The sequence below is a fragment of the Arvicola amphibius genome, chromosome 5, assembly GCF_903992535.2.
Source record: "Arvicola amphibius chromosome 5, mArvAmp1.2, whole genome shotgun sequence".
NCBI lineage: Eukaryota > Metazoa > Chordata > Mammalia > Rodentia > Cricetidae > Arvicola > Arvicola amphibius.
The window spans coordinates 128,829,475-128,967,005 of NC_052051.1; the positions used below are offsets into that span (position 1 = coordinate 128,829,475).

General features: G+C 43.8%; 1 protein-coding gene across 1 annotated transcript; it reads left to right on the plus strand.

Annotated features, from left to right (window-relative positions):
* The first annotated feature begins 18,547 nt into the window (after positions 1–18,547).
* Prdm6 (PR/SET domain 6) lies at positions 18,548–120,963 on the plus strand. The gene is made up of 7 exons (XM_038332181.1): positions 18,548–19,148; positions 27,292–27,599; positions 88,305–88,432; positions 91,908–92,032; positions 103,707–104,049; positions 113,542–113,718; positions 120,849–120,963. The coding sequence occupies exons 1-7, from the start codon at positions 18,548–18,550 to the stop codon at positions 120,961–120,963; spliced, it is 1,797 nt and encodes a 598-aa protein (XP_038188109.1).
* The last annotated feature ends 16,568 nt before the right edge of the window (positions 120,964–137,531 follow it).

Below are 137,531 nucleotides of genomic sequence, written 5' to 3' on the forward strand. Positions count from 1 at the left end.
CACTGCCCTCCTGCCTTGTAAAACTGCGCTGCTTTTTATAGAAAGAAAATAGTCTAACGGATCTCAAGTTCCACGAACGTGCAAATTCAATTTCGCAAATGCAAAAATTCACAGAGAACTGTGAAAAGACATTGTGGATAATTCATGACCCAACTCTAGGACAAAATATGGATCATTTAAACCAACATGCCAGGCCAGTGAGAAGGGCCGGTGGATGAAGATGCCGCTGCCAAGCCTGACCGCTCAGTTCTGCTCCTGGGACCCACACATTAAAAGGAAAAAACCAACTTCTGCATGCTGTCTTCTAACTTCCACACACATGCTGTGGCATGCACACATGCTTCTTACATGCAATCAATTTTTAAAAATGTAACAAAGCCAGCTTTCAACACTTGCAACATTGAAATGATAGATCCTGGTCTATTACAACTTTTGAGCAGGAACCTTTTCAACATGCCAAAATCTAGTTCCTTGGGGGAAATTGTTTATAGAACTCCCTCCTAACTTCATGTTTAGGCTAAAGAAAGACTGATTTTTTTCCTTCTTGTCCATTATCAATTTAATTCTAATGGTAGCTGTATACTTGGAGCATTATATAACATATTATTTTTCATTTCTAGGAGGTGAAAATGAAGAATTAGATGACAAATTTCAGCTTACATGTAAATGACTAATCTTGATTGACAGCTTGACTTTATCTGAAATCCACTACAACTCAAGCTGAGCAAGCCTGTGAGATATTTTCTTGATGGGCTCTTTTGAGGTGGGAAGAGTGAACCCTAAATCTGGACTATACATTCTGGTACAGCTTCATATAAAGGAAGACAGAAGGAAGCCTTTATTTCTGCCTGCTTGCCTCGCTCTTGCTGGTAAGCTCTCTATCCTGGTGATGAGACGTTCATTACTTAGCTGGTATTAGAACCTGTTTCTTCAGGATTCCAATGTAGACTGAAGACCAGGTGAGACATCCATCCTCATGGATTGGACAGTTAGCGGCTTCTTGGCTTTTCCCTTGAGAGACAGCTATTTTGGATTGGCTGGACCACAGCCTGTGAGCCACTCTAATAGATTTCCCTTTACCATATATATGTATTCATTCTATCAGTTCTGTTCCTTGAGAGAACTCTGAATCATGCTATGTCTTCATCTCTGGCTGAAATAAACACAAGAAAATGTTAGATGAACTATTGAACACTCAGCCAAGCTCATAGGTCCTCAAATGACTTCTGTGCCTCCCAAATACCCTGGGTAAGGAACAATTATGTACTGCCATGTATTTATTTGTACTTAGGGTAAATAAATAAATAAATAAATAAATAAATAAATAAATAAAAACTACTGTCTTACTTAGGATTCTTTGGCTACAAAGAAATTGTTTTAAGATTCTTTTAAGAATCTTCAAGAAACTTGGGCCTTTGAGATGGCTCAGCCAATCTCAATGCTCCAACCTACATAGTGGAAGAGAAGAGTGGTTCCTGCAGGTTGTCAAGTCATCCTGTGACCTCCACACTTATGCTGTGGCAAGAACACACACACACACACACACACACACACACACACGTAAACAAAGATTCTGGTAAACCTTGTGATAAGCTATATAATACAGATTCTATTATTTCCCACAAGTCTGAACTCTTAAAAAGCAAGGAGTGGGGTGGGCATGGTGTCACATGCCTTTAACTCCAGCAGACAAAGGATCTTCATGAATTGGATTCAGGCCATTGAGAGCCACATTGTCAGAGCCTGTCTCAAACAATAAGAAAGAGAGGGGCATAGGGAGGAAAGGAAGGAAAGGAAAGGAGGAAGAAAGGAAGATAGGAAGAAAAGAAAAGATGATAAGATAAGGAAGATCAAGTGGAGAATGGCCATCCGATTATCCCAACTGCTGATGTCTTCTGACTTCTTTTCTACGGAGCTGCTACGAAGTGACCTGGCTTCCTGTTTCTCCTTCCCTCACACCTGCTCGTATAGACCCAAAGGCTCTATTATAAAGTTGTACTCCCCAGGAGAAAAGATATGACTGATAAGCTGGCCCCTCTCTTGTAGTTAGTCTCTAGACAAAGATAACTGAACTAGGCCACCTCTTCCTGTATAGGTAGCGGTGTTGAGTCAGGCTCCCATTCCTGATTAATTTGGCGGAGGGAAGCACACTGGACCCACGTGATTCAGCCACGTGACACTAGTTGTATCCTACTCATAACTTACCCCTCATACAGGAGGCCACGAAAATAGCAAGCCCAAGGAAGGTTCTAACTCCTCCTATTGAGTTTCTTCTAAGGGCTGAGGAGAATTTGCCATTCTTTGTCCTCCCTCCTTTCTCTCTTCATCAGCTCTCTGTCTTTCCTAACCTACCGCACCTCCACTCCACCCAGTTCCACAGCATTCGGCTGTGAAGCAGTTTCCTTCAGGTGTGTGTATTTACTGACCTTTGACTCAGAGATCTAGAAAGAGAGTGAGTAATCGGAGGTTGACCTGGTTTTGGCTGAGAGCTGTTACATGAGCCCCCAACTCCATATTCCATATAGAAGTCATGAATGCCCTTCAAATTTAGATCTAATTAAAAATAAACTGGTTTAGAAGATTATTCGATCGTTTGCTGGGGCCACGTAAGTCGCTGGTTGTGGTGTCTATGTGGATTGGATCACATAATGTTTGAGACTTCGGATTCCGATCCTCAAGATGGCACTCAGTGGGGCTCATTAAGAAGGCCTCAGCAGCTACTGTGTGAGGCGTACTCTGCCAGCCCACAGGCAAGTGCTGGCATTTCCTATTAAAGAGAAAACGGACTGAAGCTTCTGGCTTGCACTGGCAAGATCTGAGAGAGAACGATGAGACCATGAGGAAGGATTGGGAAAGGTGATAGGAATGGAGTAACTTTATCAGCATGCTCCGTTCGAGGGGATGGATCTCTTAGTTTCCTTTCTTTCATTGGAAGAAGTGTTTATGAAAGCGTAGTTGAAGTCAGAAGGCTTGATGGGAGCTAGCGGGGGCACATGAGGAGACCCTCACTTCAGGAGAGGTTTAGGTTTATTTATGAGTGTTTGATAATTGTGGGCATAATTCAATTTCTCGCTTTTTATGACTGCCATGAGAAAGAGCCTAAGCCCTGATTGTTAGACGGGTACACAAGAGTAATCTTCTGAAGCACTGGGGAGGTGAACCTCATCTTTCTAGGGTACCAGCACTATCCTCTGGATGGATCCAGTTTACATACTGGAGCCAAGATGGACCCACTTGGCCTAATCTAGGTTTATGTATTTGCTGTCTAGCTATACTGCCTGTGTTGACCAGAAGCCTGCCTGAAGAATAGACACCACGATCTTAGCTACTGTTAACAAGAATAATTAAAGTAGGGAGCCATCAAGCATACCAAGTAGTATGCCTAATTAATAAAAGCATTATGAGTGAGAGCAAGGATATGGAGCTTGTATGTTGGTTAGGGACTGGCCGGAGGGAAAGGGGTATTGTGTTGCTCAAGAGGTCTTGGGACAGGAAGTTCAGTCTAGTATTGCAGCTAATTGATTCTAGAAAGGGACCCAGGCTCCTGTATTGTGGTTCTTCCATCCTTAGCCTGTATCCTCATTCCTCAGTTTCTGAAGATGACATGTGAACCTCCAATCAACATATTAGTGCCCTGGGAAGAAAATGGGGGTAAGGACAGGGAACAGAAGCAAATATTTAAGAGATTGCTTAAGCTGTCTCTTAGAAGCTCCACCAAGGGACTTCTTACATTTCACTGATGAATTCCAAATCTATTCTAGAAAGTGAATAGGAAAAGGGGGTGTTCTCAGGTCAGTTATGTACTGCTATACATCCCAGGATGATTGGCCGAAGGAGCCAAAATGACAGATCAAATCTGCTTGTAAGAAACCCAGTGGCTTCAAAAGAAGACCAGGAACTACTATCCATCATCCCCAAATTGAAGGGAGATGCTGTATGACCAGCCGGTGCTTGTTGATGGCAATGTTCTTTATATTAAAAAAAATTTCACCATTAGCATACATTGGCTGCATAGAGAAGATATGTACCTTTTTAAAGGGATTGATTTTTATTCTTGTGTGTTTGTGCCTGTGTGAGTATGCATTGTGTGTGTGTGTGTGTGTGTGTGTGTGTGTGTGTGCCCATAGAGGCCAGAAGAGAGCATCAGATTTCCTGGAGGTGGAGTTACAGGTAGTTGTGAGCCACCCATTTGCATTCTGGGAAGTCAGACTGGATCCTCTGAAAGAGCAACAACTGAACCATCTCTCTACCGTGAAATACTGGCTCAATATCTACTCCCATTCTTCTTGTATATCTACACACACACACACACACACACACACACACACACACACACACACACGTATATCTTCTACATGCCGTGGCTTTTCTTTGAGAAACTTTCTGTTCTGTCTAAGACTGTGGGCTTAGTTGGGATTGAGGTCCTGGTTTGAACAGTCACTATACTCCATTTCCTTCATGATAATGGAAGGGTAGGTGGGTGTGTGGTCCATATTACTCCAGCAGCACCAGATTCTAGGACTTTTATGGGAATGATTAAGAAACAACTCATGTGTCCCTGGATTGCAATCTAGAAGAAAGGATGAAAGATTTCGCCTGAGACTAAATCCAGAACAAAAGAGGCAGAACCAAGAGCTGAGGAGAAAGACTGAGGCATGGTAGCATTGTTTAAACCCCCAAATCTATCTATCCTCAAACTCAGAAGCTGTTTCTCACTTGTGAGCCATTAAGTCTCCTTTTAAACAAGCTGATACAAGATTAATTCAGTTTCTGTCACTTGTAGTTGAAAAGATGCCTCAGTAATACAGGGAAGTTAGACTAGCCTTATTTTTTATTTCATTTTATTTTGTGTGTATGGATGGATATGCATATGCTACTGTGGACAATTTGTGGTCGTCTGTTCTTGCTCTTCCACCATGAGAGTTCTGGGGATTGAACTCAGGTCGTTAGGCTTGGTGGCAAGCATCTTTATCCACAGAATTATCCCCTTTGCCTCCCAATTCTTCTTTTAGGATATTTTTTATTCAATTTATTTCATATAATATTTTTGTTATTTATTTATTTTTTTATTTTATATTCCAACCAAAGTTTCTCCCTCCCTCCTCTATTCCCAGTCCCTGCGATGCCCACCCCCATCCACTCCTCCTCACTGTTTTCTTTTCAGATCCAGGTTGGGCCTCCCATGGATATCAGCCAGCCATGCTATATCAAGCTGCAGTGAAACTAGGCACCTCTGCTTTTGTTAAGGCTGGCACTATGAGGCAATCCAATAGGAGGAATGGGTGGCAAAGCAGGCAACACGGAGACAGCCCCGGCTCTCACTCATATAATATTCTTTGATCATATTCTTCTCTCTCCCTCAACTTCATGTTTTTACTCTCTTAATAAAAAACAAGAAATAACAAATAATAAAAACCAAAACAATCACCTGGTGGCACACGCCTTTAATCCCAGCAATTGAGAGGCAGACGCAGGTAGATCTCTGTGAGTTTACGGCCACCCTGGTCTACAAAGAGAGTTCTAGGACAGTCAGGGCTGTTACACAGAGAAACCCTATCTCAAAAAAAACCACCCCCAAATCAAAACTAATAATAATAATAATAATAATAATAATAATAATAAATCAGATAAAAATACCTAAACAAAATAAGAAAAAAACAAAAAGTGCATAAAAATTATGGAGTCCATTTTGTATTTAGTCAATTACCCTTGGGCATGGAGCGTGCCCCGGAGTGTGGCTGATACACCAGAGACACTCTGTTGGAGAAAAGACCTCTCCCAGCAAATATTAGCTGCAAATAACTTCTTGGTGAAGGGTGGCTTTGTGTCCACTCCCGTTCTCAGTGGTGGGATTTCGTCTGATTTGGTCCTGTGCAGGTCGGGTTGCGTGTCTGCTGCCACAGTCTGTGAGTCCACATGTGCGTCAGTCCTTCTGCGTCTGGAAGGAGCTATTTCCTTGGAGTCACCCATCACCTCTGGCTCTCCCCATCTTCCTGCCTCAGCTTCTATCTAGATCCCCGAGTTGGGAGTTCCCAATCTTCTTAGCATCGTGTACCAGAAAACAAAACTAAATAAGTACTGCAAATATTCATATCACAAACATTGCAGATAAAGAGATAACATTTAATATAGTATGTATTTTCAATTCTTTCCAGGAACACATCCATTGAAAAATGTTTGCATTCATCTTGCAAACTCAGTTGTAGAGACCAGCCCTGTAAGCAACCCACAGAGATCTGAAAGAGACTGTGACCAATATAAAATGCTGAAGGACAGTGACAGCCCTATAGGAGAAGCTTGCTAGGATGCTCGGTCTCCCATGCCGGCTCCAAGACAGACATTTGTTTTGAGGGAACAATTGGTAGAAACGCTTCTGTTTGAAAAATGTTTGCTTATGAAGCAAACATTTGATTTTTGAAATCTATACTTAAACGATTAGGCTGCTGCCAAGTAAAACACCCATCTAACACATGCTTCCATTGAAAATGCTTGCCAGTGAAGACAGATAAGAAGGAAAACCTCAAAGTGCAGTCACTCTGGGCAGTATTTTCAAAGCCAAGTTGTTAAACACTGGATTGTCAAAATGTCAATTTCCCAATCAATGTTCCCCTGTCACATGCCCATCACCGTTAAAAGTGGATTCAGGATTTTGTTATTATGAGCCACATTTTACTCTTAGTTTTCCTGAAGAGTCTGGCGATCCTGCCAGGCATGGTGAGCTCAGCTATCATCTCAGTGTTTGGGAAGCAGAGACAGGGGAATCACAACTTTGAGGTCAGTCTGATCTACATAGCAAGTTAAAGGCCAGCTAGGAACACATGGAGACCTTGTCTCCAAAAGCCAAAACTAAAGCCAAGGAAAAGAATATAACAGTCTTGTCAAAGTAGAAACGATCCTATATTTGTATATTATTTGTCCTTTCTAGGTCCTGCCTTTTCCTTGTTTATTTATTTATCTATTTATTTATTGGTTTTTCGAGACATGGTTTCTTTGTAGCTTTGGAGCCTGTCCTGGAACTCTCTCTGCAGACCAGACTGGCCCTGAACTCACAGAGATCTATCTGCCTGCTTCTGCCTCCTGAGTGCTGGGATTAAGGTCATGCACCAGCACTGCCTGGCTCTAAATTTATTTTTTATTTCACAGTTTCATATACATATGTAATGTTCTGTGATCGTCCCTACTCCACAACCTCATTTATTCTCCTCCCACTTTCCAGATCCCTTCTTCTTCCCAAGTTCTCCTTCTTTCTTGCCTTCTTTTATTCCTGTGACCCACTGCAGTTAATTAGGGTTGCACTCACAAGCATTGATGGGACCTACTTGTTAAAGTGGGGACAATGCACTAAGAGGTACACAACGGGACACACACACACACCACTTCCCCTCCCTTGTCCTTTAACTGTTACTAGCTCCTCTGGGAGGGGTGGGGCCTTATGAGCCCCCTCCTCCTGAAAAAAATCATTATGAGCTCAGTCACTAATCACTACTGCTGTGGGTTTTCATGGATGTAATAGCAATGCCACATCCAGAAAGACTTTTTTTTTTACACAATCCTTCTCACCCGCTGGCTCTTATAGTCTTCCTGTGCCCTTGTCCACAGTGCTCTCCGAGCCTTGAAGAGGTGATATATGTACTGTTTAGGGCCAAACAGTTACAGTGTCTTGTACTGAGCATATGGACTAGTTATCAGTCTCTTCAGTGATGACTGCTCACTGCAACCAGAAGCTCCTCTGACCAAGGCAGGCAGCAGCACTGATCTGTGAATATAAACACAAGTGTTTAGAGGGCAGGTTGTTACCTTGCCCAATTAGCAAAACACAGTAGTAGTTGCCTGCTAGATCCTTCCCTAGCCATGGTCTTTGCCCAGGTTGGCAGTAACAGGTGTGTATCTCCTGTGAGCTAGGCCTAAAGTCCAATCAGAATTCAGTTAGTTACGCCCATAACAGTCATGCCACTATTGTACCAGTGCAGGCATTATGCATAGCATCTTGGTATTGTAGTTCATGGGGTTCACAGATAGATGAGGCTGTTGACTAGTTTTCTGCCCTAGCAGCCTGTTTGGTACCTTCTGGAGGGAGGTATAGCAAGTTACAAGGTGTGCAATCAATTAGCCAGGGGAGAGGAAGCTTCTAGCTCAATATATAAATGAATATGTATACACACCTATATAACATATAAACACATCACACACCAATTACAGATATATAATATAATATAACAATGCAATGTATTACATGTAACTATTATATATATGTATATATATACATATATATATATATATTACAACCAATGTGTATGGTGTCTTCAGTAATAGTGTCTTATCATCTAGTCCTGGGCAACCAAGAGAATGGGAAGAGTTGACATTGTTTGGGGGCTTTGAGAACTCATGAGTCACCCCATTCCTGGCACTAGGATTATCTTTAATATCCTATGGTTTTTAGGAGAAGTCCTGGAGAATATTTTCCTTTGAACTCTTTTTTTAACTTATATTTTTAATTTGGCTTATATTTTTAATTTAACTTGTTTTAAATTGAATTATATTTTTAATTTTAAAATGTATTTGTTGGTATATTGGCTTACAATATATTGGGTTATTATATGGCCGTGTCATGTGCCCTTCATTTTTATTACTTCTTCCTCCAACCCTCTCATCTCCTCTTCCCCACTCAAACTTCTCAACCCCTCATATTTCTCCTCTATTTTTACTGCACCTGTGCTCTCCTACTCCCCCCTCCCTAAGACATCCTCCTGTCCAATAACCCCTTTCTAGTTTCCTGGCCTCTCAAATTCAATATTAAGAAATCAACCCAATCCAAAAATGGACTGTAGATCTGACAGGAGAATTTCCAAAAGACGTACAAATAGGGCCTGTGTGATGGCTTAGCAAGCAAAGGCATTTGGCGCCAAGCCTGAAAATCTGGGCTCAATCCCTGGGACCCACATTGTAACACGAGAGAACAGACCCCTGGAAGCCATCCTTTGGCTTCCATATGCACGCTGTGGTACACACACCATAAATAAATAAACATACAAATACATAACCAAGAAAGATGTAAAAGTATTTTTAAAGAATTAAAAATGGCAAAGGAACATTTAAGAAATGTTTGACATCACTAGCCATTGGGGAAATGCAAATTAACACTGCTTTGAGATTTCCATCTCACTCTACTTAGAGTGGTTATCAAGAAATAAAGACCAAAAACAGGCCAGCAAGAACGTGGGGAAGGAGGGCCCCTCATTCAGTGTTGGTGACAGTCCCAATCGGTGCAGTCAGTGTGGAGGATTCTCAAGCAGCGAGCAATAGAACTACCCTACGACCCATCTTGCTACTCCTGGGCGTACACCTAGAGGACTGGATTCTTGTGTAGAGGCCCTTGTACAGCCATGTTCATAGCTGCTATGCTCACAATGGCTACAAACCATTGTGAAGAAAGAAACAGCCTAGATACTTCTCCACTGAAAAGCGGATAATGAAAATGTGGTGGTATATTTACACAACAGAATTTTATTCAGCTGTAAAGGAGATTATGAAACTTACAGGAAAATGGATGGAACTTGAAAATATGATTCTGAGTGAGGTAACCCAGACCCATAAAGACAAACACCACATGTTCTTTTGTGTACACGAATCCTAGCTTCAGAATTTTAGATTTGTATATTTAACGTGGCATCTCAGGAATCTTAAGTAATTTTTTGAAATTTTTTCTTTATTTTTAAAATTTTTTTAAAAGAAGAAACATGACTAATTGGATCTCTGGGATACGTTTTTACTTATTCTAAAACATTTTCTTACATGGATTTTACTTCAGAAGGCTCCAGATAACCAGTCCTTTGAACATATCAGCTTGCCTGCTTATTTGTTTATTTAATTATTTATTTAAATAATAAATAATTGTTTATTTAATTATTTCATAAAGGGTAAGAGAATCATAGCTTACACCACTCAGAGCCAGGCAGGGGCCTTGCCAGGCTCACAAAAGCATACTGTAGTGCAGCCTCCACTGCATTGACACCGTATCCTTCACCTCTCAACTATTTTTTAACAGTCTTGGTGGTGCATTGATTCTCAGACTATATTTTAGATCAGAACACATGTATTTGGAAACACGTAAGTTTGGGAAGAACAGCATCTCTTCCCAAACTTATGAAATGTATCTCCAGGGCCACCAAGAAGAAACAGTTCCGGCTCTTAGAGAAAGTAGTCAAGCAGCTAATTGTTCTCATGAATAAAGAAGGAGTATTTCACCAAGCAGTGGTGGCTCATGCCTCTAATTCCATCACTTGGGGGCAGAGGCAGGAGGATCTTTGTGAGTTCGAGGCCAGCCTAGGGTCTGCATAGTGAGTTCCAGGACAGCCAGGACTATTTCACAGAGAAACCTTGTCCAAAAAAAAAAAGAAAGTAAGAAAGAGGATTTCAGCATCTTGCAGCTTTCTTGTGTAGGGCCCTTGTTGGCTCCTTACTCAGGCAGCTACCTGCTCCTAGAATACCCTCTGACATTCCCAGTCTACCCACCTGCAGGAGGAAAGTCTGTGTGACCCATGTCTTTTCTGAAGCTTTGTTGATCATCCTAGACCAGAGAGATGACTTTCTCTTCTGAATTCTTATGCCTTTTACTGGTGCCAGGGCCCCGTTCTACAATGAAAACTGAGCCTTGAACACTTCCGCAGCGCGGAATCTTGGGTAGCAGAGGAGCCAGTGCTTCAGTCTTGACTTTTCCACAATCCACCTTGCATTTTTATGTAGGCTTTGAAACAAGCTTTCCCTCTCCCTGCAGGAAAGGAGAAGGTATTTCTTTCTTTTCTCTTCACTCCAGGCTTGTTCTGATTCGCTTTCTGTTGCAAATGGTCTTGATAAACACCAGGACCAAAAGCCACTTGGGGAGGAAAGGGTTTATTTTACCTTAAGGTTTTCTAGGAAATGGTTAAAGGAAGTCAGGGCAGGAACCTGGATGCAGGTACTGAAGCAGACTGGTCAGAGGGTGCTCTTACTGCCTTACTCCCCATGACTTGTTCAACTTGCTTGCTTCTACAACTCAGGATCACCTACCCGGAAGTAGTCTTGCCCACAGAAAGCTAAGCCCTCCCACATTGTTAATCAAGAAAATGCTCCACCAACATGACCACAGGCCAATCTGGTAGAAGCAGCTCCTCACTTGAGTTTCCCTTATGCTAAATGTCTCTAGTTTGTGTCAAGTTGACAAAACTAGCCTGCACTTGGCTTACACATAGAGAATTATAGACTCGTTAGAAATGTTCTTAAAGATATGCTTAGTATCACTCTAGCTCAGAGGTAAGTGGCCATCGAGGAGCGTGTGTGAGGAGGGGCAGATAGATTTCCCAGAATACCTACAGGTAAATGTAAGCTCTACTAAGACAGTGGTTCTCAACCTGTGGGTTGTGACCCCTTTCCAGGGTCAAATGTCAGATGTCTCAAATATCAAATATTTATATTACGATCCATAACAGTAGCAAAATCGCAGTTATGAAGTAGCAACAAACATGTTTTTCTGGTTGGGGGTCACCACAACATGAGGAACTGTATTAAAGGGTCACAGCATTAGGAAGGTTGAGCACTACTATTCTAGGAGAACAAGGTGTCTGGAGAGAACCTCAGAACCTGCTCACTTACGGAACTAAGTGGAAGCCATCCTGACCCCTAAAGACTGTTGCCAGGCATGCAGGGGAACCCATCATGCACCAGAAATTGGCACTCTCATCTACATGGCATCTGTTCCTAATTTCTGCCAGATGCACTGTTACATGCTTGCCTCATCCCGATTAGAATTCACAGTATACACTGTACATTGGAGTACGCAGTGGTCTTCCACCCTCCTAATGCTGCGACCCTTTAATATAGTTCCTCATGTTGTGGTGACCCCAACCACAAAACTATTTTAATCGCCACTTCATAACTGGAATTTTGCTACTGTTATAAACCATAATGTAAAGATCTGATAATATGTGACCCCTGCAAATGGGTCGTTCAACTTTCACACAAAGGGATGAAGACCCACCGGTTGAGAACCACTTGTATACAGGTTTCACAGATTTAGGCTACCAACTTGGTTACCAATGAAAGACTCTCTGAAAACCAGGCAGCATTTGCTAGAAGAACATTGCCCCAAAGGTGTCTATCAGTCATTTCTCCTACACCACAGGTGCTCATGAGATAGTATCTATTTCTATTGTAGATACTTTAGTTGGGTTGTGTATTTCTGTGGTCTCTTGGAAAAACTGAAGACTTGATTCCTGAGGAAAGGATAGTGGGTTAAAGATAGTGCAATGAATCCCTGAATATCTGAAGGAGGAGTTTATTCTATTTACATTTTCCTTGTCAACTTAAGATTGAAAGAGAGAAAGGGGGAACGGGGAGGGGAGCTTCTGGTTTTTTAACCCAATGGTAGTTCATTAAGTCTTTACAGGACTCAACTCTCATAGATAATTTTTTAATTCAGGAAAGCATAGCAAATCATGATAGCTGGTTTTCCTGTGAGTGGAAAGGTTGTATTTAGAGGCTTCCCTGGGAGAATGGACAGGCCTTGGGAACTGGTAACCTACTGTGGAGCCTTTCACCTCAAGGTCAGCAGGTCAAATCCAAATCAGGCCAGGGTGTCTAAGAAGCATTGTGTGACTGACAGCTGTTGGGTGACCAAGGTGAAAGGAGCTAGAGGTCCTGCTGCATTTCAAGTCAAGTGAACAGGTGCTGTCTGCCATGGTCCTGGCGGAGGATGAAGGTCAATGCTTAGAAATTGGCTAATTTGACCTCCTGATTCCAGAGGCCATCTTTGACCTGGTAAAGCCAGGAGCCTCCATAATACAGAATGGGGTAGGGAAAAGCTGAGGAAACCTCTAAGCTGTTTGTGTCTCTAAAGAGGATGGTGCGTAACTCTTCAGAATGCCAAAGCTCTCTTTGGAACCTATTCCCTTGCCCAGCCTTGATACAAGGGAAGGAGCTTGGTCCTGCCTCAACTTGATATGCCAGGCTTTGTTGACTCCCATGGGAGGCCTTACCCCTTATGAATGGAGACAGGGGAGAAGTGGGAGTGGACGGGGGATGGGATGAAAGGAAGTGGGGGGGAAACAGGAGGCGAGGAGGGAAGGTGGGAGGAGAGAATGCCTAGGCTCCCACAGCCTCACTGGGGAAAGAGCAGATTCTGCCTGAGGAGCTGAAAATGCCTTCCACCTCACCAACCAAACACCCCTTTATTTCTCCACAGTGGTTGCCACTCTTCTGTCACTGAATGAAAGAAGTGTCAGTGCAAAGGAATCGGTGAGAAGACTGCTTTCTTGATCCCAGAGCATCCACACACCAGACACCTGACCTCTAGGGAGCAGGAACAGAGTGCAGGGAGGTTTCAAGACAGTGTCTGCTTCAAACAAAGCTTAGGACAGAATATCACGTTAGTTCCATCCTTTCATTTCCTCTTTGAATACATTTAGACCCAGAGAATCAGAAATAGTACATTGTATCAGTTTAAGCCACTAAGCACAGCGGCAACTCCAACCGTGAAGCCTGAATGGGTAATTGGGCAGGACATCCAGTAGCTCACAGTACCTTGCGGGGTGACAGTGAGGCCAGTAGCTGAGGAGGTAGAAGTGGTACCCCCAAAGCATGTCTACTTCTTTAGTGCCTGGGCCACAGGCGGGGGAGTGCCTCATCCAGTTGACAAAACTGGTTTCCCCTTGCTTTTGTCACCCAAAAGACACCTTCTTGGGAGCAGCCTAGCCCTGGTCACCAGGTGTCTCATTCTCTATTCAGTTTTGCTCCTTTTCCCCACCCTCCCATCACTGCTTCCCACAGCAGGCCTCTCTAACTGATTTTACTCAGAGCCCTTTCTCCCAGCCTCTAGCTCCTTAGATATAACCTGGAGGACCTGAGCTTTAGGCATGGCTTTGTATTGCCCCCAGGGTCACATTTCTGAGCGACAAAGAATCTACCTGAAGTTGCCTGTGCTCTTAGGAAGGAAATTTCCAGATCCCAGTACAGGCTAAGTTTGAAAACTCCTCTGGGAAAGGTGAAGGGGGCTTTTGGGAGCCACTGGGCTCTAACTCCAGGGTCCTTTCTGAGACATCCTCACTCAGACCTTAAATCATGAGGGAAGGAGTTTTCCCAGACATCTGTAGAGGTGGGAGAAAGCGCCACTAGAGGCCAGAATCCCTGTCCTAAGGATGACACATTTTCAAACAGTTTTGGCCAGGAATTGGGTGGCAAGCTGAAGGAACCTACCCATCAGGATGGCTCATCAGCATGTCCAGAGCCCCATTCTTTTCTCCAGTCTCTTCTTTCACCAGAGCCCCCTCCTCATCCACTTCTCCAGAAAATAAATCTCCAAGAGGAGGTAGGGAGGGCAGATCTCAGAAAAACCTTCTGAATAAATGTCTATATTAATGAATTATTAACTCAGCCACCCGTGACCTTAAACCTAGAAACAGGAGCACCCAGGGCAGAATGGAGAGCTGTTGAATCTCTTATTGGAGTCCTGTCAAAGGTGACGGCCATTTGTTTCCCTCCCCCACCAAGAAAAAAAAAAGTAATTAATACAGAAGGCAAACTTTTTAAATTGTATGTCAAATGACGTCAGATGGGGAGTCTCCTGTATAGATAGACCACCTTCTTGTTTTTGTACCCCTCAACCATTGGCTCCCTGCTTTGCCGCTGGCTCCATTTTGCCCTGCTCAGCTAAGGGTACAAAGGGCTTCCTAGGGAAAATTTTCGGGGCGAAAATCCTGGAGAAATGATAAATTGGGGCAGTTAATTTATCGATCCCGACTCCTCTTCCTACTTGTTTTATTTTAGAGGTCATTAATCAATGAAGAAAAACACTACCATGTCCCCCTTTTGCATCTAATACACTCTCACTTCTTATTCATTCCTCTGGAACAAATTCCCAGCAAATATTCACCCATCGATTTGGGAGCAATGGATTTTTATGCAGGTTTGATCGCTTCCTAAGTGGTCGGAGTGATTTGTTTCCCCATTTTGTAAGTAGCAAGAGAAGGCAACAGAACGGAGGGACACACACCCCTGTGGTCAGTCATCACTTTCTTAAAACCCCAAGATGTTCCAGGCTGACCAAGGCTGCGAGGGTCAGGGGTCAGCCGGGGTAACAAAGTGACTTTGCCAGTGTTTTTTACTGCACCCAAACTACAAAGGACCTAGCTGACCTTGGCCACTGTCAGTGCCTTGGACCTGCCACAGAGTCACTGGGGATGCTCAGGCTGGAGTCCTTCTCATTTGTTCCCAGCCCTGTGGGCAGTAACTGTGCCTTCCTCCTTCAAGGAAGTTCCCTATGTCCTCTGGTACCTAGGCCTGATAGCCTGTCAGTTTTTGCAGCGAGTACCTCTGGAATGCCTGGCAGAGGCGAGTGCAGGGCTGTCAGGTATTCTACAGCAGGCATAATGGAAGAGAGGGCCTTTCCCCACCTCATCTGCCTAATTGCCTAATTCCTGACCCTCGATGTCAGGCCTCTCCACTGATACCCCACCACCTCCAGTCCAGGCTCAGTGTAATGAGTACAGACCTGACTAAAGTTGTGGGAAACACACACTTGGCGGCCCACTGAGCAGGGTACAAATGGGCCTCCATCCTTCATTAGTGGCCCCACCTTTTAGAACCTTCTGATCACCGTTTGTATGCAATATGAGGATTAATAACGCCTTGCAGTTATTAACACTAAATGTGCCCACGTCCTAAGCAATCATCTTTAACCGCAGCTTATTTTCCTGGGATGAACGTGAGCGGAGGCATCCTACCCACCATCTCTAGCCACAGTGCGAGTGGAAGGAAGCCTCTTGATATTTTCTAGGGAAGAGAGAGGGTTGTGATTCTTTGGCACTTTCATTTCTGGGGACCAAACTCTAGGAGAGAGCCTGCTTTGGTCGGCGTCCAGACTTCCACCTCCCTGCTTCTCCCAGAGACCTTAGAAAGGTACAAGTCTCTCCGCAGTGAACTAGGGGGATGAGATGGAGTTTGCTGTCTTCCGGGGTCCCATCAACCACAGCACTTCTGGATACAGGTAAATAGAAAGGGGCCTGGAACTTCATCCTCTTCTCCGGGGAGTTGTCTGAAGTCTTCGAAGACTGCCTGGTTAGCCTCGGGGTTTACAACTCAGCGCGTTTTCCCTCGTGGTGCTTGCCTCAGACTTGGGTGCTATCAATCTATCCAGGGATGACGGATGACCTTGTCATAACGACGCCAGTCAAAACATTTTCAGTCCAACTCCGCTCCAACCAGGAGGGAGGCGTTCTGCGTGAGACCCGGACAAAGTCTAAACAGCGCGATTCCCAGGCTCGGACAAAATGAGCGGTGGGAAGAGAAAACGAAACGAGCAGGAATTAGGAAAGAACGGAGATTACTTGTTGGGAATGGTGACTGTTAAATAAATTGGGTTGTTTGCAGAAAGATAAATGCCATTCCCCACCCACCCCCCTTTAAGGTGTGGACAGAACCCTGGCCAGGAGAAAGCCCCGGAGTTGGCCAGTTTCACACAGTTTGTCACTGTCCTCTGCCACCGAGCGCAATGAATGACAGAAAGCCAAGAGTTTGTGGCGAGTGCCTAATGGGTGGACCCCAGGTCACGCATGGTGGAGCTGCTGTGGCTCAAAACTCTGGGAGATGGCACGGTAGGGTGGCTGCGCTTGCCTCCTGTACCACTAACGCTAGAATTCAATTAAAAAGCTCGTATTTGACCTCCCAGGGCAGGCCCTGGCAGGTTTCAGGAGCAGCTGAGGCATAGGTGTAACTCAATAGACACTGGTAAGGCTCCAGATGCCATCATGCAAAAGCGGAGAATCCTGGAAGGAAAGCCTGGAATGAGGGTGCTTGTGCACTAGGTGCAGGCTCCATTGCAGCTTCTTCTCTACCCTGGCCAGGAGGGAATCCTGGGCAGGACCGGCTTGTCCTTTAGAGACCCTGGCTCCCAAGCCCTTCTGCTCGGCTCGGGCTGCAGACTGAGGATTTCACGCCAGCGCACAGCGTGCCCCGCCTTGCCCCCCAACTTTTCTCTCCGGAGGATTTATGTTAGGGATTGCTTGGCGGGCGAGTCAATTCTGGCACCCAACAGCATTCCAGGAAAATCTGAACCCGGCTAAAAAGCAAACTGGCTCGGGGGACTAGATCTACGCCCCCCTCCCCCACGGTGTGCTCTGCTTCCACAACAGACACCAGCTGACCCAGAGGTGCCTGCCTGGCTTGTGATTTTCCAGTGCTTTCGGCATTAGGCATGGAGCCCGCTCTTAGAAAAGACACAGTGCGGACAGAAGAACGACAACAAACAAGTCGGAGACAGCACATCAAAAAATAAATTTACATATATATATATATATATATATATATATATATATATATATATAGAGAGAGAGAGAGAGAGAGAGAGAGAGAGAGAGAGAGAGAGAGTATAACAACAAAGGTGTCTGTGCAGGAGAGGCGGAGAAGCACCGGGTGTCTGCGGGTCCAGCCCAGTTTGAACTTCCTTCTTCCCGCTCCCCTCCCCTACGCCCCCTTGGCCTGCTCTCTTTCTTCTCTCTCCTCTCCTTTCCTCTCTTTTCCCTCCCTTCCCTTCCCTCCCCTCCTGTCCTCTGCTCAGCTCTCTCTTTGCTTTCCTCTTTTCTTCCTCTCTTTCTCCTCTCTCCCTCCCGTCCTTCCTCCCTCCTTTTCCCCAACTCCCTTCTCCCCATACACGAGCGTACACACACACACACACACGTGAACGCACACACATGTATTTGGTGCTGTCGTAAAACCCACGTGTCCAGCCGGGGGGCTGCCAGAGCAGAGCCGAAGCTCCGAAGCTGCCTAGCGTTGCTGCCAGAGGCGGCTCGGTCCGGCATCCTCCAGCGCTCCCGCGCTCAGCGGAGCTGCTCTTGCGCCCTCCGCGGGCCTCGGCGGGCTTTGACGTCTTTTGCTGGCATTCCCGGAGGGTTCCAGGCTGCGGGTCTCTAAGGCTCTCCACCTCCTCCGGTCATGTAGCTCGCCCGGGGCTCCCACTCTCCGGCCTCCGGAACGTAGGGAAGCTAGCACCGGCCGCTGTTCTCCGTTCCCAGGTATGGCGGGGCTGGACTAGGACAGTGAGTCGTGGGCCCCTCGCACCGAGAGGTTGAAGGTCTGGGGCAGGGGGCGGGGGGCGAGACTGTCCCGCCTCCCGGCGCCTGGGGCCAGCACGGCTCCGGCGCTGCGCCACTTCGCCTGGGGTTGGCTCCAGGGCGCTGGCTGAGGGCGGGGGCGACGTCCTGCCTAGAGTTGTGCCGGAAAGCGCCGGGTCCCAGTTTAGCAGGGTAGGAGCTGGGATCGCAGGCTGCGGGGCAGCGCCCGGTGCACACAGCCACCTCTGCGCCGCACCGAGGCTTCCGAGTAAACTTTGCGCCCGGGTGGAGTTGGGAAGCGGGTCCGCGGCCGCGAGCGGTGCCGCCGGTGCCGAGTGGGGCTCTAGTGCTCCACCCAGGTCCCCGCGGTCCTCCCGCACGCCCCTCTAGTCCAGGCCAGGGTCTCGCTCACGCTGCGCCCCTCCTTGCTCTCCTCTGCCCCCCCCCCCCAGCTCGAAGCGTCGGACATGCTGAAGCCGGGGGACCCCGGTGGCTCGGCCTTCCTCAAAGTGGACCCAGTCTACCTGCAGCACTGGCAGCAACTCTTCCCACACGGAGGTGGCGGCGGCCCGCTCAAAGGCGGCGGGACCACGCTTCCCCTTGGCGCGCCCCAACCCCTGCAGCCGCCAGCGCCTCCGCCGCCACCCGAGCGCGCCGAGCCTCTTCCCGACGGCCTGCGGCCACGGCCCGCCTCGCTCTCATCCGTCTCGTCCACCCCGGCTCCCTCCTCCACCTCCGCCTCTTCAGCCTCCTCCTGCGCCGCCGCCACCGCCGCCGCGCTGGCGGGTCTCTCGGCCCTGCCGGTGGCCCAGATGCCGGTGTTCGCGCCTCTAGCTGCTGCAGCGGTAGCCGCAGAGCCGCTGCCCCCAAAGGACCTGTGTCTGGGCGCATCCACGGGCCCCGGGCCGGCTAAGTGCGGTGGCGGCGGCGGCGGCGGCGGCAGCGCGGGGGACGGCCGTGGCGTCTCGCGTTTCCGCTGCAGCGCTGAGGAGCTGGACTATTACCTGTACGGCCAGCAGCGCATGGAAATCATCCCGCTCAACCAGCACACCAGCGACCCCAACAACCGTACGTAACCGCTGCCCTAGCTCGCCCGCTCTGCCCCTGCAAGGGCGACAGCCGGCAATGGTGGAGGAGGCCGGTAGGGTCCCAGGAGAATGAAGGGTGAAGGGTAGGGGAATCTTGGTCCAGGGCGCTGACCCGCGCTACCCATATCACTGTGACAAAACTTTTCTGGCGTCTGAGAAGAGACGGGTGCCCGGAGTCACCTTGGGCTTTTGCCCCTTCGCTCTCTTCGGACCCCCGCTTCAGAGTCACAAGGTTTTGCCACCCCAGTGGCCCTCCGCCCTCCTGACTCCCAGTGTTCAGGGCCAGGCGGGTACTGGCAGCTGGCGGTCCAGATTGCAAAGGTGGACCCAGCCTACCCTGATGGGGCGAGGGAGGAACTCTCGGTGTTTCCAAGGAAGCATGGACACCGAGGTTTGCTTCTCGGTCTTTATTCCACCTTTGGAGTTAACGGTGGCAGCTCATTTTCGGGCCCCGTGATTATCGAGGTCTTGTTTTTTCTTTCTTTTTTGTAACAATAGGTCAGATTCTTTCTACAGGTAGGTATTAAAAGTAGGGCCACTCTTTATTTAGGCGCTAAAGAAAAAAGGGGGAGCCCACAAAATGAGAAGAAAATTTCCAATGTCAGGACAGTGTCGTTCGTTGCGGATCCCGCATTTCCCAGCAATTCTTGATCCTGCGGATGTTTGCAACCCATGTTGCTTTATTCGTTTTTTTTTTAAACAAAAACAGTTCTTTTAAAAGTTAACAGTGATGGCAATTTCATAAAGGAACATACCTCTTCCTTAAGTAAGCGGTGAAATGACTAGCTACATATCTGAACTTCCCCAAACTTTCTGCATTCATAATTCCAAACGCTTCCTAAGCACAGTTATAGTCTGATATTTTGAAACAAAATCCCCAGTGAAGGATCAAGAATGTGTTTTGATGCGCATCTCTACTCGGTAATTTCAAAAATTATGATATGTTAACACCTAAGGTTTTTGACATATGCGTTAATTACACTTTCTAAAAACTTAACGAAACTGGGTGTGAGTTACACTGAGAGCGGCACCCGTCCATCGGTTTTCTTGAATCCATTCTTCAGTTGGTTTCTGTATAAGAAAAGTAGATACCAGGTATTTACTTCTATTTTAATAAGTTGCTCCCTGCAGAATGCCTGTCACACCGTAAAGTTCTTGATTTCTCACCAAAACAAAACGATATAATTAGAATAGTAATTTAAAGTCTTCTAAGCTGTTGCTTTGGTAAACAACAACAAAGAAAGAAAAGTATGACCATTAGCCTCACAATCGAAGCTTATCGCTCTTCTGGAAATACTTATCGTGATGGAGATAGCAATTGCCAACCAAAAGAGCAGTTGTGTTTACCATTTCCTTTCTAGTGTCTAAGGGTAAAAATATTGCTTTAAGAAAAGAGCTGAAATTCCATTTTTGGGGTGCATTTAAAAAGACTAGTGTATCTCGGGATTTCAGACCATTTTATAAAATTGTATTGTCTTAATCGAGTTCAAAGATGTGTGTTTCCTCGTGAATTCCTTCCAGATGTTGTCCTCCAACCAGTTCTTTTTAAAGTGTGAAATAGAAAACTTGGCAGTGAGTTCTTTACTGCTAGGCGAAATATAATCATTGCAGGGAACACCTTATCAAACTTGCAGTTACTTCTCTGTATGAAATCTGGGCTGGAAAGGATACTCACTCTGGCTTTGTGTTGTGTGTGATTTTTACAACGTAGCAGTGAGATTTAAGGTATTTTCACTAGAGAAAACGTCCACCAATCAGATAAAGAATTAGGACAGATTACTAATTGACATATGGGTATGAACCAGTTTGTGATCTAGATAGCTTCCCAAACCCCACAGAGGGAATGATCTGTGGTTTTATTTATTGCTATCTTGTTAATCGTCTGGTATATTCTTTTGAGTCAAATGGATTGATTCAATGTTCAAAGTGCAGGAGAGAAGACAGGAAGTTAGATTGTTGCACTTCACTCTGCTCGCTAATTAAAGGGACAGTTGGGAGGGAAGTAGAAAGGGAACGTAGCTCTGGGGAATGGGGAATGGGGAATGGCCTCTGGTTCTGGGCAAGTAAATTTGGGACTCTTAAAGTCATGCATTGTGTGGTGTGTTTTAAAGATGAGCAGTGACTGGTTTAATCTAAGGAGTCATTTCAAACAAACTCCAAATGCAGAGACTTAAAAACTTTCCCAGGTGCTTGTGGTGTTGGGCGTTTTGTCCCTATGAAAAGACAGAAAACAAAGCTTCCCCTCATTTCTGTTCTGCGTGGGGAGGGATAGGAGGCGTGCAGGGCGGGGGAGAGGGGAAGGAAGGGGATTGAAGGGAAGTATTTTAATTTTCTCACTAGTATTTCTCCTCTAAAATTTTTTATGAAGTGATCATTCAGCAAAGCATCACGTTGTGACTTTGCATTAAAAGCGTATCAAGTGAGTTCTCTCGTTTCTTACTAGGCAAAAAAAGCTCCTCCTCATTTCTCCCCTTCCTTCTGTGTGATTAGTAGGCAGGCCACCATTGCTTAGAGCCACACCTCGAGACTCGGTTGGCGTGGATTGCAGAGGCCAAAGCGAATACGCTTGTAGCTCTTTCCTAGCAGATTTTCAAACATGCTGAACCAAATTAGCCCAAGTGAGGTCCTTCAGTAGGTTCCTATTATTGAAACTGCCTGAGAGTGATTGAGGTAACGAGGTCCACCCAAGCTCTCTAGGCTCTGCTGCTGCTCTCTGGCTCCCTTAAAAGTCAAGTGCTGTGTCAGGCAACACACAGAGCCCTTCTTTGCTGCTGGGTTGCCCAGTTTCTGGGGCTCCTCCCCAGTGGCCTCTACTCAAGTTCTGGGTAGCTGATATGTTTTTTCCTGAGACCTTGTCAGTCCTCCTGGAGGATGGTGGGGATGTAGTTACTGGGCATGCCCTGAGGATGTGAAGTTAGAGTTTCTCAATCTTGTGAAGACAGCTGGTTTCATACCGAGAAGGCGGCTGGAAATGAACCTGTTCTGATGTCTAGGCATAGAGTTGGGTCACCCTACACCTTAGCTGTATGGGGGTGCTCTCTGACCTTTCTGATTTAGAAAAGCATGCCAGGCAGGGAACTGTTTGGGGAACTGTGGGTGTGTAAGCAGGGTTGCAGACTTCTCTGCAGGCAGTGACACTCCCAAAGGTGTGAGGGAAGGACTGGGAATAGTGAAGGATTGGCGTCGGTGGGGTTGCAGGGAGCTAGAGCTGGGGGAAGTGGGAAACTGGGGAGTGTTCTGAGTTCCGATTTTATCTGAATCTCCCCTCACTTCTTTGTTGGGGGTGCTTCTTGAGAACCTGCTAGCGGGATTGTAGTGCCAAGGAGACACACCCTTGGCTCCACTTCCATCTAGCGAATCTGGCTGTTAATGACCAGCAAGCGATTTATTATAGATTTCAGACCTGGTCCCCTGGGGGAGGGACTTCAGCGTTGGTGTGAGGCCTTTTTATATTGTTCTATTTTTCTTTTTCTCACGTGTTGTGTGCCTTCCCAGCCCCGCCTCATAACACACATGATTTAGCTATTTTACATCATTCTTTATCCAGAGCCCTGAACTGAACATAGAACCATATATTAGATAGAGGTTAGACGAGGGTGGCGACTGTTTATTTAAGGTGATAAATGGTCCATCAGCAAGTAATCTCCATCGATATGTGCCACAGGAATGAAGGATGAGGGGCACAAGCCACAATTAATTGCCCTATAGTTTTGTAGGAGAGAGTGGAGCCAGCCCAGACCTGCTTCGATCTCCTCTCTCTGCCCCTATGCATCATCTCTGCCTTGTATATGGCGGCCGTCGCCAGGGTGCAGAGGGGCGCCAGGTTTATCTCTGCAATATTCTCTTGCCCTCACAAACAAGCCCTGGCGTTCTTTCTCATTTAATTTTATTAATACAGTCACCGGGGAGACAAATAAAATCCACATTTCTCCTCCCTCTCCCTCTTTTCTCCCTCTTTGTCTCTTTCATTGGTCCCCTGGGCCAAGTCAGCAGGCTAGCTGAGAAAGCCCTGGATTCCGCGTGCTGCAGCGCATCCCTGTGAGCTGGCCACCACACAAAGGTCCTTCTTCCTGGTGGCTGCAGGTTTTCTGGTCCGCCTAGACTTGCTTTGGAGTTGGTGAGGATGGTTGAGGCTAGGCGATTCCCTGTTCTGGGGAGACGGGCCTGGTGGGTGTCCATTGCGGCTGGGTCCTCAGAATACATAGGCAGTCCTTCGTGGCTGAAAGCTGAGGGAGACCTTTAAACCGAATCCTTCCGAGGCGAAGGCATCCAGTCTGCAGAGCAACACTCTTTGTCCACGCAGGTCCTGCACACGGAAAGGCAGGACGTGATGGAGCCCTAGAGAGTAACTCAGAGTGAGGGGCATGCTGCCCTAGGACCCCCAACCCACTTTGTCTTCCCCTGGGGGCTTTGAACTCCGGTTGCCAGAAGGTGGCACTCCCGGGACCGATCAATGCGTCCCGGCCCCTCTGGGCTTGGCCTACGGGACCGAGGTCTGTGACCCCAACTGCCTCTGCCCAGTAGGATTTACAGCCAAAGCGACACCGGCTCAGCAGGCTCCCAAGTTACTCTGCGGTTTCCTTAACTGAAGGTTGTGAGAATAGGAGGGACTTCGCACAGCGAAAGAGGAGGCGGCGAACCCAGGCAAAGCTTTGTAGAGAGTCCTACCGACACCCACACTTGCTTCTCAGTTCTTCAGCAGACGGCAAAAACCCTGAAGGGCTTTATGTTTCACCTTTCCTAGAATGAGAAGAGAAATGTTAGGAAATCGACGCGTGGCCTGTTTTGCTCCTTTGCTCCGAGTATAGGGTCCATTTAAATAGAGTAAAAATAGTGCATGCACTTGAAAGCATTCCCACAGTAGGAAAGAAGTGAAACGGGAGTGAAGGATCTCTCTCCACCCAGAAGGCCTGCTTTGGCAAGCTGGTAGCCCACAGCCTTGTCATGGACCCTGGGCAGATGTGCTCAAGAGAGACCTAGATTGCCATAATTCTATACCCTAAAGTGACATTCACATCATCTTGTGGATAATAACTGTAAACTTGTGCCGAAACCCCTGGTTTTAAAGGCTGGAATGCCGTGTGGGGAGCAGTCTGAGGATCTAGCTGGCTTCTCCTTCAAACCTTTTTATGTGGGTGTTTGTGGCTCACTGGCTAGAAAACACTGTTTGCCAACTTGTGACTATTTGTCAATCCTGAGAAAAAAAGTTTCTTGTTCAAAACTTCCCCAGGCTCCCCTGGGACTCTGAGACAGGTTAGAAACAAATATCTTCAGTCCAAGGGATTTTGTGTGGTAGAAATGTTGAAGACTATACATAACTTTATTTTGATGGCGATTGGTCAACTCTTCTGGGAGGAAAATTTTTACATTTTTTTAAGGCTCATATTAAGTGAACTAATTAGCATGGACTGGGCTTGGCTACTTTTCCATGAATTTGGGATTTAGTCGTCTAGATTTGGGGGAGCCTCAGTTCTTCAGAACTCTACAAAAATGCTACTTTGGAAGTATGCTGTAGAGAAAAACGAAACCCAACCATGGAAGCGGGAGTTAGACAAGAGTTAGCTGTCATTCACTCCAAATATTATCGACGTGTACTTCTTTTCTGCAGGGTAGTGGCTGCAGTTAATTGCTTCTAATCTGTTTTAAATCCACGTGGGACGATGTGACGCCCCACAGAGAGAACTGGGGAAGCTGGATAGGATTTTTGGCATGGGCTCTTAGGTTGTGCGTAGTGCGTGTTTTTTTGCTTCTCACTCTTTACTTACTTGAATGACCAGAAGGAATAATCAGTTAAGTTCCCTGAGGTGATTTATATTTAAGTTTCATGGCCATTGCCTTTTTTATTGTCATTTTAAAAAAAAAACGATTTTTGTTCAGGTGGTGAAAGGTCATTTTAATGCGTCTGCAATGTCAGACATTAAAAATTATGGATAGTGACTATTTATTTCCCTATTGTTATACTTAGCTTCCTCAAGTCCAAGAGAGAGCCTTCCCTATAACTCTATAACTCAGTCATGCTGGAGTTCTTCTCGTGGCCCCCAAATGGTTCCATCAGTAAACTCCTTCAGTTCTATTGATTGAGTCGTGAGTTGGTGTATAAAATTCTCCTGGCTTTCATTAGTCTTTCTGAATCTCTGCATTTGAAGCCTTCCGGGCTCAGGCAGACTGAGATGGGAATCTTTGCACTGTCTCTTTCCAGTTTCCTGGCTCCTGGTCCTGTTCCAATGCTCCCCGAAGTGTCTTTTGCTTCCTCTGCAAAATGGGAATTGGGGTACATAGAGTAGCAGTTTGCTGCAAGACAAACACAAGACACACAGAAGGCCTTCAGGGATAATAGTTACTGTCGTTTTGTTTCTACAATATCTTGATTTTGTTTGTTGTTGCTCACAAGTAACAGTATGAGAGGCTGAATGAAATATTTGTTCCTGAATTGTTGACATGTGAATGAGTGTAAATATCCTCTCATCTAAGCCTTAGGGTCAAAGTCTTGAAGAGTTCTCACATTAGCCTGTGTTGCTGGCAGAGGGTGGGTACCTTTGTGTTAAGGAAGGCATACCTGCAGAAACAGGATGTTGCTTCTCATAGAAAGCTTGGGGATAGCTGCTAAGAAGTCGCAACCAGCAGATCACCTCACTCCCACAGTGGCAGGACACAGTTGACTGGAACCACCTCCAGTGAGATATGGGATGTTCATGTAGTCAACCATTCTTATCAAGTAATCGGCATAACAAGGGTTCTCGCTCCATTCTGGGTTGTGGAGTAAAGTTCCGTGTGGAAAATTCTTTACTGATTTGCGTTGTCACCAATATCTGGGATGGTTCTGCAGTTTCAGCGCACACATGACACGTTCAGAGTGATCTGTAAGGGCTAGCTGCCATGGAGGCAGGGGGCAGGTGCCAGGAAGCCCCAACGGCAACTCAGGTACCCTGATACTGGTTCTTACCATCTCCACCAGGGCAGCAGCACTAGGTTCCAGGGGCAGTGCCACAGGGCTCAGCTGCGGGAGGACCCTGAGGGTCCCTGGGGAGGCTGAACTCAGGAGGCAGAGTTGCGCAGGCGGGAATCCTCTGAGCAGGCTAGCTGCACCAGGGAGTAGACACAGCGGCTCCGCCAGGCCCATTAATAACCCTTAGGCTCTGCGATTCCGACAGCACGGTCGCTGAAAGCCTAGCTTCTCCTGTCCGCCTGGCCCTTTCTGCCCAGTTCGAATCAAGCAACATTGCGTGTTCTGAAGAGGCGTGCCTGGAGGGTAGGAATCCCCATGCGTGCGAGCTGTCTTCCCGGGAGTAAGTTAGGAACAGCTTCCACAACAGCGTCACTAAATGAGACAATCTTATTTAACCTGGGCTCAGCCTTGTAGGCTGCTCATCGAATCATTACCCCGATCATTAGAGACCGTTTACCTTGATCCTTAAATTTCTTATCTGGTTTGGCCTCTGGGAAGAACTTGCATGTACATTCACTACCGACACCCCCACTGTCTCCTAGTTCCCACTTATCATAGAAGACTGGAGTCCCTGGGGTGGGCGCTGGACAGAAACTGGGAACGCAGCTCCTAGAGGGCAGGAGCTGGGGCTTGCGCTCTGGAGACAGAGTTGGAAACTGTGGAGTCCCCCGTTTGTACCTGTCACTCCCGCTTTGATAGCCCAAGAGCAGAACCAAATACTCAGGCGACTATCTGAGATAACCAGTTGGACAAGAAGCAGACTTCTGGAGGACGCAAGGATAAGCAAACCCTGAAACGCTGGGGGAGGGCGAAGGCATAGGAACCGGTGAGGGGTAGAGAAGAGAAGCTTAAATGCAGGCAACTTGGACCGGAAGCAAAAGGTGCATGCGTTAGGAGCCTGGAAAGCACACCTGGTTATGCAAACTCAACACTGAAGCCTTGAGTTGAGCCCAGCAGGCGTGTTTGAGTTTTGCAGGTTCCCAGGGTGTGGTGCGAGTTCCTTTCCGACAACCTATGGTCTGGTCTTGGCGCCCTTCTGGTGTCTCCTCAACAGGTGGTTTGCCTGCTGCAGTTAGGGAGTTTACCCGAGGATCGTCTCCCACCCCCCTCACCCACCCGCGAAAAAAGAGACCGGGTTAACACGCTCCTTTATTTCCTTCCCTGGTGTCTCCCACAGGTTGCGACATGTGTGCGGACAACCGCAACGGGGAGTGCCCCATGCACGGGCCACTGCACTCGCTGCGCCGGCTTGTGGGCACCAGCAGCGCTGCGGCCGCTGCACCCCCGCCGGAGCTGCCTGAGTGGTTGCGGGACCTGCCCCGGGAGGTGTGCCTGTGCACCAGCACTGTGCCTGGCCTAGCGTATGGCATCTGTGCTGCGCAGAGGATCCAGCAGGGCACCTGGATTGGGCCCTTCCAGGGCGTGCTCCTGCCCCCGGAGAAAGTGCAGACCGGCGCCGTGAGGAACACGCAGCACCTCTGGGAGGTAAGCTGCCCTAGCTGAACGCTTGACTGGAAGCCTGAGCCCTGGGCAGAAGCCCAAACCCCATCCTCCGCCCCACTGACGTTTAGGGGACTGAGTTCCCCTCTTCTGTGGAGGGCTGGCTTCTGAAGTTCCGGGAGTGAGGGGCCTGTGGGTTGCAGAAATCAATCGGAGCCACTTTAACCTGCTTGTGTTCAAACTGGGAAGGATTAGCCCCTAGGCCTGTCAATCTTGAAGAAAAGAGAAAACAGCCTAGGAGGAGGTAGAGTTACAGTTAGTGCTAGGTGACCTTAATACCAGGTTCCCAGCTCTTTTCAGTGCCTGAAGCCACAGAAGCAGAGAGGGGACAGTCGGGGTAATTTCTCAGATGAAGACAAGCTTGCAGTGTTAAGGAAAAGTAGTGCTTGTTTGCTTAATCAGAAGGAACCCGTGGTCCTCGATGCTACTTAACTGGAAAGATGGTGAACACCTGTAATCCTAGCACAGGGGAGGTGGGGGTAAGAAAGTCAGAAGTTCAAATTTGGGGCCAGTTCTAGGTCATCTAAAACATGTTTTTTCTTTTTTTTTTTGTTGGGGGGGGGGGGGGGGAATGCTGACTGTGAGAGACCAAAATAATGTTCTAGAACTTTGAAAGTCTCCAAACCCCTTCATGAGTTATATTGTAAATCAAAACTTAAAAATTTGGTTTCCCCTTCTGGCAAAGTGAAACTATACAACTTTCAACGAGGTAGATAATCAAAACATGAGGAAACAGCATTTTGTTATAAGGTAATCCGGACTATTATTTCAAAACACCGTATCTGAAAAATTCTGACCAGAGCTTCCTGCTTGATCACTGAGGTCCACTCCTGAAAGACAGATGATTATAATCAGATAATGCTTTGGCTGATCTTAGCTACTCCACTCCTGGAAAACTAGTTTTGAAAGACTAACTGCTAGAGGCCATAATTGTAGATGCTGTAAACCTGCAGCCAGGTCAACTAATGAAGGAAGAGTCATCAGAAAGAGTTAGCTGGGTGGTGGTGGTGTACACCTTTAATCCCAGCACTCAGGAGGCAGAGGCAGGTGGATCTCTGTGAGTTCGAGGCCAGTCTGGTCTACAACAGCAAGTTTCAGGACAGATGAGGTTGTTACACAGAGAAACCCTGTCTCAAAACAAGCAAACAAAAAAAAAAAAAAAAGGAAGGAAAGGAAAAGTAAAGAAGTCAGAGTCTTAATTGTCAGGGCCTTATTGTACAAGAGGACCCTAGGGCTTCCGTATGGGGCTGTTTCAGCGACAGCATGCTTTCTGGTTACACATGGCTCAATGACTTGTCAATGTGATCATTTTTTTTGTGGTTAACTGTCCCAACTCACTACATAAAACTTAATAATACACTTACATGTCTACTGAGATCCCTTTGACCAGTTTGTGTTAGGAACTGGAGAGATTGTTGTAACAGTTACTGTCCAGAAGTCTCATGGGACTACTAGGGTCAGGGGGCTGAGGCCTGTGCTTGCAAACTTTCCCTTGATGGAGGAAGAATGTCCCTCGGAGGTGAGGACAGGACAACCCAAGGGCTGCCCGCTCTGTACTTATCCACAGAGTCCTGGATCCAGGCTTCCAGTATCCAGATCACTCCTAAACAGTTGTTGGAAAGCAGTTGAACATTTTTGTCTTTCTGGATGGAGTCCCTGAGTGAGGGGGGTCAGGGGTGGACATATTTATGTCACCAAATGAGGCTTTTCTTAAAAAAAAACAAAACCAACAGTAAACATTCAGAAATTTAATGTCCAGAACAGGCAGGAGGAAGTCAGTGGTCTGGGATGAAGCTGTATGGAAACAGAAGTTCCAGCCATTGCCTAGCAGAATGGACAAGTGGGGCACAATGAGAGCACCTGGCTTTGATGCCCTTACTCGTTGCTTTCTTTCTTCTTTTTTTTTTTTCTCACTAATTCAGTTGTAACCTCTGGTGTTTCACGTTTAGAAAGTCTGTCCATGCACTCTTCATGCTCCAGTGGTGTTATTAAAGACTCTAATATCACATTGTTAAATGTCTGCCCGTGCTTCCCAGGGAAACCCTCAAAGCGGTGGTTTGTGGAACAATACAGATTTGTTCTTTCTGAAAATATGAAACCGAACTGATCCCGCCTTCTAAGGCTTGTCTATTTTTAGACTTTGGAGAACAAAGCCATAAATGTGAAAAAAGAATTCCCATAGTTCATTTTTTTTTTTTTCCTAGAAGGCTTTGAGTGATTGGGCTGTTGGCCTGAAGCCACTACACAGACAGACTTCAGCAATACATATTAACGTGGAAAGCCATGAAACTTCTTTGTTACACTTTTGATTAGTACATGATGGAGGAAATAATTCTGTCACAATAATAAGACTGTTTTCTTTTCTTGATACTTCCGTGGATTTATAGTGAGTTTCACCTCTTGTTTGGGGTATGTGAGTTGCGTGTATTAGGAAGATGTTTAAAGTTAAGTTCTTGATGTTAACCGACCTACTAGGTTTGTGCTTGAATGACCTATAGGCTCCCACTCCTAGTTCAGAACATAATTAGTCTATTTTATCATCCCTCTCTCATAATAATTAGAATGATGCTCATTTGGGGGGACTGAAGGGATATTGAAATTTCAACCATGTAAAATGTCTCCTGAGAGGTGGTAAAAATTTGTTTCTGACTGGGGTGGTTTAGTGGCAGTGACTATTTGTAGTGACAGGACCCTTTTTTAAAATAGGGCCTAGACTTTCAGTAGTATAATTACTTTTAAGATATGAAGTATGGCTGGCTGGGAATGTAGCTGAGTTGTCAGAGTGCTTGCCTCGTGTGTATGATTTCCTGAGTTTGATCCCCAGTACTGTATAAAATTAGGCCATTTTGTGGAAGGTGGAGAAGGATCAGGCATTCAAAGTCAGCCTCAGCTGCATAGGAAGTTTGAAGACAGACAAGGCTGTTTGAGACCCTGTCTTACCAAAACAAAATATTAAAAATGAATAAATTATGATTTAAAAATTTAAGTGTCATGATTTATGAGACATTTGAATCAAGTCATTTTTAATAATAGGCAAGTATAAATATTGAATTGCCTTTTAAATTTTAGACTTTAAGTTTGCCTTCTATCCCGAAAAAATCGAATCATTGTTTATTTCCGGTAGCGTCCATGACTGGACTACACCACAGATCTGCACAGGAAAGGCTTCACAGCGGTTCTAATGACTCACAAAATAATTATTCACATAAATATTATCTTAGACATTTTCTAAGATACAAATTCTACAGCAGAATTTCAAGAAAGTGAATTATGACTCTTCATTTTAAAAATCAACCATAAACATTCTTCTTAGTCTTTTTTTTCTTAGTATTTTTTGAAGGGATGTCTTCATACCTAGAGTTCCATTCTCAGCTCCGGATAGAACCCACCAGCGTAGCTTATCTTTATTTCAGTACGGTAAATGGATTGCTAATTTCCCCTACTCCTCTTTCTGAGTGCGTGGAGGACTTCCGTTTCAGTTTCCAGTACACTGTGTGGCTGGCTCTGTTTCAGCAGTTGTGCACAGGAAGGGTTAGGAGGGAAACAGAGTCACAGGTAGGTACTCCTTTAGGTTACTCATTAAAAGCTTCATTTTATTTGTAGGAGAACTTTTAAATGTTTGCTGCACATTGCCGTGGAGAATTTGTTTGTAAGCATGCCGTTGCGTTGTAGGTTAGTGTTTTCACTGTGTATAATCCCAACAGTGCAGAACACAGCAACTTAAAGGAGTTAGACACTATCTTATGCTACCGTTCTGCGTGATTTGAATCTTCAGGTATTTATGAGGAGAACTTGTCTTTTCTTCAATTCTCCCCATATCCAATGATCTAAGGTTATTAATTTTTTTCTAGTTGAAAGAGATTAGCAAGTTAAAGCCAAACTTAAAGGACAAAATCCAAATTACTTTTTTTCTATTTGGCCAGTTACTTTTGGGATTAGAATTTTAATGTGTTTTTAAAAGTGACAAGTTTAGATACTTGAAAACAAAACCATTACAGAAAACACTAAGTGGCCCTTCAGCTACATACATTTATTCTAACAAGATGTGGACACAGGCTTTAGTTCTATTTAGATGTACTAGGCAGAAATCATTCAGAGGGAGCAGACTCTCCACAGTCACGTCTCATAGATGGGAGCGAGATAACTTTATCCTAATGTGTTCTCTAATGAGGAAGTGAAAAGGTGCATTTGATTCCAACATTTATGAAAACATCATCTTGGTTATTAATGTGCTCTTTTTTCCCCTTGAGAGAAATTAGTCTAGTTGTATATGGTTTCCTCTTTCTGCTTAACATCAGAATTTAATATGACTAGACCTGAGGAATGCACACAGTATATACTTATTATTCTGCTGGAATAAAATACCAAAGTTTGAAATAAAGTTACAATCTAAGATAAAGCTAGAATTACATCTTTCAACTCAGGGTCTGTCTGACTTGACAAGAAATTTTAACAACAATGACAAAATAAAGTTGTACCCATTTTCACCGGAATTTTTGCCCCTGCTAATTGAGATAATGCAGTGGCTTGTTAGGATTACAGTCAAGGTTCTAGAGTGGAATTTAATTTTATACGACCTGGCTTCCCTTTCGCTTGAATAAGCCTGAGTGTGTCATTTTCATTCACACTCTGTTTAAAGATTAGCTGTTTTTCTTCAGGAAATCAAGGAGGATAGCATAATATGGGCTTTTTTTGTGGTTTGACTTTGTGCCATAATATTTTAGACATAATAAGGGTTCTTCTGAAAGTAAATGGTCTAATTTTTAGCATTACCATTTAGCTTGCATCAAAAAATATTAATGAAAAGCAGTGTTAAATATATATTTCATGCTGCTAAATGTTTATATGTCAAAACCATCATAGGCAATTGGTACCAGAAGGAAATGGATTGATTTTATTTTTTAACTGTGTGCTGTGTAATTTTTTTATTAATGATTCTAATATATATATATATATGCACACATAGATATATATTTGGGTGTGAAAAAATCATTTGAATCAATACTTTTATATTAAGTTAAAATCACTTAAAATTGTTCAGGGATAATATTGTAACTGTAAATGCCATATTTTGTTTTATACACTCTGGCTCATATTGGCCTTTTCAAAGACAGGGAAAGACAGGTTCTATAAATTTTGTGACTGTCACGTTACAGTGAAATAAAAATCATATTTCAGCCATTTATCACTTGGTATACTACTCCAGCTATCAATTTAGTTATAAACAAATCAGTTTCACAAAACTCCAGTCATTTCTTCATTAAAAGTGAGCTACTGCTATGTCCTTGCTATGTTTTCAGGCACGTACCCTAACAGCTGGTGGGCATCCCTGCCTTTGCCTCATTTGATTTGAAGATGTCATTTATAGGGGGTGCCCGTTTGATAGAGTGAGAGAGGTTTGTAGTTTTACATAAACTGTAAAACCATCTGCTGTCTTCTGGAATGGTTTCCAGCATTGTGTTAAAAAACCAAATACGTAATGCTTCACGTTGGCTCTGACAGGGTCTCTTTTAAGTCCTTTTGGCTTTGGTCTCATAGTTTCCTTGGTTTTCTAAATCCCTAAAAGACTTAGCTTAAAAATCAAAACTTTAAAAACCTATTTGGAAATCCTTGCATGGGTGAGGTTTCATCTAAGCATAAATTTGACACGGTGTATCTGTCAGAAGCAAATGCCTTATAAAGTTGATGTATTCTGTGCACACAGGACTGTTTTTCTCATTTTATTTATTATCTGGAAGTTGACTTTTTTATTGAGAGCATTTTGTCTATGGGAAGAAAATGATTCACAAGTATTTCTTGCTTCAAAATGGCATTATCTTTTTCTGTCACGTATTATTTCTTATTCCTCTGCCTTAGTAGCAGAATGTAGGAAGCAAAGTGGGAATCTTAGAGGTTGCGCTGAAGACCCAATCTCTTCCCCATCATACATCAGGCCAGCAGGTGGTCTGATGGAAACGTAATCCTCAGAGACTGACGGAGGGTGCCGGCTCATTCTCCTGCGCAAATTACAGCAATTTTTAGTGTTTGTGGGAAAGCTATGTTTCACCTTAGATTCACAGAGAGCTGTAATGTAGTTTTATGGGTTAAACACGTTCGATCGAGTGGGAAGACCTGCACCTTGTTTAGCTCCTGCAGTAGTAAGGAGGTCCTCTTTTCCCCAGGGATGGCTGTGAGACATTGGTAGTGTGCAGATGTTCTGAAGGCAGTTGTATATAAAACCGGAGCCTGCCTTTCTTTTACTTTCTTTCTGTTTTAGAACCATATATGCTCCAAGATTTCATGAGTTCAGACATTCCTTGTGTATTTACACAAGAAACATAGACTCTGGTGTAAGTACTTAGCATAAAAGCCGGAGAAGCCAGGGACCAGCGTCTCTTTCCTGGTGAGCGTTTACCACCTCGCTCAGATAAGTTACAGAATTCCATTATCCAAATTGTTACACATGTGTGACAGAGGTTGACCTTTTGTCATGTCAGTCCTCTTTGTGTAGGCCCCAGGCTCCAGCCTAATGGCTCAAACCCTGATTTACTCACTGTAATAAGGGCAGGAGGTCGAGCTTGTCGGCTGCCTGTTCGTCCTCTTCCCGGAGCCTGGCTGAAGGCTGTTAACACAAAGCTTTTCAAAGTGAATTTACAAGCGGCAGCCCTGACAGAGGCCAATCAGTGCACCATAAATGTCAGGTTAGTGAGACTGAGCAGTAAGTAAGGCACTGACAGTACACTATTGGCCAGAATCAATTGGCCAAGGATTAACCAAGACGAGTAATCTATGCGCGGAGGGCTTAGGGGGCCAAGTGTGCAGCCTGGATTACCAGGTGGGCTCGGGAGATCCACCTGTTAGTGCACGAGTGAGGATCGGGACAGCATATGTTTGCTTTCGCACAGCTAACAGCGTCCACGCCGGTGTGATTCACAGTTTGGGAGATTAGCATGTCGGTGGAGCCCACAGACTCCGAGACTTGGTGGAAAAAAAAAAAAAAAAAAAAAAAAAAAAAAAAAAAAAAAAAAAAAAAAAAAAAAAACAAAACTGGGCCAGCATGAGACGAAAAGGAGAATTAAACTGTTCTGATATGGGCTGTCAGGGCTGGGGGTGTTCCCACTGTGTTACAGTTCATACATTACAAGGTCAGTTTTTTTCCCCAGATTCCAAAACTGTAATGGTTTACATAAATGCACAGACAGGAACATGCCTGCTCCTTTGCTCCTCACGAAGCTCCGGAGCATGGAACTTTGGTGGAAGTCACTAATGAGTGATCACGGCTTGAGGGTCTGAATATCCATGAGATGTGGTTTCCCTACCAGACGGAATGTTTTTATCATTTTGTGTAATGACAGCCTAGACAACAATTCATTGAGCTCTGAAGGCATCAGCATTAAAATGGAGGAATCCATTAAAACGCCCTATGCAAGGATTTATAAATTAGGCAATTTCCTTGATTATTGCAATCATTTACAACATCGATTGTTCCAGTGTGGTATAGACAGATTTTAGCAATGATCATTGACAGCAAGCGCATTGTCTGATATCTATAGTTACTGATCACTAAAATAGGTCACTAAGCCCCCACCCTGCTGTTCCTGCTCTCAAGGTCAGGCAGCCTTGCTAGGAAGCTTCAATTACCTCCAGAAGAGACCCACCTAGGCTCCGAGAGAGGAAGGGCAGGTTGTTTTCAAGGTTACAGAGTTGTTTATTAGTTATTTTGAAGACATCAACACCGCGTGTGGTTTAGCCTAGCCGGACACTCAGTCCTCCTACCTCAGTCTCCTGGCTTCATTGCGTTATTCTAAGGTTTTACTTGGTTTTGGAGAGGGCGTTGACCGCACCCGTAGGAATCTGATCAGCAGCGTATGCCTTTGATATGATGCCCATTTCAAAGGGAGTAAGTTTTGCAAATTACAGCTGTGAAGTATTTGTTTGACTACAGATCTGGACGTCAATAACGGGTTTTATTTGTTGGTCCTCAGACTTCTAATTATCCAACAGATATATCGTAGAGTCCCTGGGTTTTAGGTCAATTAATTCTGGAAGGCATAATAAAGATGCTGTTACAAAGTGTGAAAGGCTCAACAGGCAGCGGGTTCTTCTATATGAGAGCGCACACGAGTTCACTGGTACTTAATCACTAACCACAAACCACAAGTTGCTTTTATTCCTGAAGTATCAGTGATGGGCAAGCCAAATGTGTCTGCAGGGCTTCATCCAATGAAAGCTAGCTGTGTGGTTTATGCTTAGTACGAAATAACTGACTTTAGGACATTTGCTTCTAATCATCATTTTTCTCTTTTGAAACATTAAAACAAACCGAGGCTTGTGAAATAATAACTTTTGAAAAAAATATCTGACACTGCTGGACTTACGGGGTGGGGGGTGCTTGATTTTTGTCCTGATTGGGAATGTGTAAGATTTTTATGTTAAAGTAGTTTTCTGTTTCCGTTCATCTGGCTATCGTGGCCGGCTAAGTCAGAAGTTCATTTTCATTTCAATCAGCTGGAAAACTCTCTGCTTAGAACCGGGGAGAGGGCAGCATGTTCACTGTCGGGCCTCGGCTTTATCTCTTTATTTTCATTTATATAAAATTTCTCCCAATAACATTTCTGGTTTCTGTCTAGTATTTAAAAAGCAATGTGACCTGCCCTGTCTCAAATGAACTGTGAATGAGGCACTCAGTATTTTAAATGATTCTCCCAGGGCCCCTGTACTATTATTTAATAAACCATTATCTACAGTATGCGGTTGGGAAATAATGTCATGGGATTTAAGCTCATTTTATTAAAATGAACAGTGTTTTTCACTCTGTGATAATTTTAAATTAAAGTTGCCTCCAATAATGAAGTCTCGTCTTTAGAAAGACTCAGTGTAACCTAATGCAGTAGAAACTACTTAAGTGCTTCTTAATTGGAATCAAAGTAAATGCAATCAAGGCACGTTTTCAGCATCTTGTAAAGCACCAAAAGCTTGTTAGCCTACTTGGGCACAGTAATATTTATTGCAAGGAATAGTGCTAAGTCCTCTGTCTATTCACAAAGACAGCAGAAGAGTAGGCAGCCCCTAAGCCCTGTAGATTTTAAGGGAGAATATAGTTCTTCTGGAACCTGTGGTGTAAAATATATACAAACAGAAAGCAACCTAACCACAACCACACTACTAAGGGAAGCATTGAATTTCAGCTCCTTGTGATATAATGCTTTACTCTAATGATTTACAAAATGGAAAGTCCATTGTTAAGTTTTAAGACAGTATAAATGGATTTTTGCATTAAAAGTAATTAATGCACACATAAGAATTCAAATGATATAAAGCTACAAACAGCACCGATGGCTTTCATAATGGCCTGCAAGGGCGGGCCGAGTATGAGAAGAGACATTTGTTCTACGGAGCCACTGTTTTGGAAAGAGATGCTTGCCCAATGTCCTTGATACCCCAAACAACATTTTTATAGCGACACACAGTGGGACTGATTTCCCAGGATCTACAGCAAGTGTTTAAATTTGGTTCATAGTGAGCAGGTTTTGATTCTGAGTCTGGTCTCACGCACCCATTCCTGTACCTGGTGAGAAATTTAGTTGACAGTCAGCAGACCCTTTGCTATCACAGAAACACTTCTGATGTTTAAATATGCTCTATAGCACACATCCTTAATAAAACCGGAGGCCTTTTCAGGCCTCCGAGGAGACTGTTTCTCCAAGGAGGAGAGAAATCTATTTCCTTGTACCTAGAAGAGTTAACAACAATCAAAAAAAAAAAAAAAAAGGTGTCGGGAAGCTTTGAAATGCTTTTTTTAAAATATGAAGAGCTGAATTTATATAGCTATGTGTTAGACCTGAGAGAAACTGCTTAATCTCTCCCTGTGTGTTAATCAGAATAATAGCTTGGAGTGCTGTACAGGTACGAGAAAATACGCGCAGCAGTGCAGAATTTCTCCCACTTTCACTTGTATTTTAGTAGTAAATTTCACCTCTAGTACACTCTACACAGATAGAAAATAGTGTGGGCCTGGGCAAGGAAAAAGATTAAAGTATGATACTTTTGAATAAAAATGTCTTATGAAGCCATCACTATATACAGTGACTATCCACCAATGAAATTTTCTAAAGAATTTGATTTCCTATGAAAACAGATTATCATATACATGAGACCACAATAGGCATCTTGGACTTAATTACTTATAACAAAATCAGGTTTAAATAATATTTTAATGCAATGTTCAAGCTTGCTCACAAGTAAAGTATTATGTACTAAAGAGATATACCACTCAATGTAGATATTTTTTAAATTACTAAATGGCCTTTTCTATTTTATTTCATATTTTTATTTTTAAATTTAATAAGTATATTTTGGTATATCATGGGATGTTTTGATGCATGTATACATTTGTTATGTTCAAATCAAGGCAATTTATGTCCTCCAACATTTATCATTGACTTCCAATGAAAATGATGAGTATGTTTCCAGGTGTTTTGGAGCCTATCATCCACTACTATCACCTAAGCTATGCAGCTGTGCAACAGAACACTAGAACCTATTTCTCCCACCTGTCTATAAGTCCGGACATCTCTTTATCTCTCCTGCCAAGGGAAGATGAGCTTATGTTTAGAACTATGTTTCTAGCGGAGGGTAATCAGGATGTAGATATTGGGAAAACATAGAACTCTGGTTCTAGACATACATGGCTTCAGCAACTCAGTGTCTTCACAGCAACGAGCCAGCTTGAATATGAAATGAGAATGGCTTAGTGACTTCTGGACAAATCACAAGGAAACCCCAAGATGCAAAATCCACTTGACCATGGACCTCAGATCAGGGACAATTTATGAGGGTCTCTCTCTTTTTTTTTTTATTTTTTTGGTTTTTCGAGACAGGGTTTCTCTGTGGCTTTGGAGCATGTCCTGGAACTAGCTCTTGTAGACCAGGCTGGTCTCGAACTCACAGAGATCCACCTGCCTATGAGGGTCTCTTGACACTGGTATTGAATTCTGAATACATCTCAATACCCAGCATACTCTTACTTGTCAATAAATATTAAATATCACCAGATCATCAACAGATATGTGTGCCACTCTGTGTCAGTAAATACGGACCCATCAGCACGTTGCACAGATCCCATCAGTGTTGGCCATAGAAATCACAATAACTCCAAGTGACAATCTGCAGCTAGAAATTTTGAATAAAAATTACCAATGCCAAGGCACATTATACAGAGCAAGACGTAATCAATATTTTTCTAATATATACGTATCTCATATCAATCAAATCCCTCATAGTACTTGGAGTATTTACTCTAATGGCAAACTAAGCAGACAATCAAAACAGGTCTCAGCTGGGCCAGCAAGCTGTAAAACACTTGCTACCAAGCCTGACCAGGTCATCTGAGTTCTACCTTTGGGACGTACCTGGTAGAAGGAGAGAACCCACTCCCAGAAGTTTGGCTCTGACCTCTATATGAGGGCCATAGCACACATGTGCTCCCCGACCCCAGAGCCTAATTTAAAAATACCTCTACTAGTTCAGCCTGACTCAGAGCCCAGCTACTTGAAGCAGTATCTGAGTTCTGGGGCTTGGGTGTCTGCTGTGAATCTCGGACAACTGGCTAACCTTTGAAAAAACTATTAGCAAACCAATACCAAGAATAATAATCTAGCACACAGTTATTAGCCCAAGAAGACTTGGGAGGCAGAGGCAGGAGAATTGTCACAAATTCAACTTCAGCCTGGTCTGGACAGTAAATCTTGGGCCAGTCAGATCTACATAGCAAGAGGCTGTCTTTTTGTTTTGTTTTGTTTGTTTTGTTTTTTGTTTGTTTTTTCGAGACAGGGTTTCTCTGCAGCTTTAGAGCCTGTCCTGGAACTAGCTCTTGTAGACCAGGCTGGTCTCGAACTCACAGAGATCTGCCTGCCTCTGCCTCCCGAGTGCTGGGATTAAAGGCGTGCGCCACCACCGCCCGGCGAGGCTGTCTTATAAACACCAAAATAGGGGCTGGAGAGATAACTCAGTTCACAGAATGCTTGCCATACAAGGTCGGGGACCTCAATTAGAGTCTCCAGCACCCATGTAAAAATCCGGATTTGGTGGTGCATACCTCCAATCCCAGTGCTGAGGAGGTGGGCAGGAGGGTTTGGGGAGTGGGCAGGTTCTCACTGGCTGGCCAGCCTAGCCTAATCAGAGATCCCCAGGTCTGTCTGAAAAAAAACAAAAACAAAAAAAGACACCAAGCTTCTGAAGACTGACACCTGAGTTTGACCTCTGGCCTTCACACACACCACACACACACACACACACACACACACACACACACACACCCCACCGAAATAATAATAATAAAAAGGTGTGGAGCCAAGTGTGGTGACACACACCTGTAATTATAGCACTTCCTGAAGCAGGAAGATGTTTGAATTCAAGACTAACCTGGGCTGGATAGAAAGGCCCCTGTCTTTAAAACACTAAAAGGAACAATGTATACTATGTATAGACTGCTGAATCGTACTTTTGACAACTAGTTACAGTGGTAAGTTTTATGTTAAGTGCATTTAAAACCTTAAGCTTCCAGCGACTTCACAGTCCCTCAGAAGTTCTCAGACTCCAGTCACTAGAGCAGTGGTTCGCAACCTTCCTAATGCTGGGACTCCTTCATACAGTTCCTACGGTTTCGGTGACCCCGAACCTAGAATTATCGTTGTTACTACTTTATAACTGTAATTTTGCCACTGTTATGAATCATAATATATGTGACTCCTATGAAAGGGTCACGTGACAGATTGAGAACCCCGGCCCTAGAATCTAGTGGCTCTAAGAATCTCCAGGAGAAGGGAGGCAAGCACCATTCGGTCTGGGGAACCAAAAGCCTCTGGCTCAGTAGCTCTGGATCAGGGAACAGGGATTTGCTTTTCAAATGGGTGTTGTAGAACTGTCATGAAAATCAAAATTCCTGTGTCTGTGATGGTCACCTTTCTTTCTTGCTTCCCTTGTCTTTGGTACTCTCACTCTCTCTCGCCAGCCGTTTTTTTTTTTTTTTTTTTTTCTGCTTTAATTCCAGTCCTATCCTGGATGCATCCTAGCCCTGCCTTTCTTTATCCCTCCTGCACCCTGGTTATTCTGCTTCGGATAGTCTCATTTTCTCTCTCACGCCTCCCCCACATGTAGCAGGTAGGTGGAGAGACAGGGTAAATGATAGGTGCAAAGATTACAGAACATCTACCCGAAGCCAAATTAACTCCCTTGACTCACATCTTTTCTGTATTTTGGCTCTCTGCATGGCAGGGCTTAAGGAAGCAGCCAGAATGGTGGGTATGGTTACACTGTGTCAACCGCAGAGTGTAATTACCTCCGAAGTAACCCAGGCGTGCTGCGGGAGGAGGTGCCCACAGGAAGGCTTTCGGTGTCTGCCGCCCTCTGGGCCTGATCTGTGTCGCGAGAGCAGGATGCCTGACACCCCTCAGCTCCCAGCAGTGGCCCGTCCAGTTACACCATCTCTTCTACTTCTCCTGCCAGTTTCTTCTCTGCAGTCCTGTATCATATGGAGAAACCATATGCTCCTTGCCGTTTGCAGTCTGTAAATTTCCTATATGCTAAATTTGTCTACTAGTTGACTCTTGTTTCCCTGTCTTCCTCCTTGGCTTCTGGTTGCTGCCCTACCTAGCGGTGGTCTAAGTCCATGGCCTGTTCTGACAGCCAGAGAGCTCAGGCTCTCATGATTTTGTTCATTATGAAAGCTGTTTGACTCTCTCCCCATCCCTGCCTTTCTTATTTCCCTCTCCTCCCTTTCTTTGAGACAGGGTCTCTCTATGTAGCCCTGGCTGACCTAGAGCTCACTAGAGAGACCAGGCTGGCCTTGCACTCAGAGATCCCTCTGATTATACCTCACAGTGGTGGTATTAAAGCCATGTTCCACCACACCTAGCCAGTTATTCCACTTAAATCCTCTATCCTCAAAAGCTTGTGAAATACTACCACTTGTCCTGACGTTGTTTCAAATTGAATTTACAGACTGCCCGTGCCTTAGAGCTTCTAAAGTGGGCATCTTTTCATCTTTATTTTATAGTCCTTTCAGCCTATGATTCCAAAATTTTGGAGTCAATGTAGTGACTTTAAAAAAAAAAAAAAACCCAGACATTTGTAACAGCAATAGCTAAGAGCACCTAGCACACAGTCCACTTAAGTAACTGCTTTTGATCTGAAAGCAGTACTGAGGGTTAACATACCTAATCTAAAACCCTGTGCCAGGGCCTCTGCTAAGAGCCTTACAGGTGTTTATTTGTTATGCTGGGGGCTCCAACTGAAGGTTTTGTGCATGTCTGTCAAGTTGTATACTACTAAGCTACATCCCCAGATCTATGAGGGTTGCCTCAATTTATCCTCAGAACAACCCAACAAGTTAAGGATAACTTGTTGGAAATTTCCAGCCAAAGACTGAGAACAGAAGGGCCTTGCTGAGGGTTAGATGGACCAAAGGGAGGGAGGAACTTTCCTTAGCCGTAGTAGAGCCCTTGGTATTTGCTTTTTGCTGCCTGCTCTGTATTCACTGTCTGTCTTAAACTCCCATGAAGCTGTGGGGCCACAATTTCCGCCACAGGCTTTACCATCTTACTGACTGTTATCTCTGGGTTTGGATATGATCTCTTCCTTCTTGGTAGAAAACTATATTGATTTAAAAAAGAAAGAAAGAAAACTATATTGGTGCCTTAGACTCCATCCATTCCAAACTTCATGGAGAACTCTCACCCTCACAAGGCCCTTGGCATAGTTAGTAAACTTTGTATTCCAGAATAATAGTCTTCAGACTATATTCTCTGAAATCCTCTGGAGTGGTAGGACCATGAGCAGCTTCAGTAGGCAGTACAGGGAAGAGCCTTATGGGGCTCACAGAGGAAGAAGAAGCAGCTTCCTCCACACACCATTTGGGAAGGAGGTCTGGAGGTCACATGTGGGAAATCCAGGAAGAATGGAGGCTGGGAGGAAGAAGGCTTCTGGGCAGGGTCAGCTGCCAGTGGGTTCCATTGTCTCTGTAAGACTGACTCAGTTCCCCCACTTAGCTCTCTCACTTGAGCTAATTCATTAGTTCCTGTTCTTTCCTAGGGTCTTGCTGATTTCCACTGAAGTGACCTTACCTAGTTGTAGATGGAAGTTTCTGTCCCACCTGGTCCCACAGCCATTCAGTCCCAAAGAAACACACAGAGGCTTATATTAGTTGTAAACTGTTTGGCCTTTTAGCTCAGGCTTAGTATTAACTAGCTCTTACAACTTAAATTAGCCCATAATTCTTGTCTTGGTACCTTTTCTCAATGCATTATTCTTATCTTTTTTTTCTGTGTCTGGGTGGCAACTGCAGATTGAGTCTTTCCTCCTCCCAGAATTCTTTCTAATCTGGTTGCCCCACCCATACTTCCTGCCTAGCTACTGGTCAGTCAGAGTTTTATTAAACCAATACAAGTGACAAATCTTTCCAGGGTACAAGAGCATTATCCCACAGCACCTAGTTGTTCCTTCATTAAGAATGCGGTCCCTTCTCATTCTGGTCAGTTCAATTCATGTACTTTACTTTGAAGAGTCTCGCCTCTCAGGAACTTTAGGTCTCATCCACTCTGCATTCTTTTCTCTTTATCTATGACCTTAACAGTGTTAAGGTTCTGCTCTATGGCCTGCTACTGCTTGCAGCCTCAGGTCCTTCGATAAGCTCATATTTGGCACATATTTTTACTTTCTAAATTTGCCTATTTTTAAAAGTAAGGTGGCAACCACGGCAAGATTTGCTATAAGAAGGAATAAATCTTGTAACTATGCAGGGAAACCAGTGTGTTTTGAGCCAGGTGGGTTTGGAGGAGCATGGTGGGAGGTAAGGTGGAGGAAGCTAGGCTCTGATACATTGGATGGCAAAGGCATGGCATTTCATTTGGAGTGAAGTAGATTTTGAGTTGGATGCTAACATGCGCTGACTTCTTTTCAAAAGGTCATTCAGATATGGGCCTGGAGAATCTTTTGTGGGAGAGCCAGGGTAAGTGCTGGTGGGAGACCTCAGAGCATAGCTTCTAACTGGAGAAATAAACTAGAAGGTGCAAGTGTGTGTGGCTATTTATCCATAGGACCCTTTGTGCTCTAAAGAGGAGGGAGAAGAGGTGAAGCTTCTATGAGGTGCAGAGATGGCTTTCATTCTGTAAACCTTTGCACGAGCCTATAGGTTGAATGCGAGCCAATGACTACATAGGTAAGTGGATGCCTCCTCTGACAACCATGGAATAACATTGCTTTCACCCCTGGCAGACCATGCACTGAGGCATAGTGACTTCTGAACAATCCTGGCATTCCTAAATATGGTGGCATGGTGAACCATAAAGTCATTATATATTCTGGATGTGACATATACCAAACCCTTTCCTAAAGGCTTAATCTTTAGTCTAAATGTCCTGCCAAAAATCCTCTTTACTTGACCAGCTCCTAGTGAGCCAGGCTGGCCACGCGTGCGTGTTCCAGGGACAAAGACAGACACTTGTACATGCTGGTCCCAGTTCTCATGGTATTTCTTTGGCTATTTATTTTTAACATTTATGTTAATTATTTTTTCATTTTTGAAAGTAGAACACTTATTTTCTGACTGATTGAAATCCTCAAGATGAACTGGATGTGGCAACAGCTGCCTTCTTGGGTGTAGGCGTTGTCCCCTCATGGAATCCATGTCTCGATCTTCGAAGGGCAACTTTTAGGTGTCTCATCTGCCCAATGCTGGTAGTGTTTGCTTCACCTCTTAGCCTTGGCACTCCAGTTATACTTTCTCTTGTGCTTGGCAGGAGGCTTCTGAAGGTGGTGGGCCTTAGAGCCACAGCGGTGGCACACGGTGTGTGTCTTATTGCGACGCTTTCCAGAGGATGACGTGGCTTTCGTCATCTCGCTTCTGCCACCAAGGCCAAAGAGACCTGAAGAGCTGTTAATTATTTTTATGATAACAAAAGTGAGCCATTTGTTAAAGGGAATTTGGAACATGCAGAAACACACTTTAAAATGAGAAACGAGCCACAATTAGTCTGCTATAATTCTTTCTTATTGAAGTTAGTATTTTCTTTATAGATATAGATGAAAACATAATGTTGTCTTAAAATCATAAAGATTTTCCTCACATTGAAAATTCTTTGTGAACATAATTTTATTCTGTATATGCTAAATGTGGCTTACTTAATATGATTTAATAAATAGCTGAACATTTACATGAGTCCCTCTCTCCCGCCCTCCTTGTTCTCTCCTCTTATTTAAAAAAAAAAATCACTAATCATTTGACACAGTGAGTATACTGAATCAGACTTGCCAAAATATCTGCAGTAGAAAGCACACAGAGAAACCCCCTTTACACAAATGGTATTAGGAACACCAGTGAACGTTTACCTGTCACCTTTCTGCTTACAAGAGATTTCTTGACCAGCTCCAGGGGCTGGTTTTGTGGCCATGCCCTCTGGATCAGGGAGTGCTCCGTCCTGCTGGTGGGACTGAGAAGGGGAAGCTGTGGTCCAGATAGGCTGTCTGCTCAGTTCCTCCAGGCAGGGCAGCATACAGCTGGGCCGACTCTTTTGACCTCCATGCTCCAGGGGAGCTTTCCTTCTGTCCAAATCTTAGCCTGGAACTAAACGCCTCCACACAGTGATGAAATCCCTAACAAATGTTGTGACAACCCTGAACATAAGGCCTTAATATTTTTCAAATTGCTTGCATTTACAGTTAATTCAATTTGAATTGTAAGTCACCTCCATGGCAATGACTCACGCCGTGGTTATTACGTGCCTTGTTTTCCAAAACGCACAAACTCTAGAGGCATTGGCGTGCAAAGTATGCACAATCAAGGTAACACTGTACTGGTTTCAGGGCAAGACATCTGCCCACATCTGGTGTTCTGGGTCTAGAGTTACCAAAGAAGACAAAAATATCTTTATAAAACACATTTGGATCACTGTTCACAGTGGTTATTGAAGGGGATAAATATACAACTCAAATTCAATTATGTACCACAAGTTAAAAACAATTCTTATTTTTTTCCTGTTACAGGGCATTTGCTTTACACTAGCCGAAAAATCCTGCCCCCAAGTTCAGACCTTTTAGGACCGGCAAGGACAGATAGGCTAGGTTGTGCTGCTCATGATAGAACCAAGGAAATGGTTTCAACAGAAAATAATGTTCACGCTGTAAGAAAGACTGGAGAGGAACAGTCAGGAAATGTCCAGACAACAGCCATATCAACAGATAATTGTTGAAATATTTGGATAATTTTGAGAATAAATGCAGGGTAAATTTTTGGACAGTTAAATCAGCTTTCCATAATAACTCTGTCTCCTAGCCAGTAATTCCCCTGTTCTTCTTAATTTATTTCACTTCTTCGTAGCTGGCAGATTCCCGGGTTCCATCCCTCAGCTCTCCAGCTACCAGGCTCTGCTACAAGCCTCTTGTCTTGCCGCCTGCCTTTCTGCACACAACTGGGGTTTGCCACCCTGCCAGGGAGCCCTGGAGCCCAGCAGAGCTTGGGCTCTGATGTCTTTTCCTCAGAAGGCATCCGCGGCCTCCCAGCAACCTAACAGTTCATTTACATTTGGGTCTGCATCCAGAGTAACCCTAGAGTTATGCAATGGCAATTCTTAGAGCTCCCAGGAAGGGGCCTGGAGTTGGAAGAAGGCAAACACACCCGTATCCCAGCCTTCTCTTCTAGGGAACTAAGGGCTAATGTGGTCACAGCCAAGGCTGGCCTGCTCAAGAGAGGCAGTGGGTCATTTGAGGTACCTTTGGTAGTTGGCCCTTTTCCTCCCCTCCTCACTAAAGTCGAACAACAGTGGCTTCTGCATCTGAAAACTCTGTTTAGTGGCCTGGCCCAATGGAAATTTTCATGTTTTTTAACTTAAGGAGTGTGGCAAGTAGGTGCCTGGCAAGTTTGAAATGGATGCTTTAGAAGCAGTAGATAATAATCAGAAAGTAAAATGGACTTCTCTCCCATGTCCCTCATTCCTTTCCCGTTTGGTCAGAGTTACAGATGGCCTTTTCTGGCATTTGTAGCCCTCTCGTGATGAGTATTCGACTTAATCTTGCTGAAGCTGGCCGAGGAAGGGGTTTCATTAAAGACAACTGTGGAGTGCATCACACAGGGATACAGATGCCATCCCAGGCAGTGTTCCCTTTGCGTGTGTGGTGACATCAGACCGAGAGCTAGGTCAGAACTTGTGAAGGCGTTGTGACGCATTAACACAGGCAGTTCCAGCTTTGGAGAGGCTCGTGGCGTGGCTAGACTGGCCACGAGTCCAGTGACCTAACCTTTATTTGGCACATTTCTCTATGCACCAAGGGTATGTGGGATGAAGGGAGAGTACTCTATTAGAAAGACATGCTTACCATGCATGAGGAAATTGTTAAATACCCAAAAAAGAGATTTGTTATATTAAATACGTTAAACCTATTCAATGAGTATAATAGACCACCTGAACATGGGTGTGGGGCCAGTTGGGGAGGAGAGTCATATCCAGCAATTAGAAGTTAGTTTGCAGTGTTCCAGATTAGTGAATACGACCATGAAACTAACAGGACAGGTGGAATTCAAAGTAAGGTAAGCAGCGAGTGCAAAAGCCAGAAGGAGGACTGGGTAAAATTGTCCTTAGAAGTTGACTTCGGGTCCTGGGTGCAGGGGGGAGGGGTGGAGGGGTAGAGGCGTGGAGGAGCGGGCAGAGAGACAGCTCAGCAGGCAGAGGTACTTACCTTGCAAGCCTGGGGACTTGCGTTCAATCTCTGGATCCCATGTAAAGATGAGAAGAGAGAGCTGACTCCTCAAATTTTGTTCTCTGATCCCCAGAGGTGTTAATCTTGTACAAACCATTTGCCAGAGTGCATAGGACTTTTAGAGCATTTGAACTTTGTGATGCCTTGGGCGTGGGATAGAGCCATCTGCCTTGATAGTCCCAGAGTAGCCAGGCAGTAGGTCTGAGTAGAACAGTGAACGGCTTTAAAGTGAAGAAGGCATTTCCAGATGCCAGATAGCATTTGTGTTGTAAGTTATTCCGTGACTTTGGTTTTTCTCTTCCCCCTCCCCTTTTCCCTTCCCCTCCCCTTTTCCCATTCCCTCCCCCTTTCCCTTCCCCTCCCCTTTTCCCTTCCCCATTCTTTCCTTCTTTTCCTCTTTGTCTTTATTTCTTCCAATGAGACTATAGTGGTGCCATATAGTTAGTTATAAACTAACTTTTGTGGGAACAGAGAGGAACAGCATAGGTTTTGTGGCAATGCATGCCTCTTGCTAGATTCAAGATCCAAGTTTCTTTCTCTTTATCTAGTCTAGCCCTTCTCAGTCTGTGGGTCACAACCCCTAAAGACTATCAGAAAACAGAGATATTTACCTTACAATTCCTAACAGTAGCAGATTATAGTTATGAAGTAGCAACAAGAATGATTTTATGGTTGGGGATCATACTGTATTAAAGGGTCACAGCATTAGGAAGGTTGAGAACCACCGATCTAGTCCTGCAGCAAATGTGCATAAAGACACAGGAAACAAACACACAAAAACTTACACCAGGATTCAACCTGTGTCGGAGCCCAGGGCTGGATGATGGATGTTCATACTCCGCCTCCAGAGAGAAGACCCCCAGCTGAAGGCCGGCAGTCTTTGAAAGGGTGAAGAAGGAACTCAAGGGAAAGGCAGAGGGACTGAGCAGTGATACTCGGGTGCCTGACAAGGCAAGGTTTGGTCTTCCCTCCTGGAGACTGCCTTCTTCTTCAGCAACATCCATGTCTACTGTGGTGACCAGAAGCTTCGGTCGTGATGCCTGACCCTGCCCCCTCTTGGAATTAGTGGAATGTATTTGCCTGTGGGCTGCAGATTGGAGTCCAGGATTGGACTCTGAGGAAAGCTGTCTTTTTGGGTGGCCTCGCAAGACGTGCTTCAGACTCCGAGCTGATCCGTCTAAACTTCCTCCTCTGATAATCTATAATTTTCTGTTTTTAGAACTAGAATGTCGGTGGTGTCAGAGAGACCTATCTCAGAAGATTCACTCTTTAAAACTAGCAGCAATAGTTCTTGTTTGGAAATTAAGCAACAGAAAGGAATTTGAGCCGGCAAGCTAAGAGGAGACCTTGTAATTTCAAATACAACCATGGTTATACTACCAAAACCAAGTCAGTTTTAAAGATGGTTAAAAATTACATTTTAACTTATATCTTGGCATATTTTCCACTTAAAAAATTTGAATTTTAAAATGTCTTAAAATGTGCCCCTCACTATGTCTGGATGCTCTGCTATCCAGTAGATATTTTGTGGAGTTATTGGTTCACTTTGAGTATTTTTCATTTTACGATGAGTGTTTATTTACCCTCGATTCACTTTGTTTCAAAAAGATCTTGAGTGTATCTTACAAAGTTGAAGTTTAAGGATGGATAAATATTTTGAGATGATGAAAATGGAAAACTTTAAAGAGAAACAAATGTGCATAATTGAAAAGCATTTGCGATGCCGGAATGAGTCGCAGCCAGACTGTGCTGTCTTAGTGCAGCTACCTACCGTGGTCCTCTCCCAGGATCTGCTGTTTGTTTGCACAGTGGAACTGAAGCGGCCATGATACGATGCTTTGTCCAACCTGTGGACCCAATCTCTGCCTACAAGGCAGAACTGACTAGTCAGCAATGCTGGGTTTCTTTACTAAATTAAGGATTTATTTTTCCTCTGCAAGCAACTGATTAATGCTCATTAATAGATAGTTCAGAAAATACATAAAAATTTAAATTCTCAGGGCTTACCACCTGTATAAAAACTCTTAAAGTCTGAATATTTTTCTTCAAATTTTATGTATTTCTATTATGTTAGTAAAATTATTATCTTTACTGGTCCTGCTGTGATTAACAATTTTTTGCAATCAACATATTTACTGTATTGTGCACCGAATACATCAGTCAGAATTTGTTTAACTATTTCCTTATTGCTAGACATTTAACAGAAAGTCTAGTAGTTACTATTTTTTATAATTGGTGAGAATTTTTGTACATGTTCAGTTTTTTGGAACTCTGGCTCAGACTTCTTCCTATTATGGGTTCTCTCTCTTACAGGCTTATTCAAAGTGATTATCAGTATGTATAAATAGGTGTTTATTAAATATGGATCACATTTTCCTTATTAAACTGTAACATTCTTTAATTTTTGCAATAGTGGGTTTTGAAAAGCTGTTTTAGGGCCCTCCTGTCTTTCAAGTTAAAAACTCAATGTGCTGGGGTCTCACACAGGTGAAGTACTCTGCTACTGAGCTACCTCCAACTCTAAAAGCTGGGTTTCATGGATTTGTTGGGCAGTGGTCTCAATTTACTGAGGACCTTTCTCTAAGCTTTTAAGACGTGTCAAACATACTCCAAAGGATGTAATCATGGCCACAGTGTCTGGAGGGCAGAGGACAACTTTTGGGGTTGGTTCTTTTGTTCCACCATGGGTTCCAGGGTTTGAACTCAGGGCATCAGGTTTTCTGGGCAAGCACCTTTGCCCTCCGACCCATCTCACTGGTGTCTATGATTATTGTTTTTGGTGATAAGGTCTTGCTGTGTAGCACAGCCCAAGGATAACTTGAAACTCACTATTTAGGCCAGGCAGGCCTCTACTCGCAATCTTTCCACATGCTGTGATTGCCAATATATGCCACAATGCCAAACTGAAGATTTTAATGTAAATCCCAGTCAACATAGTGATTTGCATACAGGTATTTCAGTATTTATCTCTGAAAGATAGGGATTCAAAATGTGAATACATTTCCCCACATAATTACCTGAAAATATGAGCAGTCATTTATTTTATACCCAGTATGTGCCCTCATCTTTCCTCACATACATTTTTTTAATTTATTTATTATGTGTATATAGTGTTCTGGGCACCAGAGCTCATTATAGATGGGTGTGTGTCATCATGTGGTTGCTGGGAATTGAACTCAGGACCTCCGGAACAGCAATCAATTCTCTTAACCTCTGAGCCATCTCTCCAGCCCTCCTCACATACTTTTTATCGTTGGTTTTTTTTTTTTTTTTTTTTTTTTTTTTTTTTTTTTTTTTTATCTTTTACACCTCTTTTAATGTATGACAGTTCATTGGGAGAATTTTCATTTGTTTGTTTGTTTCTTCCCTTCTTCCTTTCTTTTTTTTTTAAATAAGTACCCATAATTCTCACCTGTAATCTCCTCAACCTGCGTCACCATGGATGTGGTCAGATGTTCTACCGTTTAGGAAGCTCTACAGGGGATTCCAATGAATGAAAAAGCTTGGGAATTTCTATAGAGAGGAACAAATTCTGTGGTGGCTCATGTAGCTGTAATTCTAGACTTCAAGTGGCAGAGGCATGAAGACTTTGAGTTTCAAGGTAGCTTTGTGCTATGGGGTGAAACCCAGTCACAAGCAAAAACAAATAGGCAAGTTTAAAACACCTTTGGAACGATTTTTTTAGTTAATGAATAAACTTTTCTAAATATAATTATCTCTAGTTGGCTAATTACTCATTTTACAAGTGTGAACCCTATGTCTGCTGGGTTTTAGCAGCGTGGCTTTCCTCTTCTTTGGCTGATGGCTGTGATGAGCTGCTTCAGGCCTCTCTGTAGCTCAGTTCTGTCAGCATCTTTGGCTGCAGGTGATCTCTCTGCTCTGTAACGTACACTGTCTATTCCAGTCTCTCAATCTGTTGTGTCAGGTCTGGGACTCTTTAATGTTTTCCTGATCACAGAAGGTAATCATTATGGAAAACTAGAAATACACAGAGAAGGAAAAAAAAGAACTTATAACATCTGTCTTCTCCATATTTTGTTTCTCTCCTATGGCAATATACTTTCTTAAAAACCAATTTTAAAGTTGTATGGGTTTTGTGGCTGTTAAAAGACAGTATGCTGTAATAAAAAAATGAATGAGCACTTTAAGAACTACCTGGTGTCTGGAAGTATATACAGTTTAATTTTGGGTATTTGACATACTTAATTTTTTTCTATGCTCTGAAAATCCTTGCAGATTTTTTTGCATATCGATAACTATTTTCTTGCTATAATTTTTTATGACCCTGAGTTAAAGTACTTTGTGTTTTAAAAGCTTTTAGTTTAACCTCCTTACCTTCAGCATGATACCAGCCTCTTTCTTGGCTGCATGAGAGACTATTTGCTTCCCCAAATCCCCTGTCTACACTGTGGTCTCTTTCTGAGGTAAACTACTGGCTTGCTCTTTCCTTTCTTGAATTAGCTGCTTTTAGTAGAGCTCCTTCTGTATGCTTTGGAGGGCTATCATAACTGGTGATTTGTTTGTGCCTTTGCTTCATGTTAGGGAAATACCTTTGGAGGTCTACGAAGCTGCCTGTAGTCCATTCAGAACCCAGGGTTCTCTGAGAGGGATTAAAGTACTCAGAATCATGTGGCAGCCTGTTGAGGTGCGTGCACACACACACACACACACACACACACACATACACACACACACACACACACACACACACACACACTTATTTTAGATGATGTATTTATTGTGGAAGAGGTAGTGAAATATCCCAATCCTAGAAATGGCTGCATTTCACAAGAAGGTTTTACAAGTTTGTCAGTCATCTTTAGGATCTGGTGGGCCTGAGTTTACACAGATAAAAGTTGTAGATGGACTGTTTGTTCTCAATTACGTTGTTCTCCATCTCTTCCTGCATGAGTGCTGAGACTGAGAACAGACATGGGTTCTATGCTTCTCCCAGTTTAGCTCTGGTACTACCCCGGGAATGCTGGAAACGGGCATGGCACTTGGTACAGAACATTAGCTATTCCTCCAGTCTCTTCTTTGACTCCCCTGACTGTACGGGTGCAGCCTCATCCTACCGGGTAGGGGTTGTGTGGGCGCTCATTGCAGGGAGACTAAGGAAAAACTAACAATGGAGAAGCAAAAGGCAGAGCTGAGATCTGGGTGGGAAAAAGAAGGGCTGTAGTATTTGAACACTTGGAGAAATATGAGAAATGCACGGCTTGGAGTTAGTTCCTGATTGCCTTTAAATAGGAAGGTCAGAGAGGAACAGATCCCTGTTTAATTTCCACCTGGTGCAGGGCAGGCAAGATCTTACAGCAGCGGTTTCTCAACCTGTGGGTTGCAGCCCCTTGGAGGTGGGTGACTCTTTCATAGAGGCCGCCTTAGACCATCCTGCATATCAGATATTTACATTACCATTTGTATCAGTAGCAATATCACAGTTATGAAGTAGCAATGAAAGCAATTTTATGGTTGGGGGTCACCACCAAGTGAGGAACTGTATAAAGGGTCGCAGCCTTAGGAAGGGTGAGAACCACTGCCTCAGAGACTGCCTTGCTAGGCGGCTGGCTGATCTTGCCTGGATGGCGAGCTGCACATGCGCAGTGTTTACAGTGGCTACCCTGCAATAGAACAGCCACACCAGAAGTCACTGTTTATGTAGCCTGACAGGAAGAGCCAATCTGGTGATTTTCTAAATAATTGTTCCAGTGTAGATGGCCAGCAGGATAACTCAGACTCCAACGAAAGTGATTTTTATCTTAAGTTGTTCACTTTAGCCGCTCACACTGGCGCAATGAACGTGGCCAAATTTAAGTTTACTCTTGTGTTGTTTAGACCATTTCATATGGTGCTTCGTTTTAAAGGACCTCCAAGCATTTTTATGGAACAGACACAGGAAGTTTGGTTCTCAAGGCTACAGCAAAAATGTCATAGCTCCGTGGATAACTGTCCTGGTCCAAATGTGCTCAACAGCAGTCCAGCTTGAAGCTGGCATTCGGTGGAGGGATCCTGGTCTTTCGGAGCCCCATCACACTGCCCTCATTTTGGAGGGGCGGGGATTAGAGATTAACATGGTTCTTCCTGGGAGCGAAGTAGACAAGCTGGGCAGCAGTGAAATCCAAACATTGCTACATCCAGAAATTTATGGTTAAGACCAGAAATATCTGGAAAGCTAGCTAATTCTGTCACTTGTTAATTTATTGGCCCGGGTAAAGTGTTTTACTTTAGAAGACTCAGCCACAGTGGGTGAAAAGTGTTGGCCTTCAAACTCTGCATTTTTCCTCTATGTAAGATAAAGAGATACATTATGGAGTTTCTCAAAAGTGAGAAAGTAGAATAAATAAAAAAAGGTTCATGATGGTACAACTAGGTTTGGGGAAATTTTATGCTTATTCTCTTATGTTTTGTATACCCTAAAGTTTTGATGCCAGACAGTCTATCTGCAGACTAGGTGTGGGTGATTTATAAAACTTAATACGGCATCTTGTTCAAAACCTCCCAGCAACCATTATTAACTATATTATTATTATTAACCATTATTAACTAAGCTATATTAACACACACATACATGCATGCTCGCGTGCACACACATGCACATGCATATGCGCATTCCCCATAGCATAGGGTTCAAAAACTCTTCAGCCATGGCTGCCTCTTCTGCAGCCAACCCAACTGGGCTCCCAGTACCTTGGTGACGCACAGTCTATTTGTTTTGTTGCCTCATTTAAATTGCGATGTCATAAATCACTCCATTTTTTAATCATTTGAGTAGCAAACACCCCAAAGCATTAAAGTTAAACAATGTTAATGGGGATTTACTTTGGGTGCCATTGTTTTAATATGACAAATGGCCATGCATCAAGCTGCGCAGCTCAGTTTATTTATGCAGACGTAATTAAGCCTTTGAAATGGAATATACAGTGAACCAGTTGCCAGAGATGCAAAGTTGGCTTGACGCGGCCCCTCCTCCCTCTTACTCCTGTGGGCTTGATCCGTTTAAGGCAGATTGCAAGCTAGGTGAATACTCTTGCTTTGGGGAAAAAAAAATTACTGAATACTTAGAATAAATTTGTTTTTTTCCTCTTTTGTGATTTCTGTGGGATAGATCTGAAAAGGTAGGAAAAAAGAATCTCTGGTGTCAGACATGTGAAGAAGATACAGTTTCCCAAAGTGACCTCACTGAAGAGAAAGACTTTCATACCCCAAAAGATGCGGAGTCCAGTGTGTGGGCTCTGGAGGGAAAAGACTGTTCTTCTCAAAGATCTTGGAGAATGATTTCTAAACGAACTCTGTCTAGGCTGTACTGGGTCTCTAGCTCTGTCTGTATGTGTTTACTCTGTTGGGCTCATGTGTATGGAAGAAGAATAGGCGATAATTCATAATTAGATAGATATTACTTTAGATTCATAATAACATCTTAATACAAAGGACGTAGGGACTAAGTTGGGGCAGCGGACAATTCCCAGGCATGAGGAAGCACTCTGAAAGAAATCCTTACAAATTTATTTTGGCTCTGAGTCATTAACTAGCTAGAGTTCCTCATTCATCTGAGAAGGGTTTGGGTAGCATCAGTGAAGACAGGGCTGTCACCAGGACACCAGGCATTACATCACACACGGGGTAATCACTACACTGTGCTTGGGAAAGAAATGTCAATGCAGGAGAGCAAATGCGTTAAAGCCTGAACGTATGACCTGAACGTATGGTCAAGTGTGTCGGTGTCCCATGTTGTGTCCCGCTCCCCCACCCCCACCGACGAAATTAGTGTAGTGACTTCACAGCAGCAGAGGAACCAGGACCCCTGGCGATGGCTGGTACACTCTGGGATGAACATTTCTCTGGATTCAGCTAGTGATAAAAATGATCTCTGGCTAGCTCAGTGGTTCTCAACCCTCCTAATGCTTTGACCTCTTAATACAGTTCCTTGTGTTGTGGTGACTTCCCAACCACAAAATTATTTTTGTTGCTACTTTGTAACTGTAATTTTGCTACTGTCAGGAATTGTAATGTAAATATCTCATATGCAGATGGTTTTAGGTGACCCCTGTGAAAGGGTCATTTGGCTCCCAAAGGGGTTGTAACTCACAATAGCTATTGCTACCTTATACCTAAACTCAGATGTAGTTTAACTATTCTGTGTGTGCACCTGTGCTTGTGTGCATGTATGTGCATGGGCCAGAGTATGACCTCAGTGTCATTTCTCAACCGTTATCCGTCATTTTCCCCTTTTATTGAAAATAGATATTTTTCACCCATTAGATTCTGATTCCAGTTGCCCCTCCCTTTACTCCTCTCAGCCCCTCCCCACCTGGCTTCATCCCATTTTTGTCTCTCACTAGAAAACAAACAGGCATCTATAGGATAATAATAAAAAATATAATAAGATTAAACAAAAACTAATAAGTCAGAATCGGACAAAACAAATGAATCAGAAGAATGAGCGCCCAAGAACAGGTGTAAGAAACAGACACGTAGATCCGCTTGTTCACTCAGGAATTCCATAAAAACACAAAACTGAAAGTCATATTATATATGCAAAACCTAGAGGGTGAAATAAATAAATAAACCAAAAGTTAAAAAATTTTCCTGATACATTATAAGATGAGGAACCTCCCAAGATGCCACTGAGTTCATTTTCTGTTGACATCGACTGCTGGACTGGTAGCCTATCCTTAAGAGGATATTTCTCCAGTGAGACTCTCTTTGGGAAAACTCATTTTTCATTAGCAAATGGTTATCAATTGGAGCTATCCACCATTTTTTCTTTGAGACAGGGTTTCTCACTGGCTTGGAGCTTGTCAAGAAGGCTAGTCTAGATGACCAATAAACCCTAAAGATCTTCCATCCTTCTCCAGGGCTGAGATTCAGGTGTGTGCCGCTATGCCCCACTTTTAAAAAACATGTTCTAGGGTTTGAACTTGGGTCCTCATGCTTGCAAGGCAAGCACTTGACTAACTCAGCCTTCCTAGCTCTCTTTAACAGGCCCCCATCTTGTTGGATTCTACCTTGATGAATTCTTTTATTCCTCTCTTTAAGCAAGATAGATATAGCTTCTTGGCAACCAGGGACATGTTTTCTTAGAATGTATAAAATGAGAATAATCTCCAGGAGAAGGTTTTTACCAAACAGTAAGAACACCCAAACATTTTGTAACTGTTCTTATCTTTGTTTCCAAGTAGGAAAGGTAGCCATTCTCCTGATGCTACCTCCTGGAATTGTTAGCATAAATAGAATGTATTTTACATTATGCTATGAACTCCTTAATAATGTGAGGGTTAAAATAAGTTGTTACTTACTTACTTAGATAGCTACTTAGAGACAGGGTCTAATTATATAGTCAGACTGGCCTGGAACTCATTATGTAGCTCAGGGTCCTTTGAAGCTCACGACAACCTTCCTGCCTCAGCCTCACAAGGGTTGGGATTACATGGTGATGCTGGTATGACTAACCATGGTTCTGTAAGGTAAAGGTTTGTTGTCACCATCGCTCTGGGGCAAATGAATTAGCAGTAAATCTAATGGGAAACCCTGGCTTCAAAGTTTAGACAGAGATACCCGACCTTGCTCCCAACACTTCCCTTCTTATGTCTGTTCACTGGCAGGTGAGAAGGCAGAAGGGAAACAATAGGCCAAGAATAGTTCTTATTTCTCATTGGAACTGTTCTTTGGAAGGTACAGGACCAGTTCTCCAAATGCTGGGCTGGCATGGACAAAGGAAGGAAATGTCAGTGTGTCCTGTTAAGCCAGGCATGAATGCAAACTTGCTACATAGACAGTCATTAGCAAATACATACCTGAATTCCAGATTCGGTAATAATGTCCTGGAGAGTCCATTAAGCCTGTGAGCCCATTCTTAAGCCAATGAATTTAAGGGTATGTGTGACGCCTTGCATTACAAACAAGCAGTTTGGGGGCATCAGATAAAGGTTAGTATATAATTTTTCCAAGTATCCAGCTACCTGTCAGTCCTATGCACAAAGGGACATTCATGAGGAAAGAGCTCTGTGGTGTGATGTAATGAGCATGTGACCATGTAGGCTGGGTTACAGAGGCACTTTGAATGCCTCTAAATGCAACATTTTTCTTCTTGCTCAGTGGTTGTCTCATTTTGCTAAGCAAGGAGACAGTAGTAGGGTTATTCTATAGATCTTTCTCCTTTCCTTCTTCCCTCCATCCCTCCCACCCTTTCTCCCTTCCTTCCTTTCTTTTTATTTTTTGAGACAGGGTTTCTCTGTATAGCCCTGGCTGTCTTGGAACTCGCTCTGTAAATCAGGCTGGCCTCAACTCAAAGAGATATCTTCCTGCCCCTGCCTCCCGAGTGCTGGAATTAATAAAGTATGCACCGCTACTGTCAAGCCTATCCATTTTTCTTTAGGGGCTGCTGGTGGAACTTAGCAGGGTGGCAAACTTTCCTAGCATGTGTGATACCCGAAGGATGATCCCAGGATGTCAGAAAGAGAAAGGAAAGATGGACAGGAGGGAGGGAGGGAGAGAGAGAAAAAAGAAAATAAAGTCCTGTGTGTCCGTCCTCTGCACTGTTGTGATAGTTCTAGAACACTTACATTTGAAACAGAACCACAGTCAAGGCTTCTATCATATAGAAAAAGTTCTGGTGGCTTCCTAGGCTTTCCTGGAAAAAAAAACAAACCAGAGACAGAAGCACATATCACAACTCAAATATCCTTTTCAAATTAAAAGTCAGAATTAGCATTGCAAATACGAGGCAGAAATTCAGAGCTGTCACTCAGGGTGAACCTTTTGATGAATTGGATTCTGATATTTACACAATCTATTAAAATACAACCAATAGTGTGTTTGTTTATATGTTGACAAGATGATATACACCCTGAAGGGCAAGGGTGCTGTGAATTGTTATGGTGTTCTTGTCAAAGAGGCTAAGAAAACGACGGCTAGTTACCGACTGAGCGCTGATGGAATAATGGCTTGGCCACATTGTCGTGACAGATGCAGGGATCACCTGGAGAAAGTTCAATTGATTTGAAACAAAAATCTGTGATATTTGTCAATCAGAGGGGAAGGAGAGAGAGAAAAAGAGAGAGGATGAGAGAGAAAGAGAGAGGAGAACCCTTCCTTCTGCAACTTGTTAGAAAATTGGCAGCTCGAATGGAAAAACAAATAGTGAAATTAAAGAGAAACGCATTGATTTAGCTTCTTGGGTGGTTTATCAAATGGCACCATGAACTTTTCGTTCTGTCTTGTCATTTATTAATTACCTTCTTTTTAACCAAACCAGTTAAGAGTCAGCTTACAGACCGTCAGGTTACGTCTGTGTAAATAATTCCAACCAACTCCAAAATCACGTTGTCCCTTTTCCAAATCTCTCTCTAAGCTGCACTTTTCCCCCTTGTAAAATCTCAGAATGTATCTGAAACAACTGTGGGATCTAACATAACATTCTTGCTGGCATGGTTTTACCATTCCACTGGGTTCTCGTCTCTTTTAAAAGCTGATATCTTCTAAAAAAGCTGTTCTTTACAGATTGTGTTTCATTCTGTTTGTGGTGCCAGGGATTGAACTCAGAGCCTTGTCCTTGCCAGGCCTGAGCTCCAACATTGAGCGCCCTCCCTAACTGCTTGCTGTTCTCTGTTCCTTAACTGAGGTATTCTAATAACTGAAGGCTTTAAACCAGAGGTTCTCAATCTCTGGGTCACAGTCCCCTGGGTGAATGACCCTTTCCCAGGGGTCACCTAAGACCATCAGAAAACACAATTTTTTTTTGCATTACGATTCATAACAGTAGAAAAATTATGGCTATGAAGTAGCAATGAAAATAATTTTATGATTGGGGGTCACTACAACATGAGGACCTGTATGAAAGAGCTGCAGCCTTAGGAAGGTTGCGAGCCACTGCTTTGCATGGTAACTGTTAACACCAAAAAGAAGGTAGGTACTGTCCCAGCCAAGGCTTCAGTAGAGAGCTTTCTGTTAGTGCTTAGAAGTGTGTAGAACCGTAGTGCTCAGCCTTCCTAATGCTGTGACCCTTAATACAATTCTTCAAAGTGTGCTGACCCTAACCTTGTTGCTGCTTCATAACTGCAATTTCGCTACAGTTATGAATCGTAATGTAAACGTCCGAGTTTTCCAATGTCTTAAATGACCCCATGAAAGGGTCGCTTGACACTAAAGGGGTTACGGCCCACAGGTTGAGAACCACTGGTGTAGACGAAATTAAACTAGGCAGGCACATGCAATGTCAAGACAAAAGTAAAACGAAAAGAAGAGAGATGATATGAGAATTATGAGTTGATATGAGCACATGGGTTTGGATGTCAAAATTCCCACCATCTATTCCAAAAGCGTTAAGACTTTTGTATATGTTAAATTACAGCGGCGCATACAGCTTATGAGCCTATGAGTGTACTTTTTCATATGTCTGTCATTAGTGGCTTAATTGAACCGAATTAGGCAAAAATAACTATAAACAGAGAAAGTACTTAACTTCACATAGCCACCCATGATTTTCAGGTAGGATTCCTGCTGTGTTATTTGTGGTTCAGTTCCTAGGAATTAGCACTCATTTCAACCAATGGGTGCATCTCAAGTTACGTCTCCGCAGACAGAGGTGTGCGCCGGATGTCATGTAAGACTGTGGGCTTTAAGCAGCCAGTCACGTCACAGGGTAAATCACTTACCTTGCAAGAATGGCTACAGTCAGCTTCCGTAGGCTTTAGGAACACTTAGATCTTATCAAAATAATGCATGAAGCAAAGAAGAGAATTCTTTAAAGGAAATTTACTGATTCCTGTGCTCCTTAGCTAGTTAAGATCTTTGGCCGAAGCCAAATTGTCTCTTTGTTTTCCTTTATTTTGAATGCCACGGCTGTCTCCGAAGTAGCAATTCTTAGATGGTCGGCATGTACTAGAGAGCAAAGTATTTTGAAAAACAGCAATGTCTTACAAAATGTTATCTTCTGAACACGAACAAAGCTGCTTTTGGCTATGTGCTTTGAAAACATCTTAGTGTCCTCTCGGTGGAAGGCGAAGAGATGAGCAATTCAGACAAGAGGTAGTGGAAAATCTTGACAACATCATGCAGCTCACGAAATGTACCCTAGTGCTAAGGCTGTCCACACACTCACGCACGCACGCGTGCGCGCGCGCACACACACACACACACACACACACACACACACACACACATTACAGGCTGCAGGAGAGAACTGAGGAGTTCTCTCCAGGGTGACTCCATTCTGTGAAGGATTGCAGCTCAGCTAAAGACCCATGAAACATTAGGGCATGCCCCTCAGAAATCTCTAGCAATGGGATGCTGGTAATGAAACACATTCTCCCCCTCCCCATCCGCCAACTCCCTGGCCCAGAGCTTCAGGGATTGTATCCAAACCCCTCCACTATTACTAAAGCTGATTAATCAACCCTGACTGCTTAGAAATAAAACAAATGATTTAAGAATTAAAGTTTCTGTGTCCCATTATCAAACTCATTAAGTCATCTAAAACTGCTGAATTTTGGATGAATTTCTAAATTCCTAAGAATCTATTCATAGACACCCCTCACACACATATTTATCCACGATACACAAATATTAAAATAACCAGACCAAGCCGCTTTGGACAGCAAAGATCAACATAATTGTTCTAACGTTTCACGAGTTTGTTTGGTTAACTGTCACATCGCCTTAGGCTATTTTAAAAAAATTGTTCGTTTTTCACTCTTACTAAAGTAAAGGAAATTAAAGTATTAAACTCATGTTTGCAGATGGTCTCAGACTCTACGATCTCACCGTAAAAATGAAGCTTTTTTGTTGGGCCAATTCTCACTGCTGTGTTGGGCATGCATCGCTTCCCACAGGCCTCTGTGAAGGGAGAGGGAGAGGGAGAGGGTGCCTTTCCCTCGCACGAGGGTTTGGAAGGAAGATTTCAATTACGAGATTACAGCTCGCCCCTATCTTGCTCTGAAGTCGGCCTTTTATCTTCATTTGGAAATCATTTTATTTGTGTGTTTTAAGACAATGATTGTAAGGCCACCGCGTGGGTTGTGTTCTTTGGCGTGTTCCATGATGACCCATACCACTGCTATTTTATTTCTGCCCTGGCCATTTCATGTGTTTATCGAGTTCATATTGACTTAGGCCCCAGGGAGATATACAGGATTATTCACCCAGTAGACTCTTTCACAAACTAGGGACCCGAGAGGCCAGGAAAAGTGCTCCTCACTGGTATTATTTTCTTTTCCTTTGTAGAAAGAATGAAAACAGCCAGTCAGTCTAAGGGATCACACATATTATTTTAGCATGTTTGACTTCATTTTGAAGCCCTTTGGCCACAGTTTCTCTTGTTAAAGTTGCCCTCTCCTCCCTTGAGGCCAGAATCTGCAAATATTATTTGGACTGTGTGTTTTTCTTATCTGACCTTAGTGTTAAGAAGATTTAATGCTGATTTCATTTGTGCCGAATACCTTGAAGTACCTTTTGCTTCAGTTTCCTTGAGGTTTGCCAACTGGCATTTTTTCCCCCATCACTATTTTTCTGGGTTTTGTTTTTTGTCTTGCGTTTGTTTTCTTTCCTTCCTTCCTCTTATTGCCACTGCTCCCTCCTGGCAGTTTCAGGTATGTGTCCCTAGCAACTTCAGGAACTGAGAAGTTCCTCAAATTTGCGGTGTGTTTTGGTGGTAGAAACTCACGGTGGACTACCAAGCCCCTGAGGGATTTAATTTCCAGGCGCATCATTTCCCATCCTCGTAACTGTGTACAAGGTTCCTTGTGCCTCGGTTTCCTGTTGGTGAAAGTCAGCGGATGGTTGTAAGGAAGCCAGATGATGGTAGACCCTCCTGGCAAGAGGGTCCTTTCCATCATTTGCCCATTGCCAAGCCTGGGAGAACAGTAAAACCTGTTGAGCACTAAACTGGAGTACCAAATTGGGAGTTGCGAATTCCAGGCTCTGGGTCTGATTAGTCGTTGATTTACTGGATGGGGGTACCATTCTTGGGGCCCTAGGATCATTAATCCATTGATTTTTTTTTTTTTTTTAATTTAGAGACTTCCTAGGTTATCCAAAATTTTTGCTTAGGAACCAGCAAACCACTAAAATGTAGAATGACTCAGTCTGGGGCCCAGCAGGGGCAGGGTCGGCTCAGGAACCAGCATAATCCCCTAGGCCCGCAATCCCCAGGGTGGCATCTTGTCATATTCCAATCGTTTTTTCAGTGGGATGAAGAAAAATGTTTTCTAAGCGTAGTCGGCATTACAGACTGATAATTTTACAGGAGCTGTTGACTTTGTTGGGTCTCGGTAGCATGATCAGATCAATTTAACGTCATGAAAAGAGCAATATTAAGCCCACAGTGGTCTGGGTATTGTAAAAAAGCAAAACTCATGAATACTCACACTGAGATGTGGGAAATCCTGCTTGCTGTGGCTTCACCCACCCCCTTTCAGATACTGACAGAGGCCAAGGTAGCAGTCCTCTTGATTTCTAGGTTGTAAGATATTTTTCATTCATGTCTTTGTGATTTAAAATTTAAAAAGGACTTAGGCCTAAGGTTTTTTTTTTTTTTCTATTCCCTTATTTTTTTTTTTCTGCGATGAAGCGCTGGAGTGAGTATCGGCTGACCTGTGACACACTTGAGCTGGAATCCTAAGGGCAAAGGGAGGCAGTAGTTGCTGGCGATTGTGCTGAGGGAAGTGTGAAAGGTACTTTGGAGGAAAAAGGAGATATGAAAACCAAACCATCAGGAGCGGTTCTGATAGGGGGCTATCTTATCACATGCATGTGAGCAGCCCGCCATTTGCTTCCAGCCGAGATTAAGTTGCCTATCACTTCCTCCTCCTCATCTGGGTTAGCACAGGGAAACCCTCTTTCACACGGTAGCAGTATTTTGAAAGTGTAATTTGAATTTCTTTTCTCTGAGTTCTACATTAGGTGTGTGTGTGTGTGTGTGTGTGTGTGTGTGTGTGTGCATATTTTCCTTAAGGAAAAAACAGTGAAGCCTGTTTTCAAGCAAAATCACTCTTCTTTGATGAATTTGGATTTTCACGTATCACGTTCTTAGTACATCATGTCATCAGAGAATGTTCACTGTTTATGCAAAGTAGAAAGCAACTTTGGGTGTGTTGTAGTTGTGGTTTTTTTTTTTTTTCTTTTTATGCTTCTAAGGGCAAGGAAAAAAAGCCATGCAGATATCAGCTGGTCTAGAGGAGAAAAGTAACATAAGGCATCTTCCAGCACTTTCTAATTACCCTGTTCCCCCATGTTCCCCTTTAAGTAAGATACATTGTCATTATTTTAAACACATGAAAAGTGCAATGTTAAGTTCTCAATCTTTTTAAATAAAGGAAGTAAGAGTAGAAGTATATCAGACTTTAAAACAGATCTAAGTTGACTGAAGTAAACTTTGAATAAAATTATTTTACGTATATTACGGAATTGCTTGGCAGCTTCTGTGTGAGGAATATGACCCATTCCCTCCAGCATCTCACTATGTAGCCTTGGACATCCTTGAACTCACTATGTAGACCAGGCTGACCTCAAACACACACAGAGAGATCCATCTGCTTCTGCCTCTCAAGTGCTGGGATTAAAGTGCACCACCATGCCTGGCTCTTTTATTTTTTTATTTTATTTTGGTTTACTTTATTTTGTTTTAGATAGTCTATGATTTGATCACATGAGAACATTCAGAAAGGCATACTTCATAATTTATATGTGGTTTTGCATCCAGTTTTCATAGTCTGTGCATATGTATCCAGTTTTCATAGTCTGTGCATATGTATTGGCTTGCAGGTTGGAATGAGCTGTTGCAGAAAGGAAGCCATGTGTAGTGTGGTTCAGAGTTGCCAGCCATTCCTAAAAGTCACTTGGAGCATCAGTTCTTGGGGATGCTGGCTTCTCCCACTGTGTGCAGGCTCCTCTACCCGGTGACTGTTTCTGTAGGGTCACTGTGCCTGCTGTTTTGATATCATTGATTGCTCTAATCATTGCCTGAAATGAAAGATTTGAGAGCTTTGAGTTGATTACAGATCCGAACAGAAAGAAATCAGAGGTTCTGGAACTAAAACAAAGTAGCACGGACTAAGGAGGAGGAGGAGGAGGATGGACTGAGGTATTTGCAGATCAATGGCAAAAAGGAGGCTACTTGAGTGACTTCCATTTGTTGTGTATTAGACTACTTGGCCTATCCTCTCAGTTACCTGTAGGCAAGTGCAGATGATACTGAGTTCAGAGAGAGAGACACAAAGAGATTGAGATATTGAGAGAGAAAGAGACAGAGAGGCAGAGAGAAGGAGAAACACACACAGAGAGAGAAAGGAACACAGAGAACGACAGAGACAGAAAGATAGCGAAGACTATGGTCATGTAACTTTGTATTATTATACTATTGCGATTGTTCTATATTATTATTTATCTTTTTCTTGTCTATCCTTTCTTATGACTAGTTTATAGACTTTGTTATAGGTATGTATGAATAGGAAAACATGGTATATGAGGGTTTAGAACCGTGTGTGGCTTGAGATGTCCACTCTTGGAAAATGGGCTAAGGGTAGATTCCTATAAGCATTCTTTTAACGATTTGTTTGTAAAATGATGCTAACGCAATTGTATCCCTTATCTCAATCTTTGAATATGATTAAAAAAAAAGAAACTGTAGCTGGTAGCCATAGTTTATACCACACTATTGAGAAACAGTATAAGCACTTTTGCATCGTAAGACTTCCAAAGTGACATCCAGTTACTGTGGCTTATGAAAATAAATGGACTAAGATTTAAGTTATAACAACACCTTCAATCAGAAAGTGTCTGTACTTGGCCAAATCAGCTTGCCTGTATTTTCTTTCATAAAACATTTGGTCTCAATTGTAGTTTTCTTTCTTCAAAAAAAAAAAAAAAAAAAAAGGTCAGAAAAAGTTCGAAATGACATGATGGAATATATATTTGTTTGGGAAAATGGTCTGGTTATTGCCATAACAGTGTATTAAATTTTTAGAGTTATGTGATATACTTTTTATATTAATACCATCTTTGAAATATATTTACATGATGTAACAGCTAGCCAAGCTTTATGCAGTGTCTCAGCAGGAGGAAATTATTCCATTTTAAAGGGGAAAATGTTGTTTGTTGAGTTTTAATCAGGTCATCTATATTTTGATGTGTATTTAATTTATTACAAAAGAAAGTAAGAGATCAGTTGTAGAAAAAAATTCTTACATCTCTTAAGCTAAGGGAAGTTATCTTAGTGGGGATCTGGATCTTTGCTTTCTAATACAAATTTTACAAAAGTCTGAGCTGTGGTTAGGAGTGAGAATAAAAGTCTTTGTATTCAGTGACTTGGCTCTGCAAAATGGCTTAAGCTCAGGAGAAGGCAAGCTGCTAATTCTTGAATAGATTCTAATCATAGACACCACCCTTTCTAACTTTGCGTCTGGGCCCACTTTCCCTCAGACATTCCACATTTAAACCGAAACCCATATTTTAAGTCAGAAGTTTTAAATGAAGCCAGTTATTATTCAAGAGTCAAGTCTGGTAATTGCTGCAATGCTGATTATAAAAATAAACTGAGAACTATAAATTAAGTGAAGTTTATCATGGCTCTATTTTTTTTTTGACAAATAAATTTTGAGTCTTTATATCCTAGTCTTAGAATTTTTTACTAAGATGGATATGTCAAATTCTGGTTGTTATGGCAGTGTAGCGGTGATATGATTTCTCCTTCGAAACATTGCTTTAACTTGAAAGGAAGTCAATGAGATACATGTTTGTAAGTGTGAGTGTGTTTTAGTTAATTTGTAAAATATTTAATATTTAATGATTTAATATCTGTATATCTATATGGGTCATTCACACGTGTATAGAGCCCATTTTTAACATACTCACCCCACTGTCTTCACCAGTCTCCCTCTCCTTCCCAATGAACTCTTTCTTCCCCCCATCAAGTCTCTCCCACGTTCATGTCTTCTTTTAGTGTGAGATTCACCGAGCTGAGAGCTGTTTGCATAAGCGCAGGTCAGGGGTTATTTACTGGTACGTGGGCAGCTTGCCAGTAGCTATAGCACGGAAGAAGAAGTCTCCAGGCATTTATATTCTAATTCATTATGTAGTGAAATAATTATGTAGAGGCTTCCAGAACGTGTTATGATTTGTAAAAGGTACTTTTAGTATTTATAGTAACGGGGTTATTGAACTACAGAAAAGTTTTTAGGAACTCCCTTCTGTTCTTGTATGTCAGTCCCGTTCTTAGCCTTTGTACGCCCCATCGCTCTTCATCTGGTACACCCTGGGACTGCTGCTCTTCTCCTTTTGGAGAAGTCACCTCACTTGTCTGACATCACACAGCTGAGATTTGATTCCCATTCTATTCAATTCTGCGTCACACCAGAGGGGTCCGAACTTCTGTGACAGTTTCTTCAGTACACAGCTTTATCTTGTTTTTCAGGAATATCGAAGTAGAAGGAAAATTAAGAAAGGAAAATCAGAATTCTCCGATCATAAACCACGGTGGTGTGCTGTTAACGGAGCCCTGATTCTGTGTTAGGCACTGCCATGAATGAGCTCATATCATCCCCATAGAAACCTGTCTTACAAATATGTTGAGTGTTCGATACCGCTTATAACTGCTTAGACACAGGCTCTCTGGACCACTCTATTATTCTCTTAGTTTAAATGACAGTGAAGAGATCACAGATCTTTATAATTGAATTTACTTTCAATGACATGGAATTAAAAAAATACAACTTTTCGAAGAGTTGGTTTTTTTGAGCTACATGATCTGTACAGATCGGAAGGCCTAACTTTTAATTACATTTGCATATATCTAATCAATGATTGCTTTGATTGTGTAGTGTTACCTCTCCCTTAGTGAGCATTGAAATCTTTTTATGTATTTGAAATGGTTGCCTTATGGTCTTAATCTTTCAGGGTTCAGCAGTTAAGTCCCCATTTGCGCAGGTGGCCAGCCAGCCTAGGGTCATGGAATCTAGGCTGGAGGATGAAAATCACTCAGGACATGGAGACTCAGGTGAAGCCACTTAGTGCATCCCCAAGTCGTGCTGCCAGAGGCAGATTAGTGCTCAGAATTGTTTGTGTGGAGGTGAGGTGGTGTTGGGGGTGAGGGACAGGTCTCATTTTAGCCCAGGCTTGCCTCCTAGTTCAGCCTTCTAAATGCATGTATTACAGGAATGGCCCATCATGCCCGACTTCAGGATCCTTCCTTTGTCTTTTAGGCTCGAGCTTTTAATGCTTTTATTTTTCTCATTTTTATTGTTTCTTTGATAATTTTACATAATGTATCTTTATCATATTCATCCCTACTCCACTCTTCCTAGACTCATCCCTCCTTGCCAACCCAACTTTATATATTTCTTTCTTTCTTTTTTTCTTTCTTTCTTTCTTTCTTTCTTCCTTCCTTCCTTCCTTCCTTCCTTCCTTCCTTCCTTCCTTTCTTTCTTTCTCTTTCTTTCCTCTCCCTTCCTTCCTTTCTCTTTCTCTCCCTTCCTTCCTTCCTCCCTCCCTCCCTCCCTCCCTCCCTCCCCCCCTCTCTCTGTCTTTCTCCCTCCCTCCCTCCCTCCCTCCCTCCCTCCCTCCCTCCCTTTTTTCCTTCCTTCCTTCCCTCCTTCCTTCCTTCCCTCCTTCCTTCCTTTCCCTTCCTCCCTCCCTCCCTCCCTCCCTCCCTCCCTCCTCCCTCCCTCCCTCCCTCCCTCCCTCCCTCCCTCCTTCCTTTCTTTTCTTTTCTTCTTATCTTCTTTCTTCTTTCTTTCTTTCTTTCTTTCTTTCTTTCTTTCTTTCTTTCTTTCTTTCTTTCTCTTTCCCCTTTGGATGCCAGTATAGTTTGTACAGCCCGCAGACAGCTGAATGTATGGTCTCTACTGGAGAATAGTCAGCTCATTAGGGCTGCATCTTAAAAACCCTGACACTCCCTCTCCCAGCAGCTATCTATCCCCAGTGGCTCCTTGACTAAGCGTGGGACTTCATCCCCACCTCTTCTCTTTATGTTGGGATTCAGTCTGTCCTGAACCTGTGCCACTCTTCTGAAATGGTGTTTCAGCTTCAGTGAAGTCATTTATGCAACTGCCTGGCAGTGCGCAGAAAACACCATCTCCTTATAGTCACCCACTTCTTGTGGGTCTTACGCTTCTCCTCCTCCCTTCTCTGCAGTAATTTCTGAGCCCTGAAAGGAAGGAGGATGATACAAGTGTTTTGCTTAGGGATGGATGTTCTGCAGTCTCTTATTGGCTAGACCATAATGAGTTGCATGTCCATTTGTTGCCAAAAGAAGTTTCTTCAATGGAGGGCGAGAGAAGCGCCAAACTCTGAATGAAACGATAAGGCGTTAGAAGTCAGTTTAATACTATATCAATTTTTAGCAGAGTAATAGTAATAATAAATAATATTAATACTACTAATATAAGTAATAGTAAATAAAATGTGTTCCCTTAGGGCCTATGACCTGCATAACACAAGTACTGGACTCTGGGGATGCTGCCAGGTATGAAGTGGGCCTTAAGTCTTAGAATAAAACGGTTGGTTGCTCTTATGATGTTTGTGCTACTCTTGTACCAGTGAGCATGTCTTGTCAGGCCAGTCACTGTAGATGCCAGGACTCGGAGCTGGGTGAGATTGGTGATTCTTTTTCTCCTCCAATAGTGTGATGAGCCCCTTCCAACACTATCAAAGCTAGCCAATAGGGATGAAGCTTCTCTCCTCCAATAGTGTGATGAGCACCTTCCAGAACTATTAGAACTAGCCAATCAGGTTGAAGCTTCTACCTGAGGACCTGCTGGATTTCTCCTTGTTCTGTAACTTCAACATAGGGTGGCTTTAGCAGTAGATCCTTACCGTGAAGTTCTGGAAGGTGACTAAGAGCATTGGTTACAGCCTTTAATGTTTGGGGAGTGGTCAATGGGACATCACTTGCCAACAACTCCCTAACAGATAACCCATTCCTGATACTGGGCTTTTTGTTGGGTCATTATTGCCCCATTATAGATTAACTACATTTAAACTATTTATGCATATGTATTATATAATCATTAGTCTGTAGTTATTCTAACTAATTTATTATGAAATATAAGGGCATAAGCTAGAAATGATAGACTCAATATATAAATAATAAATTATTTAAAAATATTTATGTGTATGTATGTGTGTGTGTGTGCCTGAGTATGTATATAGTATATACCATGTGCATGAAGGATCCTAAGAAGGTCAGAAGAGGGCACCAGATCCCCAGGAACTGCAGTTACAGGCAGTTATGAGCTGCCATGTGGGTGCTGGCTACTCAACCGGGCTCTGCAAGAACAGTAAGTGCTCTCAACGGCTGAGTCATCTCTTCAGTCCCCAATAACAAATGAGTTTAAAGATTACTAAAAGCAATTCTATTGCTTTGACTAATTGTTTAAATTGTATGTTTTCATTTTAGTTGGAAAAACTAAATGAAACTAAATTTAGTTGGCACAGGGGACTTTCTCAGAACTGAAAGGGACTGCAGGAGCATATTAATAACCGCTGACTCACTGAATCCAGCAATAGTTGCTGCTAAATGTTCATAAAGCTCAAACCTTGAGCCACCCAGTGTAATCCGGGCTCACATGGTCTCCAACCTAAAAATATCAGCCTTATAAAATAACCGTCCAGAAGATTCGATTCCGGTTTGCATCTCCAATGGCCCTGAAAATGTAATCAGAGATCTAGGCAAGAACAACACACCAAAACACAGTTGCAATCAAGTATGACATTGAAGTACAAGGGGGAAAAACCTACAGAAAGCCCAGGGTCTCTAACTCCATGTGGTGGGGTAGAGGAAGGTAGAGAGGAGAGAGAGATTTCAGAGATCAAAGACATTTGAAGAGAATGTATTAAAAAATCCTCTGAGAACCCCAGCTCATGGGCAGACAGTCTCTTTTCTATGTCTCCATTCACTACTCACATTCTGCTTGGAAGTGTGGGGTTTGGCCGTCCTTCTTAACTGTGTGTTTGTGTGTGCGTGCACACACCCCTTTGCGAATCTAATAAAAACTTCATCCCAGAAGATGACTCACGGATATTCATCATTTTCTCGGGGTTTCAAGGTGTTTGCAGCCTTGCCCAGAGCCTCTCCACAGACCCCCGTGTAAGAGATTCCACTCCATTCTTTCCTTTCAACCCCCAGGTGTTTCCTGTGGAAAGAGAGAGGCCTAAGGCAGGCCTACAGATTAGGAAACTGATTTTACAGACACATGCTAATTAGGTGGTCGCTTTTCTTTGGGGTTGACATTAGTCATAACCTCTGCTAACCAGACTACTGGCAACCCTTGAGCCTTAGCTATTGAGGTTTACAGGATCTCCTGGTTCAGTTCCCAGGGAATCACACCTTGTGGACCTGAATGCCTGTCCAGAAACACAGGGTGGACTCTCTGTAGAAAGCACAGTGCCCCAGTGCTGGCAAGACACTTGCCAGCCCTCTGGCCCGACTGTGTGAAAGGAGCTTTTTTAGCAAGCCCAAACCAGAGCTGTTTAGAGACCTGGGCCACTTCCATTTTTTAAGGCTCTTGATATATTGAGAGATGAAAAGATGCCAAAACAGGGTTACAAAAACAGCGGTATACTTTAAATGTTTACCTTTAACAGCTTAATGCCTTTAATACTAGACACATATAATTGTGCCATTCATAAGTTAATTACAGGATTTATAAAAATTTTAATTTATGGTTCGCTACAGGCAGTGTGGTCCAGTCATAGAACCCGAGTTCAGAGCCGTGCCGAGTGAGCCTCCTTCTTTGAATCCTGTCTTCTATGATTGTAGGTGCAACCTCATTTGGAAATAGCTTCAAAGTTCTCAACTTAAGGGTCCTATGAAAGCAGTGCTGAAAGGGCCCCTGCCTCCCCCTAGAACTGCCGTAGAAAGCTTGGAGAAGGAGCTGGGGTTGTCCCTTCTCCAGAAGCCGCTGCCTGCTCCCTTTGCTCCTTCCTTCTGCGGGAACACCATGCTCTTCTTCTGCAGATTCAGCAGCTCAGATAGTGGCCGTCCCCTGAACTTCCACAAAGATCTAACCAGCATTGCCCAATGGGAAGGCTTCCAACAAAGGTCACTATCCTCTCTTGGTGATGGGGGTCAACACTTTGAATCTTTAAAAAATACATTGTTCCTTCTCGAGTTTCACTTTAAATTCTGAATGAGAACTTCTGTTCCACGAGTAGTTCTTTGATCTACACTCACTGTTGGAGTAAATCAGACCTACCAGGGTCCTAATGAGTGGGAGCAGGGGGTGCGAAAGAGAGATAGAAAGCTGGAAGACCATCCAAAGGGAAGACTAGGGCTTGGAACAGCAATCCTTAGGAAGGACCAGTTTGGAACCTGCCAAGGAAGGAGGAACACTTTACTCTGAGCAGTCTTTGGACTCTGTGAATTAAAATCAACATCTAGAAGCTTCACTCAGCTCAACTTTGCAGAAACTCCTGGAGGCTTTTAAAGGACACGTTAAGTTTAGCCAGTGAGATAAGGCACATTTTAAAGGAGCAAATATTGTTTCTTTTGACATTTTTCTGATTGGATATTCATCTTACATGTTTGGTCAACTTAAAGGTCAGAAACAACTGGTTTAGTGTTTAGCAATTAAATTATTACAGGGCATTCTATGCTTTTATTTGCACTCCTCTGGCTGTCTATAATTGACCCAGCCACCCACCAAAACATCCATTCATCCATACACTGAATCAAACAATCAGTCGACCAATTGGCTGACCGACAGATAGACTGACCGATCAGTCAACCTACCGACCGACCAACCAACCAACCAACCAACCAACCAACCAGTATTTTCTGAACACCAGGCATCCCATTGTTCTGAACACTATAAGTCACAAGGAGATTTTATTTTTTTTCTTATTGATGTGATATTCTGGTGGATTTTGGTGAATGTTTGTTTAGATGGGTTTAAATAATTAGCATTCTCTCTCCCTCCCTCACTCCCTCTCTCTCTTTTTCTATACTGATGTCCTTTTTGCAAAATTACCTATGAACCCATTCTGAATAGGATGCAAAGAAAAATTAGATGGGACATCTATGTATTTGGGTACCAGAAGAAATGTCTTGATTTGTATTGTGCACATCTCTTTCCTATTTTACTGTAAGTTACTTGAGGTTAGAAATTGAACCTATGTTGTTTTTTTGTTTTTTTTTTTTTTTTTGGTTTTTTTTTTTTTTTTTTTTTTTTTTTGGTTTTTCGAGACAGGGTTTCTCTGTAGTTTCTAGAGCCTGTCCTGGAACTAGCTCTTGTAGACCAGGCTGGCCTCGAACTCAGAGATCCGCCTGCCTCTGCCTCCCAAGTGCTGGGATTAAAGGTGTGCGCCACCACCGCCCGGCTGAACCTATGTTTTTAATGTTACCTCAAACACAGCAGCTGGCACATGGTGGCTACTAACCAAATGTTTGTTCAAAGAATTCTAATTGGGAGGTGAAAAGTCAAGATCTGAGACCTACCATTAGTGCCATCTGCTTCTGTCCTGGTACTTGGTCTTTTGGATCTTGATGGGGCAAGATGAGTGGCCTCAGCCCTTACTGTGACACTGACCTCCTAAGTCAGAAACTGGTGGCCTATGACATGTTTGTTTTGATCCTCTGGGCAGTTACCCACCTTCTTCAAGGACAAGGGCTCAGACACACTGAAGCCATGCCATATTATTCATAAGTCTCCTCCTGTCCTCTGGGGCTAACTTGGAATCCCAGTTTTACCTCAAAGCAGTTATCTCAGCATGAGAGCAAACTCAAGGGACACTCCTTGGGGACCATGGCTGTTCTAGAGCATCCAGGACTCTCAGCTTTCTTGAGTGTGCTGACTCCAGGAGCCATCTTAAAGTCTGTCCTTGTCCTGTGATCCAGAGCAGGGAGAGGGCATGTTGGGCACTGGCTCAGCTCCATGGAAGTGATTTCTCTTCCATTACTTAAGGTCTGGAAAGATGGCTTTTGTCCCCCGCAAACACTCACCTTCCCCTAATAAAGTGTGTCTGACAATTACACTTCATTGGTGTGGTTATGAAGGGAATGTTGTAGACTTAGAAAAATATAATAATTTATAGGAGTGACACATTCCAGTGAAGAAATAATAAAGTAGTGGGCTGCTTTGGAAAGAAGTGAGGCCATAGGGAACTGTTGTTTCACTGGGATAAACTCTGAGTCATCACAGACTTCTTACCAAAGAGGAGAATTGAGCTCTAGGGCATGGCATGTGTGTGTGTGTGTGTGTGTGTGTGTGTGTGTGTGTGTATGTGTGTGTATCTACAGATAGAAAGGTGGTCCCCCTGTCTTTCTTATTTATTTATTTATTTATTTATTTATTTATTTATTTATTTATGAGGCAGAGTCTCTCTCTATAGTCCTGGCTATCCTGGAACTTGCTCTGACCAGGCTGGCCTTGCCTTCTGGGTGCTGGGATTAAAGCCTTCTTCCGACTTTTTTTTTTTAAAGCTAGAAATGGTGTGATTTTTTTATTTATTATGTATACAACATTCCTTCTATGTCTGCCTGCATGCCAGAAGAGGACACCAGATCTCATAATAGATGGCTGTGAGCCACCATGTGGTTGCTGGGAATTGAACTCAGGACCTCTGGAAGAGCAGTCAGTGCTCTTAACCTCTGAGCCATTTCTCCAGCCCCTTCTTCTGACTTCTGATACACAGTCCCTTTACTAACCTGCCTACTCAGGGCTTTGTATGAATAGATGTGTGATGGCTCCCATTGAATGCAGCCATTTGTACCACACTTTGACCAAGATACTTCTTGGAACCCTTATTCCTTAGGACTTAGAATAAGATATTTATTCCTTAGGAGCCATTGTGCTAACGTAAAATCAGTAACAGTTTCAACAAGCTGATATGGTGTGTCCCTACTAGAACACTGGAGCCAAATGTTTTTGCCACAGTGAAGGGTTCAGCAGTACTCCAGAAGACACATTGTAGGATTCACATAGGGATTTCAGCAGGACTTTGTAATCACGGCATTAAGTTCAATGTGTTAGCCTTGTGACAGTGGTCCTCCATTTATTTCCTCACTGTTGCGCTGACCCCAACCGTAGAATTATTTTCGTTGCCACTTTATAACTGTAATTTTGCTACTGTTATGAATCATAATGTAAAGAAACATCTGTGTTTTCTGATGGTCTTAGGTGACCCCTGTGAAAGCCACACTCCAGTCCCAAAGGGGTCGAGACCCACAGGTTGAAAACCACTGCTTTATAGTCTTCCGGGAGGAACTGTTTGCTGCATTGTTACGTGTAATTAATGTGAAAATCTCATCAGTTCACACTGGTATCAGCTCTGGGTTGGCTTTAACAAGATAATAATCCCCTTTCCTGTTTGGTGAGGACCTGGCCTTTGTTCTTTTGCCAAGTTTGGGAGAATGGAGAATCAAATTTCCTCCATGGTTTAGTTTCCAAAATTCATACTTTCTCACGTATAGCACATTTTTGATAATTATTTATTTATTATTATTTATTTGTCCCAGCCACAAGCTGGAATTCCCTGATACCGAGTTCTGTAATGTTATTTACCAGACCCTTTCCACCTCAGCCAGAGAGCAAAGGAGACAGCCAGACTAGAATGGGTGAGTGGGTGGGGCCTGGGGTGTGTTAGTTACTCTGTGCTCTGTACAGATGAGAATTGCCCTTCACTTGGTAAACGCCACCATTCATAGTGGTGGATGGCAACCTTCTAGATGCTACTTCTTGGTGGCTTATAGCTAAATGTTCACTCCAGCTTCTGTGAGACTTTCTATCCACTACTGAGTGGATGTCACTTAACCACTTCAAACCATGAACTCAATAATCTATGAGTCCGGTTCTTATGGGATCCAAGTTAATTACATTTGTAAATATTGTTAGTGGAGAGCAAGACTGATTGGCTGTTTGGATTTAAACTGGGCTTAAACCAAATACTGGATTTAGGCAAGTTTTAGATGGGTACATCTCTGCAAAGAATTTTACATTTGTGATCTTATCTTTAACACTGATACCCTGAGAGAGGAGAGGGAAGAGAGGAGAAAAGAGAAGAGGAGAGGAGAGGAGAGGAGAGGAGAGGAGAGGAGAGGAGAGGAGAGGAGAGGAGAGGAGAGGAGAGGAGAGGAGAGGAGAGAAAGAGGGAAGGAAAGGGAAGTTGCTGCATGCAAATATTTCCAAGCAGTGTGAGATTACCAGGATTCTCCCTTCCAGCGCTGGTGCTGTGGACACTGGAGACGGCTGTGCACTGCGGTTGTTATTGTTGTAGCGATGAGTGGGAAAAGATGGGTTTGCAGTAGAGCTTGAGGATGGCACCAAGCCAGTGCCCTGAAAAATGGCAAACATGTCATAGCTAACAGCTGGATGCAGAAATATTTCTCCTTAATTTGGAGGGATAAAATTTTTTTTCACAGCGGGGCACTCTCACAAGAGTACAACATCAAAGAGGGAGGGTCTCCCCAGTCAGACATCAGCTGGCTCCAGGATGGAGCAAAACGAATGAACCGTCAGGACTTTTCCAGCGCGTATGCTTCTGCCAAGCGAGCAGTTAAAGCTTCAGTGGCTTGCTCGCATCGCAGACCAAAGTCCTGATAAGGGCAGCCTGAGTCCCCCAGGTCCTGCTCTGATCAGCAGACAAGGGGCTGTCTGAGGAAGACTGCAGGCTGATGGGTGGCAGACTACCACTGTCCCCAGAGATAAGTGGGAGTCACTGAATGCTGGAGGCTCTCAGGCCATCCCTGGTGCCTCGTCCTAATCCGCAGCATCACCGGCTCCTCGGCTAAGTGACACTTAGCAGCAACTGACCCAAACTGTGACCAAAATACCCACTTCCATCTCCCCTCCCAGCCACGCCTCTGATGAAGGCTTTGCGGTGCTACTACCGGTGTTTTACAGTTCATTGACACTTTTCAACTGTTTTTCTGATTACCATATTTCAGTCTTGACTTATACGTTAGTATTATCTGCAAACTCAACATAAACCTGTAATGATTTTCTAATATTTCTGGGACGTGATGAATGTGGATTGACAAAGTACAGTATACAGCTTTCTCCCAGCCTTACTGAAAATACAGCCACTGTGTGTATAATCATTACTCATTTACTTTATGGGGGCATTTATTACTTGACCTCTGAAGTCTTGTCTCAAAATCTTGGCATTCCAGACATGCCAGGATATTCCGAAACAAAGCGGGGAGTGTGCTACCCATTAGGAACAACAACAATAAAAGTTCATTGTAATGGGAGAACTAGGGAGAAACGATCATACTAAAAACACTCACAGATTTACAAATTTGAGCAAAAGATAAAATTGAGCACAAATAATCTGAGCACAGTAGCTAGCATTTAATGTAGAAGCTTGTATTGTGGAATAGGCATCCTCTTCCTTCTGCTGTGTTCTTCTTCTTCTTTCTTTTTTCTAATGTCACTGGCCATGCTGGCACACTGCCAATGGAAAGAGAGTGGTTTTACCCAGGCCTGGGGATTTATGTCTTCATCTATTGCATGGTTTCTGGTTGTGTAAATTTTATTAACAGATTAAGTAATTTTCACTAAATTGACATTTGCTCTGAAAATAGGGATTTGTTTGATGAACGGCATTATTAATCATTGTGAACATAGTTATGGCCCTCATTTGGAAAACTTTAGATGCTTTTAAAGAAAAAGCCCCACTGTTTTCCCCTGATAGGACAAGTAGGATATAATTTAAACAAAAACAAAAACAAAAAACCATAACACAGTGGCCTTCTATCAACCATAGGCTGTGGGTGAGTCATGCACCTTAGCACAAGATTGTTTCTTAGCGTTTTTGTTTTGTTTTCTTTCTTTTTTTTTTTCATGGTTGTTGTTTTCGAGACAGGGTTTTCCTGCTTCTCTCTGGCTATCCTGGAACTCCTTCCATAGATCAGGCTGGCCTTGAACTCGCTTGCTTCTGTCTCCCTCAGTGCCAGGATTAAAGGCATGCACTACCGCCGCCCGGCTATTTTATAATTTTTAAGCAATGTTATTTGTGTGTGTACATGTGTATGCTTGCATGTGTGTGCACATTCACAATTGTGTGCATGCAGGTGTGGGCATGCCACAGAGCATGTGAAGGCCAGAGGACAACTTCCAATATTTACCATCTGTAAGACTGAAGGCTATCTCTGTCCCCACATGGGTGAGATGTGAGTGTCACCCCCTCATAGGTGAGATGTGAGCGTCAAATTAGCGTGGTAGAATGTGTAGAGACTAAAATACCATAAGATTTTTGACTTGGTGACTGGCTTTATTCCTTGTCCTCCGTGTGAGGGTGAAGGTGCCCTCCCTCATTTGGGAGGAGTGGGCTGACTTTCCTTATCTGGAATGTGGGGGGCCAGACGTTGTTGAGATTGCAGACTCTTGGATTTGAATTTACATAGGTTTCTTTGCAGAGCGTCGCTAATCCAACATCCCCAATTTAAAGTGCTCTGAAATCGGGAACATTTTGAAGCGTGAACACAATATTAAAAAGTTTCAAATTTTGGAACTGTTTTGGGTTTTCAATTTTCAGGTTATGGGTGCTCAATTTGGATGACTTTGTAACCAACCTCTCTCTTTTTATGCTTTGATCTAGCTTGATTGGAGGGAGGGCTCAGTAGTGAAGACTGCTTGATGCACAGATATGAGGACCACAATTTGAACTCCAGCACCCGTAATACAAGCTGAGACTGGACTGGACTCAGCGGTTCTGTGGTTACCAGGAACTCCAGAATTGATGGGTAGAGACCAGACTCACGTGGGCTTTCTGACTTCCTGTCTAGTCCAAACAGTATAAGCTGCAGGTTCAGAGAGACACCTTTCTCAAAGAATAAGGCTGAGAGTGGTGGTGGAGGATGCCCAGTAACTTCCTTTGGCCCGATCTACACACTCCCCGACACTTGTGTGCATATACCTCCTCCCCCTGAGGTAAATGAGAGGGGCTGGGAAGGGAAAGAGCATGGACAAACACACAGGAGATTGGGGGTCACACTTGGGGAGTTCTTGGTGTCTTCCTTAGGGTGGAGAACTGTGCCAAAGCCTTCTGTGTTTGAGGCTCCGAGAAGGAGTTTGCACATGTCCTGCTCACAGGTAGATTTGATCCTACAGACTGCTGCTCACATAGGGTGAGTTCATGGAGATCTAAAACACGGCTCTGGGATTTGAGATCAATATGTCAGTGAGCAGTTATCCTGCCTTGTAGCTGATGTACAGAAGAGAGATATTGGACTCCCAAAGCCACCACTAATTAAACCACTTGTGATCAATACCTCTTAGTTTCTAGTATGTCCCAGGAATGTTCTTAAAGATGTGGTGTCTGTGTGAATGGCAAGGGAATCCTGTCAAGCTTAAGATAATTAAATTTAGGAATACAAACTACAGGCCTGAAGACAAATTTGTATACTGTTTTCTAGCCAGTAGTTACACTAGTGCAACATTTTTCCCTTGTCATATGTACTTTTATTTTTTACGTTAAAAAAAATATATGTATGGTCGTTGTGTCTATAAGTGTATCTGTGCACCATGTGCATGCAGTGCCCTCAGAGACCAGAAGAGGGCATCAGAGTCTCTGGGCCTAGAGTCTAAGACAGTTGTGAGCTACCCCGAGGGTACTGGGAATGGAACCTGTGTCCTGCAAAATCAGCCAGTACCCTTAACTGCCGTCTCTCCAGCCTTCTATACTTTTACTTATAAATTGTCTCACCCGAAAGATAAAATATAAACAACTATCTGACTTTTAGACCCCCATTTGATATCCTAAGTCATTTCCTCGTTCTTTGTAGTGTGTGGAAATATGTATGGTTAAGTTCTTAAAACCGTGAAATACATTTCTGCCTTCAATGAGTGTATGGTTTGGTCATCTTGGGAGTAATGCATTGTAAGATACGGTCTTAATTTTGTCTTAAACCATGTTCACACACATGCTAGATGAGCATTCCACCATTGAGCTGGACATCAGCCTGCTACACATATATTATGACTGCCACTCACTAGCAGGTCACTAAATTTTGCCTAGGTAAACATTTCCCATTAATTATAATGTTGACCTAAGGAGAGCTAATGTCCCCAGAGCAGTCCCTGGCTGTGAGCCTTTACACGTACTTGCTCATTTGATTTTCATCTCAGTCCTTAGAGTAGGGACATTATAAGGACCCTTCCTCCACCCCTGTGTGAGTTACAGTCATGGCTCCATCACGAGTAGCGATGTGGGCAATGTCACATAGTCACTCATGATGGAGCCATGACTGTTACTCACACTTATTATGACAGACACCCCTAGGCATAGCACTGTGATCACCCCTAACTAGACAGGCTCATAAAATGTATTTTTTTTTCACCTGTAATACATAAGAGCTCCTCTGCCAACTACATATTGAAAGTAAAATCTACTTTTCAGTAAAGGCATTCTGATGACCAACCTTAACGGTCAAAATAATCAAGTCTGTTGTTCTTTTGACACATGGTTGAATCTCAGAGCACACATTCGTATCTGTCTTAGCAGATAAAATGTTAACTTTTTAACTTAAAACCCTAGTTTTTGAACTTTTCAAAAAAGATGGAGAGATGTAAAAACATGGTATGAGAACGGACAGAGAAAATCTTCGGGACACCCCCTCCCCCCTTCCACACACACACAAGCTTTCTGTTCTCTGAATTCTCCATCAGCTGTGTAGAGATTGAAAACAAAAGCAGCGTGGGCTCACAGGTGTCTCTGGCACCCCCCCCCCCGACTTCTGTCTCCAGTTTCCTCATCTCAGGAGAGTCACCTGCAGTTCAGAGAACCTGAGGAGGTCTTCTTCAAGGAGATGACCATTGGCTTCCAAGCCGGGGTTGTTAGTACTTTATCGGTTCGGTTTCTTTGCATAAAGGAATAATTTCTTCTGAGCGCTTGAATAAGATCCAAGAGCTTCCCGAAGCTGTACGTCTCATGGACGTCCTTCTGTGTATGGGCCTGTGTTGGATGCTCGAGTATAAAATATGTTCCCTCACCTCAGCTGCTTGAGGAAAGCTGAAACAGACCCCAGCTCAATGCAGTAACCAAATGTCAGGGTCCAGGGCCTCAGAGATAAAAAAACAAGAATTTCTCTCCACCCTGTGAAAGTTGTGGTTGATCCTGCTGGCCAACCCCAGGGACTACCTTTATTCCTTATGTGGACAAAACAGAGGCAGTGCAGTACTGAAGGGAATGAATTCACATCGAGGCTTCTCTAGTTCAAAGACACCGGGACTCTTCAGGACACTCACAGAACTATAAGGAGGAGGTGGGGAGGTGGAAGTGTCAGGTGGCCTGCCACTGCCCAGTCCTCTCACATTAGGGCTTAAGTCTAGCTTTGGGAGACCTTTCCTTTGGTAAGCTGACAGGTTGGGATACATGGGCGCCAAGTTTCCTGTGCTCTAGATTTTGTATTCGAAGTGTCCTTTTAAAAGTTCTAGCAGAACTGCTTAATCGTCCTGGAGGCCTTATCTGCCACAGGAAATGGTCTCCCTGTAGGTTTTTCACGTAGAGCTTCACCTCACCCCCAGTCAATACGGGAGTCCTGCAGATGCTCCAGGAATGGTCTCAGGGAGCAATGGTGTTGCTTCTGCTAAGCAGCCCTTCCTCAGCCAGGGCAATGCTCCTGGTTTTAACACTTCTCTAAACTAGTTTCTTCCCTCCCTCCTTCTCTCCCTCCCTCCCTCCCTCCCTCTTTTCCCTCCTTCCTTTCTTAAAGACAGGGTCTCACTGTGTAGCTCAGGCTGACCTTGTCAAGCACCTCCCAAGTGCTCTGAGGGCAGGCTTGCGCGCTCAGCTGTGCTCTCTGCTCTGGACTTCATTGATTTGTCACTTAAAAAGATACTTAAAACCTGTGCTCAGCCTGGTCTACAAGAGCTAGTTCCAGGACAGGCTCTAGAAACTACAGGGAAACCCTGTCTCGAAAAACCAAAAAAAAAAAAAAAAAAAAAAAAAAACTGTGCTGATCAAACCAGTGTGTGTGTGTGTGTGTGTGTGTATGTGTGTGTGTGTGTATGTGTGTGCATGCGTGTCTGTGTGTGGGTCTGTGTATGTGTTTGTGTATATGTGTGTGCTATGTGTCTGTGTGTGTCTGTGTGTGCATGTGTGTCTGTGTGCAGATGTGTCTCTGTGTATGTACGTTTGTCTCTGTGTGTGTCACTGTGTGTCTGTGTGTGTATATCTGTGTATGTGTGCATGTGTGTCTGTGTGTGTGCATATGTGTGTGTCTTTGTGTGTGCATGTGTGTCTGTGTGCATGTGTCTGTGTGTGTGTGCAGATGTGTGTCTGTGTATGTGCGTGTATCTCTGTGTGTGTCACTGCGTGTCTGCGTGTGTGTCTGTGTGTGTATATCTGTGTATGTGTGCACATATGCGTGCATGTGTGTCTGTGTGTGTGCATGTGCGTGTATGTGTCTGTGTAGGCATGTTCTCCCTCTGGAAAGGTGAAGGCTTTTGAGCAGTACTGGAGTGATGTATGTTTACAGTGCACTTAGACTCTTAGTTCACGTTTCTGTCAGAGTGATAGCTCTGGTTTTCCTGTAGCTGCGGTTGCCAGTAAGCGCTAAAGGAGGCCAAACAGGTAGGTAAATTACTGGGAGCATTTGTGAAGTAAGTGTGCCACGAGCCAGTAAGAGGGGCTAGGAATTGGAAAAATTGGAGGGGGACACTTTTCCTCAGGAAGATTGGCGGCCTGCTTTGCAATTTCCCAAGAGAATTTGAAAATCAATTTAGGTCACAAAAAAATTAAACACAGCTGGGTGGTGGTGGCACACGCCTTTAATCCCAACACTCGGAAGGCAGGGGGAGATGGATCTCTGTGAGTTCGAGGCCAGCCTGGTCTACAAGAGCTAGCTCCAGGACAGGTTCCAAAGCTACAAAGAAACTCTGTCCCCCCAAACAAAACAAAATGAAACAAAACAAAACAACAACAAATTTAAACACTTGGCAAGTAAAACAAAGTTGTGAGTGGCTCATTTGCACATCTTGCTTTACCCTTGTCCATTCAGATTTCTATCATTCCGAAGGTGGTGCCTTCTCTTTAATGATAAAATGGATCAGTTGCTGCCTTGCCTGCCCCTGTGCTCATCATCGTAGTTAATACAAGCTGGCAGCGTTAATACAAGTGGCTAAGCTGTACTCGAGCCACTGTTGCCAGCAATCATTAGAGTCTAACACTGGCGTACATCTTACCCCTCTTTTCATCTGGAGTTTTGTTCTAGGAAAACATAAGCATGGAAGAGAATGTCACTTCAGATGCCAGCAAGGTGGCTCAATGCCTTTCTTGTGGAGGTTTTCAGTCAGTGGCCCAACATGGTTTGAAGTGAGAGAATTGACGTGATCTTTATTTTAGCCCCATGCATGGTATTACAGCTGGTATCGTGGAATTGAAAACTTAAAATCCCCTTGAAAAGTAAAAATTAGCTCTCCCATTACTTATCTTGCTACTCCTATTGATACAAGATAGAAGAGATGCACAGGCCAGAAGCAATAGTTTTAAAATAGCGGCAGCAATCACAAAGGAAATCAGAGTCGATAATTTAGAGATACATATTACAAGCATCTTCCAGGCGGGTGCAGTAGTATAGATACATATTACATGCATCTTCCCAGGCAGGTGCACTAGTATAGATACATATTAAAAGTATCTTCCAGGCGGGTGCACTGATGAACTCCTAACCTCCAGCAACAGGCAGCCTCTTCTTCTTAACATTACACACACACAAATTGAAAACACAAAGAGATAAAGGCACAGGTTTCTATGTTCTATTTATATTGTTCTTTCTTTGATCAGAAAGCAAAATACAATCTAGGGTTGGGGCTGAGTAGGAGAATCATTTTGTTTAGCTAAGGGGAGTCCTTAGGTTTAATCTCTAGTGTAAAAACAGAAAAGAAAAAAGGGGAAGAAAGAAGAGTCACTGCACAAATATCTATTTATACCGAAACACAGACCAGGATCAACACTTTGCCAGATTTGTATCAGAAATGAAGCCTTTAAAATGTAATGCCATTGTTTCCTCCCATTATCTTTGCTTCTGAAAGTGCCAGGGGTCCTTCTCATGCAGGGCTTCAGAGTTTGGCTGGTATATTTACATATGCTTCCTATAAATTACAATAGGCACTGCCGTAACATACACTAGAGTGTTATTTTGTGTATTTACATATGCTTCCTATAAATTACAATAGGCACTGTGGTAACATACACTAGAGTGTTATTTTGTATATTTACATATGCTTTTTATACATTGCTTCTCTTTTTTTCTGGTTTTTTGAGACAGGGTTTCTCTGTAGCTTTGGAGCCTATCCTGGAACTAGCTCTTGTAGACCAGGCTGACCTCAAACTCACAGAGATCTTCCTGCCTCTGCCTCCTGAGGGCTGGGATTAAAGGCATCGGCCGCCACCCGTCTGCTTTCTATACATTGCAATGGGTACTGCCATACATACACTGCTTAAGAGTGTTATTTTGTACCTCTTAAAAACTGATAGCATAATAGTTTGCAGTTTCTCACTCAACATTATGTTTTTAATATTTATCTCCTAATACAGAGATAATTTATTAATTTTAAATGTATTAAACAAATGATTTTTGGATGGATCTTCCAATGACAACATGCTTCCATTATTTTTAATTCTTTTTAAAACTTATTTATTTTTATTTTATGTGCATTGGTGTTTTATAATGGGTGTCGGGTCTCCTGGAACTGTAATTACAGTTGTGTTGGGTCTCCTGGAACTGGAATTACAGACAGTTGTGAGCTGCCATGTGAGTGTTGGGAATTGAACCCGGGTCCTCTGGAAGAGTAGTCGGTGCTCTTAACTGCTGTGCCATCTCTCCAGCCCCTTCTAAGTCTTTGTTATTCCAAACAGTTCATCAGTGAATACCTTTGAAACCATCTCCCCATTCAGCAGAATTGCACTGGAGTAATTCCCTGGATGTAAAATTGCTAAACCATAGGAAATAACATTCTCAAACTTATTGAGGTTTTGTCAGTGTCCTCCAATGTGACTGTTCCACAGTACACTTCCCTTTGGCAATAGGGGAACTGGCTTTTGCATAACAAATACTAAATGATCCATTCTACAGCTCAGAGTCTCCCTTACAGAATTTACCCCTCCCACCCCGCACTCCCTGACCAGGTGTCCTATACATTGCTGCTCATGAAGTTCTCCTACCTTAAGAGGGTTTTTTTTTTTTTTTGCTTCACATTAGATAAGAATAGAGAAAATATTAAAATGCTGTTCATTTTTATTCAGAATAAAGGGCATCCTTTCTGGCAAAATTGCTGTGTTAGGTGTTTTTACAGAATGAATCTTTCTCTTAATCCAGAGTTAACGCCCACGCCTTTATGCCCACCACTTGAATGAATAAACAAGTTGACCTTTCCAACGTTTTCACAGGTCCTAGGGGAGTTGTCTAAACACTTGGAGAATTTAAAAAACTTTTTTTTCTGCTTATTTAAAATCTTTCGAAAGATAGATAATAAAAACCAGTAATTTTAGGTCTTGGCATAGTTCATCTTCCAAATTCCTTGGGTTTGGGGCAGGGGAGGCTATCAGGTATCCATCTTAAAATATCATGTTAATATCCCACAAATGTGGGTGTCAGTTCAACCTCCGAGAACAACTTCCTGTACTTGGAGCTGGAGCGGCTGCTACTCTGGGCTCCTGCAGTTGCTAACTCTCACTTGGAGTTCCTTTTAACTTCTTTCTGCCTAGAAGAGAACAGCTGCTGTCTGGGAGATAAGCTGCGTACAGATTTTGTAACCAAGCTCTTAAATGTGCACAAAGCTACCTGACCACAGCAAGCAACCGAGTGCCCACTTGTAACTACATCTCTTAGAGATGTCCTTAGTTTCTGTTTAGCTTCCAGCATTTGCACAGCCCTCTCCCATGTTATGCCCTTTGTATTAAAGTAAGAACATAGGCATCAAAATTTTCTGGCTCATTTTGGCTCTTGCAAGAAAGGCCGCCTTTAAATGTTGCCTCTTAACATTTAACAGCACAGACCACCAAGAGCTCAGAGCTGTCTTGAGGCAAGTGCGAAAGCCCTGACTTCTGGGCTCCCAGGAACCCCCGCGGAGACACTGCTGCTCCTATCAGTGTGGCAAGCCCCCTTGAAGAACTTCACATGTGTTGGACACCTGAAATGCATAACATTTGTGAAGTTTTGTTTTGTTTTGTTTTTTTCTCCCAGAGGTGTTGTGCCCACAGGCCTAGTTAGATCTATTTTTTAAGCATTACACTGGCTACAGTTTAGATAATCTCTTAGAGCCCCTGTAAGGAAGAAGGCTCAAGGGGCTCTTGCCGCATTTCCTGTGTGAAAGGTTTTCATTTGAGGTAGGGTGCTAACAGTGGAGAGGGAGGCCATTAGGAAGGAGAATTGTGTGGGTCTGGTGGTAGCTGTGCTTGGAAGCCTGAGAGCAGAGTCATGGCCAGATGAGTGTCTTCACCCCTAGGCACGCAGTCAGGAGACTGAAGGTCTTCGGCATCATCGCAGCTTTATGTGAAATACTGTAAACAGTATTGGCCAAAGCCTTGTCCCGCATACTGCTTTAGAATACTTCCTGACACACGGTGATCTACATTTTTCTTCAAGTCAAGTAGGAGGCAAAACTGTGGTTTCTTTGTGGGCATATCTATTTACGGAGATTGATGCTGACACACATTTGTAGCAGGAAACCCGTTTCCACTCATTTCAGGTTAGACTTGGGAGCACGTGGTGTCCAGCTGAGCTCACACACGGGCTGGGCTCTTTTACCTAAGGGGTTAGCGTCACCTGGTGCTGAGGATCCAGGCTGGGAGCAGTAAAGAGGACCGTTGTGCCCACTTTTTAGCTGTTCTGTAGTATTTATCACCAGCAGCAAGCTATGCAAGATATCTTTGTAGGGAAAGGGAAATAGCATTTCATCAAGCAATTTTATTCCACTAATCATCAATAGTGGTAAGGATAGTTTTGTTCAGTCTCTCTGGCTGGTGACAGCAGGCGCAAGGGTGAGATTTTTTGAATGTTGCTTGACTGACTGTCTTAACAACAATGACCAAAAAAAAAATGACACAACAACAAATCAATTAAGTGTAATGAAATCTAAACAACTAGTGGAACATAATCTAAAGGCAACCTAAACATGTCTGCCTTTAGCTTGCTGCTCAGCAGACGGATTGACCATGTAACATATTTCCGTTTTCTGCTCTTATCCCGAAGCAAGGAATTGGAAGAAGTATTTCGCCCCAGCTGTAACACAGTCCAGGACCTTTTCCTTCCTTTCGGGCTGAGTTGATTATCAGTTGTGATGGTCCTGGTATGGCTATCCAGTCCTAAATTCACAGATGTTTGTCTTTATTGGATTAATGTTTTCCTTTTATTGGCGGGGGCAGTGGAGAGGTTGGGGGAGGAGACTGAATATCAGAAAAACCAGGGAGAGTATTCAGTTGCGTGGACAGAAAAGAAAACTCGCCCCACACAGCCCAGGGCCCTCCAGACTAGAAACACTGATCTGACTTAGTAGGCATGGCCACCCAATGAGGTTTCCTCTGGACGATTTATTCTGCATGTTTAGTTGGAGAAGAAAAGCAGAAGGGCTCAGAAAAAGAGGTGTGGCTTCTCGGGATGCTCTGGGGGAACCCCTCAGCAGCTCCCAGAAGACTGTACTATATTTAAAATATACTTGGTTCTCCCAGTGTTCTAAGATCTGTACTCCTAAGAAACTATTTGTGTGTATGTGCATGTGCGGGTGTGTGTGTGTGTGCTCACCTGTCTGTGAGGACAGGTGCAGGTGGGAGTCAGAGGTTAGCCTCAGATGTAGGTCCTCAGGAGCCATCTGCCCTGTTTGGTGGCACAGGGTCTCTTACTGGAATCTGGAATTTATCATTGTGGCAGGCTGATAGTTCATCAAGCTCCAGGGATCCGCCTGTCTCTGCCTCCCCCGCAGGAGGATTACAAGCTTGTGCTGCCACGGCCAGTTTTTCATGTGGGTGCTGGGGATTAAACCCAGGACCTCCCATTACTGCAGGAAGCACATTGCCAGTTCAACTATCTTCCCAGACCTCCCAAGGAACTCCTGAACTGCCTTGTGCTTCCTGGCTGCCTCCACATCTGGGGAGAGCTTAGAGAATGGCTGTTTATTGGCTCTGTAACTGCCCCATCCCCGGCTCCTGCACATCACGTCACACGGAGTTCCTGGAACCAAACTGGATTCTGGAGGGGCACTAGTGACTTTACTTTCAACAGCCACTGGGTGCCTAGCCAAGCTGCTCGAATCAGGATTTGGGGAGAGGGTATCCTGTGCTTATCGACTGGTTCGAAGTGGGTTTTCTTTTCTTTTTCCTATCTTGAGGAATCTGCTAGGGTTGAACCTAAGGCAACAATGGTGAAAGTGACCTTGGTTGAGAAATGTAAACTCCCTAGGAGACAGCTGTTTTCTCTTCCCCTTTCTGGGGATGTTTTCAGATGACTCCTCCCTTAAGGGCTTCAGAGACCTATATCTCCTATGAAGGGACAGTTCCCCCCCTCCATTTTTTCCATCCCAAAGTCTGTTTCCACCAGCCCTCCACAGTTCTACAGCTTCCCAGCCGCCTTTTGCTGGGGGGGGGGGGGGTCACCCAGCTCGGCGGAGGGACAGTGACTGCCTTCCTCGGATGCTTTGGGATACATGCATGCTGGAGGGCCTTTCATGTGCTTGCTCCAATCATGTCAGTGTGGCCTCTCCTTTCAGCTTGTTCTGTTTATCCAGCAGTTCATTATTTAAGACTAGCCTGTCAAAATAGGTTAAATATTCTTTGGGAAATATGGTCACATCCTTGAGATACCACAACTATGTTTAATACAGGGAAGATTGGCTTGATAAGAGAAACGTGATCGACTTGCCTCACCAGAAAACATTTTCCTGTTACCCTCGCCGAGTTTCCACAGCCATCAATAGGCACCAGCAAACCCAAGGACCATAAATCTCTGCGGCTGACACGGAGAGACATCAAGGGAAACAGGGAAAATGATTGCTGATGATTCGTTCTAACTACTTGACCTTCTGACCTCTTCTCCAGATATATGATCAAGATGGGACACTACAGCACTTTATTGATGGTGGGGAGCCTAGTAAGTCGAGCTGGATGAGGTATATCCGATGTGCAAGGCACTGTGGAGAGCAGAATCTAACAGTAGTTCAGTACAGGTAAAGTATGTCTTGATTTACCGCTGGAGCCCATGGGCTTGCACGCGCGAACTCAGGCTTGCTGCGAAGTGGTTGCAAACTTCCCGCAGAACCCTGTAGAGATCTGGTTTTCCATGCCAAGTTTCTGAAGTGCCTTAGTTCCAGAAGCAATAACAAGGGCGCTAGTGGATGCCCTTTCGGACTCTGTACACAGGCTGAAGTTACACTCCACGCCATTGTCTGAATGTCCGTAGGGACCCGAATGAGTTTGGCAGCCCCAACAGCTAGGGGTTAATCCCCCCAGCAGATGTGAACACACACACACACACATAAATAGAACTCGGAAACTCAGTTCCAGTTCTGTTCCTTTCAGTATCCATCAGTCTGTCTCTCAGAAAGAGAGAATAAGGTCCATTTGGACCAAGGTCTGAAGAACCAAGAACTCAGTCTTCCAAAACCGGCCATGCTCAGCCCCAGGACTGAGACGCCGCGACCTCTCCTGCTCTCTCAAAAGTTCCCAGAGCATCTGGGCCTGGCCCCTTTGATGATTTCAGCTGTGTTCCAGGTGATGTGGTGGCTTCAAATTAAAGAAAAGAAGCCCCACCCCCACCACTGTTCCCTAAAGAGGAATGGGCAGCGCCCAAAGAGTGACAGATCCAGGGAGAGGTAGCTTCACTTTGCAGAGTCACACAGGGATAGAGCAGGAAGCTCCCCCCCCCCCCCCCCCCCCGCTTCTCATGCACCTGCTGGCCCCACCCCCTGTTCCTAAGGAAGGCTGGAAGCAAGACGAGAAGGCAGAAACAGATCGAACAGAAAAACAGCCCCCCCCCACTAAGCCTTCTCCTCTCAGAATCCCTCGAAAACATGTGCCGTATAAATATATGAGCTCAGTTATAAACAGCCGTGTTCCCTTCAGAGTCAGAAGCAACTGTTTAGCTTTATTGGGCACCACAGACACATCAAAGCCGAGAGCCTTGTGCTCGGCAACTTGGAGTTCTGCCTGGGGCTATTTATTTTCCTTTTTTTTTAAAAAGTGAAGTTTTTTTTTTCTTCTCTCTCTCTTTAAATTTTTCTTTATAGCTTAGAGGTGCACCAATCTGGCTTGCTTGCTCCCTGAAGGTCTCCACTTCTGAAAAGAACCTACTTGGGCAGTGTCTGACTCATTGCCTGGGTTCCCCATGCAGTTTTATTATGTAATGGTTTACGTGAAGTAGTGCAGGAGGCTGTTTGGTTAACACCGGTGCAAACCCGGCAGTGCTTCGTGTTTGCTATCGGGAATTTTCTAGAGCTCCACAATTAGCAATGGTTATGCTTGTCCAGTCAGCAAGAGATAGTTTGGCCACTTCTGTAATACAGAAATATCAAGGGAACTGTTGAGGCAAACTCTAAATTTGGGACAAGAACCCCTTACGGGAGAGGAGCATGAGTAAAGCCATTACCTATCTGTCAATATTAAGTGGATTTTACAACTCTCCTTTCATGAGGGCGCTGAAGCTACGAGCTCGCTCTCAGCCGATCTGTTTTGGATTACTGCAGAGCTTCATACAATGAGCTACAAAAACACAATTAAAAAAAAAAAAAACTGGCATCCATCACTAGTGACCATGTCCAAAAGTAAGAAAATAGAAAAGTTGGACCCCAAAGAGCCAGCCTAATTTTTATTGTACATGAATGTCCTCTTCACAAAAAGTCAGCTGGTTTAAATTCATTCTGTTATGATTTGTAATATCTAAATGGAATTTTCTTCAAAGCGCCCTTGATTGATTGACCCTCAGCTGAACGTTTTGTTTTTATTTTGAGGCTGACAATAATGTTTGTTGGCATGTGTTCTGCTTCAACTGCGTTGGGACGCCATGAAGCTATCTTTATGAGTCATCCAACCACAATACTAAATACATGTCAGCAAAGGAAATATTATCTGAAAAGGGAAAAATCCCTTTGATGTGCTTCAGCATGCAGGGATTTCTGCAAGCTTTGGAAGCTCAGGGTGCTTGTCAGGGATGGTGTACGCTTACACATTCCCCCCCGCCTTTCGGCCTACTCTGTGCCCCAAAAGACCACCCATCGCTCGAAAACAGTTCTGCTCTTTCAGCGGCAAAGTGTGTCATTTGGTTTTAGCACATTCATTTGCCGGGCGCTGTGTTTACACGAAGGGAAGGCAAACCCAGAGATGAAATGTTACAAGGTTGAAGTACAAAGTAGACTCAATTTTTCTCAAGTTAGGAGATGTCAGCGATTTATAACACTGTTCCAATTTTGATTTTTTTTTATGCGGCGGTGGAAAAAATTAATAAAATGCACGGCTCCTCGAGGTGCCAAGGCAGGAAGGGCAGCGACGACTGGACGAGCGGCTCGAGTTTTTGTCAGATATTCATAGAATGTTGGGGAAAAACGTTCTGCTTAGCTAGCAGTGCCCTCGTGAGACAGAATGGCAGTACGTAAGGAAAATAACAAGATAAATGAAATTTTTGCAGCCGTAAGTAAAATATTGAGAATCTGCACTTTTTTTTATTGATCTTTATGATCCTATTGCCAAGAGCCACTTTGCGGTGACAAAGTATGTTGACAAGTGCATATCTCACTGCCATGAAAAATGTGGAGAGAGATTCCCCTTATGTCTGCAGTGTTCTACAAGGAACAAATTACGCTGCTGCAGCCAATTCCTTACAGAAAGGCAGAATTTAAGGCCCACCAACCCTAAACACTTTTATCTGGAACTTGAGGCTAATATTTGTAACAATCCTTCATTGAGAAAACCCGTCTCGACACCCTCATTCTTTTCAAAATCTGTAGATTTTTCTTAATGGCACCAAAGCTGCTGCTATAAAAGATGCTTATTTCTTGGAACCCTCACTCCATCACCCAGGGTGTAATCTTTCAGCCCAAGGAAAGTGCTCCTCTTGTATTTATTGAATTTCCATCCGTCTCACACAAGAGGGCTTTTCTCTTCTCCTACATCAAACTTTAAGGGGTGGGAGGGGGGAGCAGGTGGGGGAGGTTTTTTTCTTCTCTGAGTCCTTATGTTGTTAAAAGTTGCTTTATTTTATTATGAATTTTGGGCACTCCCAACATCACAGTGACAGACTACCTATAGTACTTTCTCTTCAAATAAGAAATAAATAAAATGTAAATTAATTTACCTATGTGGTTGGGGCAGCACTCACTGCCTATGTAGTAGCCACTGGGAAGAATTTTCTCACTAATGTGAGAGAGAATTTTTATTTTTTTTAAATGAACTTTTCCTTCCCTGCTGTCTTCCGGGCCATATATCTGCCTCCCTAAGACCCTCTGTGAAGGGGTCCTGTGGAAATAAATACATTGTTTATCACACTGAGTTACAGGCCCTCCTCGACAGCTTGGGATAAGAAGGTGGGTGTAGATTTATTATAAACTGTTGAGGTGGAGCTGGGCAGAATGTTTGGGGACAATAAAAATGTGGTGGGGACCTATGAGCATTACGTCTGACTAAGTTGGGTTTTCTTTTGTTTTTAAATAGGTCGAATATATTCTACCGAGCCTGTATAGATATCCCCAGGGGCACCGAGCTTCTGGTGTGGTACAATGACAGCTATACGTCTTTCTTTGGGATCCCCTTACAATGCATTGCCCAGGATGAAAACTGTAAGAACCTACTTTAGTTCTGAATTCACACTAAAAACGTACCTGTCTCGGAGGGAACTTTTAAAGAGTGCTCTTTGAAACTTCTGCAATGTGGTTCACTTTGATACGTAAAGCAAACATGCACGGGTCATTCCACCGTGGCTTCCTTTCCTGGCCAGCTCTTTGCTTGTTCATGGTTTCAAAGCCTTTGCCAGACTTTTAAAGAATTGCTGACGAAAAAAAAAAGTGAAGTCAGCTGGTCTCTAGTGAGTACCCACTCTGTGTCTGCTTCTAGGTTTGCTGCTTTAAGAGGGGAAGCGCCAGGGTCTCTGCTCTGAAGGGAGGAGGCAGTCTTGTGGGAGTTACATGCTAAACAAAACTAACAAAGCAACATCCATCAGTGGAGACTATCTCCTCTGCAGCTGTTTGGGTGTGAATGAGGAGAGTCAGTCGTTAGAGGAAAAGCTAGAGTAAAAGGCTGTGGAATTGGTGTCTTTCTAAGTTTTCTCGTTTAAAATTATGTCTAGAACCACAGAATATTTCTCCTATCATTGTTATCCTGCTAACTCTGACCTTTAAAGCAACAATAGGATACTTAGAGTGGTGGGAACTTGCAGCAACTTCTACTTGAACTTCTTCCAAACTCAAGTATCGATGCTTGGGCCACAGTTCAGGTGATGTCCATATTTGGAACAGATTTAGGCAATCCCAGGGTGCACGGGGGGAGAACACTAGTTTCAGGGGCGCTGTCTTTTCCTGTCGCTAAGCTGACTCATCTGTGAAATGATAATTTGATATGCTGCAAGAGAGAAACAGAGACGACAGATGATTTGTTGATGGGTGGAGAGCTTCGTCTCTCTCTCAACTCTCAACTCTCTCTCACGCACTCATCCTCCGAATGCCCTTGGTGCTGCTCATCACAGGGCCGACCTTGTTTTTCTTGTCTTTGATTCCGTTGAAAAACAGAAAATCTTTACAGAGCATACTAACACCAACTTTTCCGTTTTGCCCTAATTCAAACCAACCTCAAATGAAGACATGTATCTTGGCATCCTCCTGACTTGTGGAGTTTCCCCAGAAATTGTTCTTTCTGCTGTGATACCCTGCTGTGTTAGAGGGAGTGTCTGTTTCCAGGGGAGCAATCCCCATGTGGGACGTGGTTGAGTGGCTGGCTTTAGAGCAGACACAAGCATGGAGACCACCAGATTCTCCCTTCCCAGGATGACACCATCACTACCTCCCTCACAACAAGAACTAGAACATCTGGGGTAGATCCATGGGTGTTCTCTGTGCCGGAACCAGACACAAACTCAGCTCCTAACGTGTGGAGTTGGAGCCAAAGAGATTCTGGAAATCCTGCATTGTTTTTTTCTTTCCTCCTTGACTATAACCTGCTACAGACCGTGAAGATACTGTGTTGTATTGAGGAATTTGTAGTGTAAGCCCATGACAGCCGACAGCACTGATTTACAGCTTATAGTTCAGTCATTGATTCCTGTATTTATTGATCACCTGCTAGGGGCCAGTCTTCCCTTCATTTAGGTGCCATAAATGCAGAAGAAAGAAAACAGTCAGGAACTCCTACCCTCATAGAGCTTCTCTCTAGGGACAGGGTGTGGTAAATATGTAATTAAATATTTACATATTTACACAGGTGCCAGTGTATTGTGGAGGTACTGAAGCAGGAAGGGTCACGTGTGCTAGGCATTTGGGACTGCAGATGTGGGGAACGACTTGAAGGAGTCCCCACTGGCAAGCTAGGCTTTGACCAAAAACTTAAGGAGATGAGGGAGTGAGACACACGCTGCTCTAGAGAAGAGCCTGGCGGGCCATTCAGCTAAACCCCTAAGAGCCTGTTGACAGAAATGTCTCTTAGGTGTGGCAGAGCAGTCCCAGAAGTTGGCCCAGGTACATGGAGTGAGTGCCAGGCAGAAGATAAGTCACATATGGGTGAATGTATGCTGGGAGTATGTATCTGGTCCCCCTGTGAAAAGCCTGCCTTTTGCTCTGGGAGCCTGGTGCTGAGGCTGGGATGGAGTTTTGAGCAGTAATGAGTCTGACCTAGGTTGTAGGGGGACCCCTCTGTCTTCTGAGTGCAGATTACAACATGCACAGAGAGGTAGCACTCAGGGGCTCTTGTAGAAACCAGGGAAGAAATGACGGTGGTGTGGACCAACATGGAAGTGATGGAGGAGGAGAGACTTATGTGGACACGAGGGCTATTTTAAAAGCAAGGCCAACAGCATTTCCTGACATTTTAGTTACCCAGAAAAAGGTGTCTAGGATGACTGGATCTTCCAGTCAAAGGAGTGGCTATCTTCTGAGTTTAGAAGTACGAATGGGAAGTGTGGATGACCACACAGGAATTGCCACGCTTACTTGACTCTCCGGAGTAGGAGTCGTATGTTTGTACATTGGTTTCACCTCACAAGGCCATTGCATGCATGGGGCTGGAGGGAGGGCATTTGACTGCCCATTTGCCATTCCTAGCCGGCTGGCAGGTGGTCCGAGCATACCAAGTAGTGTCCAGATTCAGGGCCACAGTGCCATTAAAAATGCACTTTCTGGAACAGCACACCATTTGCTTTTAGCCCTTTCTCCTGCACCTGCACGAAGCCTTCTTGAGGATTCTGGCTAGAGTAGTAAAGGAACTCTGCCAGGGCACGTTATGCCATTTCTCTCTTGAACTCAGAGTGTGGTGCAGTCTGTGGCTTCGGTAGGAAAGCTGAGTTGCCCCCTTTCAGGGTTCAGTTCCGAGTTCTCAGTAAGGATTGAGGGATGTTTAAAGGGAATTAAGTCATCCTTTTGAAAGGCTTAATGGTGACAATGCCTCTTTCTCCTGAGGGTGTTAGGAGAATTTTATTTCACTTCCTGTCTCAAAGCCATTTATCTGTCATGTGACTGGCCACCCAAGAAACCCAGCAGAAGGCTTTATCAGATAGTGAGGGAAGAAATATGACTTCAATTGTGATTCTGAGATAGCGCCTCCTTCCATTTGATCACAGAGTGGCTGGGAGTGCTCTGTGATGGGGATACTTTATGCTGTGCTAAGAAAATACTCTCGTGACTTAGACATGCAAATGTGTGAAGGGGCGTGGCAGGGAACTTAGCAGATAGCCTTCCTCACCCTGAATAATTTAGATCATCTCGATGGATCAGCAATTCTAAGATGATTTTTACCTCACCTTGCTGGTCACAAATTCAATTGGGTTTCAAAGAGGAGCTCCTTGAGACCAAAGCCTTGCCAATCAAATGCACTTCCTTATAGTGCTGTGGGCAATGCCTGTGTTGCGTGTGTTGGGCTGGGGAGCTGCCTCTGCAGGTAAAGGCACCACCATGCCTGATGGCTCGCTCTTCATTCCATCCCCCAAACCTACATGGTGCAAGGGGAGAAGCTGATGCCTGGACGTTGTCCTCGACACTTGTGCATGGATGTACACACACACACACACACACACATATATGCACACACACATGCACACACACACCTGCACATGCACACGCACATCCACAAATATGCACATGCACACATACACACATGCACACACACATGCAATGCACACACATCCACACATATGCACATGCACACATACACACACATACACCACGAGTGAGTACTCACGTGTGTGGACACACACACATACACACCACACACAGTTAAAGTAAAGGTACACTGGATAAAGAGACCTTCTATCACAATTAGGAGATTAAAAGTTATTTCAGACAGATTCCCCTTTGTTAATGAAATTGGCCCAGGACTAAGAAACCCAAGGAAAATGTGACTTCAGTTAGTGACTCGTTCTTATTAAGCACTTTCAGTTATGAAAGTATCATGTTCTCCTCCTGTTTCTTTCAACATGCAGCATACACACTTCCCGTTGGTCGTGCGCAGTGGGACCTGGGGCATCGTAAGTGCTCCCCTCTGTCAGCAGCACGTAGCAGTGGGGCCACTGGGTACATGAACTTCCCGGACGTGCCAACCAAAGCCGCCTGCGCTGGAAGAGGGGACAGTGCCGAACACAAGCATCTGGGCTCTGGAAGCAATTCCTGCGTTGTTTTCTTTTTTGAAAAAAAAAATACTATAGTTAAAAATGTAAGAGAGCTCCAAGGGGGAGAGCCCCTCCGTCCAGTGTGGGTCTTTCGGAGCCTGGAGGACCGCTTGTGTCGACATCCGCAAGAAGGAGGGAGGTTGCCCTGAGCTTCCAGTGGGGGATTAGCTCCTGCAGAGTGCAAAGACCCGAGTGGTTCATATTCTTTTCAGAGGAAATTAAAAGAAAAAAAAAAGAAAGAAAAAAAACCCTGAGAATAAATGTTAAACAAGTCTTCCTACTGCTTTTTCTGTCTCAGCCTATGAAGCTGAGGTGGCAGAATGTGAGACTTGATGGCCATGCGGGAGCTGCGCTCTATTAGAGCCTGCCTCAAGGAGGCCCACTCCTTCTGGTTCTCAAAGAATAGCAAATAAAAAGAACCACCTCTGCACAGGGCCTCTCGTCCCCTCCCTCTACCAACAGAAGGAATCCGGCCTAAGGAGAGCCCTACGCAATCCTTTATCTGTGTGACCATTAGGATACCACGATATCATTCAACCCAACAGCAGTATCTGTGCACACAAGGGCTGAAAGGAAGCGTTGTGATGGTGTGCAGAAACGCAAGTCCCATCCCCAGCTTTGGAGGACAGAGTAGGTTCATTAGTATACAACCTAAGCATAAAACTCATTGAAGGTACCTCTTCGGATAGCCACAGCAGAGCGGAGGTTGTTAGGGTGAATATGGTCAGAACACCCAAACACAGAGAGACGCTGGGACTGAACTCTTTACACACATTTGAGGATGGCCAGGCACTATCGTTTCTCTGAGTGGACACGAGCAGAATGTTGACTCCAGGCCCAGAGGCTAAGCACTTGTCCAGTTTGAGATGCTGTGAAAGCAGTAAATGCCCTGCTATAGCTATAGAATGGTCTAGGCCTTGGTTTTTATCCTATCTGCCAGAAATAAAAGCTCCGGGTCAAGAACCTAACACAAAAATTAGCCCTAGGCTGGGGAGATGGATCAGAGCCTTGCAAGCTTGAGGACCCGAGCTAGGTCCCTGGAGCTGGGCAGGGTAGTACACACTTGTCACCTCAGAGCTGAAGAGGCAGAGACAAGTGGGCACACGGGACCTGCTGCCTAGTCAATCTAGCTGAATGGGCAAGTTCCACGGCAATGACCCTGTCTGTGGGGGGAAAAAGGGTGTGGATGGCACCTGAGGAATAATAGCCAAGTTTGTCCTGCAGTTTCCATGTGCATATGCGGGCATGCACGTGCACACACACACACTTATCCTAGAAGCTGGGAAACCTGTAGAATTCTAGAAAACACAAAGAAGAAATGGGACACTGTTTATCTTTAACAGAGGTAGCTAGCTACCCATTGGAAGGGTGACAGCAAAACCTCTGGGAAGAATGACAAAGGAGGAAGGAGATACTGGAGAGACATCATTGTATTGTAGTCACCCAGGAGTGTTGTGTGCCCTTCTAGCACGCCTTGCTAGATGACATCATCGCATATTCTTCTAGCTCTTGGACCAGCGGGAGGGGCCATCTCTCAGATGGGTTTGCCTTCAGCACCTCCATCAGCACAGGAGGGTCACTGGATCCTTGACCACAGCGCACTCTGAACTGGACAGCGGTCCCCAGGCAGTGACTGGTCGGTGTGGAGGCATAAAGCCTGGCTCTTCTCCCCGAGAGGACAACTCTGAAAACTTGCCAGCCCCCAGCTCATCTGTCTTTAGCTGTCCCTATCCTGCTTTGGTCACTCTCTAGCGCATGATGACCCCCCAAAGACTCCCTAGTAACGCTCTCCTGCACAGAACTCCACACTGGATCTCGGTGGGCAGGCAAAGAGGTCTCCACACAGATCCCCCAAATCTCCCTCTCAGAGTCCATTTCCCAGGTTCCCTTGGGTCTGTATTTTCTTTTGTGGGGGTCTGTTAGTATCCACCTAGACTTCTGTGACTCCCAGCCTCAACTATGCAATTATCTTCCCAACATCCTTCACTCCCGTCCCGCATAGGAACCTCGCCCTCGGGGTGTTGGGACTGAAGTGGTCATGTCCATTCCCACAGTCTGTCTCTCTCCGTGTAGCTAACAGTGCTCACTTCTAGTCATCCAACTGTGACCTAGACACGTCGCTCTTTCTCACCAGGCCCTGGTGTGTGTGTGTGTGTGTGTGTGTGTGTGTGTGTGTGTGTTCCTTGTGTGTGCTCATCTCTGTTGCCACCATCCCGATCAGGGTCACATGGTCCACTCAAGGATGCACCATGAAGCAACCTCTTTAGGGTCATCGCAGCCAGAGTGAAATCCCACTTGTTTGCTTATTTTATTCTAGTTTATCCACTTGTTTTATCAACAGATAGTTTGGGCTCATAGATCAAAGTCCACAGAGTATTATAGGCATACGAATCACCAGCCAAGAGATAATGAGGGATGTTGACAAATTCTTAGCTCTTCTTCCAGAAATACATTTTTTGCCTCTTCAGGCATCTAAATACATTCTCCCTTTCTGTTCTTTTTTTCTGTCCTCCACTCAACCGTCTCCCCTCTGTCTCCACTTTTTCAAGAAAGCCTTTGTTGACCTTTAGTTTCTGATCTTCTTGCCGCAGTTTCCCAAGTGACCGGCATTATAAGTGTTCACCACCGTGTTGGGCTTCTTATCTACTTTTTTGCAAATGTACTGGCAGCATATGGTCCACACTGGTCACCGTGGATTGATGATACCCTGAAAGCAGACATCTGGTCCCCTCGAGCTCTGGTTCAAAACTCTTTTAGACTTGCAAGGACTCCTCCCTTGCATAAGTAGCTCTTTAATATGGAATGCTATGAGCCCCACGTAGTCTCCAGCTCACATACTAATTTATCTTCGGATAGGATCGTATGTAGCCCCTGCCGTCCGAAACTCGCTGTTTAGCTGAGGATGACTCTTGAGCGTCTGACCCCTCCTGCTTGCACCTCCCAGCGCTGGGTTTAAAGACATGTGCCACCACACGTAGTTTTACCAGGGTGTTGGGGATGGGACCTAGGGATTTGCTTACTCTAGGCAAGCCCTCTACTAACCGAGCTACATCTCCACACCTGGGGTTTTAATTAAAAGGCAGCAGGATGTGGTGGCGCATGTCTGTAATCCTAGCACTCAGGAGGCAGAGGCAAGATGGTCACAAGTTCCAGGCGGGTCAGGACGGTCTAATGAGGCCTGGCCTCAAACCCCAAATCAAACTAGACTAAGATTTTAGTCACCTCAAGACCCCAAGAGCTTAGCCTTGTTAAGCTGTACCTATCGGGCTATAGACCCCAGGCTCCCAGTCTCCCAGCACCCTTCCAGTCCTGACGCAGCTCCCACAGGTGCTGGCAATAACTACCTTTCCCTCCAGCCTCAGGTGCAGCCTGCCCTCCTCTGTCCCCTCCTCTACCTTGTGGACACATTTTCAGGTGTTTTAGTGCTCAGGTCCTTCCCGTCACACAGCAGGGACCGGAGGTGCTGCCGTGTCAGCTCCCTTAGCTGACCATGTCTTCCGCCTGTCTCCACTCTCTCATGAGTCCCTTCAGGGCTCAGATACCCGACTTCCCAGCATCCTTTCTTTCTTGCAGTCCTGGACTATGTCACTTCTAAAATGGACGCGTTTTCATATTCTAATGCTGCGTGTCAGTGCCTATAGTTATTATGATTCAATTAATAGAGCTAAGGAATTGAAGTTGAGTGGATGACTACAAACACCGGCTTCCTGTCTGTCAGTCTGTCACAGGGCGAGGGACCGTGCGCACTCCTGTTCTGCTATGTGCCCACCAGTCAGTAGCGAGTAGATGCTCAGAAGATATTTTGCAGGTGGGGTGAAGTAAGACTTGATTTCATGGATGCTGAATTTTCCTCCCCTCAGTACTTTAACTATCCAGATGTGACCAGCGTTTTAACTATCCAGACTCGATAAGTTAATGTCTTTGCTTGGCTCCATCCTTCCAGGCTCTAGACTGCACCCCCTTCCTCTTAATCTTTGTCTTCCTAGCCTAAGAAGACTCTGTATCTCAGTGTCCCTGAATGCAGAATCCACTTGTGTTTCTCGTTATGTCAGTGACCTGTCTTCAGGCCTCGTCTAAACCACTTCTCCTGGGTTTCCATGAGGCAGCGCTTCCAAGATTTACCCCCTGTCCCTGGCTGATAGGTTCTCTTGTTTAGTTAGTGTTTTTTGATGTGGCCAGGGAGGCTGACATTCGGGAGGATGTTCTGTTTTCAAAACAAACACCTATACATGAAGGGAGGTGTGGATGTGGTAGGGCTCCACAGAGCAGCTGGACTTTAAATATGATCGCTTTGGTGAAAAATTTTCATTCCGTCTCCTCTCTCTTGTAAATCGTGTGCTTAGTTTCATTTAGTAAGACTGAACTACTTTATAATCATGATGGAGGCGCATGCTTAGGGCGGCATAGGGAGCATGCTACTACCTACAGCTGGTATATGTTTTAGAGTTGTGTTGTGATATACCAAAAAATAAAAATAATAAATGGAGAATAATCTTATTCCAGGCATCTTCATCTTTACCACCCAAATGCTGTTTAGTACATTACAGTCACCCAGGCCCATATATCTCTGATAAATTTGCGAATTTTTAGATATATAAATTTGATTTTTTTTTCTTGACATTGATCATTAAACTTATAAAAATCTATGGGCCCATGAATCTGTTTTTTTTTTTCTTCTATCTAAAGATTGTGTGGCCTTAAGGATTTAAAATTAAAATCTTGGGCCAGGATCGCTGCTCTCCTGCGTGTTTACAGTCTCTGTATTCTACCATCTTTCCTCTTCACGCTCCTTAGGAGTGGCGCGGCTGGCAAGGGCTCACTGTTGCCTGGAGACTAGCAGTTTCTCTGTGCTTTGCTTTTCCTGGATCAGTGAGGGAAATGCCAAACAAATGGGCTCCAACCTGACCTCTGACAGTGCTCCTGTTTTTAGTTTTTATTAAAATGGGCAAAGCATTTCCCCTTATCTTTTAGAGTCTGCTTAAGATGTAACACAAAGAAAGATTTTTTTTTTAAGTCTAAAAAGCGCCTACAAATTCCTCCATATTGCTTTTTGCCTCAGGAGGTCAAATGATACATGTCTTATATAAATGAAATATAGAATCTACATAATTTGGATACAGGTATACCCGTTTATGTAACATGTATAGTTTGGTGTATACAGCACATACACAAAGCACTGTGCAACCCATAAAGGGGCCTTCCTCTATTTGAAACACAGCTAGTGAGCAGAGAAGTTAGAGACAGGAATCAAAAATGAAATTTGCCGGAACTTAGAAAGCTACAGACTACAGCTAGGGCTATCCTTCACTGACACGTCATGCCAAGCAAACCTCTGGGTGCTGTTGGGCTACTGCTTTGCCACCTGTAATGAGGGAGGGTCAATTTAGTCAGTGATTCTGCCCCGACTTCACCTCAAGCCTTTCTGGGAGACTCATTTGATTTTTAAAAACCGTCTGTACTACTGCCGAGTAGCCACTGAGCAGGGCTCCAGGGCCGTCTCCGGACTTGGAGCATCTTGTCTGGGCTGAGCCTAGCTCTGCTTACTTACTGTAGGGAGGACTGCTCCCTCTGTTAGATTTGTTGATCCTCTGATTCTGTAGAACCTCAGGTGACACCACTGTACCCACATGTGTGAGCCACCTGTCTCCTTCCTGGTTCCCACGCCTCTACTGCTGTCTTCTAGAGCTGAGCGTGCTCTTGCTGTCAAGAAAGTTTGGCCACGGCCGTGGCGAGGAGGACACAAGAGATTCCAGTTTGTTTCCTGCCATGATTCTAAGCCAGGGCCGTATCGGTATCTATAGCAGGCATGGCTTTGTTTCTTCCCCATCACCAACCTTTGCGAATCATCTTCAAAATTTTGCATATTTTTGGACAAGGTCTTTCACTGTGCTTCCCTGGCTGGTCTGGAACTTGTTATGCAATCAGTCTGGCCTAGAACTCACAGAGATCCACCTCTCCCACTCCCAGAACGCTGGGATCAAAGGCGTGTGCCACCATTCACCTTAATCTTTTGACTACTGTATGGTTGTTAATCTCTTTGACTCCTGAAATAACCAATAATTTTACATATATATGTAATATATATAAATACATACGTATGTGATATATATATATATATATCAGAGTAGTTACTTTTTTAAAAGGTTAAGTCTTTTGCATAGATTTTAATCACCTTTAGACCCATGGAAAGACCAGTTAATACTCGATAAATGTTGCTAACACAGTAAGGTGTTGAAAAAAGAAGCCAGGAGTAGTAGCTTACACCTGACTGAAATCCTAGTACCTGGGAGGCCAAGGCAGGCAGATCACTATGAGTTAAGGCTACTGAATGGTACCCTGTCCAAAGCAAAATAGAGTAAAAATTTAAAGGCACAATAAACTTCAAGGATTTAGATTTCTCACATAAAGAAACCTTTTATTTTACAGGTCCTCCTTCTGTCCTACTTGAGCACCCAGCAAGGACCATTCTCCTCATTCTAATCTCCTCTTTCCCTGCCCCGAAAGAATGGTGACTGTGGTTGACATCGGTCCCGTGATGAACTCTTTGATATCACACCTTAACTTCCTTCAAGAGAGATGAGGCCACCAGAGCCCAGGGCTCTGTCACTAGTGGGTGTTGGCCTCTTCCCTAAAAGCCACCACTGCTGCATTCGCTCACTCAGTCCTCAGAGTGACCACTTCACGCTTTCCCAAGGACTGCGTCATGGGGTTGGGTGATGCTCCCTTCCCCACAGTCACCTTGCCAGGAAATGGAGGGCCTATTATTTCTAGAAGTAGCGCTTACCCATGGGGAAAGAGGCTCCAAGGGGTTTAATGAGTTGCCTAAGATCACCATCGTTAACGAAAGCTAGAGTCAAGACAGGAGCCTGGACCGTCTTGATGTCAGAACTTCAGCTTCAAGCACCACAGCTGTTTCCCTTGTTCTATTCATCTGTCGGTCGCGCCTCTTTCCAGCCCTCCCTGAAAGTCTTCTGAGTGGACTTAACCCTGCTCTGTTCAAAACCAGCCTGTGTGCATCACCTGGGTCTTAAATAGTTTTCAAAGTCAATTTAGGGCACTTGAATGTCTGTCATTTCCCTTCTTCCCCAACACTATTCTCACGGTAGCCAGAATCCCACACCTGCGGTGGCAGCCCATTTCCCTTGCTCCATCCTAACCTGCCAGGCTCCTCCTACCTCCTGATAGCTCTTCTTCTCTTAGCTCTTCAGTCAGCTCCATTGGCTAATCCCTGTTTTGTTTTGGAAAGGCCTGGTAGGAGGCCTTGGCATTCCCTTCCTAATGCAGCGGGACCTACCATTTCTGGGCAGCACCGGCTCACCCTCTGTCTCTTTTATCTGAAGGTCTCTAAGCAGAATTCAGTGTGGAGTCCCATATATCTTGAGTCAGAATTGTGTGGACGTTGAAGGCAAAGGGCCTACCAGAACAGCACTGAGCATATACTAATTGCTTAATAAACTGGCATTGGATGAGTTATTAATTTGTGATAAGCCTGATTTTCCCCTCAGATTATATTTTATTATATTAATTTGGGGGCCAGAAAAACACAATTTCGCATGCTTGTTTAATAGGGATGTTTTGAAGTATGTGCTATTGTGTTTATTTAAGGGCTGATGAAAACTGACTTTCTCCAACTCTCGCTGTTCCAGTGAATGTCCCTTCCACGGTAATGGAAGCCATGTGCCGACAAGATGCCCTACAGCCCTTCAACAAGAGCAGTAAGCTTTCTTCCACCAGCCAGCAGCGTTCAGTGGTTTTCCCACAGACTCCCTGCAGCAGGAATTTCACCCTCTTGGATAAATCTGGGCCCATCGAGGCAGGATTTAATCAAATCAACGTGAAGAATCAGCGGGTCCTGGCGAGCCCAACCTCCACCAGCCAGCTGCACTCGGAGTTCAGTGACTGGCACCTCTGGAAGTGCGGCCAGTGCTTTAAGACTTTCACACAGCGCATCCTGCTGCAGATGCACGTGTGCACACAGAACCCCGACAGGTGAGGCCCAGGGCATCCCGCAGCACCTTGGGGGAAAAGCCGCTGCTTAGAGCTGCCTGCCCGCAGGCTGGAAAGTCCCACCCCAAGTTGTGTTAGGCCTCAGTGGTGCCGTCAGCGTTTGTGAAGACTGCACAGACGGGTTGGTGGCTGCTGAGAGGTTTCCACGCTCACTACCCAAACAGTGAGGTCCAAGTTTAAAAGGGAGCAAGAGAGAAGGAACATTTATGAATATCAGGGGTGGAAAATGAGGTCAGGATAATCAGAATCCCCTCTGTCTTCCAAAGATAATATAGCTGGCTGCTGGCCGGCTGTCGCAGGCATCTCAGAGTTCACCTCCAGTGTGCCGTGAGTATGAACTTAATTAAGTACTAAGGGGTAATGAATTGGAATTTTTTGCTTAGTACTATTTTTCTTCGGAGCATGCAAACCCATAAATCCTGCAAACCTGTCAAAAGGAAATACCCACTCGGCTAGTGATGTGGAGGAAAACAGATGCCACTTATTCAATAAACTAATATCCACACAGAAGAAAAATGTTGACTAGATACGTCAGAGTCAAAGTTGGTTTGAAAGTTTGTCAATACGGAATTTTATGGCCATGAACTGAGGATGAAATTTAGCTGAACAAGTGAATTAAAATTTCAGGTACTCTGACGAGTGGCCCAGTAGATATAATGGAACTATTATTTATGAATCAAAACTGGTTTATTTGACAGTCTTGATCGCTGGGAGCGCAAAAGACAAAGATCAAATTAATTCAATAGGAAGGCTGTCTCTGTTTTATCTCTCCTTCATGTCTTGCGAGAACTTGATTAAAACCAAAATATCCAAGAACAACCTAGGAAAAAATTCACCTGGAATATAAAAGTGAGAAATAACTCTGAGTGCTAGGATTGGGCATCTGGAAGCAGGGTGCCTAAATTGTTTACTTCATTTTGCTACTCATTAACCTTAACAAAGATGGTCACATGACTCGCTGCCTCCTAATGCAAACACTCAGCTCCTCCCTCTCAGCTCTGCAGCATACAGCAGTGTGCCTGTGAGATCCAAGTAAAGGGTTAGGGGGTGAGAGGGTGGCAGAATGGGTGAGTATATTCTAATCTTAGATTCAGGGCATTTGGACACCTTTACACCTGTGCACATTCCTTTTGTGTCATTCTAGAAACCGGTTGCTTAGCCTCAAGCGTTACTGTAACTAATCAAGATGGAAACATTTACTTTAGTGCAAAGGCCTCTGAGTCTAGCTGCTCCCAGCACGCTTGTGCTGTGGAGGTAAAATGTAAAAGTTGGAGTGTTTTTTTTTTTTTCTCTCCCATGCAGAAAGGCTTTTCTTAAAAGCTCACAGGCATGCATATAGTCCAGTAAGTGTCCTTCTTAGCTTACACATCATTTTAAAACCAAAGATGCATTTAAAATCTTCTCATAAAAAGTGAGTTTAGGTGTAAGAGTGTGTTATTTGCAAAGGACTGTTGTGATACTATAGTAAAGTGATTGTGCACAGTAAGTTTGAAAATAGGGGGCCTGAAGAGATGGCTCAGCGGTTAAGAGCACTGGCTGCTCTTCCAGAGGACCTGGGTTCAATTCTCAGCACCCACATGACAACTCACAACTGTCTGTAACTCCAGTGCCAGGGGATCTGACAACCACATACCAATGCACATAAAATGAATTTAAATAAGTTCTAAAAAAAAAAAAAGAACCCTGGCCTTAACTTGCTTGCTTACAAGGATGCCAATAGTATAGGGGTGACACACATTGGGCATTCCCAGCACTCGGGAGGCAGAGGCAGGCAGATCTCTGTGAGTTCGAGACCAGCCTGGTCTACAAGAGCTAGTTCCAGGACAGGCTCCAAAGCTACAGAGAAACCCTGTCTCGAAAAACCAAAAAAAAAAAAAAAAAAAAAAAAAAAAAAAAAAAAAAAAGGACAAAGTTTCTGTCTTTTGGGTGTGATAGGATTTCACATGCAATCTCCCAAAGGCCATGTAGATGTTCTGTGGTAAATAGATACTTTATAACAACAGTCTGTTTTGTGTGACCTGAGTTATACCCAGAAAATCATGTGCATGGTTTAAGTCTAAAGTTTGTCCTGTAAAATACTAGCACTATAATTTAATACACCTATAAAAACTATCTAAACAATTAGCTTAGGTGAACAAAATACCTCCAGGGGAGATTGTTAAGGTCAGCGATGATTGTAAGCAAATTTAGTGTGCCTGGTAAATCCCCAGGTGGTATGAAAGAAACCCTGTGGGTTCTTGATTCTTCCCTGCGCTTTGTTTGTGAGCACATAAGAAGTAGTTGCCATCAGTCAGTAATAAATTAAAGTTAAGAATATCATGACTTGAGAAAAACCAGACTCTTTGAAGGCAGTGTAATACAGTACAATGTTTCTTAGTAACAATGCGGGGGGGGGGGGGGGGTGTTGAATTATGTCATCAATCTGAGATGATTTTTGAAGATGAAAAAGAGGGAGATGCCTAGTCTTTTTATCTATTAATTTTATTCTAGATGAATAATTTATTTATATCCTATTGGACTTTGCAGACAGGGAGATACTTTTCAACATTCCTAGCCACACAAGGAAAAGCTAAATCGGAACAATGTCCAGAACTCCATAAATGAAATATGGACATCACGTTTGTTCAGGATGGTTGCCAGATTTGGAAACTTACCTGATCTTTGTGTGGAGACACGCCACTGCATACATTCTTTGGTGACTAGCTTCAGAGCTGAGCATTTGTCTTTGGTGGTTTGTGCTCACTCATCTGTAGCCAGCTGTCCCTCACACCTGTGTAGAACCCCACCCAGTATAAAAATCTATGCTCAAGTTCCTTAGATTAAAGGATGGGGGATTTGCAGATGACCTATGCAGATGTTCCTGTGTACTTTAAATTATCTTTAAATCACTCGTAGTAATATCCCACACTGTTGTAAAGACCACGTAAATAATTTTTATTCTGTATTGCTTAGGACTGTTGCCAAGAAAAGGCTACACGTATTCCCTGCAGGCATGTTACGTTTTTTGGAGTAGTTTTTTTTCTCTCTAATTGTTTGAATCTGTTGATTAGAGACCCACATGTAGAGGAAGCCAGCTGAACAGTAAAACAGTTTAACAGAAACCCCTTTCCTTCTCCTTGAAAACTATCAGGAAAATCTCACTAGAAAGAGAGGTCAGAAGACAAGTCCGAAGGTGAACAGGTACAAATCTGCGACAGGCCCCTGCCACTATGGTCCAAATGCTTTTTCAGTCTACAGACTCTTTGGCAATGGAAGGTCAGACATTTGGATCTTCATCAAGAGAAGTGCTCTGTAGCTGTGATCCTTTTCCTGTGGGTGCCATCCAAACGTGTAGAGGTGAGGTCTGTGGCTACCCAGTGGTGCTGGCGTTGTTTCTCATGTCTACTTACACATAATGAATGGAGGAGAAAAATCAGCTGGATCTGGCAAAAATAGGAGTCAGAACAAAAGATACCAAAGAACTATGAAGGTCTGAGAGCCACGGATGGCTCGTTCTCTCAGTTTCATTCTGTGGATATTAAGCCAACAGATCCCCCATCTTCTTCCTTTTCTCAGGCTACCAACTCCTGCTCCCACTCCTGGGTGAGCCATAGGTAAGCAGCTGTTGGAAGGCTGACCAACCAAGACTCTATGTACACAGTTTGTAAGCATTCGAGTTTCTATGTAAGCTAATTGCCTGAGCCAGGGCAACTTGGCTTACTGTTGCTGGGTCCAGGAGGTTCACATCCCCTTTCTTTCCTCTTTTTCTGCTGCAGAAACTCTCAATAGGGTTGGAAGGGAGGGGACTCCAGGAATGGGTGAGCAAAGCCTTTGATCACAGTAGATTATTTTCTGAATGTTCTGGTCTTCACAGAAATTGTATTCATAATATGCACTTTTATTTTATACCACTTTCTCTTTTTTTCTGGCTCTCTTTTCTCCACATCCTCCCTCCCTCTCCTTCCCTCTCCCTCCCTCTCTCTCTCTCTCTCTCTCTCTCTCTCTCTCTCTCTCTCTCTCTCTTTCGTTTGTGCCACATGGGAGGAAGTCTGCCTTTAGCCCCGTGGGCACGCCATCAGCTGTTCACAATTGTGTTTAAGTACCATTGATTATCATCGAAAAGGATGGTGTTAGGCAGGTAAAGGAGTTTCCAAGGCTCTGTTTTGTCGGGAAAGCTTGGGGAGCGACACTGTCATAGTGTCTGCCCCTTGCTATGTAAGTGCAAAGGCCATCTTTCTTCTTTCCAGTGTTCTATACATTCACCGCTTCCCTGACGCTTTTTGCACAGAGGCAGCCTCTGCCTCCACATAGCCCCCATGACGTAAGCAGGGCCCCTCTGAAGCCTTGTGAGATTTGAGCTTAGTCTGCCTCTCATGGAGCAAGGAGAGGATGTAGCCCCAAGTGAACAACTTTTATGCTAGAGGATTTTCATGCTGTAAAAGAGAAATCAAAGGAGGATTAATAATTTTTAAACCAAACCACACTTAATTTTGTTAAATGTTTCATTCTTTCCCTATGTACACCAAACCAATTACAGACTCAAAGCAAATGAATTGCACATTTGACTGGTGTAATCTTTGGCAGAGGAGCTACCAGTGACGGAGAATGTCAGGAGATGAACCGAATGGTCTCACTGCTTTCTTTCTGCCTAAAAGTCTACCAGTGTTGATTTATGCTAAGTAAATCCACCCGCACGTTGTCCTTCTCAATTATTTTGTAGATGTGTATGTAGCACTTTCTAGTTTTTCACAGAGCTGGAGTTTTCCTGTGTGGGAACTGGCCATACAAAGCCATTGCAATCTCTCTTAATAGAAATTAAGCAAAAATAACACTTGAGTTTCTCAGTTGCACTAGTCACTATTCACATGCTCAACTGCTCCTTGTAGCAGCAGGACCTGATTCAGGGCAATCTCCACTCCTGATCTCCCTGCTTAGGTCCCACCCCACCACCCAGCCACACAGAGCTGTGCACTGTGAGACATCCTTCCTCTGGGTTTGCTTTGAAAATGGTGGGAGGCTATACGTGCATGATGAGTTGGGAGAACCAAGAGCTTTTGAAATATGCTTCCCAAATGCAATGATGTAAGATCCTGGACCCAGTGGAGATCAACACCCACCGATGTCTGTCCATATGTGCTTTTCTGCTACGATACATCAAAAGGATCTGCGATTTTCGAGTTAAGATAGATTCTATCCAAGAGTCTGATCACTTTAACTTCGCCAGACTTTGGAAAATGAATGGAGATGCTGGGATTTGGGTAGTGAAGGGTGTGCCATGCCAACATGAGGCCCCGAGTTCTCTCATCAGCACCCACATAAAAAGCTGGGCAAGGTGGCAGACACTACTGTCTCAGTGCTAGGGAAGCAAAGACAGAAGCCTCGCCTCCTTAGTGAGTCTGGGTACCAGTGGCAGGCTGCCTCAAAGACAAGAAGAGAAGACCACCCGTGGCTGACCTTAGGCTACCATGTGCACATCCACATATGCAACCTCCTTCCAAAAACGTAAGAAAAATGTTGATAATTGCAGCTCACTCTGTGTTCTGAAGTTCCTCTGGTGTAACTTGAAATATGGCTTTAGAAATATACACCCATATTCTGAACTCCTGTGGCCAGTTCCAAAAGGAATTGTAGTTACCTGAGATACTTTCCCTAGAAAGTATCTGTTTCTGTTTTTAATGTATTCCTATATATCCGTATTTAATTCTTAGCTCCAATCAATTTTAAAATTACTTTTTGATCATTTTTCTCCTCCTCCACGAGTATTGGGGATTGAACGAGGGCTCTCCCACTCACTGATATTCTCAGCTATTTTATTGGTTTTTTTTTTTTAAGACAGTTAGTCGACCAGGCTGGTTTTGAACTTGCTCCGTAGCACAGGCATTTCTTGAACTTCCACTCCTCCTGTCTGACAAGTGGCAGTATTTACAGGCCTGGAATGCCCGGTCTGGCCTCTTTTACTCATTTTTTTTTTAAAGAAAACTCTGAAAATAGAAGAACATAAAGTTGAAAAGAGCATCATCTACTAACTACAGATCTGTGGGCTTCTTCTTTTCTTTGGCTATCTTGGAGCTCACCATGTAGAACAGATTGACCTGGGCCTCTCAGAGATCTGTCAGCTTCTGTCTCTCAAGTGAAGGTGTGTGATACCACTCCCAGCTCCTTTGGTATTGATTATTGGTTTTTATTTGAGACAAGGTCTGCTGTAGCCCAGGCATAACTTTTATATTTATGACTCTTGCATTTTTTGTACATTTCTAGGCTGTTAGAAACTGTTACAATCACAAGAACTCACTTAAGATCCAAATTCGCATATTAATAGAACTAGGGTCTGCCAAGATGAATGTCAGTAAATGCTCTGATATCACTGCACAGTACCTAAAAATAAAAGGGTATTATTTTTGCTTCATGAAATTTATTAAAGAAAGGTTTGTGCCTACATTTTAATATGAGTTTTTCTGGTTATTCAAAATTCTCAAGTTTTTATCAAAGCATTAAGATTGTCCATGTTTTAGAGTATTACACCCAGAGAGACGGAGAGGCGCAGGGAGGAAGAGCAGGACTCTTCCAAGTGCAGGGAGCTAGCTGCAACCCTTATGCAAGGTTGCATTGGTGATGCTATGATTCACAAGCACCTTTGGGGGACATTGGTTATTTTCCCTAAAGTAGGAGGAAAACATGGAGTATGAAAGAGCACCAGGTGAACTTATCCCCTTCCCCAGAGAACATGAGGAAAGAGGTCAGTGCAGCTGAGTGACTTGTCAGCATCCCATAGCTGACTAGAACCGGAGACTGAAGTCCAAGTTACCTTTCCTATTACTCCAGGTGCTTCTGTTTGGCCAAACTGTGTTCCACGTAGTTTTTTAAACCGAGTTCTAGTGGCTGGGGGAAATGGCTCAGTGGGTGAGAGCACTTGGTCTTCCAGAGGATCCCAAGTTTGGTTCCCAGCACCCGTATTGGATAGCTCACAGCTGAATGTAACTCCAACTCCAGGGGATTTGATGGCAACCACAGGTACATAACAATGGTCCATACTCATTTACATACACACGCACACACACGCACATGCATGCACATACACATGCACATTCACACACATGCATATGCACACACACACACACACACACACACACACACACACAATGTCTTAAATGATAACTTTTAAAGACAGTTCACACAGGCCACTGGACCCCTAGCAAGTACTCTCTGGCTGGTCCTGGGCAGAAAGGATGCTCTAAAGTTTAACCCTCTTCCCTTGACGACAGAATTGGACATCAGCCTTTCACATCCGTTCTGTGAATCTTTGCCACAGTGACTATCAGCATAAAAAGGACGGGCTGACTTCTGACTGCAAGAAATAAATCACCCCAACTTTTGACAGAGGGTTAGAAAAAAAAAGGAAAAGATTAATTGGTTTTATTTAGTGGCTTATTGTTTATAGTGATAGCTATTAAAAATAGATAACCAGAGGCTAATAAATGTTAATGGTCCCTTCACTATTAGAAAAATCAATTGTCAGTGAATATAGCACATATTAATATATTATTTTGTTTATGATCCTCAATAGCATATAAAAAATTTCATCCCCAGAGAACTCTTTTTTTGAGAACTCTTTTTAAGGTCAACGTTTACTGCCAAGAATAGATTTGCTAGGAGGATATTTTCCTCTGTAGGCAATTTTAATGGCCTTCAAAGCATTATTTTATAATTATAATAAAATGCATGTGTAATTTGTCAGGCTTGATAAACTCCTTTCCAAGGGCTCTTATGTATTTCTTTGAAACCTGTTTGAGAGCAGTTAGATAGATTTCTAAATGTAAGTAATTAAAATTGTATAGTATTGAGTTATTGACCAATGCTGGACTATTAATCAAGCTAAAAAATTCTACAATCAGTGCTCAGTGTGCTGAAGCCTGGTAAAATAATAGTATTTGTGTTCAGCGAGGCAAGTAGCCGCAATTAAGCACTTCAGTTGACAAATGAGAGGGTACACTTTATTTTGTACTTAATTGAATTGTTGTACATGCTCGGTCACCATTGTCTCCCAGCTCTTCAGTTTGGTGTTTGGTCATTGGAGCTCCTGTATTTGTTAATGGCAGAGCAATTAAGTCTGCCTTTGCCATTGGCTTCCTAAATGCAGCCGGCAATGTCTGTGCTCCAAACCATGGCTTACTTAGTAAGTGCAAGGAGGATTCTTCAGGGCAGATGGTTAATTTCCTGAAAAAGGATTTTGATAAACAAATTAGAGCCCTGTCAAGAGATGATTTGAAGTGACTTTGAATAGGGACAACGCCTCGGGTTTCCTATCACTCACTGGATTCTGCTTAAGTTTGCAGAAGAACTTCTGACGAATTTTAATCTATTTTATGAAAACCCCAAATTGATTTGCTTCTCATGAGCTGTGTGTGCTCTGATAATCTTGCTAGTTATCAGGTGTTTCTCTCAGCTTCCTCCTGCTGGCCTGTGCACCACTGTCCCCTCCCTGCAGGCACAGTGGCATCTGTCATATCTTGCTGCCATAGTCATTCCTTGCAACTAGATTCAGCAGAGGAGGTAAAATTCAAGAACAAGACTCCTGGGACTGGAGAGATAGATGGCTCCGTGGTTAAGAGCACTTGCTGTTCTTGCAGAGGACCTGGGTTTGGGTCTCAGAACCCACCTGGCAGCTCACAGCCATCTGTAATTCCAGTTCTAGGAGATCCACCCTCTTCTGGACTCCATGAGTACCAGATGCACATGTGGTTACATATATCAGACACTCAACATACACATTAAAAAAAATAAAAAAGAACAGGACTCTATAAATGGGATAGGTGAGAAGCCAGGATTTCTTTTTCAAAGAGATGCATCTGGCAGGTCTAGCTTCATCTTGGGTAGACCCCAAGCCAGTTTAGTATTTATGAAAGTGTGCATGCAACTTGGCCACTTGCCCGTATTTCCCTGACACTTGGAATAAGGTTCAAACACCCTGTCATGACCTTGGCATCAGTGTCTTATATCCTTGAAGGACAGTTTGTCCTCGGTTGTCTGTGCCAAGTCCGTGGTAATAGCAACTGCTTTCCCTGTCCCACTCAGAGGATTACTGTAAAGATTAAACCAGATAATTGACTTTAAAGCTCTTTTAAAAAGTAAAGGATACTATCGAACCATAAAAGACAATTGTGTATTTTCTTTTGTACTGTTTGGCTTAATTAATCCCATGCTCATGTCTGTAAAGCTCACAGAAATATGCTGGTATTTTCTGGTAGGGACATTGAGATAAGCAAATAGCTGTTTATGAAATAGTATGATTCATACAGGAAGGGAATGCTCATTTGTGAGGTCGATCTGTCTCATCAGCTCTGCAAATCTTGTTCCTGGGACAGCAAGTAGTAGATCGCAGAGGCCAGAGCTGTAAACTCCGTCTTTCAAAAGTGTTGAGTCTAAAGTGACAGCCCCTTTCCTCACCCTGGGGATTGACATAGGACATCATGGCCAGTCACTCTCTATTTGTTTCAGACCCTACCAGTGTGGCCACTGCTCCCAGTCCTTTTCCCAGCCATCAGAACTGAGGAACCACGTGGTCACTCACTCCAGTGACCGGCCTTTCAAGTGTGGCTACTGTGGTCGTGCGTTTGCTGGGGCCACCACGCTCAACAACCACATTCGGACGCACACTGGAGAAAAGCCCTTCAAGTAAGTAGTGGCCAGCTGTCCACCCTCTTTTTCTTATCTTTCTTGGGAGCTGTCAGATCCATGGGCACACCTTGCCCAGCTCAGTCTAGCTGGTGGAGAAGGCTGCTTTCAAGGTCAGTGTCTGTGATGTAAGAGGCTCTCTTGGCTTGCATGGCTGATGTTTGGAAAATGGAAGTCAGGAAAGCTACACACTGATCAAGGCTCGAGGTTAGCAATCGCAGACATGAGATGATCTTCTAGGGCCTATTTTCTCATCGGTAAACTAAGGTGTGAGTAAATACCCTGAGTAGTCTTTCTAAATACTGTGGTTCTGCACATCTGAATTCTATTAGTATCCATGCCAAGATCTTGCTATCTGCAAGCTCCCATAGCCAAGAGAAAGGTGGCCATAGTATAGGGTACTTGAATAATCACCTTGGATAATATGAACTCTCTAGGATTCTAATGACTGTTTCTTCTCATTTCATCAAGTTGATGAAAATTAAAATGAAGAGTATATTTTTCAGTATACAGAGAATGTGGGTAAGGGCATTTTAGCAAGATTGTGTTTCAACATATAGTCCATCCAACAAAGCAGCAGATATTTGAACTATGCAAAATGGCCCATCCATCAATCCATCCATCCATCCATTAATCCATCCATCCATCCATCCATCCATTAATCCATCCATCATATGTGTTCATATATGCCTTTTTTTACGTTGGTCATCCTGCTAGGCGCAAGAGATACAAAGGTGAATGAGACTCAGTCCCTTTCCATCTTGACTATGGAAACCTCACACTCTAAGGAGAAGTCCAATCAATCAATCAATCAATCAATCAATATTATAACAAAGGATGAAAAGCATAACATGATATGTTTGTACAATGTTGAGATATATCAGAGAAATGGAATCATCAGATATGTGTAGGATACAATGTTGACCAAGTCTACAAAGGATGAGCAGGAGTTTGCTAGACATACAAGGGAGAAGAGTATTTCAAACGGCAGTGAGAGTCTTGGAAGCTGCACACATCAAACTGGTGGACTCAGAGCAGTTGACCTCATAAAGTCTTTACACATTTCTACCCATTTGCTGTGCTTGCTTTCCCTACTCGGGAAAGAAAATTTGAAAAACACAGACATCCAGCCTTATTCGCCTTTTATAGGACAAACTCAAGCAGGATTAGGAAGTGATTCTGTCAATAGGAGACTAAACCTCTTGCTTAGGCTCAGCCAAGTAGGTTCCCATTCGGTGCTTATCCTAAGGCTGAGTACAGCTCATAGTAACAGTCCTGTTGGTCTGGGTCCTGCCTGTCGCTGATCTGTCAACCTTCGGAGGGGCTCATAAAAGGCTGTTGTCTTTTACCTCTACCTACCATCATTTAAAAATTATCAATTAATTGATTAATTATTAGTGTGTGTCTGTTTGTGTGTGTGCATATATGTGCGCATATATGTGTCATGGCATATGTGTAGAGATCAGAAGACAACTTGTAAGAATTGGTTCCCTCCTTCTATCCTGTGGGTCCTGAGGTTCAAACTCAAGTTGTCAGGCTTGGTGGCAAGTACCTTTACCTGCTGAGCAATCTTTCCAGCCACTCCATCATTGTTAACTATGTTAACTATGTTAACCCATTAAACTATGGTTTAATTGGTTGTCTTAATAGTAAAAACAGCAATGATTTTTGTCTGTATACTTGTTTACCACAGAAAGTCTTTGGGCTAAGTGGGACAAGATGGTACCTAAAATCAAGCTTATGATATACTAACCAGCTGGGCAGTGGGTGGCACACGCCTTTAATCCCAGCACTTGGGAGGCAGAGGCAGGCGGATCTCTGTGAGTTCAAGGCCAGCCTGGTCTATAAGAGCTAGTTCCAGGACAGGCTCCAAAGCTACAGAGAAACCCTGTCTTGAAACAAACAAAACAAACAAACAAAAACGATATACTAATCAAACTCTATCCCCAGAGACTGAAATAGTCTGAAGAGGGCACCTTTCTGAGGGGCCAGTTGGCTTGTCCCTATCTTAAAAATTCCCTTTCTCTTGGGTGTTTGTGACCTGCCTGATGGATGCTGTCATCACCCTCAGGCCTGATTCCCAGGGGCTCACAGATTCTGTCTTTGCCATTGTTCTGGAGGTAAAAGGTAACTATGTCTCTTTGAGAGTTTGGGAGGACTGAGGATTCCATTGGTCCCTTATAGTAGAGAGGGCAGCCAAATGAATTCAGTGCCAGTAATCAGATTGATTTTTATCTTGTTGCAGTGTAAATAGATTTTAGTAATTAATTGAAGTGGTTTCAGGGTCAGGATGGGAAATAGATTTCTATTAATGTTAAGGTGTTACTTATGTGTAACCTTGTTGATTCCACTCAATTTTTTTCTTTAACATCCTGTTTTTGTCATGTTTCCAATAGAGTTGCCATCTTAACTTAATTTTAATTCATCGGATTAATATTTGAAGGGCTTAAGTGATTGTGTTTCCCCTCCTTTCCAACAGTGTTGTTCTTTTGTTCATGCCTGCTTTCATCTGGAAAAAACAACTGAACAAAAGACCGTAAAGCGGTGGGGTTGTTGGATAACATTCTCTCTGCCTGTTTTAGTCTGTTTGCTTCTTGATTTTAGCAAAGCAGCCATATGTTATCATATTTGAGGCATTTAAGATGATCAAATATATATGCCCAGAGGAGAGCTGATATATGCTTATTTCGAAGATGCAAGGTTTAAACATTTTCTAGGAATGGAAAACTAAATCCTTTAGTGTATACAGGGTCTTTCACGATTGTCCTATTGCAAGGGAGTTTGAGAATCTTCTAACCCAGCCCATGGATATCCAACCCAGGGACATTTGTAAATATTATGAAGATATCCTTTTACAAGCTTATAAAACAAACATTAAAAAAAACTTTTTGTTGCAGATTAGTCAATAAAAATGGTTTCACCACCACAGTTAATTTTACTACTTCAGCTAATGGGCATCAGCTTAAACAATGTTGCAGAGGCTGGAAAGAATCTTGTAAAGATGCGCAAACCTAAACTGTATGCCCAATGCAGCTTCCAAGTAGATGGCCCGAGTGGTTTTATCTCCAAACTGTCCCCTCTACCCAGGCGGTCTTCTCAAAGTCTCCAGGGTGAGCAGAGACTGAGCCTGTCACTTCAGGAAAAGCCCTTCCCTCATGCTTACCTCTGCTGCTCAGCACTTGGCCGTAGGATGTGGAGACTCCTGGCCTCCCGAGGCGGCCAGATGAGCAGTGTGGTACTGTGGGGCTAGAACTCCTGCAGACTTCGCCTCACATCTGATCAGCTGAAAGCTCCCTGGAAGAACCTCTGTCCTAAGTTCTAGGGAGACCCTAAACCTATCAGCAGCTAACGGAGGCTGAAGATGTGAGATTTCTAAGGTAAAGCAACCTACAGGAAAACAACCAAAAAGATGGACTGCACCAAAGGCTTCGGATTTTAGTTTGCTATGTGCGACTGATGTCATGGGGAACAAGGAACAGACACAAAAGATCATGTCACTTAATCGCAATGGCTAGGCACTGTATTGCAGGAAGGGCAGTTGGTAGAGATGGTCAGAGGGCTAGCAGTGAGGACTCGTTTCTCCTGGTCTTGGGCTAAATGAGATCTCATCAGGTTTGGGGTAGGGGATCTATTTGACCTGGGAAGCTGCACTGACAGGCCAGGACTTGCGCTAAGAGATCACCTCTACCATGTTTTAGAAGCCAGAGGAAAAACTTTCACCAGGATGTTTTTTGACTTCAGTAAAGAGAGTTTGGCTCAGAATAAAGAAGCAGAACATTTCAAAGTATATCCAGCATTTAAGCAAGACATAGACAAAACTCAAAGCAAATCTGAAGAGACATGCCAAGCATTCACCGTGTAGGAAGCCCTAGGCAGTTTGGTCCAGTTCAAGTATTTCACAGCCCATGGCAGATGCACAGAAAGATTCTTGCAGGTTTTCTGTGTAGTAGAACTTTCTGTTGTTTTCGGTTCATATCGTTCAGTCAGCCACTACAATTTCAAAAGAAGGATGTCAAACTGAAAAACGAAATCCAGGCTGACTCGGACTCTCACACCTGTAGGAAGTTGGGGGCTTTCTGTTTGCTGAAGCATTTGGAAGACTTTGCACATGTATGTGTCCTGGATGTTCACAAGGCTGTGACATCAGAGCCCATGCCAAGGGAAGGCACAGGACTGCAACTCAGGGTTAAATGCCAGCTCATCTGAAACCCAGCTCTGACCTCCCAGAACCTGCATGATAGAGTAGGTCTTTTGATGAGTCCCATAAAACTGTGCAAATGCTTTGCTGAGCTTTCTCATCTAGAGTCTAAGGTGATAGACATGAAACTGAAACCCTAGTCTTGTTTATTTTTAAAAAATTCCTTATGTACATGTCTTTACTTCCTCAAATATAAAATTCTTATCAATCCCAAACAAAATAGCTTGTATGTCTGATAACCTATGTTTCCCCCAAAGAGAAAATTCTTGGCAATAGCATCTAAAATCAAGTAATTTCTCCACATTGGCCTATCATTTTCTTCCATTGGGTGAGAAGATGGGACTAGCCATGCTCTTTGCAGCGGTGGCCTTCTTATGCATCATAGATGGGGAGAAATTCCTAATGATCAAAACACATTGCTTTATGTACATAAATCTCACTGAGACATTTAAGCCAACACTTGAGAACAATGTGGCTCTTGCTGTGGTCATCCAGCATGGACATTTGAATATCAGAGAGATACAGACCTCAGTCTAACGTCAGGCACCAGGCTTTCTGCATGTGAATTCTTCACATTTTAATAAAGAGGATGAGAAAAGCAAAAGCACAGCCAGGTAAACTGTCAATGCCTCACAATTGTTCAGCCTTTTCTCTCTCTCTCTCTCTCTCTCTCTCTCTCTCTCTCTCTCTCTCTCTCTCTCTTTTAAATTGATCCTACAGCTTCAAAATTAAAAAAAGAAATATAATAATTTGAAAGTTTGTCAGGTAGTGAAAGGTAGTATATTTTAACACACTAATCCAGTAACTAATCAGTTTTCTAATAAACAATCAGCAGTTTGCTACGTGTCCTCAGCACTCCGGTAGCTCTGGAGACGGGATGAGCTGCTCATGGGCGTTAATGAATACACCAAAAATCGTTAGGTGATCAATACTTCTGAGTTATTTTCATTGAGCTGATAGGTCTGATACATTAAAGCTGACATTATACATTTGTCAAGATCACTGTGCAGTTTTTAACAGTGGAGCAGGCTGCTAAAAATATTCCCTGAAAGACAATCAGAGAAACACAACTTCTTCATCCTGACACACTCCGTTGACTGCCAGAGTCTGGAAACTTCAAAGCAGTGGTTCTCAACCTATGGGTCATGACCCTTTGGGCAAACCTCTATCTCCAAAAATATTTGTGTTATAATTCATAGCAGTAGCAAAGTTCCGGTTATGGAGTAGCATTGAAAGTAATTTTATGACGGGGGTCACCACAGCCTGAAGAACTGCATTAAAGAGTCACAGCATTGGGAAGTTTGAGAACCACTGCTTTAGAGCATGGAGCCAAACTCCAGCTTCCCAGCATTCCCAGGCATTTGAGACTCTCCAGACTGGGTAGATGTGCTCTATTTCTCTAGCTAATTCTGTCCACAGTTTACTGAAGAGGTGGGAAGGAACACTAGTGCTCACTAGGTAATGAGATGTGTGGCATCCTCGTCTGTGGCGGGACCGCAGGCTCCGTCCAGGTTGCTTGCGCCATTGCTCCAATAGCGTAGGGTTCGGAGAGCTGGCAATTTCAGAAGGCCGTTGTCGCTCCTCTTGAATGTCTTTACCTTCAAAGGTTTGAGGAAGTGCCAGTAAAAGGATGGCTAGTGTGGCTGCCCAGTCTGAGCATGCTTGAGGTAGCTCAGGTTGCTACCACGGTGTGTGTGTGTGTGTGTGTGTGTGTGTGTGTGTGTGTGTGGTGTGTGGTGTGTGTGTGTGTGTGTGTGTGTGGTGTGTGTGTCTGTGTGTGTGGTGTGGTGTGTGTGTGTGTGTGGTGTGTGTGTGGTGTGTGTGTGTGTGTGGTGTGTGTGGTGTGTGTGTGTGTGTGTGTGGTGTGTGTGTGTGGGTGTGTGTGTGTGTGTGGTGTGTGTGTGTGTGCATGCTAGTGCACATGGTCAGGAATGGCAACCACAGAAAAACTCCAGTGTGTGTGCATGTGTGTGTCTTCCACTTTTAGCAGACGAAGTAACCATCAAGCTGATGTTCAGGCTCTGTGGAGATAGGGGCTGGCCCAGGTTCTCTGGGTTACAGTCTTTCTTTGAAGTAAAGGGGAGATACTTGAAGTGTAGTGCTTGCTTTGTTTTCTCCTCTCAGACACCCCGGCTCACATGTACATTGTATACTGTACTCCCTCAATAGTTGAGCCTCCTAACCCACCCACCCCAGCACCCCAGTTCCTAGTTTTTCTGTGTCATCCCATTTCTACCATGGCAAACACTAATTTTAGAAATTATTTTAACCCTAAATTTGCTTTGACTGTGACATTGTCATTAGCGTTTGGGAAAAAAAAAAAAAACAGCAAAAACAAACAGCTACCCTATACCTGGTCCTCCCACCCCACCCTGTCTCCCCACTCCCGCCCCCATCTTCACCCCCTACTCCCCATCCCTACCCCTATCAATATAGTCCCCAAAACACAAGGTCTTGCTTCCATGTGTTTCCAAACTCTTTGAGACCAGCTTGCTCGCCATGGCTGCTGAGAGAAGGAGAATTCTGGGTTTGAAATTAGCAGCAGGTGAAATTCTATTTGTCACCCATTTCTCTTTGGGGTTACAGAGCAGAAAACTGCAGCCGAGCCTCTGCTCTGATGGCTCACTCCTAAAAATCTCTTTTTGTTCTTTATCTATTTGAACTGACAGCGATCAGAAGTGCAGCAGGACAGGGCTCTCTGGAGAAATCACCTCCCCCCGGCCTATTGACAGGTCCCTCTGTTCTGCCTCAGACCGGCTTTGTCCCATCCCAGGCACCCGGGCTTTGGAAGGAGCCACCAATTAAACCTCTTGAGCCAGTAAAATCTGATGCCACTTTGGAGTGTCTGTTCCAATCAGTCAGGATGAGAGGAAGCCCATCACCCGGAAGGCCCCGGCACCCTGGTCTCAATTTTCTCTCTTGCCTCCACCAGGTGCGAGAGGTGCGAGAGGAGCTTCACGCAGGCCACGCAGCTGAGTCGACACCAGCGGATGCCCAACGAGTGCAAGCCAATAACCGAGAGCCCAGAATCAATCGAAGTGGATTAACTGATTGACTGGCTGGAATTAAAGTGCAAGGAAAGTCATGATTAAATGTCACGGACACTTAAGCAAAACCAAAGATTTCCTCTGAGCAACTTTCAATCAGTCCCAGAAAACCAAAAGCGGTAATAAAATAAGTAAGATGTTAAGAGATATTGATCCTGGCATGGAAGTCAGACCAGGAAAGAGATTATTTATTTATGACTTAGGGATGAGACGGATTTCCGTGGACAGCTCACCTGGGATGGCTAGCATTTCCAGTCCCACCATGTGTTTGCTTTATTTCTAAAAAGCTTTTAAAAACTGTTATTTAATACCAAAGGGAGGATTCCTCTGCCCACAGTTGTGAGTAAGAACGCACAGGGACTTGGTTCTCGTCGCACCTTTTGATTTTGGTTTTTGTTTTGTAGTAGCATGTTCAAGGGGACCCGTGGTACGGCCTTCCTCCTTCTGTCTAGGCCTGGTCCACCCCGATGTTGGTCGCCCCAGCAAGGATGGTTGAGGCAGAAGCAAGAACTGGCTGGATTGGCGCCACCTGCAGCCTCAGAGGCGGCCCATTGCCACAGTTCCGTCTTGGTGCACTTTCGCGTGGCTCCTCCCACCCGACAGCTGGGAACTGGCGCTGGAAAAAGGAAGAATGGTTTCCGATGCAAATTCAAAGGACGGAAGTGGAGGACTTGCTTCGTCCTGTCCAGATTTCAGAAACATTTAAAGTGTATGGAGCTTCATAATACAATATATTGTTCCGAAGCAGCCGATGGAGAAAAGGTTCTTTTCAATAACATTTTAGCTTAAGAAAATGAAAACAGAAATAAAGTTCTTTGGTCTGAGGCTGACTCTGAGGTGTTAGTCTTCAAGTGATTTTGTTGTCGTTGTTTCTGGGCTGGATGTGTGAGCAGTCATGCCCATTGGCAGATTCGGCTCAGGCAATGGCATCGGCTGCACACAGGGAAGCCCTTGGAGGCTCCTTCACTCCCTGCTGAGTGTGGCAAAATCATTGTCACTGAAGTAGGGAGAAAAATGAGTCAGATGCGAAAACATCGTGAGAAAGTAGCCTAGCAACGGGTGGGCTAGCTCCGACTGCCAGGACTAACTGCTGCTATCAATAGAGATTGCCTTTTCCTCTCTCGAGATTGATTAATCAAAAGAAAAAGAACCGTGTACACACTTGGGCTGTTCTCTGAGTGCTTGGAAAAGTGTGGCTTCCAGTGGGCTTGGAGTGGTTCAGTGATGCGCTCAACATAACTGGATCAAGGTCTATGTACCGAGCTGGCATTGGGAAGATAAGATGGTGTGTGGGGGCTTCTGGTCCATTAGATCCCAATGGAAACTCAGCGCCTGAGTCTACTCCACAGCCTGTATCCATAAACAGCCCGAGCGAGTTCCTAGCAGTAATTCTGTGGCAGGCTCCCGGTGGCTAAGCACAGCCTTGGAAGGAGTGCCTTGTTTTTGAGCTTACTCATTGTTATCTGGAAAGCACACACACACACACACACACACACACATTTCAGAAAGGAATAGGGTGGCTCAGTTTAATATATCATGGTATATTTGGTCCTTTAAAAGGGTCTCTTCTCTCTCTCCTTTAAAAACATCTTATTTTTTTTTTATTTTTTTACCTACACGTATATGTGTGCTATCTGCATGCAGTGCCTGAGGAAGCCAGAAGGGGGTGTCTGGATCCCAGGAACTGGAGTTGGGAGCCATCACGTGGGTGCTGGGAATTGAACTCGGATTCTCTGGGAGAGCAGTAAGTGCCCTTGCTGCGAGGCCATCTCTCTGACCCACTTTATTCTCCTTTCAGTTCCTTTTTTTCCTCTCTACCTTATCATTCAGCTGCTTCATTCCGAATAGAATAAGATAGAACAGAGTAAGAAGTTTATTGTGTTTCTAGTTATAATAATGGCTGGGATTGTGGCCACCAAGATAAACTTGGTTAATTCTGGCCTTTGCTGCCCGGCTCAAGTCATCCACCTGGAATCCTCTCCCAGGTTTGGCTGCCTCTTCGTCATGGCAGTCAAAGGTTCTCGCTGGTGTTTGGGAATACCTTCTGGTTTCGCAATTCCCTCCTGTAAGTGAGGGGAGCATTTGTCAGCGTGTGTTACGGGGAAAGGTGACAAAAATGTGCATCATATAGACCCAATACCTCTGAGAAAATGACAGCTCTGCCCCACAAAGGAGCGAATGTTCATGCATCCAGGTGGAAGTGCGTAGCTGAGTTTTCTGAATATAACGATGAACTCATCCCACCTATTTTGTTCAGTGAGAAAAATCAGCTCATCCATTTGCCTCCCTTCCTAGCAGAATACCAGGTGATACAGCAGCTTTTGATGAGAACTCTTCATGTCCGGCATGGGGGGACTCTTCCAGAACAATGTTCTCTGCTGCCCTGGCGGCTTTGCCAGCTGCTGCCCAGCTCCCACTGCGTGTGGCAGTGAGCCATGCCAAAACTCCTCTCTAGGCCTCTCCACAGAGTCCGTTATCACTTTTGTTATTCTGGATTTTTTTCATGTATCTGCAGGTGAATTTGGTCAGAAAATATGTTCTGCTTAAAAAATAGAAAATTGGGGGGCTGGAGAGATGGCTCAGAGGTTAAGAGCATTGCCTGCTCTTCCAAAGGTCCTGAGTTCAATTCCCAGCAACCACATGGTGGCTCACAACCATCTGTAATAGGGTCTGGTACCTTCTTCTGGTCTGCAGGCATGCACACAGACGGAATATTATATACATAATAAATAAATAAGTATTTAAAAAAATAGAAAATTGATAGTCTACATTCCCAGGCATTTTGATACTCACAATTTCCATATTGTAGAACCATTTCCAGCTTCCTACGGGGCAGCCTGGGCCACTGGTTTATGGACGGGCCTGCTCCTACAGGCTGACTTGCCACCCAAAGCAGTACTGCAGTCATGTGGGTCTCAATGTGTGTGCAGGGGAAGGGGTTTCTTGAAACCTCTCAACAGAAAGGCTTTGGAAATGTTAACATTTTAAAGTGTACAAACAGTCCTTTGGGACATGGTGGGTGGTTGGTGGAAACTATAATCCTAACTAGTAATAAAATGAAGAAAGATGCTATCTAAAATGAAAAAGTGGATGGTCAGAATTGAACCAGGACTTCCATACTCCCTGTTGAGGGAGACAGATCAAATTCCTCTCAACCATAAGGCTTCTTAGGCCAGCATGGGTAAAGGCACTTTCTGGGACCAAGATGGTAAGAACTGACTCCAAGTTGTCCTCTGACCCCCGCACATATGCCATGGTATGCATGCATCTGCACTCACAACAATAATAAATGCACACACTTACAAAAAGACTTACCATCCTACCATATGTTCATCTACGTAGCTAAGTGTCTGAATCAAAGGGGGAAGCCTACGGAGGTCATAGAGCAGAAAGAAAGAGGTGGGAATACAGATCATCACATTTCTGTAAGAGAATTTCAGTAACCCAAAGGAAAGCTAAGCATTTTCCTCGGGAGAAATGTATTAACTCTTTTTTTCAGTCTTTGTCTTGTTTTGTCCTTGCCTTTAAAAATATTAACTTTTTCAGGGGGATATGTTTTATAATATGATTGTATAATTCAACTTATAAAGCTTAATCTTGCATACTTTATATAACTTAGTTCATTAGTAAATTTTTACTAAATCTCCATTAGATATATTTTTGTTTAAAAACTGCAACTAGCAGAAAAAAAGATTATGCTTTCTCCTCTGTCTTCACGGGGTCACAGTGTGTTAGTCTGGCCCTCAGACAATGTCACTCACTTAAATTTATTAGCTTCCTCCCGGGTTGATAGGTTCAGTGTTTCCTTCACTCATACAACAAATACTGAACTCCTGTGATGAGACCTTATTGCAGGTGTTCACTATGAGCAAAACTATTTAACTGCTGATGAGAAAATATTATTTTCCCCTTCAGTGGCTGGCTAGAGTAGATATTCACCCATGGGTTAAAATGACAACGGTTTCAGCATTTTAATCTTCATGTCACACTTCTTCTGCATTAAAGTTGGATGATCAGTGACCCCGTACTTGGACTCCCAACTCTATGCCACAGTGAAACTATTCCTAATGGCTGGTTAACACGGCTCATGCAAGAAGCTAATATTCAATTGTTTTTCATAAAGTAGCATCATTGCTTTCAATTATTGCACAAATTAAAGTTCCTCAAGCATAAGTAGTGTTGATTATATCACTGGGAATATGGTACATCTCACAGTGCAGGGCAGTTCCAGCCTCGTGTGGGCCCAGGGATCACTCTGCCCATCCAGCAGCCTTGTGTTTAGTAACAGATTCTTTGCTATCCCATTAGGGTTACACAGGCCTACAGAAACCAGGCCAGGAATAACAAATAAACTCTTTGATGTGAATTTCACTTGATTTTCCACAATTATCTCTAATCCCGGACGTCAAATCCTGAACGAGTCTACGAGCTGCATCTTGAATTGATAACAGTAGGCTCTAGCAATGTCACTGTGTGCCGGGATCTTCACATTTGTCTGTATGGGTGGCAGAGGAGTTTGAACTCAGGGCCCTGCACAGGCAAGACAAGTGCTCTGCCACTGAGCCATAGCCCTGGCCCATAAAGGGCTCTCTTCTTTAAAGGAACAAGTCAGGCGGTCCCGCAGATTATTTTACAAAATGCTAAAACATCAAAATCGGTTAGAAAATAGAGCAAAGATGTGATTGCACCACCTTCCCCAAGCGCTAAAGCTGCTACTGCTGTTCTTAGGAAAGGCTCTCTTGAGTGTAGGTTAGTGGAAAAATAAAGCAGCTCTGGGCTGCTTCCCTCAGATGTCGAGGAAGATGATAGAGATGATCATAGCTCCAGCCCACGTTATAACCACTGCCAGGCACCGTTCTGAGGGCTTACACAAGGCTATCCTCACTTTCTGACAAAAATGTTCATCATCCTTCGCTTGTACATACCTAGCAAAACTCTCTGAGTAGCTTCGTCAGCCTCCGCTCGGAGGCTGGAGCACTATTTTCAAGGGGAAAACATCCTGAGTGAAGTTCAGCAAGAAGCAGGGCTTTCTCTGTTCTGTCTTTGGGGGCATCAGTGCAGCCATTATGCATTTGTGTCCGTGAAGAATATAGGCTTATGGCTGATGTAGCTAACATGGTGGCTTGAAGCAACTAGTCATTACAGGTTAGTTTTGTCAAAGGCACAAACACTGGAGTTATTTGCAGGAGGTACCCCAGGGCCCAGTTCAGATCTTGGTATAATCTAGATGACGATGTTTGTGAAGTTTGTTCCAAAAGCAAGTTTACAAGATTCTTCATGAGTTGGCTTTGTTACCAGGCAATTCTTCATCGACAGCAGTTACGCCATGTTATCCTATATTATGATTCTAACAGGGACATTTGTTCAAAGCAACGAACGTGTCTCCAAGCCAGTTGAACATGGCAGACTCCTAGTTGATATTTCCTGTTTCTTGCCTTGCAAAATATCTCTGTTATTGCCTTTCTTCCCCCAAAGCTTGGCACGTAACTCCCAACAAAAAAAAAAAAAAAACAATCTTGAAATAAACTTAACAAGCTGGGGATACATTTCCACAACAGAACTCTTTGCTTTCAAGAAAAAAAGGGAAAGAAATCCCACCACAGCAGGTGATTGCCACATGTTGGCAAGGGCAGCCTATCCAGACCAAACATCCAAACTGAAGCCCTGGCTGGTCCCCACATGAGCACAGTCAGATGCTAACGAAATCATCACCTGTGGTCTTACTTTCCCTAGACAATCTGGTGTACGGTCTCTGCTTTGTCCCAACCCAGAGAGAATGAAATAGGAAAAACCTGGGGCAAACTCTTCTTGGAAGTCTTGGTTCAGGAATGAGGGTTTGAGGAAAACTGACACAGATCACCCGAAAAATCCTGTGGACCTGAGGTCCCCGAGTTAATTGAGCATGTCATATCAAGGGAAGACATTCAGTTTTGCAGTGTGCTGGAACCAGGTGGGTGTTCAGATCCTGCCAGAACACTGCAGCTATTTTACATTTCCTGCTAATGTTTAGAATGGAATAGAAATAGGATCTTATTCAACTTCCCATTGAATGCAATGGATTGGGCAAGAACTCAGTTTATGTTCTACTGTCTAAAGTTTGGAACATTATACAAGTTCGGGAGGGAATGAGATTGGCAATGCAGAACATGTGACCAGCCTATGGTAAGAGGAAGGCCTGAACTGCAGTTAGGGTGGCAAGCAAATTGCTTACCTTCAAAACCCACAGAACTTTTTAAAGCTTGAATATTAAAGTCAAACAAGCAGAAAACTTCAAAAGACTAATGGATTCATGCTTGTTGCTTTATTCCTGTGGTAGAATCTGCCCAGATTGTGGTGTACTTAAATGAAAAACAGACACAAGTCAGTGATTGCCAATGAAAAGGTGTAAATACATTTGATTAATAAAACATTTCTATGATAGACTGATTGCCCTTTGATTCTGTCCCATAGCATTTTTCCCCCTATGTTAGGGACTGAACACAGAGCTAATTATAAACTGGGTAAGGACTTTACCACCAAACTAGCTCTATCCCCATCCCAGGTTAGTCATTCTCCAGAGGAACCTGATTCTAGTGTGAGCGGTAGACCGTCAACAGATACTGAAGGTGCTTTGGCAGAAAATAGTGCTAGCCTGCAGGAATGTAAAAATCTAGCCCCATGGTTTCATATATATATTCGAGAGACAGTTTTGGCTTAATTCTCAGGTGCTGCCATCTAGTTTGCTTGACCAAGTCAAGTCAAGTTCTAGCAAATTCAAGTACAGAGAGCCACCCATTAGTTCTGGCCCTGACAATCCTTGAATCCTTGGGGTAAAATAGAATCCTTTGCTCTGAGAGTGGGGGCTGGGTCTATGACTCTTCTTCACCTTACATGCTAAGGGCTACCAGTCCGAAGGGTTGAGTCAGCAATGTGATTTGTTTCTTATTTCTTTGGAGAGTAAAGTTCTTCTTGACTGAGAAGTGTGTGAGCTTCCAAGAAGAGCAAGCAGGACACTGAGGGTGGAGAAGACGGGAGGAGGTAAAGCAGGGTGGTCGTGTAGAGTCTTTGGGAGGCGTTGTGAGAATGCAGTTTCCTCTAGGGAAGGCAGGGAAAGCTGGTTTTGAGCAGAAGCAGGGCACGTTCTGGTTGGAAGCAGTCATCTGGCTGCCTTTCTGAAAACATAGAGAAAGCAGCATTATATGAATTCAGTGGTTATACTTAGGAGTATAGATGTATATACAAACACACATGTGCATGCCATCACAATGAGTGGAAAAGAGGTCATGAATTTGAAGGGGAGTGGGAAGGAGCATGTGGGAATTGGCAGGGAGGAGTGGGAAGGGAGAAATGTAGCAATTAAATTACAGTCTCAGAAATAAACAGTAACAAAGAAAAGGAGAGAGAATGTGTGCTGGCGACAGGTAACCAGGGGAGATCTCCATGTAGGCAAGAGATGATGGTACCGTCTCTAGGGTGATACTGGCAAAGGTAGCAGAAGTGGTTACATTGCGTCTGGATTTTGATAGTCAGTAGCGAATTTGCTGATGGACTATACTTTGGATGTTAGATTGAAAGAGGAACAGATAATGATCCTCTTTTTTTTTTTTTTTTTTTTTTTTTTTGGTCTAATCAATGAGAAGAAATATTGTTCCTGGGTTTTCATGCTTGCATTTAATTTTGAGATTGTTTATCCATAATAACAGGACAATCTCAATGCAATGAACATGTGACTGATCATCCACAGCTGGCAGCTAGCTGCCAAGCCTGATGTTCCTCCCAGAGTGGTGAAGCTCAGTTACCAGACCACCTTCACCCAGCTCGACTCTCAGCCTGCTTCTTCCGGTGTAGCGCATAGATGATAGCCCACGGCCCGGGAACAACATGCAAATGTTCTTTGAGATAAAGATTACATCAGAAATGAACATGTATATTTGATACAGGCATTCTCGGAAGCAGTGGGGTACCTGCGTCTCATTCTGGATATCCCTTAGGGAAAAGGGTCTCTTGGGGCTAGACATGGTCTCTTCCTATGTGACTTGGTTCTTGAGTAGGTTATAAATTTAGTCAGTGCCTCCTGAGATGGGCAAATCAGGCAAAAGATGGGATGGTGGGTAGTTTTCAGCCTCTGGTATGAATAATTTTGTGGTCTTTCAATGAGGCTTGAGGTCTGCAGACCAGTAGCGTTTGTCCATCTGTTTACTCACATGAGCTTATGTAAAAATGAATGAGACATGGTAGGAATAAGAAGTGGAAAGGAAAAACAATTGTAGTCAACTGAGATCTAGAGGCTATATAAGCCCACATTAGACTCAGCGGGGACAGACTGGGGGGCACTCAGTCCTTACCTGAGAAGCTCAGGTAGGTCAGGAGCTGCTTTCTGAGGTGTGAGGAAAACAAACAGACACATGTTTGGGTGCCACAATAACCCTCCACCATCAGAAGCCACACACTGAGTCTTCCGTGAAGACTGGCCCCTGCACTGATGGCTCCTAGGAAGCCCTTCCCTGGCACGTTTGTCTCTTATTTGAATTAAAATTTTCCTGTTAATAATTTTTCATTACTGTCATCTTCTGCATCAATAGCAGTTTTGCACATCAAAATTTCTCGAAGCACAAAAAAAAATTTTGCCTTTTGGGAATGTGCTGAAAAAAAATGGACCATTCTATAGAAAAATTCTCAAACAACAAAATTCATGTTGAATTTTACTAAAAGGGAATTTTCATATTAAGATCCTTGATTCTTGGATCTTGTGACTGGAAAACGACCTTGCAATATCAACTATATCTTCAGGAGATGAATGGAAATGAAAAAGACAGAGGCCCAGTGGATAATAAAATCAGATATAGTTATCTACCATCATATAAGAAAATTTCAAGTATGAGGCAAAACAGAGAGGGCTAATGGACTCATACTCATGTAGCGAGAGGGACATGGGCTGGGGAGCAGGAGCTTTATTTCTTTAAGATTTTTAGGAGGCCTACAGAGACCCAAAAGAATGCTAGCAGGGCAGTACATTAGAACCTTTGTCATCAGCTAAACGGGCGTCCCGCAGTGAGGCAGCTGCTAGCAAGTGTAGACTCTCCCTACTTGTCATCATCCCTCGTTCCCATCCCTTAGTTTAAAAAAAAATCTGCATATGGAAATTATGTATGACTGTACCCCAACTGTAAGAGAATACCAATTATTTGGGATCCCAAGCAGAGTCAAAATCGACTATGGCATCTACCATATAGAACAGAACTTAGCATATAACAAAATAGAAAGAGTTCTTATGGGGTCTTCCTGTCAGTTTTTCCTGCTGTCAGGAAGCCAGTGCAGGTACATCCCACATGGGGACACACACCAGCACGTTAGGAAAGACAGTGACATCGGTTACATTTCACACCCTGAACACAAAGATTTGAAGCTTCCATTGTTTGTATTCTCTTCTGAGTTTTCAGCCTGTATTTTGTTTGTTTGTTTGTTTTGGTTTTCGGCTTCAGTAGGCTGAATGGTCCCTGGCCCATCAAAAATACCAAAGACATCCATCCACTCCAGATCTGTAAATGTGAATGTGCTTTGAAAAGCTGTCTTTACAGGAATGAGTTGGTTAGCAGCCCTGAGAGCTTTCTGGATTGTGCAGGAGAGTCCTAAATCCAATCTAGGGGTCCTCAGAGAGACACAGTGGGGCGGGAGGGGGGTACTGAGTCCACGTGAAGGTAGAGGCAAAGGCTGGAGTCACACATTTACATGTGAAGGTGGTCTGGAACCACCAGAGTCAAGCGGGCAATGGTGGACGCTCCTGTAGAGCTTTTAAGGAAGCATGCCTTGCTGACACGTGGATTTCAGACCCACAGAGCCTCCATCAGTCTGAGAATGCTTTATGTTGTCAGATCAACCTGTGGTCGTTTGTTCCAGCAGTCCTAGAAAACCAGTGCACTGCTGTAATTCATAATTCAACAACCTGCGATCAACAGGAGGGTAATAGTTCATTTAAATAATTTCCCTTTTAGGAGCATTCTCCCCATTGAGATAATTTCACTTCTGCTCACCCTTGTTGATCAGTAAGGGTGGCCATGCTCCTTTGCCAGCGCAGAATGAAAGCATTCCCTAGTGAGAAATCTGGTCGTAAATGTGACCAAGGGCCTCATGCACCAGAGGAACTTGTCCCACTGACTCTTGGGACAAAGTTGTCTGCACAGAATCTTTTTCATACACTAGCAACTTCTGAGTTTTCCTGCCCTGCTCTAATGCAGCATCAGCCCGGTGGATTAAACAGCATGTGTGTCTTGGTTTCTTACAGTTCTGAAAGCTAGGGAGAACGGGATCAATGAACCCACAGAGGTAGTTCCAACTTCATGATCTCATCTAAACCTAATTATTCCCTAATGCCCCTGGCTCAAAACTGAAGATTAAGACATCAACATACTACTTTGGGAGCCAATATACCACCCAGCCCAAATGCTGACCTTCACGTATTCTGAGAATTATCATTGTTTATAGAGAGTATGACAGCAAAGAACGCGCATGTAGCCTGCTACCCGCAGGCATGAAAGAGTCATAGTAAGTTTATAAATAAGAAATAGAATATTTTAACCCCAAGCCTATTTTTCATATGAACTATAGGAGTGGTAGAGTCCGCATTCTCTTCTGAGCTATCTTTCTGACAGTCATCTGGTCACCTTGCTCCATGATTGACAACTTGAGCTGTAAATCTGTTTCCTCATCTCCTCGGCTTCCTTCTGTTTTCCTTCTTTCCTTTTAAACTCCATTTCTAATCTTTTTTAAAAAAAGATTTATGGGGGCTGGAGACATGGCTCAGTGCTTAAGAGCACTGCCTGCTCTTCCAAAGGTCCTGAGTTCAATTCCCGGCAAAAACATGGTGGCTCACAACCATCTGTAAATGAGGTCTGCTGCCCTCTTCTGGCCTGCAGGCATACACACAGACAGAATATTGTATATATAATAAATAAATAAATATAAAAAAGATTTATTTATTAGTTTGTATGAGTGCTTTGTCTGAGTGTATATGTGTGCACTACGCGTATGCCCCATGCCTGAGAAGATCAGAAGAGGACTTTGAAGCTCCTGGGAGACCACTGTGAGCCACCATGTAGGTGCTGGGAATCAAACTGGGGCCCTCTGCCAGAGCAAAAGGTACTCTGAACCACTGAACCCTCTCTCCAGCCCTCCCTTTCTAATTTGAAATTGTTGGTAATAGGTGTTGTGTTTAATAGTTCTGTGTGCGTCATGAGCGTTCAGACTAGATATAAACCCAGAAGTTACAGGGGATACTTTGAGTGGGCATGCAGCATTTCAAAGTTAGGAAGTTGTCTTTTTAATTTTGCAGCTAAGAGCACAGTATTTTCTAATCCATTCTGGTTGTGCATGGCTATGGGAGGCATGTCTTCCAGTTTTGTCATAGTATTTTTTTTTATAGATTCAAAATGTATTTGACAGTACACCGTTGCTTTCACTCTCATAAATAATAAAAAATGTCAAGTACCAGAAAAGTCTAATAGCGAAATATCTGCATTCCAGGTGAGTCTTATAGACAAATATATTGCTTCATGGGCTGGCGAGATGTTGATAAAAGTACTCACTGTGCAAGTTTGATGATCTGAGTTCAATCCCCGGAACCCATGTAAAAGTGTACAGACAGAAGTAACTCCACAAAGCTGTCAAGTTGTTTGACCTCCACGCATGTGCCAGAGCACAGGTGTGCCCCACCCCAGTAACAACAATGGCAATAAATTTAAAAATATTGCTTTATCTTAAAACCATGTTCTCCTTGGCGTTGATTATGGGATCAGCTTCTCAGACCTTTAAGCAAACACAGGGCCCATTTATGAGTGATTCATACAAAATACAACTCACCTGTTTTAGGTGTATTCTTTCTTTATTTTAAAATACCTTTCTTTTTAAGTGTGTGTGTGTGTGTGTGTGTGTGTGTGTGTGTGTGTACATGTGGGTATAGTTGCCCACAGAGGCCAGAAGAGGGCATTAGCACTCCTGGAACTCGAGTTGCAGATAATTGTGAGCCACCAGATATAGATTCTGGAAATTGAACTTGGGTTTTCTCGAAGAGTCATCTCTCAAGTCCCTTAGATGTATTTTTAAAATGCATAGCTATAGGGGGCTGGAGAGATGGCTCAGAGGTTAAGAGCACTGACTGCTCTTCCGGAGGTCCTGAGTTCAATTCCCAGCAACCACATGGTGGCTCACAACCATCTGTAATGAGATCTGGTGTCTTCTTCTGGCCTGCAGGCATTGGGGCTGAACACTGTGTACATAATAAATAAATAAATCTTAAAAAAAAGAACCTTTTTAAAAAAAATGCATAGCTATAAAAGTAAACCTTGGGCAAGCATTTTGGATTATGGGCATAGTCTGATTTTGCCTCTCTGTAGCCCTTTCATTTGCCAAGTGGCTTTAAGGTCTGGGCCATTAAACTGGTAGAACCCATGTCCCCTCACCTTGAATACCTGCTGGCATCTGACTTGTTTGGCTAATCGTGCTGGCAGCAACAGTATGCCGCTTCTCCACCATAGTCACAAAAAGTTCTGTGTCACTCTGATTCCTGTCTTGTCACTTTTCCACAGCCATGAGGACTGCCTAGCCCTGCAGTAATTTCAGCTCCATGAGCCATACATGCAATGAGGCACAGCACAAAGATTTTGTGATTCTTTGCTACAAGGAGTAATTATGACCATGGGTAATCAGAAGCACACCGGACAGAGCTCAGTGCAGAAAGTCAAATAGTGCATGAATTAACTCTTTTTTTCCTTTCCTTTCCTTTCCTTTCCTTTCCTTTCCTTTCCTTTCCTTTCCTTTCCTTTCCTTCCTTCCTTTCTTTCTCTTTCTTTCTTTCTTTCTTTCTTTCTTTCTTTCTTTCTTTCTTTCTTTCTTTCTTTCTTTTTGTTTGTTTTTGAGAGAGTTTCTCTGTGTAACAGGTAACAGTCTTGACTGTCTCAGAACTCACTTTGTAGACCAGGTTGGCCTCTAACTCACTGAGACCCCCTGCCTCTGCCTCCCGAGTGCTGGGATTAAAGGCGTGTGCCATCATCACAATTATTTTACTCTTTTATTCTTGCTGCACCCTCCCCAAAGCCCAAGTGAACTCACTTTTTCCATTCATTATCATTTCTCACAAAATAGCCTAAAAATATACCCCCTCTATAGTACTAGCCTAAAAATACCTTCTCTATAGTACTAGCATTCTACATCAGTCCAGAAATCCGTCCACGTTTCCCCTCAGGTAAACATGACTCACGTTTTGCATCTGTGCACTGTACACCAGTGGCCGTGTCCGACTCCAGGATGAAATATCTGTCGGTAATACATTTCATTTACTTATCTGACAAACATTTATACAGCAGATTCCCTGTGCCAGGCACTGCCCTAAGTGCTTTCTAACATTGATTTACCGAGCTCCCTCACAGCAGTATGGTGAGCTCTCTTAGAGTCCTTACTTTACCCACGAGGGACCTGAGGCCTGGAGACGCTGAGTACCTTGCTGAAGGTCACCTTGCGAGGGAGTGGCAGAGTTGGGATGTGCGTTTTGGTATTCTGGCTCTAGGGTCCGTGTTCTTACTCATGACACAGGCTAGTCATTATTCATCTCCACGTCATGTCACTGTTGTTAGGTGACACCTACAGGGCGATTTGGAAAAGGAGATTCTCAAATGGCTTCAAGGGCTTTCTTGCCAATAAGCAAACATACAACGGGCTTTGAAAGCCAACTGGCAATGGTGTGGCTGGTTCTCTGTGGAGAGCCACATTTCAAGCCACATCTCTACGCTGTTGGTTTTGCCTACGTCTTAGCCACACGGCTGGGAAGTGCTTTTATTGGAAAGCATTATTTTGTACTTGGTCTAGAGAAAGTCTGTTGATGTATCAGGAGTGTGGCTATGCTGTGTTTAAAAATAAGGGGAAGGCTTAGGCTCCTTTTTGGCCTAATATGACAGTTTTATACCATAATATATAAGAGATGGGGTGATGGGTAAATAATCTTACCACATCTAATTTTCAGATATATACTGAGTCACTTATCCTAGTCTGTACAGGTTTATATTTTCTATTTCTATGTGACTTCTGGTGAATACTTATAACATTATATATATATATATACATATATATATATATATATATCTTTTATGTTGCAGTATACCATTTATGTGTATGGAAGACAAAGAGAGGAATGGGATAAAATGTTGCAAAGTAGAGAGGCAGAGGCAGCAGAGGTTCAGGGGTTAATAAATTTGCATCAGACTCTCTGTAGCCAACCCCATATCCAACATCTATAACTATGATGACACATATGCATATATGTGTGTATATTATAATCACTCAATACATATTCATTGACATTTCAATTTCTACTTGTTTCTCACTCAGTTTTCTTATCTATAAAATGGGATTAGCAATGATAATACATATCCTGCATAAGATGAAATGTGTTCACTTAAAATAATAGCATCTAGTAGGTGCTTAGTCACTATTTTCCACATAAGATTTGAAAATATATGTAGGAAAATGAAAAAATAAATTTACTATTATAAATAATAATTTTCAAATATAATGAAGACTGGTGTCTGGGGGCTAACCATGACTACCTGGAATCCTACTAAGGCACGAGGAACTTTTAAGAACATAATAGCAGAACTGGAGAAGAAACTCTGTAGTTAGAAGTACTGCCTGCTCTTCCAGAGGATCCGGGCTCAAATTCCAGTATCCCACAAGCTTACTCACAGCAATCTTTAACACCATCTCCTTGGGTTCTGATCCCACCCTCTCTGGCTTCCTCAGGCCCTACATGCACCAATATTTGTAATTTTAAAGTAAATCTTTAAAAAACATTTTTAAAAGAAGATAATGCTGTCAGGTACAGAATGGGAATTTTGAAAAGCCATAGCCAAACTTGCCTTGCAAATGAAATTTGCAACTTGCATACAAAGTTGTCTCCTGACCTTTTCCTTGGAAAGCACGAACTACAGAAGACCACATAGGTTGTCGCAATTGCCGTATGAGCAATCACTCCCCAAATGAACAGCTTAAAACAATCTTTGCATTCTCTTCAAAAAATGTGAAGATAAGAAATTTGGAAAGAGCTAATCTGGATGGTTCTTGCTCAGAATCTCTAAAAAGAATACAGAAACAGTTGGTTGGAGCCAGACCATCTGAGAGTTCAGTGGGGGCTGGGTGCCCAGAGCAACCCCCAGCCCCTGCCTCCGTCCTCTGCAGGGAACCTATCCATTGCAATATTCCTGCAGCATGAAAGAACAGCATACATATAAGAGGGTCAGAAAACCTTAAGATCAACATTCAAAGGAAGAGAAAATGGCCAGAGATTGTTCAATAGTTGCTAGAAGGTGTAATTGGAGACCAATATGAAACGAAGTATAACGAAGATCCTCTCTCCCTCACTCCTTCCCTCCCCTTGTCCCTCACTCCCTTTTCATCAACAACAGCAACTACAATAACTAGCCCCCTTGAGTGGCTGGCACTTTCAGCTGAGAGCTAAGCTGAGGCTGTTGACCAGAATGCTGAGCCGTAGCTACTCCATCATGGCCACCCTAGGGGAATATATATCAATGCTCACACCATACCTCCTCTGTTGAAGCCACAACAGACCTGTCCAGAGAAGAACAACAAAGAATTCTGGGCTATATATTTAAATTATCCTAGATCAGTAGAAGTTCCAGAACCACCAGAGGTCTGCAAACACATCACTCTGCAAGTGTGTGTACTGAAATTACTCTACCCCATTTCCTTTGATGTTTTCTTAAAGATCTCGTATGCTAACCTTTGTGCCATTCATAGATGCCTATCTGAAGCCTTTTGTAAGAGAAACAACCCCCTGTCCACAAGGAGAACTCACAAATCAGGCTAAGGAGAGTGGAGAATTAGTTGAAGTTTGTTAAAAGGTAAGGACAGCCAGGCTGTTCCCCCTTAGACTGTGTGCTAAAAATTTTCTCAAAAAGAAACCTTTCTGTCTTCATCCCACCTTCCTTCCAGTACCTCATCAAGTACCTGACATGTAAAGATTTGGCCTAGCTCTGCACTTGAAGCATCCTATGCCCAGGCCTTCCTTTCTTATCAGCAGGGAAGGAGCCAATGCTGCATGTTCATTGTGAGGGCACCACCCACAGAAAACAGGCCACAAACATCTAGTCTAAGTGAAATTGTTCTTAAATGAGTCCGTATGGAAATTAGCCAGAATCCACAGCTGGAGGAGATCTGTTTCCAGGTTTGCAAACCATTTGCTTTCTAAAAGTTAACACTATACATGAGGCAAGGACATTTGTCTCTCCCACTGCTACTGATGAGGGTCATCTTTGATGACTCTGCTTTGGGCCAAAGAAGAGAAGGATACTAAAACCCTCAGATGGGGCCAGAAGACTGAATCTGGGGCAGAGGTCCTTTGAATCTCTCCGAATAAGGTGAGAAGAACCAGGACAGGCTTGGCTCGGCTTCTGTTCAAGCCCTGTCTCCCATAGCTAAGAGCATCTTCTTGCGTCCTGGTCTTCCTCCAACTTGGAGCTGCTTTTTCCATCTGAGTCAGCTTTCCTGGAAGGCATGTTCACATGCACCTGGGGGACATGGTGAGA

Bases quoted from the DNA above. Each gene is read 5' to 3' on its own strand.
- Prdm6 (XM_038332181.1), top strand. From the start codon at position 18,548: ATGCTGAAGCCGGGGGACCCCGGTGGCTCGGCCTTCCTCAAAGTGGAC. The intron at 27,600-88,304 runs GTAAGCTGCCCT...CCTCTTCTCCAG, and splicing joins ACACGCAGCACCTCTGGGAG to ATATATGATCAAGATGGGAC. The intron at 104,050-113,541 runs GTGAGGCCCAGG...TATTTGTTTCAG, and splicing joins TGCACACAGAACCCCGACAG to ACCCTACCAGTGTGGCCACT.